General features: G+C 37.4%; 1 protein-coding gene across 1 annotated transcript; it reads right to left on the bottom strand.

The window, feature by feature from the left end:
* Positions 1-2,176: 2,176 nt before the first annotated feature.
* LOC131993246 (protein kinase C epsilon type-like) lies at positions 2,177-115,484 on the bottom strand. The gene is made up of 15 exons (XM_059359051.1): positions 114,407-115,484; positions 76,583-76,646; positions 61,523-61,691; positions 59,573-59,607; positions 59,406-59,494; positions 57,209-57,341; positions 55,048-55,190; positions 54,363-54,459; positions 53,997-54,271; positions 52,281-52,454; positions 26,149-26,303; positions 6,971-7,109; positions 5,794-5,982; positions 3,591-3,737; positions 2,177-2,735 (listed from the first exon to the last, which is right to left on the bottom strand). The coding sequence occupies exons 1-15, from the start codon at positions 114,752-114,754 to the stop codon at positions 2,589-2,591; spliced, it is 2,304 nt and encodes a 767-aa protein (XP_059215034.1). The 5' UTR covers positions 114,755-115,484; the 3' UTR covers positions 2,177-2,588.
* Positions 115,485-116,984: the final 1,500 nt, after the last annotated feature.

Raw genomic sequence — 116,984 nt, forward strand, 5'->3', positions numbered from 1 at the left:
CACTAAATCTGAGGGAAATGATCTTGCTGCATGGACAGATAATTTAACTTGACAAGATTTCTTAAATTAAGATTATTAAATCTAGAAATAAGCATGTTGAACACTTAAAATAAGAAATTAACTCTTTAGACACCCCTTTTTTGCAGTGTACTGTAATATAATTAGCGCAGTATCTTTTGTGAATCAGACCTCGAGACGGGTTCACGGTGCTGTCAGCTGCTGCCCTACAGCTACTGAATCCAATACATCTTCTACATCGACTCGTTTCATTTTGAGGAAATATATGTGAGATTATTATCGCTTTTATGTGCTCTAAAAACTAACTATAGGCTACAGTAGTATTCTGTGTACCTGTCCGTGGCTGAGGCTTAAGAGAAAGAAAGAGGAAAGAAAATAGAAATAAAACTAAACAAACAAACATAAAATTCTTTCAGAGTATTGCACATGGAGTGTTCTTAAAGATGTTTGGATTCTTTTCGGGCCACTGTTAAACCATAATCCTGATTCTTGTTTGACCTGCATTTTAAGGGTTTTACAAAGAAGATGAGGAGGGTCTGAAGTCCTGCTGCATCACATGAAGATTTCTAATGTGTCAGCAAGGAGACCATCTGGTAAAAAACAACACGACGACAAACACTAAAGGTCTTTTAAATATGAAATAAAAATGATCAGAACATGAAGAGGACTCTTCTTACACACACACACACACACACACACACACACACACTGGAGATCAAATACATTCATTTGAACACATTTAGTCACATGTGCGAACACATTCACCTCTTTGTACGATATTTCATGTGGAACCATGAGGGTTTGGTTTGTCAGAGACTGTAGGTCCAGTACAGCGACTGATGACACAGTTACTGTACACACATACACACATGCACACACACACACACACGCACGCACATATGCATGCACGCACTCACACTGCAAAAAAGGTGTGTCTAAAAACAAGATAAAAACACTAAATCTGAGGCAAATTATCTTGCAGACAGACAGAAAATTTCACTCGACAAGATTTCTTAAATTAGGATTATTAAATCTAGAAATTAGCATGTTGTACGTTTAAAATAAGAAATTAACTTTTAAAACAAGATGAATTAAAGCTGCAACCAGCGATGAACTGGCCTGAGCAGAGTGCACTGACAATTATTTGTTTCTTACCAAGATAAAAAGAAACTTCAGATTTAGCAGTTTTAGATCATTTATCTTCTTTTAAGAGTTAATTTCTTATTTTAAGCATTCAACATGCTTATTTCTAGATTTAATAATCTTAATTTAAGAAATCTTGTCAAGTGAAATTATTCGTCCATGCAGTAAGGTCATTTCCCTCAGATTTAGTGTTTTATCTTGTTTTTAGACACACCTTTTTTGCAGTGCATGCACAAACGCACACACACACACACACGGCATTCCAATGATAACGGGGTCATGAAGGGATTTAAGGGGTCAATCTTGAGAGTTTTTTGCCCCTGGAGGAGCAGTGAGAGTTTCAGTAACGAGGATTTTTTTTGACATTTTAGATTTCAGCTCGTTATTTGGCTTCATTGGACAAATGTCCTAATGTCAAGCATTAGGTTAGTTAGTTTACACCGCAAACAAACCTCACTACACCCACGTTCCTGTGGGTTCGTTAGCTGACGGCTCCTGGTACCATTTGGTTTGAATGGAGAGGGGGAACGCTGATGTTCTACTGAGCTGAAACATTGAAAGAGAAGGAGAAAAACAGCGCATGTAACCTTCTCTCTGATGAGAAAAGAAATGCTAAAAGCGCGCTTTGGTGATGCATCTTCTAAAGGTAACATTTAACTCACCAGTTTTAATGCTTCAATTTAAAATAAAGCACTGGCTAAACTTCTGTCATGATTTCATCAAAAAAGAAAAAAAAAAGATGAAGATGTCCTTTTGACACCTCTTTTTATAATGAGTAAAGTACTTTTCAAGAGCTTTCTTTTTTTACCTTAGTACAATCATTGGTTCAATCTTTTTTTTCCATTCACATACACATTTAGGGAAGAAAAAACATTCTTTAAACACAGAGATAGACACATAATACAGCACATCATGTACACAAATGACAGTCTTTCTCTTTCTAGAGGTATGCAACTTTGCATGCATGCAAGCTTGCACTTAAATTGTCTCTCTCGCTCTCTCTCACACACACACACACACACACACGCACACACACGCACACACACACACACACACACACTAGCTTTGCCTATGTCTCAACTTCAAACATCCCTGTGAAAACACAGTTTGCTTTACCTGCATCTGAAATCCCTCCGATCCAAGCGAATGAGCACTTCTTACAGTATCTGAGCTACACGCTGCTTGAGCATATAGTTTGATGGGATATGCACAAATGGACAAACAACAAGGGCACAGAAACCATAAAGAGAAAGATACACATGGTCTAGTATAATTCTTGGAGTGGTCAGAATCTGGAAAAGTTCAGGAGGCTTCATTCCAGAGGCCATGTTTCTTTAAATATTTTATCGTTGCTTGAAGATTTTCGTGGTGTGGTGTGTATGTATGTTTGTTGTTAATCATATTTGAGTGTCAGTGTGTGTGTGTGTCTAGGCCACAGTCTCATCTCCAAAGTAGGAGAATCCTTTAAACTCATCTTGGTTGATCTGCTTGATGATGCTGTCTTCCACCGGCGTCAGGTTGGGTTCTTCACGTGTAAAGTCCTGGTCAAAGTTATTCACATCCCTTTTGGTTTTCTGGGAGACAAAGAGAGAGACAAAGAGAGAGAGAGAGAGAGAGAGAGAGAAAGATAAATAGTAAAACCTTCAAGACTAAGTATTTTGCATCAAGTAAAAAGTAGGACCGGGACTTTAACGCGTTAATTAAGATTAATTAATAACACAAAAATGAACGCGTAAAAAAAATTGACGCATTTTAATCTCACTTATTTTGCACCGCGGAACGTTTCTCACTGGATGAGTTTCAGGCGGACCGATTATACTGGAGCACCAACTAGCGTTCATGAGTTCAGACAACAACAAACTACAGTGAACATGAAGGAAGAAGCTGATGAGACGCTTTGGTTGGCCCCGTGGATGATGGGACATTTAGTTACTAAAAACCAACGGATGGAAGCGTCGATAAGAGCATGGTTGTGTTGCTATGCAACAAGGAATTCACATATCACTGCAGCACATCCAGCCTCAAGTATCACCTCAATGCTAAACATATAGCAGCTAGCGGTCTATTTGTATAGTATTAGTATTAGTATAAGTATTCTAGTTTACAGAAGGTCTACCTACCTATAGGCTACCTGAATTTATGAAATGTACTATATTTCTAAATATGCTGTTGCTACACTTAATGGCAAAAATTGCACTGGTCTGTTGGACCAATATTTTTGTTGCTTAAGCTTATGTATTCAGCCATTATTCAATGGTATACTAAAAATCCATGTGAAAAAAAATACTTCTCACTGTTCTCAGGTCAAATATTTATATGCGATTAAAATTCGATTAATTCCGATTAATTAAGTACAAAGCCTCTAATTAATTAGATTCTTTTTTTTTAATCAAATCCCGGCCCTAGTAAAAGGTTGAACATGAACTCACGATGCGTGGTTTGAATGGTGGTCTGATCTTCCTCTGCTCCAGCAGCGTCCAGTCGATCTCTCTAAAGAAGACGTGCAGCTTGATGGCCTCCTCCAGACCCTGAGCCACCACACAGCCCAGCCGCTTGTTAGGACTCTTAGTCATGAACTGAGAAGTGTAAGAAAATATGAAACAGATGGAAAGACAGAGAGAAAGAAAAAGACAGAGAGGTTGAAAAAAGATATCGGATGATTTGATTGAATAACGAAATTACTATTCACTTAACAACATAAGGACTGAAACATGTGGAGTTCAGGTCCAAACAAAAAAATATATGTTGGTTTTTCTGGCTATATGAGAAGAAAATCAATACTCTTATGTCGTAATTATCTGTCATTTTGCTGCTTGTAATTGCAGTAAGAGAAAAGATAAGGAGCAGATAATAAGTGTAATTATTTTGTTCAGGTAAAACTATGCTGTGTGTTTTTCTATGTGTCCTCTATATATGGATTAATGCATTTTTGCTTTCTTTCTGCTTCTATTTTACTTGTTGACAGCAGCAGACAGCTCATACACTGTGTCAGAGAACATTTCACACAATCACCAGGAGAGCAAAAATACTTTGAATGACGAGTGTTATTCTGGAGGGACTGTTCTTTGAAAGACAAACAACCTAAAAAAACCTTAACCAGGCTCCTTGAGTTTCCCTACCAGACCCAAAACCCCACATTTCCTGACAAATCTTTTGAGCCAAAGTCTTTAACCATACAACTTATTTGCTGCAAGTACATCCGCAGTGCTAGGTTCAGCATTAGGACAACCTGAGCCTCAATTCAGATCTGACATTTGGCAACACCAGTCGATTCACGCAGTTACAGGCTCAGTTCAGGATCCAGTTTTAGGTTCATACACAGACTGAACACAAGAGGTAGATGTAGCCACCGTTATGTCACAAGAACACACAAAAAATCAACTGAGTGAAGACAGTTCAGGTGATTGAATGACCTGTGTTAGGTCTTCTCTTGCTTAGTTGCCACAATAACCTGCAGTCACACCAGGATCAGTTGGACACACATGCCTTTGAGTGTCTTTAAGGACACCGAAGAAAACATTTTTAGGCAATCAAGATGCTACAATTAACTTTTAAGAACCGAAACACCTCGTAAAAAAGTCAAAACATGGACAACACTGTTGTAGCGACTGTTGTTGCTCTCTAGTATACCCTGCTTTGTAGACTGTAAAGAGGACCATAATGATGCATGAAGAAGACATCTCAGAACGATAAACACCCCATCAGCAGTATAAAAACTAGTTCAGCATTGTCTTGCTATATTAAAATAAAAGAGGCACGATGAAATGCCTCCTGGTTTTGCAAATATTTGAAGGCTGGATGAGTGGTACACACGCTGCTCAGCCATGAAACTGAGCTGAGAGAGTTTATCACAAAGTCCTTCAGCCGGATGACACGTCCAATCAGAGCACAGCGTGCTGGTCAAGTGACTGGTCAGAGTCCAAGACACTGTCCAACATAAACACATACACTTTCCCACAAGGCTTTGCAGTCAACAGCCAAGGTAAACCCAGGGCTTGTGATGGAAAGAACTGGACAAAACAAATAAACGAACGGACAAGTGGCATTACGCACACACTGAACCAATAGCACAGAGAAAAAAGCAATGGAACAATAAAAACATAGCGGAAATTGTCCAATGTTATTCCAGAGCAGGATACATGGATCAACATATAACACCAAGAAAAAAAGCTGCATACTCTCTCACATGTGACACTGAGGGGGAGACAAAGACAACACTAAGAGGCAGAGGAAGACAGGAAGACAAACAGAGGACAAGAGACAAAAGAGAAGAAACACGAGGACTGATAAATAATTGGTTCCTTCCTTTGGATCTGTCATTTAAATTCTTCATAATGTGCAGAGTTTCAATAAAGTATAAACATTTTAGCGCTTTAAAAAGCACAACAAAAAAGCAAAGAAAAACTTATGTCTAGAACAAGTAGCAGTATGACAAGTTTGCAGGCCTTAAATGCAAAAATGTCATCAATAAATATTTCATGACATGCACAGATTGTGGATTTTTGGCTGTAGGAGTATGAATTTTATTTGGACTGCCCACAAACTGTAGCACAGTCAAACTGTAAACTATCACAGACCACTTTTCAGATGGACTCTCACAATGCAAAATGTTTGAGCAAACAACTAACTGACCGCTTTAAGAATGGACACGGCCTCCTTGCTGAGCCAGACGGGGTAGAGGACGTCATCATGGAGGATGGACTCAAAAAGGTCATCTTCATTGTCAGCTTCAAATGGTGGCTGGCCCGCCATCATCTCATACATCAGCACCCCCAGAGCCCACCAGTCCACTGACGGGCCGTAATCCAGCTCCTGCAGGATCTAATCGAGCATCAAAAAGAAGAAAATCTCAAACAGGCAGTCAAGAGTTAAAAAATAGTCAAAAATCATGCATAAATACTGAGTATGTATACTGCCCTACAAAGCCTAACTGCAGCAAGTACATTTTGGTCGCAATTTAGTTATAACTTAAAATGAACTCCTTGATGTCTGTTTTATCTTGTTTAAGTTTTAGATTTCAATTATGCTTTATTTTAGAGAAATAATTATATAAAAAACACAAAATCAAACTCAAAAACCAAGCAGTAATTGCACTTACCACGGTCTGCTTTGGATATATATACTAATTTAAACATAAAAATAATAGAAAGTATACATTTATTTGAAAGGGAAATTATTATCTAGATAGTGATGAAGTAAAAAAGTGAGATGAAATGATATTAAGACGAAAATATAACATTTCTTTATAATATTAAGTCTAAAATACACAAATCTTTGAATACAGTTGTTAAACACTTTTAAATACACTGATAACAAAATCAATTTGAAAATGTTCATTCACTGAAAACAAAATATAAAAGCTGAAAGAAGACAACAACATTGTCGTTACTGCACTCTTTTGCATTACTATTACAACCTTTTACAGCAAAACCAGAGTGCAGTAACTAAATTTTTGGGGTCAAAGGTCAAATAAATCATCATGATTTTTTAGCATAAAAAGCTACATCATCAATACATGTAGAAATAAGTCCTAAATCCTATCACTGACCTACTTGTAACCCATTTGGCTGGCCAGTAAAAAACGTTAAAAAACTCTGCAGCAAAAGGTCAAACTTAAAAAAACTGCTTTAGACTTTGTAGGGCAGAATACAATCACGCTAGTTATATATGATTGGCTTTGTAATTTTTGGGGGCACATTTTGGTATTTTTGGAATGAAGATTAGAGTATCATCAGCAAACAGTCGAACATGGACCAATAAAATGTGTATCCTGTGTATATGAGAGTTTGTCTGTGTGTCTGAGGCTCACCTCAGGTGCAATGTAATCCGGTGTACCACAGAAGGTGGTGGTGGTGACTCCGCTGAGGATTCCCTCCTTGCACATCCCGAAGTCTGCCAGCTTACAGTGTCCCTCCGCATCCAGCAGTATGTTGTCCAGCTTCAGGTCTCTGCAGAGCAGAAGGGTAATACAGGTAAAAGGAAAGATTAGTAAGGGAGATTTGGCAAAATTAAGTATGCACACTGGAAGAAATTGCTTTACCATGAAGATGGTAGATGTTATAATACTTGCAGACAAAAAAAACTACAAAAAAGTAGCTCATATTTGGAAAATTTCCCTTGATTTGGAAAACAAGAATATGCTTTTTTAACTGTTCAATTCAGTTTATTTTAATGCCATTCCAAAAAACAGCATTTACAGTACTTATTTCAAAGTCACACACACTGTAAAAAATGTCTGTAGATTTTACAGTGAAAAACTGCTCAACCATGACAGTAAAAGGCCGTAAAATGATAAATGAGTTAATTCAGTTTCAGTAACAATGAAACACCGTAAATGTATATATCAGCCAAAACAGGGTTTTTTTTAATACATTACTCCACTGTTAAATACACTGGCAATATACTGTAATATATATACAAGCCATCACTGTAATTTTTGCATTTATTTTTTTACTTTTTCTCACTGTTAAATGTACTAAACACAATACCTCTAACAAAAGTATACTGTAATATTTAATGGTAAAATCTTTAATTTATGTGGCATTTATAAAGTATTTTCTGGTTAATTATATGGCAGAACAGCGTTTCTTTTGATGGGAAAACTTTATATGGTAAAATATGGAATAAAATGACAACCTTAAACGTGAAATCAACAGTGCTAATATCGTTTTACCTTAATAATTAAAAAAGTTGCACCATATTTATAACGGTAAAGTTCTGGCAACCACAGCTGCTGTTTTTTTACCGTAAAAACAACAGTGTTTTTTTTTACAGTGTAGTTCACAGATTTTTGTTCTTCTAAGTATTTTAAGATGTACTGCACCTATCTCTAAGTAGGGGAACAAATATACAGGAGGAGGATGGGAAGTGAAACTGAACTGAGAAAAGAGAAAGTTAAGGGTTGAATAGGAGAAAGAGATTGAGGGGGAGAGGAGAGCGGGATGGAGGGAGGGAGGTAAGAGATAAGAGAAGCAGTGTTGAAAGATGACAGGGTTGGTCATGAATGCAGCAGCTCTGGGTTTGATGGTTGATTGCCACAAAAATGTCAACATCTCCTCCATGTAGCCAATGCAGCCATTCAGCCTGAGCTGTTTTCAAAAATACAGGAGATGGAGCGTGTGTGTGTGTGTGTGTGTGTGTGTGTGTGTGTGTGTGTGTGTGTGTGTGTTTCTGAAGTCAAGAGCTTATGCAACTGTTCTCTTTTAGCAAGCTCCTAAAATAAAACACAGCTTAACAATTCTGTCTGAGAGCTGGTGTAATTTGCTGTTGAAAAGTTTGTTATTTTCCATCCCATCATGCCTTGCTGTGACAGGATATTCATTTCACTATAGAATATTGTGAGAAAAATGGACAGAAAATGCCAAAAGAGCTGCTCAGTATGCACTTCCACTATTAGTCTCTCTGGGTACGTAGAATTTTTTTTGGACATTTTTCTAGTACATTTCCTTACCCTTCCTTTGAAATCTGAATGTCGTCTGAATTCAACGTGAGCAGTTTGATGCGGTCATGACACCTATCTACATCTCGTGCAAAGTCAAAACATGAAAGGTATGTGAATGTTCCGAAAGTCTCAAGGAAATATGACATGACAAGTCAGATGCAGTGGAGCTTGTCATCTGGCTTTGAACCAAGTTTTTACTTGTTAATGGTTCATCTTTGGGTCATGCATTGAAAACAAAAGGCAAAACATTTACTCTACCAGGCTGAACTGAAATTAAGTATTTATATATATATAGAGAGAGATTATTAACTCTCTATTTTCATACAGTCTGAGTGCTTCAAGCCTGAAATATCACCTCAACGCAAAGCACTTAGCAGCTAGTTGTGAGACCTCGTTCAGCCCTGGTGCTACTGTGAGAGACAAGCCTTCAAACTCTAACAGCTATTTAAACACACTAAGTAAGTCTACTTGTGACAGATTATAAAACCTAATCACTAAATGGACTGCAGGCTTTAACAGAGGTTTGTATTTTTCTATTTGTATGGTTAATTAATTAGATTAACCCTCTAATCCAATCTGGTCTCACAGGAATCCGTGAAATAGCCACGGACTTGCTTAACTCAAAATCCGTGGAATAGCCACGGAATCACTCAAATTTCCGTGAAACTGACACGGATTTCGCTACAATGCAAGTTAATGACAGTCATATCCCGTAGCTATTCCAACATACAAAGTGATTATGTACATTCACTGAGTGAATATTTAGAAAATAAAACATATATTTCTCGCTAGAAATGTGATCAAAATCCATTTTTATGCAGAAACTAAGTCAAAATATTGATTTTCTCACTAAAACCGACAGTTGTTCTGACCGACGGGACCTTGAAAGTCACGTGACTTGGACACAAACCAATAGGAAAAAATATCCATGGAATAGCCAACGGATGACTGTCATTAACTTGCATTCTTGCAAAATCCGTGTCAGTTTCACAGAAATTTGAGTGATTCCGTGGCTAATCCACAGATTTTGAGTTAAGCGAATCCGTGGCTATTTCACGGATTCCTGTGAGACCAGGTTCCTCTAATCACATGACTTCTTCATGACATCACAACATAAGAACGAAGCAGCGTGTTTCCCGCCACCAGATTCCCTCTAAAGTTCTGGTTTCAAACTCCATGTCAGCTTTTGTTTGATGATTAACTGGAGATAACCTACCGCAGGTTGCCTACCATGGTCTAAGAGAAGTTCATCAGTGAGGTTGTGCTGAAAACAATGACACCAACATGGCATTGTAAACCAGGCGGCAATCTCAGTGTCTGAGCATGGAGGCCAACCAGGAAGTGCATTAAGCCTGCAATTCACCGAAAATTCCAGTAGGGGGTGCTAAGTTTGGCTGCAAAAAAAATCTGCCCATTCATTTCAGTGCAAAATTTAAAAACTTCTCACTTGATTTATTACCTCAGAAAAATTTTTCAGGACAACACTATGGTCTCAATCGCTACTTAAAAATGATCTTCAAGACAATTTGATGTCAATAGTTCTAACAATGGCCCCATTTAGAAGAAAATAGAAGATAAAGAATTGTATTATTTGGGGCGTGGCTACAGGTCACTGACAAGGCGAACCATCACCAGGAGAGAAGCAGAGCAATGCGTATCCACAGCAACGTTTCAATAAAGTTATATATAACGTTATATAGCTAGGAAAGAGGACGTTTACCGATTTGGTCTTATAACTTTGACCTTTTCACTGTATTTTCACTTAATGACAGTTTATTTGAATGTTTTGTTCAGTAAAATGTCTTGTTCAGTGTTTGGTTGGGTCGCTGCTCAGTTTTCTGAGGTAAGAAAGATACATTTTGTTATTGTTTTATTGCTAGCAGAGACTAACATCCCAGTTAATGCTACAATTAATGCTAACATGAATTAGCAGCGGCTTCTCTCAGTCAGGTTGAGGTGTAGAGAGGCTGTAGTCAGTGATCAGATCCCTCTCGCTCCTCCACAGTCCAATTATGTTCTGCTCCGCGTATCGGAAACAAGATGGCGACGCAAGATGGCGACGAGTATAACGCTGAACTCGATGCTTCCAACGGGCAGTCCACAAACCAATGGGTGACGTCACGGTGACTACGTCCATTATTTATATACAGTCTATGTTGTAAACATGTTTTTAAAGTGGTATATAGTCAGAATGAAAAAGATTCAAAAACAGACAAAATAGTCCAAAACTCCAAACTATTAATTAATCATAAAACATGTAAATAGTTAGATTAATTTTGAATCCCTTGACAGCCCTTATGCATACATAAAATAGTCTCATTAGTGTTGTTAACCTTGGTTATGTTTGCAGAAGTCTGTTTCTCTGCATGAAATCCAAAACTCACACCAGTCTTCTCTCCAACACAACCAGCGCTCTGTGCTGTGTCGGGGCTGTGCCTTGCTAAAAGGCACAGTGACGGCCTCATGGGGAGGCGGAGAGAGCAGCACTTGTTCTGTATTTCCCTGGACGAAAAATTAAACTGGCCCGTTTGCATATCTCACCTCCAGGCGACTCTCGACACATTAAATCTGAATTTGCACGCCTGCAGCAGGGCAGAAAAATAGCACATGGATTTAATGCATTTGTGATTGAATTCAAATGGCTGCTGACGCTAATCTTTGTATTACACATCACCTCCCTGCAGGAAGATCCAATATTAAGTGGCTGCAGGTGTTCAGCCGCACTAATGGAATGATATTTATTTATGTGAAGACGTCTTGTTGTGGTTTTGTAGGATGACAAGGGGCTAATTATCTATGTTGCACAGCAGGGAATTAGCACATTTTTGTTAATCTTTTATTATTTTTGTTATGTCATTTATGAATTTTTTACATATTTTTTTTATTTTCTATAATTGAACCAGTTTTCTGCATGCTTGGACTATCTGCACATATATTTACTGCTATTATATTTTATTTGTTCCGTTTTTTTTATCTTTACAATGTTATATGTTATATTAATCAATCAGATCAATCAGAGTGCTTGAAATGGAATATAAAAAGGTTCCTGTGCTCCGAACTAACAACTGCCTGGTTTATTAAGACAAATATCCTAAAAGGCTGAGGATTATATTCGTTTTTCATTTCCAGGCACAATTATCGTTAAATACAAAAACACACATTTTGTTCTTGTGCTGATTTGGTCAAGCTTACTTTTTAGGCTGGAAAACATTCTTGTCAGTCCTCAAAAACATCTGAATTGAAACCATAATTATTCATTTACGTCATCAAATATTTGTGGCTTCAGGAGAACTTCCAATTTAGTACAGTAGTACAAACACTTGGTATTTTAGAATATGGAAAAGAACATGCTTTAACATTTCAGACAGTACACATCTGCCTCCACTCCGGGCTGTTTTGAGTGGCAATTCAAACATTTCAAACCACCTGTATCAGACGTGCCATTAGAGATCGACTAAGAGCAACTGATGCACTCAAAGGATGTTTGATTACAAGTACAGCCTTGAACTGGAAAACATGGATTAGTGTGTTGCAGTAAAAACACCCGGCCACAGCGTGTTCCTGCAGCGAGGGATTTACTTTTTTTTATATAAAGAAAATCTGAAGAAATCCTGTCAACAAACAGAAGCTGCTCTGTCAGCACTGTCAGAAGGAGTTCTCACACTCACTCACACACACACAGACACACACACACACACACACACACACACACACACACACACACACACACACGGCAATCAGGCCCAATTGAGAGCATTTCCTGTGTTTCATGTTAATCTTGAGTGATTTTTCCATTACGTCCTCAGAGGCAACCCCTGTGATCTGTGACAGCTAACCTCTCTGTCTCTCACTCTCCCCACAGACTGCATGAGAATTATAACTGAAAAAAAAAAGCTTTTTATGCATTCATTCATCTATGTATTTGGACTTTTGTTTGGATGTGACCTTCGACATCCTGAGTACTGACCATAGTGTGTCAGCATGAAATGCTTTGTAAGATCTGATGTTTCCTGGTCTAAATTAATAGATTTTTTTTTTTTAGGTAACATTGATGTATTTGACGCAAGGTTATTATAGTTAATGAAAAGTAACGAAATAACGAAAACTAGAATTGAAAAAACATTTTTGTTAACTGAAACAAAAACAAAAACAAGAGTTTTAAAAAACGATAACTAACTGAAACTGGATTGTGGTTACAAAACTAACTTAAACTAACTAAAATAATAGTGAAAATGTCCTTCGTTTTCGTCTCTGTCAACTGTATTCATACGTAAACCTTTTTGGTTGATATGAAATCTATTTCATCTATCTGGTTTTATGACTTAATGAACTTATTGGGGCTGAGATGGATAAGACAAAGGAAATAAAGGAAACATTTATTGTGACTTTTTTGAATCTGGCAATTTGAAAACAAAAATTGACAACGAAATTAAAACTAAAACTAATGAAAAATCCCAAACTACAATAACCTTGATTTGACGTTGACACTTTAGATTAGGGAACACATATTCAACATTAATTAGTTGCTTATTAGCATGCAAATAAGTAATTTATTGGCTCTTAATTAGTCATTATTAAGTAGTTATTAATTAATTATTCTGCATGGCCTTATTATACAACCAGTAAGCCATTAACTAAGAGTTTTCCCTCAATAACCTCAGAATTATTGCTTATTAGTAGTAAGTAAGGAAGTTGTTGTATATAAGTTAACTCTTAGTTAATAGCTTACTGGTTGTATAATAAGGCCATGCAGAATAAGGAATTAATAACTACTTAATAATGACTAATTAGGAGCCAATATGTTACTCATTTGCATGCTAATAAGCAACTCATTAATGTTGAATATGTGTTCCCTAATATCAAGTGTTACCCAAAATGTCAAGGTATTTTTGCAATAACGATAATCTGACGATATGACAAAGTACTCAAAAAATATATAGAAAATATGATAATTTTTGAGTGCCAAATACAAAACATTTACTCTTGACTCTAAAATCAAAATGGAGGATAATGGAAAATAATAAAAAATAATACTGCAAATGTCAGTGGTGGAATGTAACTAAGTACTGTTTCGAGTCACATTTACTTAACTTTCCATTTATGTAACTTTATACTTCTACTTCACTACAATTTAAAAGCAGGTATAGTATTTTTTATTCCACTACATATAACTGACATCTTTAGTTACTTTTCACATCAATGTTTAACATGAAAAACAACATCATTTTCATAAATTAAACCGCCTAAAAGTATATTAAGTAGTTAAAATGAGCCCTAACTTGACGGCAGTCAAGTTAGGGAAAGTGAGTGGGATTGTTCTGCATAACTTTAAGTACATTTTGCTGCAACTTTTTGTACTTTAACTTCAGTAAGTTTTGAATGCAAGTGTGTTGTTGTTCAAGTAAAGTCTTGCAGGCTCACCTGTGTGTATGTGTGTGTTTGCACAGACGTGTATTTGCCCTCCAACCAGTCTGAGCCTGTCCGTTAACACCATCCAACCCCACCCACTTATTGGTGCCATAGACTTCAGGTGACACAACGGTACAGAGTACACAGAACACATGCATATGCATAGAAATATTTTTTTTTGTTTTGAAATGGGATGTGAAGCGACGAGAGCATCAAGGAGGGGCTAATGGGAGAAAAGATGAACATCGGAAAAGGTGTGATGGAGGAGGGAGGGGTGGTGAGGAGTGGGAGGGAGAGCAGGGAGGGAAGGAGGGAGGGAGGGAGGGGAGAGTTGGGACGTTTTGTTCCCAACACACTTGTTGTTCATCTTCCTTTGGTCAACAAAGTGGGTCATGGACGAGAGAGCAAGAGATTTCGAGAGAGAGAGAGAGAGAGGGAGGGAGGATCAGGTAGCTCAGCCATCACGAATTAACATGCAATGTTTGTGTGCGTGTGTGTGTGTGTGTGTGTTGTCCCCGCCAACTCCTGACAGAGTAATATTCACTATGAAAACAGCATGACTGAGAAAACAATGTTGAAGGACTGAATCATTAATCTTAATGTTTGGCAGCCAGAATGAGCTTCAATCCACTGTGTGGGAATCAAGTGTTTCTGGAGGTGAGCAGGAATTTAAAAACAAACACGCAGATGATTTCTCTCTTGCACGTCAGTCTGTAAAACGCTTGTAAACATGTCTGTGTCCTCTGTTGCTGAACTAGATCAACGGGGAACACGGGTTAACTGGCTGATGTTTGTGTTGGTGTGTACATGTAGAGAAGAGTAAATATGATCTGATATCCTGCTAAATACAGGTCATTTAACTATGAAGTTCATTACAGTCCACTTGATGATGAAGATTATTACATAACATTTTTTACATTTCATCTCATTTAGCTGACGCTTTTGTCCAAAGCGACTTACAATAAGTGCATTTGACTTGATGGTGCTAGCCTTAGACCACAAGAATCAAGTAAGAGCCACCTGTAATCACTATATGCTGTAACATGACTTAACCAAGGTATTGTCTCAGATGAAGGTCTTCAGCCTGTGGCGGAAGACGTACAGGCTGTCTGAGGTCCTGATTCCACCATTTGGGTGCCACGACAGAGAAAAGTCGGGAGGTGATTGTTGGCAAGTTGACCCACGCAGGGTGGGAGTCACCAGCTGTTTTTCTGATGCAGAGCGGAGAGGACGGGCAGGGGTTTAGGGTTTGACAAGGTCCTGGATGTAAGTAGGACCTGAACCATTAGCAGCGGAGTACGCCAGAGCTAGAGTCTTGAAGTGTATCAGAGACTGGTAACCAGTGGAGGGAGGGAGGAGTGGTGTTGTATGTGAAAATTTGGGAAGATTGAAGACCAACCGAGCAGCTGTATTATGTCATTCAAGTGACTCATCATGTTATAAAGACAGTTTAAACAGGAAATAAATGATGTAAATGCTGGAAGTTAAGTAGTTACAAGGATAAAGTGACTAATGGAAGTGACAGTTCAGTAAAAACGTGATACAGGAAGCTAAGTGATGTTTGAATCACATAGTTTACTTTTGTTTTCACATGGGACACCAACACAGCTCTCCTGGGAAATATTGAATGTTTGTTTTTGGTCATTTTCTGTCTCTTTTTATGTCATTTTTACGTCTTATTTGGTAATTTTATCTCTTTTGGTAATTTGTGTCACCGCCATTTAAACTCTGCATTGCCGTCAATCATTACTAGTATAGTAACTAGGAGGACAGTATAAAACATAAATATGAGTGGATCTTCAAACCAATTTTTCTGCATGTATATTAGAGTTTTTGAGGGGAAACCACTCTGAAATTTATGATGTTTTCAGCAAACTGAGCACACAGGTGGATGGTATCTGACGGTTCTAAGGTCGCCATATTATTACTGTTATGAAAAATCATCATCAAAAGTGTATTTAAAGTGGCATGTGGCCTATATTAGGCCTGTCTGGTCGAGGTGTTTTTAGTGATAGGAATCCTTTAACAGTCACCTTTTACACCAGGAGTTTGACTCGGAGACAGACTTTGGGTGGAGTTTCACTTTGAAACCTGGATTTGCAGCCAAAACCAATAAAAAAAATTGAACACAAAACAGTAAAAGCTTTGAGTGTTTGGCTTTAACTCAGATTTAGATTGAATTGTACCAACCCAAAGAAACACATTCACACATCCACACGGAGCCGAACTGTGTGATTATACCCCCACTTCCTTATTACCATCATTGTAAGAGAAAGTGTGTGAAACAATGAGTCCTGGTCCAGCAGGCACCAGCAGGACTGGACCCTCTGACATCATGTGGCCAAAATAACTAAATACCAAGACAGGATGGAAGTAAGTTATATAAGTGTTGGTGATTTAATCCTGTTAGGTTCAACTTTATTCAACATCTTAAGCATTTAAAGTCTTCTTTATGATTTTATTTGATCCATTTTCTCCACATATTCATATCTACACTGTAAGTGGACATTTGCCTTTCTTTGGTGCACTTAAATTTGAATGAAGAATCACACTCCATACATGGTTAACAGCAGGTACAATGAGGATATTTTTGATGTTCATTATTGTCCTGTTATTGACATCTCTCTGCTTTTTTAAAATGCACTAGCCTGCAGTCTCACCAGATCTCCTGTCTTTCAAATAATCAATTAACTAAGAAATTAATTAATCAAAAAACCCTCATAGCCCTACTGAACTTTTACAATCAGTTTTAGCTTATATGCAATATACAGCACATTAAAAGCCAAAAAAAATTTTTTTTTCATCGCCAGTATTTGATTTTTAAAGGTTTTGCTGACATTATTTACTTGGTACATTTCAGATTTTTTCCCCTGTGCTGAACAGGGCTCTGTTTAAAAAAAAAAGAGTATATGCCACACAATGTGCAATATCACTGCTATGCTGACGACACACACATTTATCTTCCACTACAAACAAGTGGAAAGGGGAATTTTAATACACTTTTATCCTGCTTAACTGATATAAAATCCTGGATGACACAAAATATCTTACTGCTGAACGAAGACAAATCTGAACTAATCTTTTTTGGTCCCACTACAACCATTCCTACCTTACAGAACCACCTTGAGTCCCTGTTGCACTTTCAAACCCACGGCCAGAAACCTAGGTGTTACATTTGATAGCGATCTCACATTCGAGGAACAAGTTTCAACTGTTGTGCAGTCATGTTTTTACCATTTAAGATTCATCTCTAAGATCAGGTAATTTCTTTCCTGGCCTGATCGTGAGAAAGTCATCCATGTTTTTAAGGCATCAAGGCTAGACTATTGCAACTCTCTATACTCTGGACTAAGTCAAACAACCATATCTCGTCTTCAGCTTGTGCAGAACGCAGCTGCTAGACTTTTAACCAACACCAAGAGATCTGAACATATTAGCCCTGTTTTAGCCTCTGTTAGGTTACCAGTCCATTTTAGAAGTGATTTTAAGATTTTACTGATTACTTCTAAAGCACTTCATGGCTCAGCACCCCCCTAAATACAGTAGTGTTCAAAATAATAGCAGTCCAATGTGACTAACCAGATTAATCCAGGTTTTTAGTATATTTTTTATTGCTTCACGGCAAACAAGGTACCAGTAGGTGCAGTAGATTCTCAGAAAACCAACAAGACCCAGCATTGGTGATATGCAAGCTCTTAAGGCTGTGCAAATGGGCAATTAGTTGAAAGGGGTGTGTTCAAAAATATAGCAGTGTGGCATTCAATCAGTGACATCATCAATTTTGTGAAAAAACAGGTGTGAATCAAGTGGCCTCTATTTAAGGATGAAGCCAGCACTTGTTGAACATGCATTTCTCTTTGAAAACCTGAGGAAAATGGGTCGTTCAAGACATTGTTCAGAAGAACAGCGTACTTTGATTAAAAAGTTGATTGGAGAGGGGAAAACCTTATAAAGAGGTGCAAACAATTATAGACTGTTCAGCTAAAATGATCTCCAATGCTTTAAAATGGAGAGCAAAATCAGAGAAACATGGCAGAAAACGGAAGACAACCAACCACGGATGGAAGAATAAGCAGAATGGCAAAGGCTCAGCCAATGATCAGCTCCAGGATGATCAAAGACAGTCTGGAGTTACTGATTGAATGCCACACTGCTATTTTTTTTTTAACACAACCCTTTCAACTAATTGCCCAATTGCACAACCTTAAGAGCTTGCATATCACCAATGCTGGGTCTTGTTGGTTTTCTGAGAATCTACTGCACCTACTGGTATCTTGTTTGCCATGTAGCAATAAAAAATATACTAAAAACCTGGATTAATCTGGTTAGTCACATTGAACTGCTATTATTTTGAACACTACTGTATGTGAAGGGTGTACATTTTTTGTGTGTACTTGTTTCTGTCTTGTATGCTTGTTTTACTTGCTGTTCAGCACTTTGTAACATTTTGTTCTGAAAAGTGCCCTATAAGTAAAGTTTATTATTATTATTATTATTATTATTCATATGCCATGTGTTTCGGTCCTACCAACTATTATTACAAGTCTATCAAGGTTTTATTAATTTGATCTGTGCAGTATTTAATAAAAATCTACAAAGGTCAAATTTGAGACTCTTTAAACGGTTCCATTTACTTGGAATCAAAAGTGAATTGCAAAACACTGGAGTTCTGTTTCTCTCCAGCAGCTAGATGAAATGGGATGGTCACTCCTCAGTCTGATTGGCGTTGGCGAGTTGTTGCTGTTTGTTTTGAGTCAGCTGATTTGATCACATTTTATGCTGCCTGAAGGCCAAAACAAAAAGAACATACCTGGCAATATTCTAATCAGATAAAACAAAGTGCAGCTTTATTAAACCCTCTGGGGTAAAACAATCTGTTGTAGAAACAGGGCGAATAGATTTACAGTCAGTTTAGAGGCGTCAGTTTCTTTGTGGACTTCACATGTTGTCCCTGTGTGAGGAAACTGAAGCACCCATGGGAACCGGCTCTTGAACAAGCGAGGACAAACAAACAGTGCGGAAGAGGAATTTACCATCTTCTGTCACATATTAATTTCTCCATCACTTCCCGGCCTGTTCCTTATTCTGGGGACAATGTGTCTGTGTTTATGCCAGCATTTTATATATTCATAACTTTGTTAGGACAGGGGGCGAGCCAACACACACGTACTGCGAAACAGAACATCATGACAAAGCAGCAGACACTGTATTAAATATATGTTTCCTGCACAGGCATGCTTTCCTGTGGTTTAACAATATGCTGCAGCAAAGTGATGGTTGTTTTGTGTATAAACAGAGTTTTTAGTCATTGTAAGTCGCTGGTGAAAGCCGTTAATTCACCTACAACAGGCTTCTGCTACTGGGAGGTCGGCACATTATAACCTACACCTGCTTCTTTAAATATTAATCAGGTTCTACAAGCTTAGTTATATTCAGTTTCAGTCCAGTGATGAAAGGTTTTGCGATGCATCTTTAGGCTGCTGATTATTCAGCAGGGCTCAGAAAGGAATTCACTTTGGGCAGCTGTCACTTTAAGTGGTCGTCTTTCACTATGACAACAAGACAAACAGGATTGGACGAATACATTGGTCAGTAATTAGGGCCTCGGGGCAATCGCACCGAGCACTACTGTTATACGGTGGATTTCTTCTTATTCCTCTTCTGGACGCAATTTCGTCCCGCTACTAGTCCTACAACTTAAAGAGTTGCAGGACGAATTATATATCAAAACGTGCGGTTTGATCGGGATCGGTGTGCTATTACTTTTCTCTACAGAATACGAATTTTTCGCGACATAAGTCGCGAAAAACTGCTCAAAATTTTTCCATTGAAATGAATGGGACGGCCGACAAAAAATGAGCGAAAAAGAACAATCATTGGAGATTTTTAAACGTCTACTTCTCCGGCATAATTTCACCTAGAGACTCCATTTAAACTTTAAACAGTAGACACAAGTCTTGTGTATCGGTGTATTAATCCACATTTCGATAGGTCATATAGTTTTTTATCAATCCCTGTTCAATGACCATGATAATTTTTGGAGAAATTCTGAGATTATAATGGGTGTGTATTGCACGGAATGTTCGTGTCAGAGTGTGTGATGTCATCGCTCAGAGTGTAGAGGTAAGGGAGGGAGGGAGAGGTAAAAACTGTCAAAAAATAAATTTTAAAACTGCGCTCCAGGCCGCAAATTCCACTCTACAGAAATAATTTATACATAGAAACGTAGGAAAATTTGTCTTCTCACTCACAATCCTCTGGTAAAGCTGTCAGAGTTATAGTTTGGGCGTAAGACGCAGAGATGATCCACCAACACCACCAACAGCCTCATTGGCTCCCATATTAAAAACGCAGGAAGATTTCGGAAAAAGGAAAAAAAACCTGTTTTTTTAGATCGCTCTAACAAAGCTATTTTTTCATTTTTCTTTAAAAAAAAACATATGTAGACGTTCAGGAAGAACTCAGGACGCTCAACGTGAAGTGGGATCAATGATAGGTATTATGGTTTTGCCAAAAATGCTTTCTGTTCGAGACCAGAAATTTCAGTCTGTCCACCTCTGCTGTCACTATGCCGGAACAGGTGCCACTTAATTCTGTTGATTACTTTGATCTGATTGCCTTTGATCGTTGATGTGATTACAGTTACAGATACACACACACACACACACACACACACGCGCGCGCGTAAGCACGCACACTCCTCACACGTGCATACACATGCTTCAAACACACGCTCGCACGCACACACACACACAGTAACTTTATGTGATTTTAATTACACACACACACACACACACACATTTACATTTACATTTAGCAGACGCTTTTATCCAAAGCGACTTACAGGAAGAGTAAAAACAAACAAACACACACACACACACACACACACACACTTTGAGGTTAAAGGGCATAGTTTTAAATCTCTGAAGAATCTCATCATAGTGTACACACACCGGCAGTAGCCCCCGTGGCCCTTTAAAATTTCCCCAGAGGAAATTTAGTTAGTCAGTGTTCTTCTGATTTCAAGTTTCTCCTGAACAGAAAAAACAACAACCCATGTATTTGTTCAATCATGTTTCATTTCATAACACCTGGTTTCAATGCTGTAGCTGTTCATGTGGTTTTTCTATAAAAAAGAAAAAGTAAAAAAAAGGGGGATTTTTGGAAACTGAGGACATTTTTATCAACAGAAAGTGGACTGGAAAGTAAGAACTTTGAAAGAAGACAGATATTTTGTCAGCTCACCTCTCACACAGAGATGTTTGAAGGTTCAGGTTGATTTCAGAGTTAAAGTGATAGAATTACTCGGAACCTCACCATCCCGCCGTCGGATTTGAAAGTGTATTTTATTTAGAAGATAGGCACAAATTCACAGTTTACGTATAAAAGAAATAAGAAAATGAGAAAAATAGCCATTATAGTTGAAATTTGGACTTTTCGAAGGTTCTTTCCCATGTCATAGCTTACAAAAGTTTCCATTAGAAAATGACTCCAAAACAAAGCTTAAATATTATGATATTTCTGTCAGGATCACTTAATTCTACAAAACACTCTGGGCCAGATTTTCCCTTTTAGTTGTATGATTTTTTCTCATCTCTGTGGCGTTTATTCCCCAGCTCCCAACTCGACCCTCCTGAACCCCAGCAGGATCTAAATGTTATCGCCAAAAATACACTGTTTATCATAGAAAGAAACTGTAAAACAGGCATTATTGTTTAAATTTGAACTTTCCAACAGTTCTTGAATGGATCATAGGTTACAAAAGATTCTGTTAGAAAAAGTGTCCAATAAAAAGCTTAAAGTAGTGATATTTCTGTCAGAATCACTTTATTCTACATGTGTCATTCAAAACGTGTCAAAAAAAAAAGTGCTTGCACTAACAAGATCCTGTTGAAAACATTAAATTCTGCTCCTCGGCAACACTGTGAAGCCATGATTGATTCTGCTGAGACGAAACAAACGGGCTCGTGATACATATTCAGTGGAAATCTGTTTACACAGAGCAGAGAGGAGAGGACAGAAGAGGCTGGAAACATGACAATACTTCAATATGTACAATATGTGGAGAGAACTGTTTTTTTTTTTTAACATTTGCAACATATGTGGACACTTGTGGAAATTCAACTTTTATGATTTATGTCATAAGAGCATGCAGAGAGACATGTTTGAGTTGCTCCCACGTCTAGCCATGATTTTGCTGATTCCATAGAGCTGCAGGACTTATAAATTGATATAGATTTTATATATTGCAGTGAAAACAAGGCAACCTGAATGCATTATGTCTGTTTGGGTCCGAACGTATTGAAACATGTGTGCTTATTCATGTTTTTGGTAAACACCTTGTAAATGAGAGGATAAAACAGGTGAACAGGAAAGAAAATGCTATAAACAAAATCACACAAACATGCAGCATAAACAGTCCTCATCATCCTAACAAGACACAGACGATGCAGCGTGAACACACATATCTACACACACGCACATTGCATGAGAATCTAAACCCCAAATCAAAACCTCAGATTGGTAAAGAGAAAACACCGGAAAGACGACCTTATTTTCTCCCATCAGCTATTTCTGTGAGCACCCAGTCTGAGCCTGCACTGAGCTTGCATCCATCACAATGGTGTTATGATTCGAGCAGCGTGCTGCTTTTGTGGGAGCAGCTGTTGTTTGCTGTTGGTTAACAATGATATTATGTCTGAAGAGTCCACACAGACAGATAATAGTACCTGAAGCAGAGGGACAGTGAGGTAATCTGGACCTTCACATGAACACAGAGCCCTTCCAGGGTCAACGGGTTTCATAATGAGAGAATTATTTAACCTGGAAGGAATATTACGCTTTTTTTTTCAGTGTGATTGAATACAGGAGCATTCCATGAACGCCAAACAACAAGCAGCACTTTGTGTTCAAATTAGCTCCTCTGTCAGGCAGCTTCCTGAATTATTATAACAGAGATAGTTCAGGCTCAAGAGATGGACTGACTGACAGATACTGTATATATAATGCACAGTACAGGCCAAAAGTTTGGACACACCTTCTCATTCAATACATTTTCTTTATTTTCATGACTATTTACATTGTACATTCTCACTGAAGGCATCAAAACTATGAATGAACACATATGGAATTATGTACTTAACAAAAAAAGTGTGAAATAACTGAAAACATGTCTTGTATTTTAGATTCCTCAAAGTAGCCACCCTTTGCTTACTAGAATATAAGACATGTTTTCAGTTATTTAACACTTTTTTGTTAAGTACATAATTCCACATGTGTTCATTAATAGTTTTGATGATTTTACAATGTCAATAGTCATGAAAATAAAGGAAACGCATTGAATGAGAAGGTGTGTCCAAACTTTTGGCCTGTACTGTATATTACTGTTCGGGGTGCATGACAAGAAGCGATGAGAAAACATGCCGCACAAACTGCAATAAAAATAAGATATTCACCAAAAACAGCCCGTAAAGTTCATGTAGGTATTCATATCATTGTCATATCAGTGATGTCAAATCATTGCAAGTTAAAGTTCAAAAGTTCCAGCAACAAAATGAATGACCCCACTCTGATTATTATATATATTCTATATATATTATTGGATAATTATTTCTGATGCATTTATGTAAGCAGCGTTTTACTGTCATCCAGGTAGGGCTCATTATACATACTTAATATACTTTTATGTGGTTTAATTTATAAAATCACAGGTAACATTTTACAATAACCATCATTGATAAATGGTAAATAGACCATTTACAAATAGTAAACAGATAGTTTATTAATGTTTAATCATCATTTATAAACTGTTTATAGGCCATTTAGAATGGTAAATAGAAAATGTATTAATGTTGAACTAATAATAATAATAATAATAATAATCCATTTTATTAATAAGCACCTTTCAAACGCCCAAGGTCACTGAACAACAAATCATTAAATAATTTACTATACTATCATTTATAAATGGCAATTAGATGGTATATTAATGTAAGTTGATAGTTACTTTACCATTAGCAAACAATTACATTATAATTATTAGTTTATTAATAGTTTTGCACTCAGTATATCATTTTTAACACCAATGTTAAGTATGTAAATTATTTCAAAATGATTCATATACCTTTAAGAAATTGTTTGAAAACATTTAAAGATTAAATATGTATATCACTTTGTAAATGGTTAATAATTGGTTTATAAACCATCTATAAACATTACTTAGATGGTTATTGTAAAGTGTTACCAAATCACGTTGTTTATGTTAAATCTTGATGTGTAAAGTAGCTAAAGCTGGCAGCTAAATGTTTTGGAGTAAAAATATACAATATTTGCCTTTAAAATGCAGTACAGTAGAAATATAAATATAAATACTCAAGTTAAGTAGACATGCTTCAGTAAATGTATGTAGTAACATTCCAGCACTGACATTTGCAGAATTATTTTTATTATTATTATTTATTATTATTATTATTTTGCACTTAAGAGTCGATGTTTGAAATTGGCACTTGAAAATAATCATATTTAATAGATATTTTTCAGAATTTTGTCATATCGTCAGATGATCTTTATTGCAAAACCACCCTGATGTATGGTGATGTCTTTAGAGCCATATCGCCCAGCCTTACTAGGAGCAAATGTTGCAGGGCCTGGTACCTGTCCACAGACCCAGCCAGGACATTATTATTATTATTATTTAAAAAATACATTTAGGCTTGATAAAGGAAAGAGGCAAGCTTCTTATTTTAGGTTATTCAACACTTTTATGCCCTGCAGTGTTTCAAAAGAACACAGATGACAAGATGAGTTCTTTAGCACTGAAAAGTGCACTTCAGTTCTATGTTTAGAATCTGTCTCTTCATTAATACTGGGAGTGGAACTTAGTGCTTATTTTCTTTATATGCCCTGTAATGGAGAGGCATATCACAGTGGGAAGCACTAAATCAAATAAGCAGAATGTTCATGCTTCACAGTGTAGGAAGCCATTAAAGGGACAGAGTTCAAACTTCTGCTTTAACTCAAGTGTGCAAAGAACTGAAAGGTGCAAAAGTGCAGCAGAATATTTAACGTGGCACCTCTGCATGAATGGGAAAAATCCCAGTTGCATCAGTACAAATCTGGAAATTACAAAGTAATCAATGAATGTCTGAATGCTAGGGGTGTCTCGTGGCACAAGATCTCGTGAAATTAAACTCGATGATATGTCGCGTTAAATATTTGTCTCACGAGATTTGTGAGTTATCCAAACTTCTATTTGTGACCTGTGGGGGCAGGAAAAGGAAAAAAAGAAGAGGAGGAGAAGGAGGAGAAGCAGCGAATCGAAGAGGCACAGTCCTCCTGCAGCAGTCCCTCCCAGCTGCAGAGCCAGAGTCTGCAAATTGCTAACAGGCTAACAGTTAGCTCTGTAGCAGTACAGTGTGTATGTGCAGGAGGTGTTCACTTAGTGATCTCTGTTCGTTTACAACAAGCACCAGACACTCTGTGCACAGTTAGCGATGCCGGTTAATTCACGATCACTATGTTTATGATCAGCGGAGACTCTGTACATAATAAGCCATGCTGCTTTGTTTATGATCAGCTGCTGATGTTGTGCACAGTTATCGACGGCAGCCACAGTTGCGTCTCCTGTGTTTAATCCATCACTTATGTGATCATGGTCGAAACTGTTACTAAGCAATTACGCGACGACTGAAAACCATACGTCACCTTCAGAGTCTCTAAATCCCTCTGGAGCCTTTTTGTAATGGAGACACGCAGAGTGAGCGGACATTTGAGAGGGCGTGGCCTGAGACTTTACCGGTGGCCACTCTAAACGAAACACGGCTCATATTGTTTGCACTTGAAAAAAAGAAAGAAATATTTTATTTTATTTATCTTATTTTAACTTTTATAAATTTTAGTTTCAATTTATGGAAGAAGAAGGAAGAAGCTCATGCCTACATCATGCATGTAAAGAGTTATAAAAAAACATGCAAAATGCACGTGCAACTCGGTTAAATAAAAGTCTGTTGGTCCAGTCATATTGTAGTTTTCTTAAAATCTCGTCTCGTCTTGTTCTCGTGAACCCAATATCGTGTCTCATTCTCGTGAGCTGAGAGTATCATCACACCCCTAATGAATGCATATGTAATGTGTGTTACCTGTATATGACTCCGTGCCGGTGCAGGAACATCAGAGCGGACGTGACCTCGGCCGCATAAAAACGAGATCTTGCCTCGTCGAACTTCCTCGATCGCTGAATCTGAAACATCAGGTCGCCTCCGTTAACGTACTCCATCACGAAGAACAGCCGGTCCTGCAGACAGAGGGACAGACACTCACATTTAACCAGAAGATACAGCCGTGTGTGGTTTGAGACACGTTTTACACTTATGTCCATCAAAATGTTCAACAAATATCTGACGTTACTTTCAAACAAAAGAAAGACCACTGACTTGAAAATACAGGAGACAGTTCACAGAATTTCTAAAGCTCCAAATATATTAATAAAACTTCATTAACCCATTTCAGCCGGGAAAGCATTACCGCATTTCAACCATTAAAACCGGTAGTGCTGTTGCGTTATTCTACCAAAGCTGGGAAAGCGGATACGTCGTTTTGTAGTGTTTGTAGTTTTTTCCACTTATTTTCAGTCTCTTGGCCAATGAAATGCATCAGAATACATGCGGGAGTGTCGCAATGCATCATGGGACTTTTCCAGAACTTTGAAATCATGGAGGAAGACGACTATAGCGGAGGAGCTCAGAAGTAAGTGAAGGAAGCGATCTTGATGAAAACAGCGCCGATGATTTTATTGCTGATCCGACTTTGAACCCTCGGAACCAATCAACCGGGATTTATGGATGAGGAATATGTTTTTAGATCACATATTTTCACAGAAGAACAGACAGATTTGTGGCCATCCGGAGATAATAACAATAATAATACTAATTGATTGTGATGATGATATAAGAAATCATGACTGTTTATGTCTTATATTACTTTATACGTCGTTGTGTACCCTGAAAAGTGCAATATATAAAATGTATTATTATTACTTATTATTATTATTATGATAATTTTTATTATTATTATTACAGTAGGCAAATGAGAATTATGTCTATTTCTTCCAATGGTCATATCATGTTTGCATCTTGCTAATAGGCATGTATTAGTATTATGAATAGGATTTTTATTCAGTCAAATGTAACATTTGCTGAGTTTGTTGATTTTTTAAAAAACTTTATTGAAGGTTTGGACAAATACAAGCCACGGGTATAAGCTCTCAAATACTTTTTGAATTTCATTTCTATCTGCTACAGAGGCTGAAAAATCTTCTTTTGAATTTCCAGAAAAACTTCAGGTTTTAGGGGATTCTTTCAAAATTGCCCAGAGGTTTTACAGGCATTTTTTACAGGCGTAAATGGGTTAAGAGGAAATTAACAGACAGGCATGATGTATGCATTAGACAAGGAAAAATTGAGCATAATTATCAAACAAGTAAGTATTATATTTTTGAATGGACGTTTCAATGTTAAAATCCTTGAATTTTAACAAATAAGTAAAGTTATGAATCCAATGTTAACTTCAGCAGGAAATTAATTTGCTGACATAATTATTTTTACACATGTTTTTAGGAAAAACCACAACTTAATCTTGAAAAAATTATTGCTGAAATTACTTCAAATAAGCTCATCATGAAGTGGTCATTAGTCATTTTAATTTCTAAAACATAACTTTGAAAGAATTTGTCAAAAAGATTCCTGAGATCTTTAACGTCCGTGGGCATAAGGAAAGTACTATTTTGTTTCTGTAAAACATTTTTTAAATGCTTTTGTTCATTTAGTAAATACTATGACATACTCACACCCATAAAGTGTTTAATAGAATTATTTTCCCCCATATCACTTTGTCTAATTGAGACATAGCTGAGTGTTTATGAAGCAGGGAGAGATTAACACAATTACAAATGTGAATTTCTGCATAATTTTACGTCTCATAGAATCCCCTCGGTGAAAAAACACATGAAATACACAACTATGTGGTCGACATTGATTGTCTCCACTTCCTGTGAAACACACACACAGACACACACCCTATACCGCGCCCTCTGAGCTCTATTCTCTTGGTACTGAAAATGGGCTCCGGGGGAAAATGGCCCCCTTCCTGAATTCCAGTTTGCTTTCTTCATATAGGAAATAAGAGAGAGAGAGAGAGAGAGAGAGAGAGAGAGAGAGAGAGAGAGTGTTGGGGGGGTCGTGATATAAACAGCTCCTTATATAAGGAACCAGCAGCAGTCCGTCTGAGCCATTGTATGTTCATCCTCTTTCTCACATGTGTCATTCTCATCATCCAGCCAAGGTTATAATAGTTTTAGATTTTTCATTAGTTTTATTTTTAATTTTGTTGTGAATTGTTGTTTTCAGATTCAGTTAGTTTTAATTAGTTTTTAGAATGAGTTTGCTAGTTTTTTTGTTTTTTTTTTAAAATGCTTAGTTTTAGTTTAGTTTTTATTAGTTTTAGTTTTTATGTAATGGGCTATGTGTTGGGTGCGAGATTCAAAGAGGTCATAATACATTTTGCCTATGTGTTTTTCGTGTTGGAAATGTTTAAGTGAAAAAATAATGATCAGGTCAAATACAGTCATGGAAAAAATATTAGACCACCCTTGTTTTCTTCAACTATTTGTTCATTTTAATGCCTGGTACAACTAAAGGTTCAATTGTTTGATTCAAAAATAGCTCATAAAAGTTTTAACCCATAAGAACCCAGACCTATTTATCCTTGAAAGGAAATTATGGGGGATATACCAGAGACCAAGTGGACCACATAGAATACATTTATGATGTTTTTTTTTTTAAATGTCAGAGATCTGTGATGTGACATATATGTCACATTGGGTGTTTATGGTAATTCTTTTTATGATATTTCTTATTTTAATATAAATAAACTCAACACCGTTTCTGCTTACAGAAACACAAATTTGCCTTTTTCTTTGCATCTCCACAACATATATTAAAATTGTGACATTAATAGTGATTAACAACAAATTATTTTTCAGATTTGTTTTTAAGTAACAAAATAATAATAAATCATTAATATGTAAAAACAACTGTGTATTTTAGATTATTGACCCCCTTGGTTCAGGCTACAAACTTGTTCATTGTTCATATGTTTATTTGATATGTTTACCCTCCAACGGGAGAAAAAGGGACGATGCAAGAGAGGTATGAAAACAAGGAGAGTTGTGGAAAAAGGTTTAATTTTACTTCTTCGGTAACTTTACTTGATAATTTGTGTCAAACTATGTCTCTGCTCCCTGGTGGAGAAGTATGTGACTATTCTACTAATGTTGGAAAATTGTACAGCACATGTAAAATGTCGATGGAATGTTGATATGTGGAATCAATAAAAAAGATAATTAAAAAAAAAAAAATAATATGTAAAAACAAATAACAAACCCTAATAGGGTTAAATGCAATAAAGGACACCATATTAAGGTATGAGAATTGTTAACTGGGTTTAAATTTAGCCTAGTAACAAAAAATAAGCTTTTTGAAATTAGCTCCTTTTTCACATTTCTGTTTCCAGTCAGACACATACTTTTTGAGAAGTCACTTCCTGCCACAGTCACATGACCACCACACCAGGGTGTTGAGTATACGTCACTCAGGGATTTAATGAGGTCCATGGTTTCCATGGTTTTCTTGATAATGATTTTGTTTATTATCAAGAAAACGATTCAAAAACGGACAAAATAGCCAAAGACAATTGCCATATTTATCAGAAATGACGCGGAGGAACAGGAAAGCAGGTGGTTTCCCCAAGAGTCACATCATTTCTGGGTAAGAAAAGTTTCCATTATCCTGTTTTTTATTTCACAATCAGGGAAATATTCCTGTAATCCTGCTCTTTTTTCTGCTCTTCCTCGAATGAAAACAATCCAAACAGAGGTGACTAATGCTAAACAGAAAACCATAGGAAGTCATAAACCCAATTCCTTCTCCTTTGTAAAACAGCATAGTTTGTAACTGATTCATCTAATGATGAAAAAAAAAAAATCATTATAAACAAACAAAATTGAATGAAGACTGAGTGGGCCAGACTGTCAAATTCAACACAAAATGTTCCTGGTCATTGTTTTACTTGGATATATGGTTATATATTGTGTTTTTGGATAAATAATCCTGCTGCATTAATGTGTTTGTTGCATTTTACTGCTGTATATGTTTGTTTGTGCCAATTTAACTCCATTATATCCTGTTTGGTAATTTAATCTGCAGCAATGCATCATATTCTATATCTGTTTGTAGAACCATGTGTCTCTAAGTAAAAAATGAAATAAATCTAAAATAAATGAATTCATCATCATCAACACATCTGGAGATAAAATAGTTTTCACTGGACAGGAATAAAATAAAACTACCATCAAGTAACTAAAGCTGCAGTCCAGTTTAGGACAAGAACCTCAAATTAGTGCTTAATCATAGTACTAGAGAAAATGTACTCCATTGTCTTTGGCTATTTTGTCCGTTTTTGAATCCTTGGTTTTCTTGATAATAACCAAAATCATTATCAAGAAAACCACGGAAAATGTCTAGATATCAGCCCTTAAATTAAACTTTCATCAGCTATTTTTGTTGTTTTCATTACATTTGTTCAAACAAATCTACCTTTAATTGTACCAGGCATTAAAATGAACAAGACATTGAAGAAAACAAGGGTGGTCTTATATTTTTTCAATGACTGTATAAGACCTGATAATTATTTTTTCACTTTAACTCTTACTTTTTCACTTTAACATTTCCAATACAAAAAACATGCAAAAGCCCCAACATAAAATTATTATTTTTTTTTTTTTCCTTTTCTCTCTTTTATTTCTTTCTCTTCTCCTTATTGTTGTATAGATTTATGAGGATCTTAAACTATATTTATACAGGGTTTATTTTTTATTTATTACTTTTTTTTTTCTCAGAGTAAATGTATATTGTAATTGGTTGTAATTTTATTCTATTTTTTAGATGGGGTAATTGTATATTGGATTTTTATAGTATTGTGATTGTGTATGTAGTTGTAAAAGCCCAACTAGGGACAGGAGTTGAAAATTAGCTGGAGCTATATCTCTATATGCAGCACATCGGATGCATGTCCTGTATCTATGTTAACTGCATTGTCAAATAAAAAAATAAAATAAAAAATAAAATCAGATTTTGAAAATTGTGTTGTTGTTTTTTGACTTCAATCATGCTGAATGCAGAATTTTAAATGTACAAATGAGCACATGGGAAAGTTGTTGGCTTATTAACCCTTTATCAGGCGAAGAACCGTATTTGGTAACTTCAGCAGATATCCAAAATAAAAAATAAAAATATTTTGAGAAAAAAGTTGCAAATTTAAGAGATTTAAAGTAGCAAATCTGCGTGGAAAAAAGTCACAGATTTATGGGAAAGAAGTGGGAAAAAAGCAACTTTTCTCGCAGATTCACCACTTTAAATCTCTTAAAACTGTGACTTTTTTTCTTGTAGATTTGCCACTTTAATCTAGTAAATTTGCAACTTTTTTCTCGACCCCACTTTGATATCCACTGAAGTTACCAAATATAGTTCTTCGCCTGATAAAGGGTTAACTACATATCTAAAAAGAGTTTCATCTTGTTCCCAGATTAAACTTGTTTCCCTCCTGGAGCTCATTAGAGTCATTTCTCTGGAAGAAGACACAAGGTCAGAGATTGTTGGCCAAGTCGGTTTGGGTTTCTCGCTCTTATCCTTCTTCACATACTACAACTTGACTTGTAGCTGATTAGTTTGACCTGAATTCAGCAAAGTTACTTCAGCTGTTCGCCCACAGCAGCTGGAGGCCTCCGTGGCCCTTCCAACTATATTCACACTCTGTGTTTTTCAAACTGACCTCAGGCTCCTTGTTTCCTCTCCAGTATCAGTTTAAAAAAGGGCCTCAAGATCGGGTCTTACATAAGTGGCCGCCGATCCACCTCAGCTCTCTCTCTCTCTCTCTCTCTCTCTCTCTTTAAACAGGATGTCGAAATAGTTTGTTTAAATGTACCCAGAGTCCCGGCTGGTCCCACCCAATCAAACATGAATAAACATTTCCTGAGTGTAATTGCAAATGTACAGATACTGGCACACACACACACACACACACACACACACTCACTCTCACACAAACACACACACACACACACACACACACACACACACACACACACACACTCACATACTCACTCTCTCACACACACACACACACACACACACACACACCATGTTCTATAGGTACCCACCCGGATGATCCCTAGCGCGTGGCATAACATCTTGATGGTTATCTGACCATTGTGTGTGTGTGTGTGTGTGTGAGCCCTTACTATATAACCGAGAAAACGAGTCTTCACATGCATCTTATGCAACCCTAAAACAAACACATACGTTGTTCTTTCTTAACAATAAGTACAGACTAAATAAAGTAAAATGAAACAAAAAAAAGAGGAATGATGGAGGTAAAGACAAGGGGGAAAAAGAAGGAAGAACAGTCAGAAGAAAGTAAAAAAATTAGAAGCTAAGGAAAGCAGAGCATCTCTGAATGTAGATAAATGTAACTGATAATGTAGAACATCAACTAAAAGATAAAGTAAAGAACTGATATTTGTTTTTATATAATATTCGTATGTATGTACTGTATATTATACTTCTACTGACTAAAGTCTTTGTTGAAAATGATATTAAAAAAGGTTATATAAGTATATAAGTGTAATCTGTGGATCGACCTCCCTGAGGAGATGAGACTGGTGAGCTCCTATTTTTATAATTGTGCTTTCACAGGGTTTGTGGCCTGAATTTCACTTTTATTCATCATTTCTTCAACCTATTTTCTTCTTATGAGTACTTTGTAACTTTTTTGTAAAAAAAAAAAAGTGCTATATGAATAAAGCATCTAATCATTACTACTACTACTATTATTATTATCATTATTATTATATAAATAAACTGAATTAATCTAATCTTCATGTCTCCAGTCTGTAAGAACAAATATCTGTGTTCAGATGTAGATGAAGCTAAAGTAAATACACTCATTGAAATCAGTCAAAATCGGGAACAAAAAAAAACAACAAAAGTGCTGTTTGAACTTTTGTTCTTGTACAAAAAAGAAAAAAAGAAAAGTGAATTGCTGCCCTATTTTGCTCGGAACATTACGAGCCATTACCGTTTGGCTGCTGGTCATTACCGCACAGCGCCGTCCCAGTAAAGATGCACTCAGTGATTTCATTCAGGACAACCTGGAGCCGCAGCGTGTTTTCACTCTGTGCTTTGATTCAGATCTTCACGCTGTCTCATGGCTCTTAATGCTCGATAGAAGCGCTATCACACCGCTGCTGTGTTAACTGTCTCTATAGAGGAATCCGTTTTTAGAAGCCAACTTTCGAGTCATAAATGCATTTTACAGCTTTGCCTTTAAGAGGAGGGCAGGAGTTCTCTTTTTTTCCCTGCTGATGATGGCTACAGGAAATGATTGTAATTGGGGGACAGAGTGTATTGTGTGTGTGGCCCTGGAACCAGATCAAGAATGCTTGTCCTTAAAAAAAAGAAAACAGAAAGAAAAAAAAACATCGCAGTCACTTGTAAATGAGGCTTGTGTCCTCACTGCACAGCCTGCCGGGGCCTCACGCAGGAAGCAATACACCAACAATTTCCTCTAATTTTTGTTTGTTTTAATGAATTCTTATTTAGTTCGTACTTATTGATTTCCAGGATTCACTAATGTTCCCTTATTTTTTCTCTTCTCTTAGGTAAGAACAATTTTTATAAATGGCCAAAAACACCCTCACCAGGATCAGAAAAAAACGAGACAAGAAAACACACATTTTGAATCTGAGGAACATAAAAACGAGCATGAATGATATGATTTAATTTATAATCTATTTTGTAGCTTGATATATTTATATATTAGATTATTATATTATGTTAGAATTGTGTTGTTTGTGCATGTTTTATTAATATATGTTTTGGATTTCCCTGTAACTCCAGAGGGGTGTTCCATCAAGATGGATTAAGGAAAAACCTGGTTTATTGTGATAAGTCTTGCTAATGTTAGTGAGAGATGCGTTCTATCAAAGTGGCTTATGTGACTCGCCGCCAAGGTTATAATAGTTTGAGATTTTTCATTAGTTTTAGTTTTAATTTCGTTGTGGATTTTTGTTTTCAAATTCAGTTAGTTTTAGTTAGTTTTAAGAGTGAGTTTTCTAGTTTTAGTTTAGTTTTTATTTTTTGAAAATGCTTAGTTTTAATTTAGTTTTTATTAGTTTTAGTGTAAGTTTGTTTTTTTGTAATGGGCTATGTGTTGGGTGCGAGATTCAAAGTGGTCATAATAAATTTTGCCTTTATTTCCTTTGGTTTATCCATCTCAGCCCCAATAAGGTTATTAACTGTTTTGAATTTTGGTTGGAGTGTAGACATCCAAGTCTCATCAACACATATTCACCATGTGTTGCATGTTCAAATAGAAACACTGAATTATGAATGAAAAAAGTTGACAAAAACAAAAACTAAGGACATTTCCACTATAGTTTTAGTTAGTTTTGTAACCATGCAATACAGTTTCAGTTAGTTATCGTTTTTTTAAAAACTCTAGTTTTTATTTTTATTTCAGTTAATGAAAATGTTTTTTCAATTCTAGTTTTCGTTATTTCGTTAGTTTTCGTTAACTATAATAACCTTGCTCGCCGCTCAGTAACCATGGCTCGGCCGGCGAGGAAAAATCAGCGCTGTTTTTCCACGATCGATTAATACGGGCTGCTTATATACTCTGCAATGCCGGCTTGTATAGTCTGGGTTGAGTTAACGTTGACTAGCCTTGGCTGAGCTGTGTTAGTGGAACGGATCTAGCCTGAAGTGAAAGTTGGTGTTAATTCTAACCAGGCTTTTACAAAGAAGCCGCGGTTTGTTTTATTTAGCTGCGTTGATGGAAAAACCCCCAGTACCGATGCTCTGAAAAATCACATTTACTTATCAAAACAGTCTTTCAGAGTCTGATTCAGTATTTGCACAACACCTGCACTTATATAATATTTATGGGGTGTTATGTATGCAAATAATTAATCATTCAGTTAATCTGGTTACCAGCAGATATAGATTGTTTGGTGCCACTTTAAAATTTCAGCAAGAGTGTGTGTTTTGGTTTCTGTGTGTTTTTCTTTGTCTTCTTTAAGGGGACCGCCTCCTGCACCTCCTCCCAGGTTGCCATGCCTGGTCAGGGACACCTGCGATCATCTACTGATTAGGGGATTATAAGGTTTAACAGAGTGGAGGCCCAAGCAGGGGGATGTTCTATTAATGCAGCTAAACAAACCGCGGCTTCTTTGAAAAAGCCTGGTTAGAATTAACACCAACTTACACTTCAGGTTAAATCCGTTCCACTAACTCAGCTCAGCATGTCTAGTCAACGCTAACTCAACCCAGACTATACAAGCCGGCACTGTGCGCGATCGCGGAGTATATAAGCAGCCCGTATTAAACGATCGTGGAACAGCCAATAAGATGTCGCAAAAAGTGATGAAATTCAGCGCTGAAGGAGCTTTATGAAGAATATCAAGTGACGTCACAAAAACCGGCAATACTGCTGCCATTAACAGAGCCAGGGAGATGGCATGGTGAATGGCCCTTTATTCATTATTCTGTTACATCTCAACAGGAGAAATCTGAACAGCCAAAAAAGGACTTGGACAAGTGAAAACGTAATAATGTTTGGGCTGTATCTTCATTCTACAGATTGTGTATAACCATGCACCTTGCTGCAGGACACAGCTGGAACAACTACTGCAGCAGCAATTATGATACTGAGACATTAAATAATAATTGGCAACTACATGATCAGCTACTCTTTGACACGTTTTCTTTCACAGGATGTCAGCTCGATCTACAAGCGTCTATTGGAACTGAAAACCAAAAACTCGATCTGGAGACAAAAAGCTAAAAATTTAGTCAATTAAGCTGGAAATAAATAAATTAGATAATGATGTTAGTATACATTTTACCACAGCATCAGAAGGTCATGTTTTAGACTGGATTTAATGTGGGTTTTTTTTTGTCTTAACAGCTAGAACAAAATGAATGAATAAAGGATTACTACAAAACTTTTGCACACTTTTCTTAAATTAAAAATGTTGAACTTTCAAATAAAGTGTTCACACCAAAACAAAAGTTGCATGAATAAAAAAAATGGATTTACTGAAATAGGTGTGTAAATTCATGCCTCGTCACACTGAGAGAAAAAAGGTCTAAACCAGAATGTAACATAAAAAAAACTAAGTCGAAACTTTCCGCACAGACATGACAAAAGTGACGCACTCGTGAGCAGAAACGTTATGGAACCGTCTTTTGGGATTTTGTTTCCACCAGATGGGGATTATTTGACACACAGCTAAAGTTAGCTCGTCAGTTAGCCTGCCCCTGAGCAGGTGAGTGCGGCAGTAAGTAAGTTACCATGGTTACTGAGCGGGGAGTCACATAAGCCCCTTTGATGGAACGCACAAACTACACTTAAATTACACTTAGTGATCACATACTTAAATTAGTGATACTTATCAGATAAGCCAGGCTTTTCCTTATCCACCTTAATGTAACGCCCATCTGCTTGGGCTTTCACTCTATTTAACTTTTCATCCCCTTATCCATAGTTGATCGCAGGTGTGCCTGACCACTCATGGCGATGCGGGAGAAGGTGCAGGAGGTGGAGACAAAGAAATACACACACAAAACAAAACAAAAGTCCAGCACCCTCACCAGGATCAGAAAAAACAAGTCAAGAAAACACAAATTTTGAATATGAGGAACATAAAAACATGCATGAATGATATGATTTAATTTAGAATTTTGTAGCTTAATATATTTACATATTAGATTATTATATTGTGTTAGAATTGTGTTGTTTGTGCATGTTTTATTAATATATGTTTTGGATTTCCCTGTAAATCCAGAGGGGTGTTCCATCAAGGTGGATTAAGGAAAAACCTGGCTTATTGTGATAAGTCTGGCTAATTTAAGTGAGAGATGCGTTCCATCAAAGTGGCTTATGTGACTTGCCGCTCAGTAACCATGGTAACTTATAGCATTAAACTAGGCTGCTCCGGGGCAGGCTAACTGACGAGCTAACTTTAGCTGTGTGTCAATTTATTTCTGACGGGCGGAAACAAAATCCCAAAAAACAGTTCTGTCATGTTTCTTTTCGTGTGCGTGTCACTTTTGTCATGTCCGTGTGAAAAGTTTTGACTTAGTTTTTTTATGTGTTCATATGTGTTCAGTCTGGTTTAGACCTTTCTTTCTCACATTGTGATAAGGCATGAATTTACACACCTATTTAACCCTCTATGGTACAGTGTCGCCCTCAGGCAACATAACAATTTTTGGCCTGTCAAATTTCTACAATGCATGTTTTTGAGAGATGCAATACTTTAAAAAAGAGGGAAGAATATATAGGGAACCAATAGCAATGCTTTAATTTGGTTCAATGTTCCAATGTTGCCTACAGCAAACATTCAGACAAGAAACCGGTTAAAAAAGTTCCTTTAATAATGTTTTTGAATTTAAAATTGTATGTACTGTACCCTGTTAAAGCTACTGAATCTTTTACACGTGTTTATTAAATAAATTATGTTAAAATTAATTTAAAAACCTCTCTTTTTCACTTGTGCACTGTTATGGTACAATGTTGCCTACGGGCAACAAACCCCAAAAACTTACCAAAAAAAAAAAAAAAAATCATAAATTTTCTTCAGAATATGTTTATTTAGTCTATTTTATGACAAAAAATCACTCCAAACTTTTTTTTCCTAACTGGCATCATAATGCGTACCATCGCGGGTTAAGTTAATCCGTTGTTTTGAAAGCTAAACATGTATAATTTAAGAAAAGCGCAAAGGTTTTTTAGTAGTCCTTTATTCATTCATTTTGTTCTAGGTGTAAAGACAAAAAAACCCACATTAAATCCAGTCTAAAACATGACCTGCTGAGGTAAAATGTATACTTATATCATTCCCTTGTTTCTTTATCTCCAACTTTTAAAAAATGTATTACATTTTTAGCTTTTTGTCTCCATATCGAAAAACAAAACAAAACACAACTCCAGCCGTAACACTCAACAGAAAATTAAAGGTAATATTATTGCATGAAGCACACTGTATTGTCCAGACTGTGCAGAATGAACATGTTCTGAACCAGAACCAGTACCAAATTAAACCAACAGGCACTCAGGGATTCTGCTTATAAGGGAATTTTTTTACCTCCAAGCAAAATAGATGAGCTTCATCTTTGTTTCTGATTGGGAGTGTACACGCACATGCATAGTGTTTACATTGCAGTGGACCAACACGACTGTTTGAAACCTAAAGGACAGCAGTGAAACAGGAGAATAAAAATATGCACAGAAATAGTTCAATGTAGGAAGGAATTCAGAGCTATTTTTTGCAACCATTGCATAAAACTTTAGGTTTAGGTAAGTTAAAGTCTTGGTTCAGGTTAGAGGCAAAGGAATGTATTATGTCACTCAGTATAGAGTTACAAAAGAGTGTGTGCATGCCTGAACTGCATCCCAAGAACAGCAGACATGCAGTTTATCCACAAACGACTGCAGAATCTCTCAGCTAGGACTGACACATATTTGGCCGGGCATGTGCCTACAGTGTGTGTGTGTGTGTGTGTGACAGGAGTTAAATGCATGCTGTGGGCCCCTAACCCGCCCACACAATATCTTCTTACTCCTCTTACCCGTTCAAATCAAATGAGCAGAACGCTTCAATGTTATTGGTCAAAGAAAATAAAAGAAAGAAAAGTAAGTGAGCAGTTTGTCTTGATTACTTTTAATGAGAAACAGACTTCCAGGAGAGTCAGGTCCTTATAAAGCCATGATCAAGTATAGTGTGTTTTCAAGGAGAAGAAAGGAGGTAAAGGATTGTCTTGTGTTATTCTCTGTTTTCTTACTGTCTACATGTTTTAACTGTGTGGAACGGAGAATGTGTGTCAGTAGCAGCAGGATGGATGGAGAGCTGGAAGCAGGGAGGAGGAGATGGATGGAGGATATAATGAGGGGATAGTTTGAAAAAGGAATGAAGAGAGTGAGATGGATGAGGCCTTTTATCAGCTTTTAGTAAGTCTTTAATCTTATATTATAGTTCATAAAGTTTTATTAGTTACTTAAGTTTAATCTGTATTTTTAAGAACTAATAAAATGGACACAACAAATGTTGAATAGTTCTACTTTTTAAGCACTGTGTATTGTCCTTTCTTTATATCTTTACCAAGGTGTTAGACTTCTCAGATGTTTGCGAATTTAAGTCAGTTTATATAAGTAGGTTTATATATTGGACTTTGCAGCCAGAAAAACTACAGCATGTGTTGTTTGCCAACACTTTACACCTAAATGACGCTTGTTTTCCTAACTTTGTGTCAATAAGTGATTGAGTGTGATTTTTATAGCACAAAAGTGAAAGTCAGGGTTATGGGTTGGGTGTAAAATAACCAGAACCTTTCTCTCTCGTCAATTTATTTTGATCCGATCTTTGATTTTGAACCCTAAAAGCCTCAAACAACCCTTTTAAAACATGCTCCTATTTTGAAGGTAGTACAAAAAGTACACGGACACATAAAGTGTGCTTGGAAGGGAATCAACACAGATCTGGTCTAAGAGGAGACGTGCTGCACATTGCTCCTGCAGCTCAGACCGAAAGTACAAAAGCAGGAAATGCACAAAAGCACACACTGCAGTTTAGTTTTGTTTTGATTGTACCTGAAATGTTGTTCTCTCAAGCTGTGTCTCAGCAAGAAAAGTCTTGATGTAATATGACCATTATAAAACTGAGTGTTTTTTGGATATTGTTGCACGTCAACAATAAGACTTTCTTTTGTAAAAAAAAGAAAAGAAAAAAAGCTATAAGGCCACAGACGATGAAGAAGTATGGATATCTGCCTACTATTAAAAGCATAAATTATTTTAGAAACAACTCACAAAGAATTCAGCACAATCCCCCCTGAGATGTTAAGTCAGTGAAATAGTTGTGAAAATATCCTGGCTCTACACGCTCTTATTCCTCACTGTGTCACAAATAGCCAATAAAAATGTGTACAAAAGCCCAATCTTAGTGCAGAATTTGAACGTTAATGTTATGAACTTGCTACAGCTCTAGTAGTAAAATATATTCACAGTACATGGACTACCATTTCAGAATGTTTCATTGTAAAACCAATAAAACTCACAACACAGATGTTTTTTTCTTTTCACAGTTCCAACACTTCAAGGTTAAAATTTACCCTTATGTGAGATGAAAACTAGATTTAAGAACAACATAATAGATTAAAAAGAAGAACCAACTATAAATATAATGACAATACATACAATTAAATAGATTTAAAAGCTATAATAATATTAATTGTAATATAGTTGCATAAATGCAAGGCTTGTAACTGCATAAAAACAGATTGAAAAGACAAAACCATAAATAAAATCAGTAAGTTGGTAGAAAATATCAGACAAAATCTTTTGTAAAAAATAAAATAAAATAAAAATCTACAAGACCACAGACAGTAGTAGTAGACAGAAGTAGTATGGAAAGCTTCCTACTATTAAAATAAAACTATAAATTCTTTTTAGAAACAAGACGAAGAACACGAAGAATTCAGCACAATCCCCCCTGAGATGTTAAGTCAGTGAAATAGTGTGGCCCCCACCTTGATATGAAAGTTTAATGTGAGTTTTATATGAATGCTACTTTACCTTGTTATTCTGTGGAAGGTCCCCTTATTGCGCAAGCTGGAGCTTTGTTTCACTTGTTTCTATGACAACATTATATTTTGTGACTTTTTTGGTAAATTTGTGTCTTCTTCTAATAATTTTGTGTCTTTTTAATAATTTTGTGTATCATTTGTATCATTTTGTGGTAATTTGTGTCTTTTTAGTCATTTTGTGCTTTTTTTTTGTAATTTTGTGATTTTTTTTGGTAAATTTGTGTCTTTTTCTAATAATTTTGTATATTTTTTTGGGTCATTTTGTGTCTTATTTTGGTCATTTTGTGTCTTTCTTTAGTAATTTTGTGTCTTTTTTTGGTCATTTTGTGTCTTATTTAAGTAATTTAGTTTTTTTCTGTCATTTTGTGTCTTTTTTTGGTAATTTTGTATCTTTTTTTGGTCATTTTGATACTGCCTCCCCCAGGTAATTTGAGTTTGAAACCCCTGTTTTAGACTGTCCCCCGCCCCTAACGCAATTGGGCTGGCCTATTTTATTTCATAGGCTATTTTTATAGGCTATTTTTAACTATTTTTTTTTATTTAAATGTGTACTTTATGGAGCTTTGACAGTAACTCCTGTTGTTATAGAGTATTTATGTTCACTTAAATAAATGGTTTCAATAAAACTACCTGTGACATGTCATATCTGACTTTGACTAAACATTTGTTGTCATTTTGCAATAAAAACATCGGGATATATATATATATCACATATCGATATTCAGCCTAAATATATCGGGATATGACTTTTGATCCATATTGCCCAGCCCTACGATGTAAGAGTAATGACAGTGATGTTGAGTTTAAAAGCTGGGGAGGGGCAAACAACGGCGGAATTTCACCCAGGAGAACAGGGTTTGTGTCCAGCGTGAAAACAAAAGTAAACCACTTTTAACGTAGGTTTTTTTCCTTGACCTCAGTGGCTCAAATCACCCTCGCAACTACTTCCAGCATTTATGTACATTTATTTCCTGTCTAAACTGTCTTTTATAACGCCTAACCAGGACGTTTTTTTGCCCTAAACAGGTCAGTGGCTTTGTCGCCAAAATTAACAGTAACTGCAGCCTTTTTACAACAAACCGTACGTGTAGGCATAATGACGTGTGTGCTGTTTTTAGAACGTCACTGTACCGTGAGCCTCTTTTGACAAGCGATCATATTTGTCTCTATGGAAGGTGTTGACAGACATCTACTCTGTCGTTTAGGTTGGAGATCTTGTTGACAGTCGTGACAATCCAAGAGACTTTACTGTCTTCTAAAATGACTATTAGTTTCAGGATAAATAGCTTGTCTTCATAGAGCATAGCCTGTATTAACCAGGGGCAGTGAACGCACCACCAGCCTTTCATCCTCACACAGGAGAGCAGATGCTGAACTCTAACAAGCCTCTGGTGTTTGCTTAATGTTTGGCATTTGTAAAATTAATCTTTTCAATTAATCAAGAGCACTGTGTCCTTTTTGTCCAGACAAATAGTAATGGTAATTATAATAATAATAATAATAATAGTAAAATAATCACTGCTCATCATGTTTTGTTAATCACAGTTGCTGCATTATAACTTTCCCTTTTTATTCTCCTAAGGAGAAAAAGAGACTCTTTCTCTACTTCTTTGCGGACAGCTCTGACCTCCATCTTACATGTGTTTTTCTCTCTCCACCTTCTTTCTCATTGGCTCCCTCTTCATCTCACTGTGAGGCCCCTCAATGGCTAATTTACTGTACCTGCAGCACAGCACTCTGTGTCCCAACATGTTGAGCTTTAGCACACATTCATATGCTGTACATACATATGTGATGATAAACATACAGGGGGCCTTTAGTTCATGTGAGAGTGTGAGATAAACTTTAGAAAAGTATCAAAATAATTATTTTGCATTTCAGCTGCTGGTTTTTGCTTAATTTATTATTAATTGCCCATTCATTACAGTTATGTATTATGATTTTTTTTTTGTATTTTATCATATTAATGTAATCTTAAATATTTTTTAAGCACCTCTATGTTTGAAGAAGCCTTTTGGTGACAAAGCCTTTGTACTCTGTGTGACCTATGTCCTACCTACACCCTCCCTCCTCGCTCTTCCCTCCACTCTCCCTCCTCGCTCTTCTTAATCGACTGTGGGATCGCAGTCGTTCCCCTATCGGCCTAATTACCGTCAAGAAATGTAAATAACATTATACAACAGTAGCGCCGGGCCTCATTCGGCTCCACACACACAGATGCACGGTGGGGAAGAGAAGGCAGGGAAGAAGAGAGAGAAAAGGAGAGAGAGAGAGAGAGAAGGGGTTCAGGTGGATTAAAACAGTGTGTTCTAGATGGGAGATTGACTGTATTTGTAATTATTAATTGTCTTTTTGAACAGAGCGAAGGGATGGTGATAAACGGTGAGGTAGAAGAGGTTTAAGTGAAGCAAAGAACAGAAGCTCCTGAGTGTTTTTTAATGAGCTGTAAGTGGTGAACATCAGAGGCAGCAGAGCAGCCAGAAACAGAAACAGGCCAGGTACATTAATGAGCCTTTGTTCTCTTCTTCTGAGGACACACGGAGACACATAGAAGGACACATAGAAGGACAGATAGAAGGACAGATAGTGAGATGGACAGAAGCAGAGGTGAAACAAAGCTCACTCCACATTCAGAGCATGTCTTTTAACATCTCTATGGTATATATAGTCGTTGATAAATGACATGGATGACTTCTTGGTGGAAATTAAATGAAAATCTTTAAACATAACCTTAAAAACGTCCTATTCCACCAGGCGTTTGATGAAAAATTCACTTGCTTTACTGTGTTGTAAAATTAGCATTTTCTTTACTTTTTCTGTTATGTCATTATTATTTTACTTTATAATGTTCAACATTATACTTACTATTATTATACTATACATTATATTATATATGAATAAATATATACTATTTTCTTCTACCAACTTATTGATTTTATTTCTTGTTTTGTTGTTTTAATCTGTTTTGTGCAGTTATAAGTCTTGCATTTATGCAACTATATTATTATTATTATTATTATAGCTTTTAAATCTATTTAGTTGTATTTATTGTCATTCTATTTTATAGTTGGTTCTTCTTTTTAATCTATTTTATGTTGTTCTTAGATCTAATTTTATTTCACATAAGGGTCAATTTTAGCCTTTAAGTGTTGGAACTGTGAAAAGAAACTGTGTTGTGAGTTTTATTTGTTTTACAATGAAAAATTTTGAAATATTAGTAGTGGTATCTTAAATTCTGAAGCTGAATTTTCATATATTCCATGACACCTTATGAGTTCATTTTGTTTATTTATTAGACTATAAAAGCTAAGAGAGCTTGTGGAACACAGCAAACTAAAAATAAGTACAACCAGTTCCGCCCTAATTACTACTATTTTACATTCTATGTTATATTCAGCAATTAGCAAATATATTAAATAGACCACCGGTGTGTGCGGCTGTCCTAAATTAACAGTATTAGTAATTACTAAGATTATTTTTCATGTTTTTGTAATGCTAAATACAGCAGTATGTAGAAGCTCTTTAACCAAAATGATATTTTTAATGCTAAAATATCATTACTATTGTTATCCACGAATCTTCAAATTTAAAACATGCATATCATGATATTGGCAATGTTCTTACTTCTTGATGCAGTGGTTAAAGTTGTTTTAATCACAAAAAGCTACTTACTCCCTGTCGCTGAACACATGCAGCTTTCAAAATAAGAGCACAGTGTGTTAACAGAATCCACCACAGAACTTACAAGAAGACTGTCAAAATAAGGTGCCTTAAATAAAACATACAAGAACCTTTATTCTCCTTTACAAAATTTCATTAAAATATGCCCCCGGAACCCCTTAATGGTTATTTTTATTATTTGCTCATACTCAAGAGTCAAGAGTACATTTTTTGCATTTGGCAACTGTTGAGATTAGCACTTCACACTACATTTTAGATTTTTTATTATTTATACAGACTAAAAAAAAATCATATTTTCTATATCTTTTTAAGTATTTCGTAATATCATCAAGAATATCGTTATCGCAAAAATAGCCTGCAATATCGTGATATTCTTTTAGGGCCATATCGCCCACCCCTACTTTAAATACTTTCAAAACACATCAGAACAGAATGTGCAGAGGTTTGAACCCAACACCATGATGGACCTACCGCAGCTACATTCAGCCTCTCACTGTGGCGTCATGGTAAGATGAGCTAATTCATCAGCACCGAGTCGATGTGGATCAGGGTGGCGGCAGGCTGACAGGAACCGGCGTTACGTAAGAGCTGAAGTGTGACAAGCTCTGTGTATGTGTGTGTGTGAGAGATTATATTCTGTATACAGGATCTATATGTGGGTTTGTTTACTGTGATCACATTGAGTCTGGAGTGGGTGAGGCTTGTGAGGCGGGTAGGCGGGGGATGAGGGTGGGGTCACTCCGCATATGGAATACACATCTATGTCTCTGATAAGGATCAAAGCAGTTACATAAGAGCCACAATCCCTTTGTTTTGTCCATGAACACACTCCCAATCACCCCTGACTGCCAGAGTGCATGTGTGTGTGTGTGTGTGTGTGTGTGTGTGTGTGTGTGTGTGTGTGTGTGTGTGTGCGCGTGTGTGTGTGTGTGTGCGTGAATGCGTGCATCAGACAGACAATTTCCCTAATGAAGAGAGAGAGAGAGAGAGAGAGAGAGAAGAAACAATAAAAATGTCATCTGAGAACACTGTCTATCTGTCCAGCCATCCTGCACATGTTTGTGTTTGCTCTGCAGGAAAATAACAGGAATAAATAAATTGAACAGGAGACGCCGTCATTAGACTTGCGCTTGCCAGAACAGCCTGAAAAAATAAACAAAAGATGCAGTTCGCTAAAATGAGTCCCTGAATAGGGCTGGGCGATATATCGACATAAAAGATTTATCGATATATGGAATTAGACCATACTGCATAAATCGATATAATTTAAGATGTAATATATATAGTCTAAATAATTTTATATATAATGCTGCCCTGACTAGGGTTTGTTACATTTAGTTATTTTGTAATGTTCGTTATTCTTTTCACATATAAATATATTTATTTCAGAAAAAGATTGGCCTATTTTATTTCATGGTCTTTTTTATTTAAGATATTTTTTTATTTAAGATATTTTTTTCATATCTTTCTTTTTTTTTTACCCAAAAGAACCCAGACCTATTTATCCTTAAAGGAACATTATGGGGGATATACCACAGACCTAGTGGACCACATAGAACACATTTATGATGTTTTTAAAAAAAATATTACCCCTAAATGTCAAAGATCTGTGATGTGACATATGTCTCACATTGGGCGTTTATGGTATTTATGTTTATGATATTTCTTATTTTAAAATAAAAAAAATGGACACTTTTTCTGCTTACAGAAACAAAAATTTACATTTTTCTTTCATTTATCATTTATCAAACATTTATCGAAATTGTGACGTTAATAGTGTGGTTTAACAACAAATAATTTTTCAGATTTGTTTTTAAGTAACACAATAATAATAAATCAATAATAAATAAAAACAAATAACCATTTGCCTTTTTGTTTGCGTCTCCATTATGTCAAAATTGTGACTTTCATTTGTTCAGAAATATGGTCAGAACAAGTTAAATGCAATAAAGGACACCCTATTAACAGATTAGAATTGTTAAATGGGTTTAAACTTAGCCTAGTAACAAAACATAAGCTTTTTGAAATTAGCTACTTTTTCACATTTCTGTTTCCAGTCACATTTTGAAGAAGTCACTTCTTGTCAAAGTCACATGACCACCACACCAGGGTGTTGAGTATACGTCGCTTAGAGATTTAATGAGTTAATGTGAAGCATGAAGCTGAATATGGGAGATTCTAGCAGACTGAAAGTGTTGAAAGTGTTACACAGGTGTCACCATGGGTTCTTATGGGTTAAAAAGGTACTCCTGTTGTTATACAGTATTTATGTTCACTTAAATAAACGGTTTCAATAAAATTACTTGTGACATGTCATATTTGGCTTTGACGTGGAATGAACATTTGCTCTCACTTTGTGATAAAAATATCAGGATATGTATCATTTATCGATATTCAGCCTAAATATATCGGGATATGACTTTTGGTCCATATCGCCCAGCCCTATCCCTGATGTGTCTGACTGATTTGCCATCCATCTTTCCACTTCTGTCTCATTTCGTATAAACCAGTCCAGACGTGTTTCTGGAGAAAAAACTCTCTAAATGACGGAACACATTTCTGCTGGCTCATCGAAACCTTTCACTGTGTTCCAACATGACGGGCAACGGTCTGATTGCATCAGAAGAATGGACAAAGTTGAAAGTGGTTTCAGATCTGCAGTGAGTGAAAGCCGGTGAGGTAATCTCATCCCTCCGGACAGTTTTTTGAAGTTTTGATTGTTGACGATTAGGTTTTGTCAGCAATCTTTCATTCAAAGAACAAAGAACCCGACTTTCCTCTGTGACACATCTTTAAGGTATTAAATATTTTGGTGATGTTGGTGTTAACAGCAGATGTGTTTTAATAACACAGGTGCCCGAGGTCTATTAAATATTTTGTCTACTCTGGAAAATAGTGACCTTAAAGGATTCATTGTCTCAAAACTGTTGTTAAGGATGAGAAAACACTCACCCATGTTACTACAATACTGATCTGATGTTCAAATGTTGCTGCATTATTACAATATTTCACCAACTTACTTTATTATTTTTATGTTGCAAACTTTAATTTAATCAAATAAAAAGTGTCTTTACTGATTCTGTTATTGAATTGATATGTAAGAAAATGATTATATTATTATTAACACTGTAAAATACTTTTTTTTACCAGCTTATTGATTTAATCTGTCTTTTTTTTGTCTTTTTAATTCGTTTTATGTAGTAGCATTTATTTAACTTTTTATTATTATTATTATTATTATTACTACAGCTTTTATATGAATTTTATTGTATTTTATTGTCATATATGCTTCATAATTAATATAATAATTATTATAATTATTATTATTAATGTTATTATACCTTTTAAATATATTTAATTGTATTTTATCGTCACATATTTATTATTATTATTATTACAGCTTTTATATTTATTTAATTGTATTTAATTGTAATATATTAATTATTATTATTATTATTATTATTATTACAGATTTTATATTTATTTAATTGTATTTTATTGTCATATATTTATTATTATTGTTATGATTATTATTATTATTATTATTATGATTAATAATAATAATGTTATTAGAACTTTTAAATATATATATTCAATTGTATTGTCATCATTTTTTTATTGTTTGTTTTTATTGTTATCTTTTAAATTAACTATTGCAGTTACTTTTTGGGAACAATTTTATCTTTTTTATTGTCTCACAAGCATTGGTCTCTAAATCCTATTTGTCTCTTCTGTTGTTTGTACTTGTTCAGTTTTATTATCAGCTTGTCGGTTATCTGTGAAGCACTCATGAAATAAAGTTTAATTGATTGATAATTTCATCATTGCACTCAGAGTATATTTGCTAAAGTAATAGTTCACAAACAGCTCAGACTGATGAAGGCCTGCAGGGAACTCTGAAACAAAACTTTGAACTTGAGTGTTTTGTGTCCATTATTCTTGACAAAAGGCTGCAAAAGTGTCTAAACCGTTGAGGCTTGACTTCACACCTGTGGAGCATCCTCTGACTCGAACTGCACCAACATGTGACCTGTTCCTTCAGCACGTCGTCAAACTGGAAAGAGTGCACACCTGTCCGTCGTAGCAGCATGTCGGTAAATGTACAGGGCCTCTATACGTTTCGCAACAGGAACACTTATGCAACATACGATAGACAAAACATACAGCGGCCTGGCGGAGCTGCTGGCGCGAGTGGCATACCACGCACGGGTGCCCTTTGTGTGTGGGTCTGTCATCGTCCACTTACTGTATGGACGGACAAATTAGCAAAGAAATGGAGATGATGAGAGGAGAGGACGGGGGGAAAGAGAAACTCAAGTGAAAGAAAATAAACTGAGGCAAAGCTGATGGCAGATGCTTTAGTAACCACTTCAGTGTTTGGAAGCTCACTGGAAACTGTTTCCAGTCTCAAAACATCCCTTTTTACAGCACAATTTTAATCAGTAATTATAGAACAGGGGGACTGAACTGAGGACAGATTGTCCCCCCCAGAGATGGGGGTGAGGTTGGAAGTGGGGAGACTTTGCTCTCGGAAGGCTGCTCACTGCAAAAAAAGATGTGTCTAAAAACAAGATAAAAACACTAAATCTGAGGGAAATGATCTTGCTGCATGGACAGATAATTGACAAATTAGTTGACAAATAATTGTCACATGAAACATGATTTCTTAAATTAAGATTATTAAATCTATAAAAAAGCATGTTGAACACTTAACATAAGAAATTAACTCTTAAAACAAGATAAATTAAAGCTGCAAGCAGCGATGAACTGGCCCGAGCAGAGTGCACTGACAATTATTTGGTTCTTACCAAGAAAAAAAACAAAAAACTTTAGAAGTGTTATCTTGTTTTAAGAGTTAATTTCTTATTTTAAGCATTCAACATGTTTATTTCTAGATTTAACAATCTTAATTCAAGAAATCTTGTCAAGTGAAATTATCTGTCCATGCAGCAAGATCATTTCCCTCAGATTTAGTGTTTTTATCTTGTTTTTAGACACACCATTTTTTGCAGTGCTGATCCAGATGGTGTGTGTCCAAGGCTGCTCAAGGACTGTGCTGCCCAACTGTGTCAACCTCTCCACAAGATCTTCTACCTCAGTCTACAGTTGAGGCGAGTGTGGGCACTGTGAAAATTGAAACTGTGTTGTGCCGGTACCAAAAATAAAATGTCCAGCTGAACTTAAAGACTACAGACCAGTAGCCCTCACTTCTCACATCATGAAGAATGATGGAATGGCTGATTCTACACCTACTGAGAGCTGAAGTCAAAGACAAACTCGACCCCCTGCAGTCTGCATTCAAACAACACATGGGAGTGAACACACTGTCCTCTACATGCTTCACCGTGCCCTTGCTCATCTGGAGGAAACTGGTGCTTATGTGAGAATCATGTTCTTTGATTTTTCAAGCACATTTAACACAACATACTCAAAAACAAGCTCACAGAGATGGGAGTGGATCTTTCCTTCATCTCCTGGATCACAGATTACCTGACAGGAAGACCACAGTATGTCAGGTTGGGGAACTGTGTTTCTGGGACATTAATGAGCAGCACAGGGACTCCACAAGGCACTGTTCTGGCTCCATTCTTGTTCACACTGTACACAGCGGACTTCAAATACAACTCTGAGTCCTGCCACATCCAGAAGTACTCGGACACTGCTATTGTGGCGTGTATCAGGAATGGACAGGAATCTGAATATAGGGATCTGATAAAAGCCTTCAGTGACTGGAGTCACAAGAACTATCTCCTACTGAACACCTCAAAGACTAAGGAAATGATCATAGGTTTCCACAGGTTCAAGCCCCCTTCAGCCAGTGAATACCTGTGGGGTGGACATGGAGGTGGTGCCAAGTTATAAGTATCTAGGTGCATACCTGGATAATAAGTTGGACTGGTCCCTAAACACAGACGCTCTCTACAAAAAGGGGCATAAAAAATGAATGCATCAAGTAATTTTGTTTTGATTTGATTTGATCTTGAGCTAAACTATCTCATGAAAAAAAGGAGAATCTGTGACAGATAAAATATTAATATTCAAGTTACACAAGAAATTAAAAGTACTAAATCTGAACTTCTGCAACAGAATTAAAATGAATAAATGAAAAAGATTAAAATGATAAAACATTATAAAAAACGTCATATTATCCGAACTCCTTTTTCTAACAAACAAAACGATACTCCAACTAAACTCAAATTGTGTCAATTTAATCAGGGGAACAACCAGGAAGATAACTGAAAGAAAATTAAATTAATGTACAAAAGCAAAGAAGGGATGTAGAGCTGGGTATTCAATTAAAAACGGCCTTTTAAAAATATATATGTATATACGGCTATCTCTCGGGAGGTGATTAAAGAACGTGATTAATTGTTAACATGCCACTGCTCGGGGCATATTTCAACTTTAAAGTGCTGCATTTTAATCTACAAAGTGGCCTGGCATTTTAATGCCTTTTATGTGGTAAATGTCAGAGGCTTGTTAATCTTCTTATTGAATTTGATTGGTTTTATTCAATTGATTCCTGCACCAACATCAGGAGTGAGAGGTTCAAACCGTTTTTTTCTCCTCGATTATTGTTTAATTTGAAGGATTTTCAGAGGCCTGAGGAGGTGAAGGAATCAGGTGTTTCACCAGAAAACAAGGCAAGCATTTGGAGAAAAGGAAGACAAGTTTGTGCAAAAGCTTTAAAGCATCATATTTATCATGGGACCCAATCCTCAGGCTGGAAACACAACAAATGGAGGTTCAAGATTCTAATGTGGTCCAATGGTGCCCCCTGGAGGTACACAGCAAGGTTAGAATAGTTGTGGATTTAATTTGTTTTTAGAGTGAGATTGCTACTTTTAATTAGTTTTTATTTTTGGGAAAATGCTAAGTTTTAGTTTAGTTTTGTTGTAATGGGGTATTTGTTGGGTGCCAGATTCAAAAAGGTCACAATAAATGTTGCCTTAATTTCCTTTGTCTGATCCATCTCAGCCCTAATAAGTTTATTAACCCTCTGGAGTCCACGAAAGCGCCGGAGCATGACTTCTTCATGACGTCACAACGTAAAATTGAAGCAGCATTGAGCCCTGCTGTCAGCTTTTATCTAGGTTATATAGGTTTTGGCTTTTCCAGATGTTTCTATGTCCAATTTAATGCATTAACCCTTTTTCAGCAAAGGTGGAAAAAAAACACCTCGAAGTGTATTAACATGATTTTACTTTTTTTGCAGATATTTTTCTAATTTAGCTTTGTGCATTTAGCATTTGTAATGCCATCTTTTGGGTTTACTGTTTTTTATAGTTTTGGGGGTTAGGGTTATTTCTTTGTTTTTATCTGTGTTTTTTGTATTTTTATTATGTTTTTGGTGTGTTTTGAGTGTGTTTGTATGTGTTTGGTTTGTTTTTCATGTTTTATATATTTTATGTCATGGTAAAGATTTTTAGGTGATTTATACAGAATGAAAAGGAGTCAAAACCCAACAAAATAGCTCCAAACTCCAAAGGGTTAAGTAATGTGAATGCTTAGACTTCTAAGGATTAAGTCATAAAACCAGATAGATGAAATAGATTTCATATCAACCAAAAAAGTTTATGTATGAAAAAAGTTGACAAAGACGAAAACGAAGGACATTTTCTCTATAATTTTAGTGAGTTTTATTTAGTTTTCTAACCACACAATACAGTTTCAGTTAGATGGTTGTTGGTTTTTGTTTTTATTTCAGTAAACGAAAATGTTTTTTCAATTCTAGTTTTCGTTATTTCGTTAACTATAATAATCTTGGTACACAGTATGTCAGCAAGTGAGCTCATGTGTGTTTTTGCGTGTGTGTGTGTGTGTGTTTGTACTTTAGTCTGGAAGCAGCAGAAGAGCTGTGTCAGGTACGGGTGTTTTCTGGCCAGGGCCAGGATGCGTTTCTCAGTCAGAGTGCAGTCTACGTCATCATCCTGCAGGATCACGTCTTTCTTCAGCACTTTGACGGCGTAAACCTCGTCGCTGCCTTTCAGCTCCGCCAGCATCACCTGGTCACATGACACACGTAACGGTCACAACACAGTCGACACCATGAACGCCACATCTGTGATAATATTTTCCACAAAGCTTAAACATCTCTCTGTCTTCTTTTTCATATTGTCCTTTTTCACTTTCCCTGTCTCTCATTTGTTCCTGTTTCCTGATCTGTCGTTGTTAGTGTATAACTATCATGTTTTTACTCACACAGAGGGACATGATCAATCAATCAATCAATCAATCAATCAATCAATCAATCAATCAATCAATCAATCAATCAATCAGTCTAACTTTGTAGTGATAGTTAGAAAAACATTTAATAACAATTAAAAGCTTGCACAGTCAGAACAAGAGCTGAGGAACTGAAGAAACACTTAAATCCCATCAATTTACTGTGAGGAGACACAGGATAAACTTATATATATACATTTATAAATAAACCTAAACAATAGAATAAATTAAATAGTTGAATAGATTAAAAAAGTAAATAAATAAATAGATGGACACAAAAAAAAAAACTTAAATGAATAAACAATCACCATAAAACCTAATTATAGACTGTACTAAAATAAATAAACATATATAGCTAATAAAGCTTGACTAAAACAATAAAAGACAATAATAAATAAACAGATAAAACTAAGTTAAAGCAGGTGAGACATGAGAGAGAGACGGCAGAAACACGCAAACTGAGGCTATATCTCATTAATTTACAGTGATGAAACACCAGATAACGTTACATAAATAAACCTAAACCATACTGCCCTACAAAGTCTAACTGCAGTAATACATTTTTGGTCAAAATTGAGTTATAACTAAAAATAAATTGAGAAATAATGATATAAAAATTGCTACAAAACTACAAAATCCAACTCAAAACCAAAGTAGGCCACAATAACACTTTGACTGTGATACAGTGTAGCCTTGAATTTCTTCATTGTGATGAAATAATGAAGACAAGAATAATAGAAATTTAAATTTTATCTGATAGGGAGATTATTATCTAGATAGTGATTACGTAAAAATGTGAGATAAAATTATATTAAGACCAAAATATAACATTATTTTATAATATTCAGTCTAAAATACACAAATCTTTGAATAGAGTTGTTGAACACGTTTTAACACACTTCAATTTGAAAATGTTTATTAACTGAAAACAAAATATAAAAGCTGAAAGAAGACAACAATATTGTAGTTACTGCACTGTTTGTGCATTACTATTAGAACCTTTTACAGCAAATCCAGAGTGCAGTAACTACATTATTGTTCTTTTTCGCTCATTTTTTTTCGGCCGTCCCATTCATTTCAATGCAAAATTTTTGGGCAGTTTTTCGCTTACGTCGCAGAAAAACAATAGAATCATAATTAATTTATTGTAAACATTGCTTTCCTTATTGTTATCTTTTTTAAAAAAAAACTTGCTTTGGCAATATGTACAGTGTTACGTCATGTCAATAAAGCCAATTGAATTGAATTGAATTTAATTTAATTTAATTTAATTGAATTGAGAGAGAGAGAGAGAGAGCAGAAAGACACAAACTGAGTGTCACCTTTCCGAAGCTTCCTTTCCCCAGAACTTTGATGAACAAAAAGTCGTGCAAATTCATCCTCTTGATTTCCGCAGCGATGTGACCTTTGACCTCTCCGTTCTCCCGGCCTCCTTCACCCTCCACCCCCCCACTGCCTCCTCCTCCTCCTCCTCCTTCATGGCTGTCCCCAGTTACGGCTACAACGGATGCAGGGGAGGAGATGGTTTGTTTCTTTTGCTCCTCTCCACGGTGGTCAAATGACAGAGCCTTCCGGATGTTCTCCAGCTCTTTTGCGTCTGGACAGAAAAAACAAGATAAGTTGTGGTGTGTTTGTTAACTTGGTTTCACGCAGGTTGTGTGTGATGTGAAGGCGAGGACTTCTATTACCCTGGTCACACGGTGAGGTGGGGGCGGACCGTGAGCGATCGTCTTCTGTCTTAGGCGTTCCTGATAGAGACTGCTGGGGGTCCTGACCCTGAGGGAGCTGTTAAACACATCTTCATCACTGATTTCTACTGGAGTTTATGTGTATTTTTGAGTGTGCACTGCAAAAAAGAGGGGTCTAAAAACAAGATAAAAACACTAAATCTGAGGGAAATGATCTTGCTGCATGGACTGATAATTTCACTTGACAAGATTTTTCTTAAATTAAAATTATTAAATATTATTATTTATCATTAAATCTAGAAATAAGTGTGTTGAACGCTTAAAATAGTTCAAAAATTAACTCTTAAAACAAGATAAATTAAAGCTGCAAGCAGCGATAAACAGGCCTGAGCAGAGTGCACTGCAAATTATTTGTTTCTTATCAGGATAAAGAAAAATTTATATGTAGAAGTCTTACATAATTTATCTTGTTTTAAGAGTTCATTTCTTATTTTAAGTGTTCAACATGCTTATTTCTAGATTTAATAATCTTAATTTAACAAATCTTGTCAAGTGAAATTATCTGTCCATGCAGCAAGATCATTTCCCTCAGATTTAGTGATTTATTTTGTTTTTAGACACATCTTCTTTGCGGTGTGCTCTAGATCTATTTAAATACTTTCAATGTATGAGTTGACTCTCTCACCTTTTTCCGCCTGTGGGAGCTGTTGGAGATCTTGTCTATTGTGACTCCGAGGTCAGAGAGGACTTTAGCGATTCCTCTGGCGTCCACACCGCAGTTAGGAGCTACGTTACTTTCACAGCGCCTGTGTACATTCACTTTACACACTGAGACACACAGACACACAGAATGAGCATGTACACACATTCAGAACAAACACTAGAATGGCTTTATATGAATGATAAAGAAGGGCAGATTTGCATATAGTCGGGCGGCATAGCTACCCTTTTGTTCATTTTGTGATAAAAGCACCAAATTTGGTACACATATAGCTTAATATATTTAGAAAAAGACTGGATATTGGGCCATCGCATATTCACATTCTGATGACCATGGCCAGCAATTTTCCAAAATGGCGGCCAGCTGTTAGAATTAGATAGAACCTGGGCCTCCAAGCTGCTGTTCACATGTTTACAACACCACAAATATTAATTACATAAAAGTTCAAGTAAAAATATGTTTTTTGACCATGTAAAACAATAACAAATTAAAGAAAGTGCAAGCAAATGGTGAGATAGCCTCTGCATGTTATTGTAATAAATGAACTCCTTGGCGTTCTGATGTTCTGTCCGCGGCACATTGGACTCATCGGCCAGCCGGCGGACTCATGTCATATCTATCTTATGAAACAATCTTATGAAAAAAGATCTAAGGAATCCATCTGTAAAAAGCATGCCTGGATATCATATCGGGAAGTTGATGTAATATGGTGAAAAGTGAGCCTATTTTAAAAAATGGCTGCCATGGCAACCAGGGTCTGAGTTTGTGATTGCCCAATATCCAGTTCTGTTTCCAATATATCTATCAACACATCTGCCAAATTTTCTTTTATCACAAAATGATCAATTGGTATGATATATTAAGCTATGCCGCCCACTAATACACACATACAACCTCACAAACACTTCACCTCCATACAGTGGTGGAAGAAGTGCTCCGATCCTTTATTTAAGTAAAAGTACTACCACTATCACACTGCAGAATTACTCCACTACAGTAAAAGCCCTGCATCCAAAATTTAGTGAAGTGAAAGTAAAAGCATCAAAATGTTCTTCAAGTATCAAAAGTTAAAGTACTTGTTATGCAGAATGGCCCCACTCGGATTGTTTTATGTTCTTAATATATTATTGTATTATTATTATTGATGCATTTGTGTAAGCTGCATTATTTCTCAATGTAGGGCTCATTTAAACTACAAAATATACCATTATGAGGTTGAAATGAAAAGCAAAACTTGCATAATTTATATATATGCTGCAGGCTGAAGAGCTGGATTGGACTTTGGTTTTATTTTGGGGGATTCAAGAATCCACTGCTACAATTTAGGAACTTTTTTTGTTGCCCTAAATCTTTTCCTGCTTGAATTCTTCAACATGAACATGGACAGCCTTTTAAATACATTGATAAGCATCTGCGTGGCAAAGAAATGAGGATTATCCTGGAGAAATCCAGGAACTTGAACCAGATTATTAAAATTAATGTTTAAAAAAATGTCTAATCACTTTAAATTGATAATATTTTTTATGTTAAATCTCGACCTGAAATATAACTAAGCTGTCAGCTAAATGTAGTGGAGTAAAAGGTATAAAGCTACATAAAAGTACCTCAAAATTGTACTAGTAAATTACATTACATTACATGTCATTTTGACGTTTTTGTCCAAAGCGACTTACAATAAGTGCATTCAACCTGATGGTACTAGCCTCAGACCACAGGAATCAAGTAAGTACATAACTTTAAGAGCTAACTGTCATCGCTAAAGGAGTGCTATATGTTAAAGAGGAAAGCAAAAAACAATAAGCAATCTTAAAGCAAAAAACAATAAACAAACTTAAAGCAAAAAACAATACCAGAAGCCAGAAGCCAGGTTAGATCCACAAGATTAATGCACTAAAATGTACTTAGTTACATTCAACCATGGCATATTTTGTCTCATTAGGTGAAAATTGTTGCCACCAAAGCGTGGGGACATTTTTCTGTCTGACCAACAGACAGAGGGCGCTCCAGAGCTACTGGTTGCAGCAGAAACTGATTTCTCTTTTCTACAGGTAGATATATCTGCATATGTTTGTGTACACTTCAATTAACTAATGCATTAATATTATTATTGTGTGTCTGCCCATACCTTTACACTGCAGCCCCTGTCGCAGCAGACCCCACAGCAGAGACCCACAGTGGTCGCAGAAGGTGAGAACTTTGAAGTTGTGGATGCTGAACTTGTGCGGCACGTTGACGCTGAACCTCTGGGAACCCACCGGCTGTAAGAAGCACAAGAGGACAGTGAGACAAACCTGCAAGAGTCTGGAGGTCTGGAGGTCTGGAGGTCTGGGCTCGCTGGAAACATGCAGGAATGTTTATGTTGCTTTGTCGCCACTGCTGACGAAATTCCTTTTTTGGTAATTTATGCTCTTTACTGACAGTTGACAATGACAAATGAGAGGCAGGAGAGAAGAGGAACAACAAGCTGAGCACAAAGAGGGAACGCTGCAGCTCTCACGTCTACATGATGTAACAATGTCCACGGTTCATATGATTTAAACGATCTGAAGCATAAACAAAAAAAAACTAAGACTAGTGGTCGACCGATACAGGTTTTTTTAAGCCCGATACCGATTATTTTGACATCAGTCTTAACGATCCCCGATATGTGCTGCAGATTTTTTTGGCCGATTCTTGAAGCCGATATTGCCTTTTCTCCCTCCATTTATATGATAAAAATGACACAATGATAACAAATGTTACACAAGTCTCAATTTAAACAAAAAAAGGAACACTCATTAACAAAACATATTAACAGTTGGATATCAAACAATGTGTATGTTGTTCTAGGCCTGGAGGTGGTGGCGCCTCAGATGATCCACATATTTGATGTGTTTTCTTTTTTCCGGTATCAGCAGCAGCTCACCAGAGAATGGCAGATGTTGCACCGAGCCTTGCCTGCTGTTGGCTCAGTGAAATGGGCTAACTGATCGGCGAACGCACGCACGTATGGGCTGATGCCGTTACAAGTAAAAAACGCAAATATCGGCTGATATATCGGTCTATCTCTAACTAATACCAATCAATAGTTATAGATCAGTACCTCTCCTCTAGGCTTGATTACTGTAACAGCCTGCTCATCCGTATACCCAATAAACACCTTCAGGAACTGTGCTGCCTGAACTCTGATGAAAACCCACAAATACAACCACATCACCCCCATTCTACAGAACCTACACCGGCTTCCCATAACCTCAAGAATTCAATACAAGATCGCCCTCATCACCCACCTTTGCATCTACAGCAACGCCCCGCAACACCTCAAAGACCTCCTCACCCCTCACTCCTCCACCCGTAACCTCCGCTCCCAAGGTATAAACCTCCTCCATCAGCCCCGCACACGATTCCTCACCATGGGAGACGGAGCCTTCTGCTCCGCTGTCCCCCACATCTGGAACTCTCCCTGAACATCTACCACAACCCCACTCTGTGGACACTTTTAAAAAAGGGCTTCAAAAATGAATGCGTTAAAAAAATTTACGTACTTATTTTTGCACCGCGGAACATTTCTCACTGGATGAGTTTCAGGGGGACCGATTATACTGGAGCACCAACTAGTGTTCATGAGTTCAGACAACAACAAACCACAGTGAACATGAAAGAAGAAGCTGATGAGACCTTTGGTTGGCCCCGTGGATGATGGGACATTTAGTTACTAAAAACCAACGGATGGAAGCGTCGATAAGAGCATGGTTGTGTTGCTATGCAACAAGGAATTCACATATCACCGCAGCACATCCAGCCTCCAGTATCACCTCAATGCAAAACACATAGCAGCTAGCGGCTAGTGTGGTAGCTAGCGTGGATTGTGTTTTACTTAAAAAAAACAAAGTATTATAGTTTACAGAAGGTCTACCTACCTATAGGCTACCTGGATTTATGAAATGTACTATATTTCTAAATATGCTATTGCTACACTTAATGGCAAAAATTGCACTGGTCTGTTGGACTTGAACAAAAATAAACAATATTTTTGTTGCTTAAGCGTATGTATTCAGTCATTATTCAATGGTATACTAAAAATCCAGCCTCTAATTAATTAGATTCATTTTTTTAATCGAGTCCCAGCCCTAGTTTTTATTATTGTCTCTGCACCTTAATCTCCACCTTTAGCTGGTTTCTTTAATGTACTTTATTACCTGTGTCTTTATCTACCGCTGATTTTAACGTGTCTTTTTTTGTTTGTTAATTTTGTTTCTCTTTTCTGTAGCACTTTGAGATGACTTTATGAAAAGTGCTTTACAAATAAAATGTATTATTATTATGATTATTATTATTATTACCTCCTCCACTGTGTCCTCCTGCTTCTTCATCCCTGCACACTTGGTAATGATCAGCTCATGGCAGCGCTTATGGACCACACAGGTACACACTGCAGGAGGAACACACACATTAAAAAGGGAATTTTGAGTGTTTTAAGTGCCTCCAGTTGAGAAAGTTGTCATCTTACCTTGACACTGGTAGCCCTGCTTTCCTAAGACGCCCCTGGAGGAGACACACAACAGGTGTGAGAAAATAAACCTCAGTCCTTTGTACTTTTTATTAAAAACATTTTATTTATTTTACATCATAATGAAATGTATTTTTCTCTGTAATGGCACAACTGAGTTTTGCAGTGTATACAGCAATGCATATGAGCTGTAAAAATGTTTAACTAAGACTTTGTTCCTCTGTATGGTGCAGCATATTTTTGCTCATTTTGCCTCAGAAACCCTGAACACTGGAGGACTTGAGCAAACACGGTTTCCTTGTGAATCTCTTTCCACATCAAACGTTTTTTCAGAGTGGAGCTGAGAGCGAGCGGAGCACCGAGGCCACATGGTTTCCATGTGAGTGACGCTGACACAGTTTGTTGGGATGGAAACAAACACAGCTTGCTTTGTTTATGACTCCACACTTCACAGCATCCACTGTGTTCACATGTAAACACGGCTGCAGCAGGTTTTTGGGAGAAATCAGGTTCAAATGCACTTTTTGCCTTGCAAGCAGAAGCCTGGTTAATGTAAAAACTGTGTTTACATGCAGCAAACCTTGCATTATTTATATATATATATATATATATATATATATATATGCTGCAAGCCGAAGAGTGTTTTGGACTTTGGTTTTATTTTGGGGATTTAAAAGGATGCACTGCTACAAAGTCAAAGTCAAATTTATTTATATAGCACATTTCATACGGCAGGCGTAAACTCAATGTGCTGAAAGTAAAAATCATACATGACAGAAATATACAATATACATACACTAAGCATTGCATTAACATTATATATATAACAGATAAAACAAAACCATAAAATAATGTGACATACATAAAACATATGATACAGCATAAACAATGAGGGAAGAGTAGGGTAAGAGGTAGTGGTATTATCATTGTTAAAAGAAACAACAATAGTACTGGTTTTAACCCTTCATCAGGCGAAGAACCGTATTTGGTAACTTCAGCGGATATCCAAAATAAAAAAATTTCGAGAAAAAAGTTGCAAATTTGTAATGCAATTTTTTGTGTTTACTGTTTTTTTTTTGTTTTTTTGTAGTTTCTTTGTGTTTTTATCTGTGTTTTTTGTAATGTCTTTGTGTTTTTTATCCGTGTTTTTTGTCATTTGTGTGGTTTTTTTGTATTTTTATTATGTTTTTGGTGTGTTTTGAGTGTGTTTGTATGTGTTTTTTGTAATTTTGTGTGTGTTTTTGGTTAGTTTTTTCGTGTTTTATGTGTGTTGTTTGTATATTTTTGTGGTCATATAGGTGAGGTTGTGCTGTCATGGTAAAGATTTTAAGTGGTTTATACAGGCAGAATGAAAAGGAGTCAAAAACCAACAAAATAGCCGAAGTAATGTGAATGCTTAGACTTCTAAGGATTAAAAGAGCCTTTCACCCTTTACCTAACTAAAAGCTTGAGAAAAAAGATGTGTTTTTAGTCTGCTTTTAAAGGAAGACACTGTTGTAACAGACCTGAGTTCCTGTGGTAAAAAATTCCAGAGAGTAAGAGCATAATGACTGAAGGCACCATGAGCTGCTTTAGTGTTTATTCTGGGTGAGGAGACCTTTATTTGATGATTTCAAGGATCTGTCTGGCGTCTATTCAGAGTTATGAACTTTATTTTAGACTTCTGCCCTAAATGTTTCCCTGCCTGAATTCTTCGTCATGGACATAGACAGCCTTTTAAATGCCTTGTTAAGCATCTGCATGGCAAAGAAATAAGGGATTATCCTGCAGAAATTCAGGCACTTGAACCAGATTATTAAAATTAATGTTTAAAATGGGCATGTCTGTATACTCCAAGTGTTATTTTACATTTCTGTGTCTGTTTGACGAACTGGGACATCCTCGTTGTGCATCAACACTGTTTTGGTGTTTGTGAATGTGTGAAAACATATAATGAGTGTGTGTCCTCACCAGATGAAGTCCCTGCAGTGGGAGCAGTAGGTGGGCTGTCTCAGGTAGGTGGCCATGAACTTGTGTCCATTGACCTGGTGGACCCGGCGGCGGACGGCGCCCTGACGCTTCCTGGGACGCATCCGCTGCCGAAACACACGCTCCTCATTCTCAGGGGAACCTGCTGGAGCTGCACACACACACACATGCAACAATAAAACATAAATAAAACATCAGAGCACAGAGTGACAGTATGGGCGTTGTAACAAATATATGGAAAAATATTTTATTTGTTCTAAAAATTTATAATATTGAGGCTTTCTACTGTTCACTGAATCAAGGAGTTAACCCTCTGGTGTCTCCAAAAGCACCAAATCCAGACTTCTTCATGACATCCAGACTAGAAAACAAAGCAGCGTGGAGCCCTACTGTACATTTACCTCTAAAGTTCTGGCTGTAAACTCCATGAGGCCAGTTTCAGTTTGATGATGATATACCAAGTAAAACTGGAGACAAGCTCAAATATATTTTGTATAAAGTGATAGAACTGGATGTAAGCCTCTTATATGTTATATTTGGAACCTTTGTTCACATTTAAAATTCTTTATTGAGCATGATAATGTTTTGAAAGTAAAAAAAAGATTCAAAATCACATTTTATGTGGGACTAAAGGACTAAAAAATGACACAAAATGACCAAAAACGACACAAAATAACCAAAAAGACACAAAATGACCAAAAAAAAAACACAAAAAGACACAAAATGACTAAAAGAAAAAGACACAAAATGACCAAAAAAGACACAACAAAAGACACAAAATGAATACAAAAGACTAAATGACCAAATAAAGACACAAAATAACAAAATAAAGACACAACAAAACACACAAAATGACTAGAAAAGACACAAAATGACCAAAAAAAGACACAAAATAACTAAAAATGACACAACAAAAGACACAAAAGGACCAAAAAATACACAAAATGACCAAAATTGTTATGCTAAACACACAAGACACAAATAAAATAGAGTGACACTAGAATAAAAACCAGAGTTGGATGACAGGATGACATACAATCACAAGATCACATTTATGTTGATTTTTCTTTGTTTCTTTTTGGTTCAAAATGTTGATCCAGTAAGTCAGAATAAAAAAATACATTATTATTAGGTCATACAGGTGAGGTTGTGCTTAAAAAAAATATATACCAACATGGCATTCAAACATTTTTTTAAGTGGTGTATACAGGCAGGATGAAAAGGATTCAAAATTGGACAAAATAGCCCAAAGACTCCATAGAGTTAAATGAGCAGGAGTTGGTGCATGCACTTACACCGTGTCACCACTAGGTGGCGGTGGTACCGTGTGGCTGAGAGTGACAGAAGCAGCATCAGTGACAAATTAAACACACTGCTCTTTTCTTATTCACACAGTCAGTCAGTGTCTGTCTTTGTCTCTGCTGCTCGTTCTGTTGCTGTGTGTTTAATCACCGAGGGTTTCCCCAGCGGAGCAGCACAGATTTCAATTACTGCCTAACACTGTGTTAATTACACACACACACACACACACACACACAACCTGGGGCGAGCAATTGAGATCGAGAGGGAGGGGTTACTCTTTGATGTCATGTTAATTAAGTATTGCATGAATTCATTATGTCTGAGTCATAAGACAAATAAACACGTGTCCACAAACAGCTGAGGGTTAACCTTAAAAGGTGTAATACGTAACTTTTACATATTACATTTTCTAAAAACAACTAGAGCTATGTAATTCATTTTGTTAAATTGTACACAAAATAATTATCCCAAATTTTCCAAAAATGTTCAAACCAAACATGTAATTTAATTGCAACTGTCCATTACTGTTTATTCGTCATACATTTATTTTTGTCCAGTTTTAAGCCACATTATTACGATAGTCTATTCAGATCCTGTTTGTATTTAGTCATTAACAAATGTAGTCCCTTCAGGACATTCTGTCAGAAACACTGATATTTAACAGCAAACTGCTTTATTCACTTTAAACGTTGTAGACTTTGTAATGATTTCAGTCAAAAGCATTTTTTTAAATTGTTTTTCAAACATTTTTTTTATCTTTATCTTTTGTGGTAGGTTTTGTTCAAAATCAATTTAATAAGATAATGCTATACTAAATAATATCTTAATAAGTTTATTGTTGTGATATAAATACATGAAGAAACAATGAAGGAGCACTATATTGAATCTATATATAGACTAGGGCTGGGCGATATATTGATATTAAAGTTATATGGATATATTTTTAAATGTGATATGGAATTAGACCATATCGCATATATTGATATACAGTCATGGAATAAATGATCAGACCACCCTTGTTTTCTTCAGTTTCTTGTTCATTTTAATGCCTGGTACAACTAAAGGTACATTTGTTTGGACAAATATAATAATCACAACAAAATCAGCTGGTCTAACAATTTTTTCCTTGACTGTAGTTCAAATTTGTAGTGTGATCCTCCAGGCAAGCTGCAGCTTTTATTTAAGATTTTTTTTTATTTAAATGTGCACTTTATGTAGCTTTGTTTTTTTTTTTTTAAAAGGTCCTCCTGTTGTTATACAGTATTTCTGTTCACTTAAATAAACAGTTTCAATAAAATCACTTGAGACATGTCATATTTGACTTTGACTTTGAACATTTTCTCTCACTTTGTGATGAAAAATATCAGGATATATATCGTATATCGATATTCAGTCTAAATATATCGGTATATGACTTTTGGTCCATATCGCCCAGCCCTAATATACACGGTCGCCCATAAAATTGGAATCATTTTGTTTTCGGACACAATCCTCTGTTGATTGTGGTTTCATTTTCATTGTGATGTGTTTGCAAGAGATTGATTAATAAAGCTCTGAGAAGGTCTGTCAAAAATTAATCACATCGTCACAATCATTTCATGGAAAGAGGTAAAGAATATTCCAACTGTATGAGCAACAGTGTCATTTTAACCAGGTAATAAATACATTTTGCGGAGTGATCTAACCCTCAGCATTACAATTTACCAATCAAATCTGAAGACAAAGTTGAATGCATTTGGGATTTAGCTGAGTCCCACTGAGTCCCTGAGCTGCACAGGATGTTTTTACCTCAACAGCAGCAGCAGCATTAACAGTTTCACTGGGCCACATCCTGAATAATGACAGTTTATTTAGTTTGTGTCCCAGAAGCACTGCAAAAAGGTGTGTCTAAAAACAAGATAAAAACACAAAATCTGAGGGAAATGATCTTGCTTCATGGACAGATAATTTCACTTTAATTAAGATTGTTAATTCTAGAAATAAGAACGTTGTATGCTTAAAATAAGAAATTATCTCTTAAAACAAGATAAATTATCTAACACTTCTAAATCTAAAGTTTTTTTTTATCTTGGTAAAAAAAATAATAATATGCAGTGCACTCTGCTCGGGCCAGTTCATCACTGCTGGCAGCTTTAATTTATCTTGTTTTAAGAGGAAATTTCTTATTTTAAGTGTTGCTTTAACATGCTTATTTCTAGATTTAATCATCTTAATTTAAGAAATATTGTCAAGTGAAATTATCTGTCCATGCAGCAAGATCATTTCCCTCAGATTTAGTGTTTTTATCTTGTTTTTAGACACACCTTTTTTGCAGTGTACAGCAGATTACTGAACATGTCAGACAGACATGTTGGGTGGTTTCTCCATGTATTGATCCATCAGGAGCAAAGCTTTCCACTAACTACTAGCTGCACTGATATGAAATCTGCTGAGGATATTAATGTTATTTATACTAATGGCCTTTCCTCTGACAGGTCAAAACAATAACTCACCCACATGAAAAAGCATCCTAATCAAATGGACACCAACTATGTTGTGTTAAATTCCTCTCTCCTGTCATGCTCTGTGTCCTCACTCGTACTCTTACAGACCCTTTGCCATTCGCCATCACCATCACCTAGCAACTGAAGTCTGCTGCCTAGCAACAGTAGGAGATTTAGCGTCGTCCACTGGGGAGGGTTTAGGGGTGGGGGGGTGATAGACATGCTGTTCCTCTGTGGTGTCCTCATCACAACCCCAACAGTGAAAGTAAATAACTCAATGTTCTGACATAAACAATTAGCTTCTAAACCTTTATTAGCACCTTTAACCTCAACCTCAATGGTTGGCAGAGATCCATGATGGCGGCGCGAGTACAACGCGAGGCTCAGTGTCTCTCCAGATTCTGCAAATCAGTAGTATTCTGTCTTTTTGTTTCAAGTCTGTTCACTCAGAACAGTATTGCACATATCACCTATAGCCAACAAGAGCTCCTGGACATTCGTGCTCATAATGTGCACACTTTTTTCGGCGATCTTCGGCTCATACCGGAGGTCGCCAAATCATCGGAGGCTACCAACCCAGATTCGCCGACCGGAAGCGCTCGCAGGCGGCGTCGAGACCGTAAACAAAGGCGGGGGAAGAGAGGAGGGCTAAGGGCTAAGCTAAGTCTAACTCCTCATCGGCTGTCACTACCCAGCATTTTCCTCGCCAATGTCCGGTCTCTGTCAAACAAGATGGATGAGCTGCGGCTGCGGATCATCTCCCACAACTGGATTAAGGACTGTAACATCATGATCTTCACCGAGACATGGCTCAACAGTGGCGTCCCCGATAGCGCGATTGAGCTATCGGGGCGCTGCGTACTCCGGGCGGACAGAACGGCTGATGACTCCGGCAAGACCAAAGGTGGGGGACTGTGCATTTATGTAAACAAAGCTTGGTGCACGGACACTGCTACTATTGAGAGTCATTGCTCTGCTAACCTAGAGTTTCTCATGGCTAAGTGTAGACCCTTCTATCTACCCAGAGAGTTTACATCCACTGTTGTGACTGCAGCCTACATCCCCCCAGATGCTAATGCCAAACATGCCATGAAAGAACTGCATGCTGCCATTAGCAAACAACAAACTCTGCATCCTGAGGCAGCCTTTATTGTTGCTGGTGATTTCAATCACACCAGCCTGAAGACTGTACTCCCCAAATTCCACCAGCACGTCTCCTGCCCCACCAGAGGAGACAAAACCCTGGACCATGTCTACACCAACATGGCTGAGGCTTACAAAGCCACCCCCCTCCCCCACCTCGGACAATCTGATCACCTCTCTTTGTTTCTTCTTCCCAAATACACTCCACTCATCAAACGTGTGAAGCCCGCTGTAAAGACTGTTAAAGTGTGGCCAGAGGGAGCAGACTCGACACTTCAGCAGCGTTTCCAGAAAACGGACTGGAGTGTTTTTGCCACTCAGGCCACCCTGGACTCACACACGGACATTAACATCTATGCTTCTTCTGTTCTGGACTTTATAAGCACCAACATAGACAGTGTCACCACCCAAAAACTAATAACAACATTCCCCAACCAGAAGCCATGGATGAACCGGGAGGTCCGCCTCCTGCTGAAGGCACGTGACACTGCTTTTAGATCTGGTGATGATCAGGCCTACAGCGCATCCAGAGCCAACTTGAAGAGGGGCATTAAGAAGGCCAAGCACAGCTACAAGCTACGGATCGAGGAGCACTTCACCAATTCCGACCCCCGGCGCATGTGGCAAGGCATCCAGGCCATTACAGACTACAAAACCACCAACACCACCCCACAAACAGACGGTGTCTCCCTGTCAGACGAACTTAACAACTTCTATGCTCGTTTTGACAGGGAGAACAAGGAGGCAGCCATCAAGGCTGTGCTCCCTGCAGACCACCAACCACTCACACTCTCCCCCGCTGATGTGTGTGCTGCACTGAGCAGGACCAACGCACGTAAGGCTGCTGGCCCAGATGGCATCCCCGGACGTGTGCTCAGGGCCTGTGCTGGACAGCTGACCGACGTCCTGACCAACATCTTCAACCTGTCCCTGGCCCAAGCAGTTGTCCCCACGTGCTTCAAGACCACATCCATCGTGCCTGTGCCGAAACACTCAGCTGCTACTAACCACAACGACTTCCGCCCCGTTGCACTAACCCCCACCATCACAAAGTGCTTCGAGAGACTGATCCTGGCTCACCTCAAAACCAGCCTACCACCCACCCTGGACCCTTTCCAGTTCGCCTACCGCCAGAATAGGAGTACTGATGACGCCGTCTCCATTGCACTTCACTCCGCCCTCTCCCACCTGGACAATAAAAACACCTATGTGAGAATGCTGTTCATTGACTTTAGTTCAGCATTCAACACCATCATCCCCTCCAGTCTCATCACCAAGCTGTGCAACCTCGGCATTAGCTCCTCTCTCTGCAACTGGATTCTGGACTTTCTGACCAACAGACCTCAGTCTGTCAGGTTAGACAACCACACCTCCTCCACACTCACCCTGAACACTGGTGTCCCACAGGGCTGTGTGCTGAGCCCTCTCCTCTACTCCCTCTTCACCCACGACTGTAAACCAGTGCATGGCTCCAACATCATCACCAAGTTCGCAGATGACACAACTGTGATCGGTCTCATCACCAACAACGATGAGACAGTCTACAGGGAAGAGGTCCAGCACCTGGCGACCTGGTGCACTAACAACAACCTGGCCATAAACACCAAAAAGACCAAGGAGATCATCGTGGACTTCAGGAGAACCAACAGAGGCACACACACTCCCATCCAGATCTACGGAGCTGAGGTCGAGCGTGTCTCCAGCTTCAAGTTCCTGGGGGTCCACCTCTCCGATGATCTTTCCTGGGCTCTGAACACCTCCGTCCTCATAAAGAAGGCTCACCAGCGGCTCTTCTTTTTGAGGAAAATTAAGAAAGCCCATCTGTCTCCTCAAATCCTGGTGAACTTTTACCACTGCACCATTGAGAGCATCCTTACCAGCTGCATCACAGTCTGGTATGGTAACTGCTCCGTCGCAGACCGGAAGGCGCTGCAGAGGGTGGTAAAAACTGCCCAGCGCATCACCGGTTCACCACTCCCCACCATCGAAGCTGTCCACACCAAGCGGTGTCTGCGGAGGGCACGCAGCATTGCCAAGGACAGCTCCCACCCTGGACACAAACTGTTTACCCTCCTCCCCTCCAGGAGGCGCTACAGCTCCCTGCGCTCCAGAACCAGCAGGTTCAGGAACAGTTTTTTCCCCTCAGCTGTCACCCTCTTGAACACTACACAGAGGTGACCCACCTACTGTCCTGTATCTGCCCACATTAATGAATATTTTTGACTATTTATGACCATGACCTTATTTATTACCATCCATTCATCTACCTGCACTGCTGCTTACTGTACATATCTCTACTGTATATATTTCTATAACTGTATATATCCTATAGCATATTCAATACATACCTGCACTATATTTATACTCTGTGTTCATATGTAAATACCCTGCACTTTACTACTCTGCACTTCTGGTTAGATGCTAAACTACATTTCGTTGTCCTAGTACTTGTACTCTGTTCAATGACAATAAAGTTGAATCTAATCTAATCTAATCTAATCTAATCTAACACTAACAAGACTAAAATTCTGACATCTGGAAGCAAATACTGACAGTCCCATATCTGTGGAGACGGACCAAAGACAGACAATAAGCAATGTGTAGGGTTGGAAAGGGCTGGAACATTTTCAGAAAATTGTCGGTAAATTTCCAGAAACTTTCCATGGCCAGTTAAGATGGGGAATTTTGGAAATATTCCAATTCGGAACCTTTCCATGGGAATTGTGAAAATTTGTGGGAATTGACAGGAAAATTGTGGTAATTTAAACAGACTGTATCATATCCAAACATAAATATAAATATTTAGTTTTGTCCTACGTTCACTGTTTAGGGCCAACCTTCAATTTTGTGCATTTCTGGTTTATTCCCATACATTCCTGTTAATTTTCATGGAAAGTTTCTGCTGGTGTGTGTACACTATGATGAGATTCTTCAGAGATTTCAAACAATTAATACTAGTAATGTTATGATACTATATTATATACAAGGAGCACACGTGCAACAAGCATTCCTTTTCAAGTATTTTGAAAAGGAGTGTGCGCGCTTACGCAATATCATTGATCCGAGTGTTACATCTCCCTTTTTCAGAAATCTTCCTGCATTTTTATTATGGGAGCCAATGAGGCTGTTGGTGCGTGTTGGTGGCACATCTGTGCGTCTTCCGCCCAAACTATAACTCTGACAGCTTTACCAGAGGATTGGGAGTGAGAAGACAAATTTTCCTATGTTTCCATGTATAAATTATTTCTGTAGAGTGGAATTTGCGGCCTGGAGCGCAGTTTTCAAATTTATTTTTTGAAACATTTTTTCTCTCCCTCTACACTCTGGCGATGATGTCACACACTGTGACATGAACATTTCATGCAATACACACCCATTATAATCTCAGAATTTCTCCAAAAATGATCATGGTCATTGAACAGGGATTGATAAAAAACTATAGGACCTATCGAAACGTGGATTAATAAACCAATACACAAGACTTGTGTCTACTGTTTAAAGTTTAAATGGAGTCTCTAGGTGAAATTATGCTGGAGAAGTAGATGTTTAAAAATCTCCAATTATTGTTGTCAATGCAAAAATTTTGGGCAGTTTTACAGCTATTACTGTACCAGTGCTCCTTGGAATTGCCCCGTGGCCCTAATAACATAAAGATAAAGAAGAGTTTCTTATAACATAAAGCTTTCTCATATTCAGAGCAACACACTCTCCCAGCTGAGAGCAACATTTCACCTGCATTTAGCAACAGGCTGCAGCTAATTGTGCAGTCCTGGAGACAACAGTGTGTGTGTGTGTGTGTGTGTTTGTGTGTGTGTGTGTGTGTGTGTGTAAGCTAATAGGTTGATTGCAGCTCTCAGGCCTGACAGTTCACCCATGTGTTCTCTGCTATGCAAACACATTTAAGTAATGACTGCAATTTCATCCACTCTCTCTCCACACACACACACACACACACACACACACACACACACACACAGACACACACGCGGGGGTACATAAATATACATTGTAAGACTGCGGACAAAAAAACGAACAGAGAGACACATGAAATCGAATCAAAACATTAAAGAACAAATTTATGAGAGTGAGAAAAGGAAAAGTCCTTCTCCTGATGACATCTCTTCTTCACTCTGATCTCTTTCTCTCTCTCTTGCTACCTCCCTCATTCTCTCTCTCCATCTCTTTTTTTCGATGATGTAACTGGTCCATTAGAGAACACTCCACTTTACTAATCAATTTATCAACCCCCTCCCCCCTCTTTTGACCTCCGGTTAACTCCCTCTCTGTCTTTCTCTTCTTCCATTCGGTCATGTCTCTCTAACACACACACACACACACACACACACACACACACACACACACACACACACACACACACACAAATACACAGCTGCATGAACAATGATAAAAATTCACCCTGTCATCTCTGGAGAAGTGGACTAATATCTGATAGGTACTTTGATGAGACAAACACTTTTTAGTTTAAGATTGTTTCAAATTTTTATCTTCAGTTTCAGAAGATCTGTTCGGGGGAGGGCTGGATGACTGTAAAGCAATAGCACAAAATGAGTCCAAATCCAGAGCCAAATCATTATTTTAGGGATCTTTTAGTGACCAGTAAACACTATAACAGAGATCACTTTTACCAGAAATCTTTCAGATCTGATGGATTCTAAATAAAACCTTACCTTTATTTTTTAGCTTGTTTAATGAGGTTAACAGTTATATAACACAAAATACACTTGTCATATTTTTTCTTGTTCTTTATTCTTTCTTATTGACAAAATAACAGTAACTAAGTGCCTTAATTGCTACAGTAAAAATCATGGCCAATTTAAATTTTAAAATGGCAAAAAGTATTATTTTTGTGTTCCGGCTTTACCAAAAACATACCAACCTAGAGTTGGTATGTTACATAAGTTGGGCACAGCTTTTGACTGTTGTGACCAATTATGATAGTGTAAATGTTGCGGTGATGACACTGGTTACTTGGTCAGAGACTGGCAGTTTTCTGGTGCTGCACCTGGAGCTGATTTCTGAAAAAAGCTGCCACATTCACCCTACCCTCCTAACACCTCTCTCTCTTAGAAATGTGTGACAGTTGACCTCTATGGGTCCTCTATGTGTGTGTGTGTGTGTGTGTGTGTGTGTGCGTGTGCGTGAGTGTATGTGTGTGTGTGTGTGTGCGTGTGTGTCTGTGTGTGTCTGTCTGTGTGTGTGTGTGCGCGTGTGTGTGTCTGTGTGTCTGTGTGTGTGTGCGTCTGTGTGTGTGTGTGTGTGTGTGTGTGTGTGCGTGTGTGTCCCTGTGTGTGTGTCTGTGTCTGTGTGTGTGTGCGCGTGTGTGTGTGTGTGCGTGTGTGTGCGTGTGTGTGTGTGTGTGTGTGTGTGTGTGTGTGTGCGTGTGTGTGCGTCTGTGTGTGTGTGTGTGTCTGTGTGTGTGTGTGTGTGTGTGTGTCTGTCTGTGTGTGTGTGTGTGTGTGTGTCTGTGTGTGTGTGTGTGTGTGCGTGTGTGTCTGTGTGTGTGTGTGTGTATGTGTGTCTGTGTCTGTGTGTGTGTGCGTGTGTGTGTGTGCGTGTGTGTGTGTGTGTGTGTGTGTGTGTGTGTGTGTTCATGCCTGCTTCACATTTCCACACTTATCCATGCTCTACAAATCTGACTCACGCCAAGTGTTAGACAGACAATGACTCAGCTAGTGTGTGTGTGTGTGTGTGTGTGTGTCACCTCTCACCCTAACTGGATGTCTTCATGCTGCCAAAAGGGAAACTAAGCAACTAGTAAGCCTGACATTTAGGCTATTATAAATAATAATCAAAAAAACTATACTGCCCAACAAAGTCTAACTGCAGTAACTACATTTTTGGTCGAAATTGAGTTATAACTCAAAATGAACTCCTTGATGTGTGACAAAGTTTTAGATTTCACTTTTGCTTTATTTCAGAGAAATAATAACATAAAAAACACAAAATCCAACTCAAAACCAAGCAGTAATTGCACTTACCACGGTCTGCTTTGGATATATATACTAATTTAAACATATAAATAATAGAAACGATAAGTTTATTTGATAGGGAAATTATTATCTAGATAGTGATGAAGTAAAAAAGTGAGATAGAATTATATTAAGACAAAAATATAATATTAAGTCTAAAATACAGAAATCTTTGAATAGAGTTGTTAAACACTTTTAAATACACTGATAACAAAATCAATTTGAAAATGTTTATTCACTGAAAACTAAATATAAAAGCTGGAAGAAGACAACAACATTATAGTTACTGCACTCTGTTTTTGCATTACTATTAGAACCTTTTACAGCAAAACCAGAGTGCAGTAACTACGTTTTTGGGGTCAAAGGTCAAGTAAGTCGTCATTATTTTTGAGCATAAAAATTACATCATCAATACATAACACTTACCTACCTATAACCCATTTGGCTGGCCAGTTTCAAAAACATAAAAAAAAACTTTAAAGCAGTTTTTCTCAGTTTTACCTTTTGTGTAGTTACTGCAGTTAGACTTTGTAGGGCAGTATAGATAGGATAGATGTTGCAGGGATGATATGCATTGCATTGCAATATGCATGCATGATGCATTATGATTATTTTTTTGCTGATAAGCTCCTGTGGTCATGTGAACTGTTTGACCTCTCTGAGCAACAGGAAAAGTCAGGGTGCAGAGTTGTTGATACAGAGCGATTGATACCGCAGACTGTGGTTCGCCTGTGTTGGTCTGTTTTAAATATGGAGGCCATCTTTCAAGAAGCTTAATAAAGCAGTTACAGCTGCCTGAATGTAACCAGACCTCAACCAGAGAGACCATTTGTGTTTGGAACAGTTACATGTTCTGGAAGGCACTGGCAATGTTTTAATTTATTTAGTGTTTTGCTTCTAATTCTGTAAAATGCTAGAAAAACAGTGTTTTTACGTGATTTAAATCTCACAGTGAACATAAAGTGACTTCCAGGAGAAGATTACAGACTCTCTCACCACATCATCTCACATTATAAATAACGAGGTGATCTTGGAGCTCCGAGTCAAACGCTGAACTCTGCGTCGCCATTAAACTTCAGCTGAAAAGCACTTACTGCATGACATCATGTCTCTTATTACTCTACAGGAGAAACACGCACAAATACACAGGAAACTCACTTTGTCTATTTCCTGATGCAATGGATAAGCGACAGACTGACTCAACACTTTACTTGACCACAGTGTGATACACACACACACACACACACACACACACACGAAAGAGGTCTTCATTTAACTCTATGGAGTTTAATCCTTTTCATCCTGCCTGTACACACCACTAATAATATTGTTTAAATGCCATGTTGGTTAATTTTTTTCAGCAGAACCTCACCTATATGACCTAATAATTATTTTTATTTTATTATTTTTTTCTGACTTACTGGATCAACAGTTTGAACCCAAAAGAAACAAAGAAAAAACAACATAAAATGTGATTTTGTATCAGGTTTTTTTTTGTACTTTCAAAACACTATCATGCTCAATAAGATATTTGAAATGTTGCAAATATAACATATAAGAGGGTTCCATCCAGTTCTATCATTTTATACTAAATATATTTGAGCTTGTCTCCAGTTTTACTTGGTATATCATCATCAAACTGAAACTGGCCTCATGGAGTTTACAGCCAGAACTTTAGAGGTAAATTCATGGTAGAGCTTGACGCTGCTTTGTTTTTTTGTCATGAAGAAGTAACGCTTTGGTGCTTTTGGTGACTCCAGAGGGTTAAAACTAGAAAGTAAAAGTCGGTGTAAACAGATAGTGCTACTTTTAATGTAGCATATCAGAGAGTAAGTGTTTGTTAAAAATCAATTTGATGGTGACTGATTTGAAATGAGAGGCAGATGTGAAGATTGAGAAAGAGGAAGAGGCAGCAGGGAAGTGTTACTCAACACACAAGGAGCTTTTACTCTTAGAAAGCTCTTACTGAGCAACCACACACACACACACACACACACACTGGACATATAGCACATCAAAGAGAGGCCTCAGTGGAAAAACAGCAGTCTAATATACTCAATATACTGTATTCATATATATATATATATATATATCTCACTGATTGAATGCCACACTGCTATTTTTTTGAACACACCACTTTCATCTGATAACCCAATTACACAGAGCTGCATATCACCAATACTGGGTCTTGTTGGTTTTCTGAGAATCTACTGCACCTACTGGAACCTTGTTTGCCATGTAACAATAAAAAATATACTAAAAACCTGAATTAATGTGGATAGTCACATTGGACTGCTATTATATTGAACACTACTGAATGCGAATGTCTATATTGTATTCAGAATTAGTTTATATGTAAATTCATCCATCCATTTATTTTACTTACATGGAGAGCATCACTCCCAACTTTTATAACAGAAGCTGTTATTTTCCCATTATTCCTCGTTATGACAACATTTTAGTCAGTGACCGTGCTCGAAAGGTTGTGAACCTTTTTTAAAGTGTGATCACAACCAGGTAGACTCATGGTGCACAGGCCTCTGTTTGAGCCTGTTCACACATGTAAAGTGCACACTTACACAGTCATGAGAGGGCTCTTCATTTGATAGCAGGTCGACATGCCTTTTTAAGTGTAGTGACACATTTGCTGCCTGGAGGGAAAACTGCAATACTTAACATGGGTATATTACTAGAGTTTTTGTGCTCAAAAGAATGGACTTCAACTGAGATAAAAATACCTCATTATAAGTTTTATATTGGAATTCATGAAAAGTCAGTGCACAGTATAAAATTAGAATATTTCTAAATTGTATCTTGCTGATAAAAGGACCGAAACAAAGCCAAAACTGAACAGTTGTTGCATATTAAAAGTATGTTTTTGGGGATTTTATTCTTTTTAATGAATCGTATAACATAATGAGATTATTGGTTTGTTTTCCCTTCCAAAAAAGTAACTGCAATTTCAGTTGCACAAAATAATCTAATAATCATTATTTTTATACATTAGGTATGCAACTCTTAATCACTCAATGATATGATATGATATGATAATAAGTTAATGAAAGTGGTTATAAAACTGCTCAAATTCATAAAACACACAACTTCCAGGTGAATGATGAAAGTTTTGGGTTTTCAACACTGGGTTTCTAGGGCAAAAATAAGAGGAACTTGGTAGGTACCATCAGCTGTGACAGCCACAATGACTCAACAAAAAATCAACAGAAGTGAACAACTACCGGCTGAAAACTTCTGTGACCATTATATAACAGTACTTTTCCGCCATTTAAAGGGGAAAACAACTGAACATAAAAACTGGGTCCGGGACTCGATTAAAAAAAAAAATCTAATTAATTAGAGGCTTTGTAATGAATTAATCGAAATTAATCGCATTTTAATCTCATATAAATATTTGACCTGAAAACAGTGAGAAGTAATTTTTTTCACATGGATTTTTAGTATACCATTGAATAATGACTGAATACATAAGCTTAAGCAACAAAAATATTGTTTATTTTTGTTCAAGTCCAACAGACCAGTGCAATTTTTGCTATTAAGTGTAGCAATAGCATATTTAGAAATATAGTACATTTCATAAATAGGTAGACCTTCTGTAAACTAGAATACTTTGGTTTTTGAAGTAAAACACAATCCATGCTAGCTACCACACTAGCCGCTAGCTGCTATGTGTTTTGCATTGAGGTGATACTTGAGGCTGGATGTGCTGCTATGGTGATATGTGAATTCCTTGTTGCATAGCAACACAACCATGCTCTTATCGACGCTTCCATCCCTTGTTTTTTTTGTAACAAAATGTCCCATCATCCACGGGGCCAACCAAAGCGTCTCATCAGCTTCTTCCTTCATGTTCACTGTGGTTTGTTGTTGTCTGAACTCAGTTGGTGCTCCAGTATAATCGGTCCGCCTGAAACTCATCCAGTGAGAAACGTTCCGCGGTGCAAAAATAAGTGCGATTAAAATGCGTCAATTTTTTTAACATGTTAATTTTTGTGTAATTAATTAATTAATCTTGATAAACGCGTTAAAGTCCCGGCCCTAATAAAAACATAACATATAATTCTGTCTTTCATATATGTGAGCTGGTGTTGGAGGCCATTAGTTCTTACCTTCACTGGAAGATCCTGATAGGTCGATAACGACATACACCTTCCCCTCTGGCTCCAGGTCAATCTGCCGACAGACAGGTGATGAAAAAAGGACAGAGTTAGGAAAGCTAATATGAGGGAAAAAAGCTGCTTTATTTGGTGTATGTTGTGTACAGCAGTGATTCCCAACAGCTGTTCCGCGGTACACAAGTGTGCCGTGAGAAATCATCAGGTGTGCTGTGGAAGATTATCCAATTTCACCTGATTGGTACTCTAAGTGAGCAGCGTGTAGTGAGAGGCAGAACAATTAAATGCTCTTCCAACAGAGAGCAGTGTATCAGATATATCCAGCAGCCGGAACAGTATTGCCAACTTAGCGACTTTGACTCTATATTTAGCCCCCCCTAAGCGACTCTTTTTCAAAAAAAGCGACTAGCAACAAATCTAGCGATTTTTTCTGGTGTTATTGGAGACTTTTGGAGAGTCGTTACTTTTCTTATCGAGCCGCGGGTGCTTCCTTGGGCCCCTAACCCGTCCCAAAGCACTCACAAGCGGCCCAGTCCTCCAAATTTGCAAATTTATCGCACATGTACAAAGTCAGAATTGTGACAGATGACAGTGCATTTGCAGTTCTAAACATATTTAGGGTGTTTTTACTCATTCACATAAAATATGTGCCGTGGCTCAAAAAAGGTTGGGAAACACTGCTCTACAGAACGGAAGTTGCATAAAAAAATGCTTATAAATGTGCAGAGACATTACTTCAGTGGTATTTGTCTTGTTGTTTACTTCATTCTTGTTGCAGGACACAAACAGCTGACACGTCCCTGCCGCCCCCAACTTTTATGAGTCTTACACCAAGTACATTGTCCATATTTTAGATACACACTTAATAGAGAGGAAGCAGGAAACTCCAACATCAATTTTTTGCTTTTTAGACGGACAAATTAAAAATATTGTGTAGATGAAGCAGTTGCTCGGAGGTTAGAATCTTACAAATTATGAATAAGAGACACAAAGGAAATTAAATAAAAAATGTTTTACAATCAACAAACTTCATGCTAAAATATTAAAAGAGTAATTAATAGACTGTGTTATTGCATTGCACTGGAACAAGCCTGCAACTCATGATTCATTGTCATAAACCTGCCGATTATTTTCTCAATTCATCTTTTTAGAAAATAGTAAAAATGTCCAACATAAAAAATTGCTTGTTTTTATCCAATAAACAGCCCAAATGATACTCCTTTTAAAAAAAAAAAAAAAGACTGTTAAGACGACAGCCCTGTCAATATAACTATTTTATATTATTTCCCATAGATTCCCCATAGTGCTTCAAACTGATGTCGGAAAAAAAAAAAAATTCTTAAGCTGTCTACCCACTCAGTAGCACCACAAATGTGTTGTCAGCCTGTGGGAAACTGTGTGATCGTAACATCCTGTTTGGCTGAAATCTCATAGTGTCACTTGCAACACGGCGGTAATGTGGTGACATGCAAGAGAAGAAGAAACACACTGGTGTGGGACTTATAGAGAAACTGGAGGTTGACACATATCCTGTCACACACCCACACCTCACACACATACATAGACACACACACACACACACATACACACACACACACACACGCACACACACACACACACACGCATGTCGGAGGCAGAATGTGTTTAGGCCAGAGAGAAGCTCAAGGGAGTTAAGACAATTGCTGCTCTGCAATGTATTGAGTGTCTGCACGTGTATGTGGAGTGTGTGTGGGTGATTCTCATGAACATGGTTACAGCTTATAGCAAAAATCCAAGAGCATTGAATGCATATTTTCTTTGACCCTTTATAACCTATACAATCTAAAGTCACTGTTTAATATGAATTTATAGTCTATTTTAAAAATGTTAAGGTATTTTCTGACATTTTTGGAGACACTGTGAGCAAAATTCATTACTGTAACACATTTTTAAATTAAAAAAATAACGCACGTTTTTTTTTCTTTGGCAAGCACTTGAATATGCTCAATTGTAGCTGGCATTACCAAAATGCATTTTATTAAAATACACATATTTTGATGCAAACGATTCTATCATTACCATAACATTTAACCATCTCATCAATTTTCATTCAGATTTTGTTCTTTATACATTGTTAAACACCATTATGTTTGATTATATTCTGTTAAATTATAAATTTTTAAACAAATGTATATTTATTTTTATAAAGTTTATTAAATATTTATTGTATATAAGTGTGGGGAAACCATGACATTTTTATCTGGACGCATTACGGTAATGAATTTGTGAATCAAAAATATGTTTAAAAATATAGAAAATATTATTTTAACACAAAACAATGAATTGTGCCTCATTATGGCTATATTGTTCACTCATATAAAAGTGAAATATATTTAGTTTAATAAAGTATGTCCTTATAATCTTCACAGACATAACTTAGACTGGCTTCATGAGAATCACCCGTGTATGTGTGTGTGTGTGTGTGTGTGTGTGTGTGTGCGTGTGTGTGTGTGTGTGTGTGTGTGTTTGTGAGCATGCCTGAGTGCATTGGAGCTCATCTCGTGAAAGCAAGTGGGCATCGGCCGGGGGCTCACAGAGATTCTACCAGCAGCTTGCACCACCCACGGTGTCCATAATCCCCCCCCGTTTGCACACACACACACACACACGTGCACAGCACTAAGTGAAGACTTGGTGCAGTGCAGGCGAACAGGCGTGGGTTCAGTAATGTATACAGTAGGAGATGGAAAGCAGAGAGAGACGGATGAGGGGGAGGACAGAGAAAGTTTGTGGGCTCTTTCCAATGTGAAAGTGCAGAGGGGGGAGGAGGGGGGAGGAGGGGGGCAGCACCCGAACTGCAATTACTTTGTTTTTAGTTTGTTAACACACTCTCTTTTAACGTCCAGTGTTTTCTTGTTCCAGGAACGCCACGTTTTTTTGGGCTTAATGGATTTTCATTATTAAGCGGGACAGAACACTGAGAGCAGTTTGAGCTTTAACTGGATAATTATTCCCATCCATCTACATTTTCTACAAGAAGGAGCGGAAGGAAGGAAGTTGTTGTGGCAGATGGACAGATGAGGGTGGCAGAATATTATCATGAATTGGCAGAGGACGGGTGGTGGGGGGAGCCACTTTCTGTTTGTTGTGTAGGATTTTATATAAGAACAAATTGCGTAAATTTGCGATGTTTTGTTCGCAGCTTCAATCAAAGAAAGATTAGCTTTGTCTTTTCTATCAGATATGGAGAGAAGAAGAGTAGGAGTATCAACAACTGCATTAGCCAAGTGTTTTGTTTCTGCATGCGTACACACTAAAACCAGACTGGCTAAAACAATGTTTCCTGGAGAAGGGAAGACATGGAGTGCAGATTATATGGAGGCATCGAAAGTTAAAAAAGCTTGGGCTCATTGTTTTTGGTTTGAATATTTTGTTTGAATGTTAAATAAAATTATTTCAAAGACGGCATAAAAAATAAGACTCCACAAAAGTTGCAACCTTTTGACATATATTCAATTGAAAACTGTACGAAGACAGTATTTGCTATTTAGATTATTATATCTTAATTAAAAATGACAAACATTTGTTTTCTGCCAATACACACTGCAGGATAAAAGTACTGAAAGTGAAAGTGAGATCAAAAACACACCTGCAGTTACCAGTTTTGGCCACAGGTGTCACCAAAGACAAAACTGAGATCTTTGAGCCTGTAACTCTAAACAACTGATCACAACTCAGACAACCTGAGACAAGGAATCACAAACAGCCAAGCCAAAACAGTTTGGGAACTAATGTATGAAGACATAATATTATATTTCAAGGCATTGTTTTGGCCACTGGGATCTAGCAGCACTGTTGACGAATTCTAGGCCATTTGCTTAACCCTTTGGAGTTTGGGGCTATTTTGTCGGTTTTTGACTCCTTTTCATTCTGTATAAACCACTTAAAAATCTTTACCATGACGTGTTGGTATCATTGTTTTCAGCACAACCTCACCTATATGACCTGATTATTATTTTTTTCATTTTCAAATACTGGGTCAACATTTTGAACCCCCCCAAAAAAACACTAGAAAATTACACAAAAAATTACAAAAACACACACAAAAAACACATAAAAACACACAAAGAAATGACAAAAACACACACAAAACAGTAAACACAAGGATAACATTAAAATGCTGAATAACATGCTGAATGCACACTGCAAAATCTCTTTGCAAAAAGTAAAATCATGTTACTACGCTTTTGAGGACTCCAGAGGGTTAATCAATAAAAAAAAGTGCATAATAAGCTGCAGCCATCCTCCCACAGCTCTAATGTTTAAAACAGTCAACTTACTTTGCAACATTTTATCACAATGAGACAATACAGAGAACAAATTGGATAGAAAATTCTAATTAACGTCCCATTTTCAGTTACTAATAAACCAGTCTCTGTGTGACCCCAAACATCCCAAACACACACACACACACACACACACACAAATACACAGCCCGTCCCTTCCTGTGAGGTCACAGCCCTCCATTCATCAGCTGCTTACTGAGCGTGCTCAGACTCACAGGTGCAGATGTCACTAAATATAGAGCAGGCGGAGGAAGGAAAAGGCCCTTCAGTATGTGTATGTGTGTGTGTGTGTGTGTGTGTGTGTGTGTGTGTGTGTGTTTACGACCGTTGTTGCCGTGTGTTGATCCTTGTACATACGGCGGATGCACCGCGCTGCTTTTACTCCTCCTCCCTGTTTATCTGAGAGCTGACGGCCGGCTGTACGCATGCAGAGGTCAAAGGTCACAGGGAGGGCAGAGTTTTTAAAAACATATGTGAAGCATGTATGGATATGTCTCGCTTTGTCTTTGCCACATGAGAACAAATAAGACGTGTTAGTTTATATCAGGATTTCTTTCTAAGTTTTAATCTTACATGCTTTTTCATCACACTGCCAGTATTTTTTAATGTTTTTTAATCCCACTTCCAACATAATTCTATAATTCACAGCCCTAGTGTCTACCTTCTGTTAAACTCACAAAATAAATCTGCACGCAGTTGATAAATCAGAATTGTTGCTTTTTAAGTATGCAATGAGTGCTACAACAAACATAGCCCAGGCGTTCCTGAGGACAGGGGGTGGTCTACAAGACCTGATTCATCCCTGTTTGCTTTTTAACCCTGACCAGGACATCTACAGCAATATCACATAAGGACCGTTTCCACTACTGGGCAATACCTGGAATGAGGCGGGTCTCACTCGCCCAAACGCCCCTAATTTGAATACGAGCAGTCTGGAGCCGGCTTTTGTCGGGACTTTTTTCGACCCTGTAGAAGAGCAGGGTCTTTTTTCTCCCCTGAAAACAGCCTGGTTACTGATTGGATAGAACGATAAGCGGGATGTGACGTAGTACTCTACACGACAACAACACACGCCGGCAAAGCAGTGTTACCAACTTAGCAACTTTGTTGTTAAATTTAGCTACTTTTCAGACCCCCTTAGGGACTCAGGGCCAGAGGCCGACTCGTTAGCGGCAGTTAGCTACAGTTAGCTCTGTAGCAGTACAGTGTGTATGTGCTGCTGCTGCAGGAGGTGTTCACTTAGCGATCTCTGTTTGTTTACAACAAGCACCGGACACTCTGTGCACAGTTAGTGATGCCATTAATTCACAATCACTATGTTTATGATCAGTGGAGACTCTGTGCATAATTAGCCATGCTGCTTTCAGCTGCTGACGTTGTGCACAGTTAGCGACGGCGAAAACCATACGTCACCTCCGGAGTCTCTAAATCCCTCTGGGGGCTAACTTGTAGTCGAAACACGCAGAGTGAGCGGACTTTTGAGAGGGTGTGGCCTGAGACTTTCGTGGTTAAGGTTAGGTTTAGGACACTTTCCCCCTAGTCGAAACACGGATATAATGACAACACTAATAACTAATTTCAGCTATCTTTTTCCAAAGATTTGCAGGTCCAGGACAGCACACATCACATGGTCATCATGTGGTTAAGTGTGTGTGTGTGTGTGTGTGTGTGTGTGTGTGTGTGTATGTGTGTGTTTGTTTATGTGTGTGTGTGTGTGTGTGTGTGTGTGTGTTTGCATATTGTGCTGCATATTAACCAGGGAATCAAATTTAATATGTTTAACTTATTTGAGAACATCCTTTAACTCTAAGCACACGCACGCACGCACACACACAAACACTCACACAGGCAAATTAAATTGCAGGCTTTAACTCAATTGAGCAGGTTTCCCTCCATCCATCCTAATGCATCTGATGCATGATGTGCTTTTCTGTGAGCGTGTGTGTGTGTGTGTGTGTGTGTGTGTGTGTGTGAGGGCTCCAAGATGATCACTCATTCTGTTGTAATGCTTAAATGCCGTGGTTATTTGTCACAGTTTTACATTTATCAGTGCGCAAAAAAAATATTTATTTTACTTAAACCCATAGTAAACTGCCTGTCACAGTGAATGTAACCAATAGGTAAACACATTTTTATATCATACCATTCCTCACGTGAAATCTGTGTCATTTTAGAGCCAAAACATAATTAAAGTGTCATGAAAAACAACCCTACCCCAGCACACAGCATGTAAGCAAATAAAAGGATTAATCTGCACACAGAACATGCAGTTACACTCTGGGCTGTTTGTGCTGTAAACATGTTTGGCTTCCCTGATAAACCTCCTGTGATTGGTCCAGTAGCTCACATGTGAAGAGGGAGCGCTTGATTGTAGTCACCAGAGACTTAGCAGGGGTTTGAGGAGAAAAAATGTGTTGATTCAGGTTGTGTAGGTTTAACTGTGTGGCCTTGCTGTGCGTGCGTGCGTGTGTGTGTGTGTGTGTGTGTGTGTGTGCGTGTGTGTGTGTGCATGTGTGGTGGCAGCACCTTGCCTAAAAATAAAGGTCCTTCAGTAAGTGATGAGTCCTGTCCATAACTGCCAACTCTGTAACACAGACACACACCCACACACACACCCACCCACACACACATACCCACAGACACACACACAACACAAACATCCCCACAGTGTGTAAAGGTTGAAGTCATGCGCTTTGCATGACATTACTGAACTCTTGGCATAGATTCACTCTAGACAGCACCACACACACACACACACACACACACACACACATACACAAATCCACATCACAAATCAAAATCCCTGACAAAATCAGCTAAAACTGATTTGTTTACTTTTGAAAAGGATTCCCTATTTGAAGAATATATAGGATGAGTTCATCTCAGGTTGTTTTATGGGAGGCATCTTTTGTCATTTTATTATGCAAATGTATTGATCAAAAAGTAATGAGTGATAGCGGTATCTCGATGGACTGTATTTATTAATTTTTTTTACGTCCATAGACTGTATAAATAATGGACGCAGTCACCGTGACGTCACCCATTGGTTTGTGGCCCGTTGGAAGCCTCGAGTTCAGCGTTACACTCGTCGCCATCTTGTGTCGCCATCTTGTTTCTGATACGGGGAGCAGACCATATCTGGACTGTGGAGGAGGAGAGGGATCTGATCACTGACTACAGCCTCTCTACACCTCAACCTGACTGAGAGAAGTCACTGCTAATTCATGTTAGCATTTACTGGAGGATTAACTGGGATGTTAGTTTTGGCTAGCAAAAAACAAAAACAAAATGTATGTTACTTACCTACCTCAAATAATGAACAGCAACTCCTTGGAGTGTCTGTTAGTCTAACCAAACTCTGAACAAGACATTTTTACTGAACAAAACGTTCAAATAAACTGTCATTAAGTGAAAACACATGGTGAAAGGGTCTATGTATGTATAAATACATCTTTTTTGACACAGTGCCATGGACAAATTATCTCGAAGAAGATGTTTTACTAGCGATTGAGAACATAGCGTTGTCCTGAAAAAAATTTCAGAGGTAAAAAATCAAGTGAGAATTTTTTCTCATTTTGTATTGAAGTGGATGGAAATATTACATGAAATATTGTGATATTCTTTTAGGGCCATATCGCCCACCCCTAGTTCCAGCAGATTTTTGTATCATGACTGATGAATCAGTTCAAACTACCAGATTTGGCAAAAAAATTCAAACATGTTTGATTGACTGCCACTGAGGTCGGGTCGGGTCTGTTCCCCTCACTCATGAATACATTTTTGACTGTCTCCAACTAGTGCAGACTACTGTAGACTTTGCCCAACTGGGAATTGTGGGTAAAGTCTGGTTAAAAATCTTGTAGTGTGTCCTCAGCTTAAAAGAGTAGCACAAAATGGTGAGTAACAGCAGAAAGAAAGCAAATTCTCGCATCTGACTTGGTGCATGAAGGGTTTATTTCGACTAAACCAGTAAGAGATTGTAGGACCGCTGAAAAGACGAGCCAAGAGGTTTTCGGTGAGTTTTATTTTGTTTCTGTCACACTTGACAAGGCACTTAAGCTAGTCTTTGTTCAGTGAAAGAGAGAAACTTCAATTTGGAATTTTTCAGGAAAAGAAAAGAATCAAAACAGCAAGAGAGAAAAATCACAGTGAGAATGTGTGAGAGACACAGAGACAAAGAGAGAGAGAGAACAGGGAGGACATTGTGTTGTATCTGTCCTCAGTGACAGGGAGCACACGGCCTCTGTGGAGTGACACACTGCAGACCCTTCACACACACACACACACACACACACACACACACACACACACACACACACACACACAAACACACATTTTATCTATGCTTGTGAGGACCCATCACTGAAATATCACCTCGTAGGACAACTTTTCTTAGGGCTGGGTATCATTTTAAGTTTTTTCAATATATGAGATCTGACTTTTGTTGCAAATTTAAAAGTGATACAAGATGTTTGCCTATGTTCAGTTAGGTCTAGAATAGGCAAAAAACAAAATAGGACGACTACTCTCTGACATTTGGATCCCATTGTCTTCAATTCTTGACATTCTAAACTAAATTAGTCAGGCAGTCCTTCAGTACTGTACATAGTGTGGACTTCAAAGTTGGTGGACTTTCATGAGAGACATTAAATCAAAGCAGCAGGGGCTGAAGACTTGGTGCCTTTTAGTCCCTAGTAGTCCTCGGTTTCTCAGGCTTGCCACAACTCCAGAGCCACAGGCGGCGTTATACAACAGTTCTCACTGATCAAGTACTAACCAGGACTAATAAACTTATTGTGATGTGCAACCATAAAAAAACAAGTCTTAACCCATAAACTGACTTGGATAAATTGAGGATTGGGCAAATTGTCTTTCTCTGTCGAGGTCTAAAAGTCCTAAAAACTCTTCACAGTAATAAAAGGACAGTGGGTACACATGTAGAGGTTTCTGATAAAACCCACAGTGCCCAGCAGTATAATATGCACTGAAATGAATACCTCTTACAGTTGATGTGTCAGTTTATGATCAACAAATGGACATAAATAAATAAAAGCAGCGAGCCTCAGAACACACACACACACACACACACACACATTTAGGTACAGCAGAATAACTTTATACAGCTGGACTCACTCCTGCTGCTAATGCACTGGATTGACTTCAAACAAACCAGATTGAGCAGACACACACACACACACACACACACACACACACACACACGGCCTGCTGTCGGCAGCCTCTCATGCCCGACCTCCTGTTTTGCTGTGTCTGTCTATGCCTAATTTGTCCCTGTTGAATAAGTGATGCTGCAGCATTATGAGCAGGCCAGCTAAGGTGCCACACACACACACACACACACACACACACACACACACACACACACTCTCTCTCTCGCTCTCTCATACACACAGGTTCTCTGCCTCACATAAACCACTTAGACCTGGGTTAACTGTACAGAAAGACTCGTTTTTCTACCTGTTGTAACTTATGAAAGAAAGGTTTTTTTTATTTTACTTATCATGTAAACAAAATAGAGTACCATCATCTGTTGAGCTGAACTGAAGATTTATTTATCTTTTCATTTTATCTTGACTTAGTATTCACTTAAGAGTTTTACAGACATGTATGTATCTGTGTGTGTATGTGTGTGTGTGTGTGTGTGTGTATAGATATATGCATTACTTATTTTTATACATATATATAAATGCCCCCCCCCTTTTCTCCTTCCAGTTATTTATTTATTAATTTTATTTTCATCATCATTATTGCTATCATTATTGTTGTTGTTTTCTTGTATGTGCCTTCTTGTTCTATGTTGTTCACCGTTTGAAAGTTGGTAATTGGTTTGTGCAGCAGAAGGTTATGAGTTCCACCTTTACTGATGACGGTAATAATCAGAGATTTCGTACTGTGAACCAAGAGAGAAGTTGTTATTTTCAACGGCAGCATGTTGCAGCTTTACTCTTTCCAATCTTGACTTTCACAATAAAAGCCCATGCTAAGAGGCGGCTCAACAAATACCTTGCAACTCGACAAAGTAGCTTTCTTAGCTATCACAAGTAGCAGAAACTGTGTCAACTCTACCCTCCACCACGCATACATGCACCACCCCTTATTTTCTCATTAGTTTATTTTAGTATATCTTAGTATTTTTTGTTTAATTTTTTCATTAATTAATTATTATTATTTTTTTTATATATATTTATTTATTTCCATTTTTTTTTTTTTTGCTGTTGTCGTTATTCCTTTTCTTGGAGATCCTCATTTGGGAAATACCAGTTTGCCTTGTATATATGTTTGTCTGTTTACCCTATGTTTTGTTATTGACTTTAAAAAAGGAAAAAAAAAAAGCAAGGTACAATATTGTAAAGAAAACGAAATGACTGATTATATAAGCCTTGCAATAAAGTATTAACTCTACCCTCCACCGACATCTATCTGCATTTATAGAGGAGGCAAAGAAGGTGAAGAGGCTCTTTCAACTTAGCTAGATCACTAAGTAACAAAACGTGGATACTTATCAATACTAGCAGCTGTTAAACTCTGTCTTTATCATGCCACAGAGAGTAATACGGTTCAATTCAGTGTTTGCACCAAATAAGGTTTCCTGTTTTCAATTCACACTCATTTCTGCTCTTATCAATTAAACACTTTCGTGCCTCCTGCAGCCAGATGAAACCGGTCACCGAGTTCCCAGTAAACAGGCTTCTCCTGCAGAAGGTGAAGAGAAAAAATACAAACATGGAGTTGTGAACATTTCTCTATTTCTCTCAGTTATGCAGAGTTAACATTTATCAGCTCTGCCCGCTGACTGCTACAGAGGGAGACCAGAGGAAGAGCTGCTGGATGATTTATGGCCCACAAGATCTATTTTGGACATTTTGGTTGGAGGGGGGAACTTTGGGGAGATTTCAAATTAAGATTAAAAGTGATTATGTCAGTCACAGCCTGCTACTTGTTTATTCCACAGATATCTAACACCTCTTTACTTTAAAGTCAGAGTAAACTGAATTTGCAGTCAAAGATTTAAGAAATTGCAATCCAACTGATAAAATCATGGAAATGATTCTTGTGCCGTACAAGCATGGCCAATATTTGTATGTACTGTTATGTGTATGTGTACAGTTTCACACAGATGGAGATAACGGAAGAGAGAGAAGCAGATATGGAGGAGTGACGTGTCTATTAACCTCTAACTGACTCATGGCAGGATTGATGATACCTGTGATGGAGGAGGAGGAGGAGGAGGAGGAGGAGGAGGAGGAGGACACAGGGGAGAGGGAGACTGTGGAAACAGAGAGGATCCTGGGAGCAGATAGTCAAATGTATTGGGAGAGCGCCCCAAGGCCAGGTGCATAACAAATATGCAGAAGGTAAATAAAGCTGTGCCTGCACATGGTTGTGATAAAATTCGTAATAACTGTGAGTCTGGGTGCATGATGTCCTGATTTATATTCCCATATTTAGCCATTATTGGCCTTATCAACCATTCCACTGATCAGCACTTATTGGTTGAGCCTTCTTAAGATCCTTGTTTCTCGTGGCCAGTGCCAATATCAATATTTGAGAGTTGATCAAATGGATTTTTTTTATTTTTTTATTACAAAAAAACAACTTTGATAAGAATCCATTATATTATGTTGGTATATTGGGACTATGATGTACTTAAAAGGACATTTTACGATTTTTTTTTTTTTCCTTGAATTCGTGATCTCAAACATACGGAAGAGGATAATCTCATAAATAATGAGAGGAGAAATTCTATCTTCATTATGTAGTTAGAGAAAAAAGTCAAAATGACAGAGAATAAAGTGAACTTTTTGTGTTCTGTAAAGTTGTAAAGATGATCACAGATTGGTTGTTCCCTTGTCAAGTCATCAGAGAAAAATTTGTTTTCTGTCAGAACAGTTACTGCAAACTACAACCTGATTTTCATCAATGTCACAAAATGAGCAATAACCACAATATATAAGGTGTAGTACGACAAAAATCCCCCGACACATAAAAGAGATATTCTTGGCAGAAGCTGCTACAACCATTGTTTTGGGAATCTGTTATATAATCTATGTGAAATTTTTTGACATATAGCAGACATATTTAGGAAAATCAGTTTGTAGCTCACAGTGTACTTTATCAACTCAAAAAGTGACTTTATTCTCCACATTTCTACTTTTTTTCTCAAAATCGTATTTCAACTTTATTCTTGACATTTGCACTTTTTCTCGAAATGCATAAGAAAAATGTTTTTTCCTCCTCTCATTTTTTTTTCTCCAAATTGGCCCTAATCCTCTCCCATAAAAACATATCTTTGACATACTGGGAAATATCAAAGGCAGACTTAAAAAAAATAATAAAATGAAGTACACACACAAAATACACTTTTGGCAAAGTATTGATCGATATGTAGACTGCAACAAAATCACACACACAATAAAACTGCCAAACAACACAAACTAATATTGTTCTGGGCTGGGCGATATGGACCAAAAGTCATATCCGATAAACGATATAAATCCCGATATTTTTTATCGCAAAGTGAGAGCAAATGTTCAGTCAAAGTCAAATATGACATGTCACAACTATTTTTATTGAATCCATTTAAGTGAACAAAAATACTGGAAATATAACAACAGGAGTACCTTTTTTTAAAATACAAGGTTCACTAAAGTGCCAGGGCTCCCTTGAAAAAGAGGTTCTTAATCTCAATGGGATATTCCCTGGTTAAATAAAGGTTAAATAAAAAATAAAATAAAAAATTTAAAAAAGTGCACAATTGAATAAAAAAATACCCTAAATAAAATAGACTATGAAATAAAATAGGCCAATCTTTTCCTGAAATATATATATATTTATATGAGAACAGAATAACAAACATTACAAAAGAACTACCGTATTTCCTCAATTTAAAGCCGGGCCCTGATTAAGGACTGGCCTCGTTTAGTAAAAAAAAATGTTATTAAATAAAAGCCGGCCTCTTTTATAAGCCGGGTGTCTTACTGGTGTTATGTCAAAGTCTCGCGCTGTCCTAGTCATTCTCTGTAAAGTCGAGCCGTATACGAACGTTCTTCTGGGCTTTTTAGTAGTTTAGACATTTTAAATCCTTCTTAAAATGAACATTCAGCGTCCAATATGGCTGACATCCGGGTAACTGGCTACAATGCGCTGTGTAAAACACTCTAAAAAGTGCCGGTCAGAGCTGCTCTGTTTTTATTTTTTCAATAAAAGCCTCCTTCAAATAATAGCCTGCCCCTATTATAACTGAAATTTTATTAATAGAAGCCCCAGCTACTATTTGAGGAAATATAGCAAATATGACAAGCCCTACGAAGGGCAGCATTTATATATAAAGAAAGAAAAAAAAACGATATCGATATGAGCGATATGGTTTAATTCCATATCCCATCTAAAAATATATCGATGTATTTTTTATATTGATATATCGCCCAGCCCTAGTTCCATATTAGATTCCATATAAAATGCACCACATGTCACTTGGCTCACTCTAGAAAAACCAGCACAGAACATGTAGTCTGGAGGACACATGAGGTGAACACATCCTCACTGCACACATTGCACTTTGTTTTCCTTCATACATCTTGAGCTTTAATTCAAAATGTTTGTTGACAGCAAACCATGAAAATGACAAACATCAGACTTCCTGAAAACGAACAGTGAAGTGTTCATTCAGACTTTCACACTTGATTTACTGCCGGACAGAGAAGCTGTATGAACAGAGACAACTGCACTCTATACGTTAATCTCCTCCATAATACTCTCATTATACTCATCTTTATTGCTCTCTCAATCTCAATACGAGTGGAAGAGACCGCCCACACAGCCATCTGCTTCTACTACAGTCACCTACACACACACACACACAAACTCATGTATAAGATAACATAAATACATACATGATGCATTAGGGTTAACATTAACACCATCACATGGCTTTCTGCTTCTATTTAGCATTATTATAAACACACTGCACACCCACACATGTTCATATAGCCCACCCACACACACACACACTGCACAGACAGACAGACAGTATTGTCCGTCCCCCAGTACTAACTCAAAACGTACCTGAAGCATAAGTCGACCCTTAGGTCTTCTTAAAAATTCATATGAGCTCTGTTTGGCCTTTATAAACACACGCTGCAGGCAGCTCTGCTCTCTGCAGGCCCTGAACACACCACATGATGACACACTTCTTAACTGGTACATTACAAACTGACAGAAGCTGATTACTCATGAACATTTCCACATCTGTCCTGGAAGAAGTACTTCCAATGTTTTCAATAACAACACATATTGACTCACATACTGGCAAGAACGGAAGTATTTATACAGTGAAACGTAATATTAGACATGAAGGCTATTTTAGACCAGTTTGATCACCATAGAAGAAGAGCTTCGGATCCATTGCTGTTTACAAAGGCAAGCTGAGAGTAACATGCAGCTAGCTGGCTAGCATCATTTACTGAAGACCAATATTTCTTTCCCACTAACAACAACAAATAAGTTACAAAGTAAGGGAACATTTCTGGTGGATTACTTTGAACCATGGCCCACTGTAAAACCTTTAGTTTTTATTTGCAATTTTTACATTGGGGGATTAAATATCCTGTTTCAACAATTTCGTTCCAATCAAGTTTCCAACAGGACACAAACGTCAGTCTGCTGGGTCGAAGTCCTGTGCTTGTGCCATCAACATCCCCTAACACCTGCCCTGAATGCATCTGCTGTCTGTTGCCACATACACTGACACAATTAAACTTTATGTTTTTTAACAATAAAAACAAACCATTCATAAGGACAGCCAGCATAGTAGGCAACTGCCCAAGGCCTCTGGAACCACATGAGCCCAGAAAGTCAAAAATGAAAACTTTATAATTAAAGTACAAAATCCACAGCAATTCATTCATTCATTCATTCATTCATTCATTCATCTATTCATTATCCTTAACTTCTTATTCAAACTCAGGTCACAGGGGGCTGGAGCCGATCCCAGCTGACAATGGCCGTTACACCCTGGACAGGTCGCCAGACTATCACAGGGAAGACACATGGAGACAATCACGCTCTCATTCACTCATACGGGCAATTTAGAGTCACCAATTAAACCTCAGCTGCATGTCTTTGGACTGTGGGAGGACCCAGAGAGAACCCACACTGACACAGGGAGAAGATGCAAACTCCACACAGAAGAGCTGCAGGTCAAATTCAAACCTGCGACCCTCTTACTGTGAGGAAAGTATAATAACAACAACTCTTTACAAATGTTGCTCCTGGCCTTGCAAGCCTTGTCATCCAAACACGACATGTTCAACACATCTGTGCTGCTCGTCTTGAAAGCTATGGATGGCAAATACTTTCCTATTAACAATGAACATCAAGCCTGATTTCCACCGGGCGCGTTACTTCAGCGTCACGTCAGCGTCGCGTACGCCGTTGCAAATAGGTAACACTCTAATCACTCTAATGAGAGCATTTCCACCGGGCGCGCTGCGTAACGTTACAGCAGCGTCACGTTACAGCAGCGTCACGTCAGCGTCACGTCAGCGTCTCTACTCGAGCATTAGGTAGGACTTCTATTTCTCCGCAAGACGCTGCCAAATCGCGTGAATCTCAACAGAGCAGATCGCAGCAGACAGGAAGTCCAACTCAGAATCAACGTAAAACACTTCAGCCCCCTTTCAAAATAAAACACAATACGCAGTTCATGCAGTCTAAAACTACTTCACATCAACGGGTCTCAGACGGTCGGAGAAGCAAAGTAAGCTATCTGTTGTTGTTTCCTTATACACACACAGTTTATCGCGGGATCTCGCGGTCTTGCATACGTTCAGGATTATCGCGTGATCTCGCGTGTATACGGCCGGCTCGCTAAGCTGACGTGCTGCTGCTGTAACGTGCCCGGTGTGAATTGACGCCGGGCAGAAGACGCAGCAAAACGCTGTGGAGACGTGCTGCTGCTGTAACGCGCCCGGTGGAAATCCCCAGTTAGGTGTTCAGTATTTCCCTTAGGTTACTTACTTAGATTTAACAAACATTTTTCACAGTCTGGAGATACCTTAAATGACTTCTGTTATGATTTGGCGCTCTATAGAAAATAAAATTAACTTGAACGTCAAGGGTGCCGTTGGGGGAGCAGGGCACCCCTAATATAATGGTAGGGGAAACACTGGTATTAATGCTAGACTTTGTTGTAAGATAACGCGTGTATCAATCACATTGCAGTCAAACAAATCAAATCAAATCAATGATACACATTTTAGTTGATCTTGTTGGTCACGATAATCCCGCTCCCAGTCCCGAACGTAAGTTCAAGAGCAGCAAAGAGTCGGAACCAGCTTTGGCAGTTGAAACGAGGAACTCCGGAACTGTCTTGGTTGAAAAAAAGGGGTAATAGGGAGAGAAATGGTGAAAATTGGAGTTCCATGGATATAGAAGGGACTTTCCCGGCTTAATGTCCATGTGAGACATGGAAGAGGAAGTGATCAAACCATTAAGTGTGTTTGGTCTGGCATGAACCACACATACACTCTGCATCACACAGTGGACACGTATTAATGACATGCTGGAGTTATTAACGTTAGCTCCGTCCCAACTCCCATTCAGCTGCAGCTGTGTGTTAATCAGCCGGGTTGAAGGAAAGCCTCGGAGAGAGGCGACCCGCCTCCGGTCAAGGTAATGTGAATATTCTGTTTGTGTTGTTTATTTTGTTGTTGTTTGGGTGGTATCCACAGCAACAAGGTCACCGGGTGCCCCAGGAAAGGACGTGACTGTGGACACGTTGAGGCACCTTTTTTTGTTTTGCTCTTTTATATCTGTGACTGAGGTTTATTCAAAGATTTAATCATTAATGTCACATGCTGTCAACTGGAGCTTAATAAGCTTCATTTAATCACACTGCGACGCATTCCTCTGAGACACACAGACACACACACACACACACACACACACACACACACACACACAGGGAGTGAAAGCTGTCCCAAAGATTTTACAGTATCACATGAGCTTTAGTCAAGCTGGAGTCATGTGGCTGCATGTATCCTCAAAGAAAGAGACCTACAGCTACAGAACCACTGACACTCACACAGGAATAGGACAGATACACACACACAGTTTTTTTCAGCCTCTGGTATAAGTCACTTACCAACAAAATCTACTCATACGACCATAAATCAGTATTGAACCTAATTTTTGGTTTGGTACCAAGGTTATAATAGTTTGGGATTTTTCATTAGTTTTAGTTTTAATTTCGTTGTGATTTTTGTTTTCAAATTCAGTTAGTTTTAGTTTGTTTTTAAAGTGTGTTTGCTAGTTTGATTAGTTTTTATTTTTTTGGAAAATGCTTAGTTTTAGTTTTGTTTTTATTAGTTTTAGTGTTTAGTTTTAGTTTTTTTGTAATGGGGTATTTATTGGGTGCTTTATTTCCTTTGTCTGATCCATCTTAGCCCCAAAAACTGTATTAAGTCATAAAACCAGATAGATGAAATAGATTTCATATCAACCAAAAAGGTTTATGTATGAAAAAAGTTGACAAAGACAAAAACAAAGGACATTTTCACTATAATTTTAGTTAGTTTTGTAACCACAAAATACAGTTTTCAGTTTGTTACCATTCAATGTTTCAGTTTGAACATACAAACTGTCTTTGTATAGTTTTCAACTGGATGAGTCACAAAGTATTGTATTCTGTTTTATGTTCATTTTAGAAAATACGTTGAAGAAGCTGAAACCAGAACAATTTGGGCTTTTTTCCAATTGAAAATGACTAAAATCGTTAACCATTTATCATAATATTAGCTAATGGACTAATTGTGTAATCAACTGAACGTTGCAGCTCTAATTTTCATTCTGGAAAAATGGGACAGAATTGAGTGGACTTAAACCAAATGCATCTGCAGGCTGAATTTCTGCTATTCAATGATTTTGCTCTCTTGAGTCATAAATCTACAAGTTTTGGCACAGAATATTCCCGTTATAAGACAGTTGTCTCTAAAAGATGAATCCCCCAACTCGGAAAAAACAAATAAACCCTCTGTGTGTATCCATGTAACACAGTGGAGGATGAATGCTTGTTGAATGTGTTTATTTATTTTTATCTTTTTTATACTGGTTATCTTTTTGTGTTGTTGTTTCTTTTCCTTTCATATTTATGTATGTATGAATGAATGTATGTATGTATGTATGTATGTATGTATGTATGTATGTATGTATGTATAATTACTGTGTATAGGTAAATTATATTTATGTTTTTGTAATACAAGACATGTTTAGACAAGGATTTTAACTAGTCATATTTAAGGAGAGGGGCTGGGAGTTTATAAGTTTTACTTCTTCTCACTTCTTTTCGAATATGTATTCTACATGTCATGTTAAATGTTTTGTCTTACTCTTTTTTTATTATTTTGTTTAAATATTCGAAATAAACTTCAATCAATCAATCAATCAATCAATGTAAGCTGGTGCATCAAACTCTTCAACCAAAAGTGAAAAAAAGGTTGTGTGGCTCTGTTAGACAAACTACATAAACAGCACTCTATCAATCCATGGGTGTCCATCTGATGTGTGTGCTGCTGTCAGTGTGTGTGTGTGTGTGTGTGTGTGTGTGTGTGTGTGTGTGTGTGTGTGTGAATGACAGGGTGTTTTCTCTTCTCCCATCCTGTTTGTGAGGAAATGGACACGTCTCCTTACTAAGTTTAATTCTGCCGTCCCGAGCCCACCGGTGATTTATGTTGCAGACATTCCACAGACGCTTGACCTCTACACTTGACATCATGATTTATAAACTTGATTAGACTCGTTGCATAAGCTCTGCCGTATTTATACCTTTGTGCTCTTTGTCAGCAGTCAAATGTGCTGATTTGTGCTTTCTTTTCTTTCTCGAGACCAGTGTTCAAATGTCTGGGAGTACATGCTGTCATGCCCCCAATGTGCTTAGGACAGTCCTGAATTATGAGCCAAATGTTGTCCTGTTCTTACTAAATGAACCATTACACTGCAAAAAAAGGTGTCTAAAAACAAGATAAAAACACTAAATCTGAGGGAAATGATCTTGCTGCATGGACAGATAATTTCACTTGACAAGATTCCTTATGTTAAGATTATTAAATCTAGAAATAAGCATGTTGGACACTTAAAATAAGAAATTTACTCTTAAAACAAGATAAATTAAAGCTGCAAGCAGCAAACTAGAATTAGAAGTGTTAGATAATGTATCTTGTTTTAAGAGTTAATTTCTTATTTTAAGCGTTCAACATGCTTATTTCTAGATTTAATAATCTTAATTCAAGAAATCTTGTCAAGTGAAATTATCTGTCCATGCAGCAAGATCATTTCCCTCAGATTTAGTGTTTTTATCTTGTTTTTAGACACACCTTTTTTGCAGAATATAGTAACAAATATGAACAAACTGTGAGACTCAAAGGCCAACATGCAAAGAAAAAAAGGACTCTTGGTGTCTTAAAGAATCACATCTCTAATAGATCGATAATCCAGAGGAATATGCATGATTTATTATCTAATTTCTATTGCTGTGTAAAGTGTAGTTTGAGCTAAGTGCTGCTGACAGGAGCAGCAGAGGAAGCAGAGAAGCTTTCGTCACGGACAGCTTTTTTCTTCATCTGGCATTCCTCACATATCTGTGTGACTACATTGTACTGTTTTGTGCAGTAAGTGACATACTGTCCTCAAACAGGACAGTAGATCCATGAATTATGACAGAAGCCACAGGGGGGCACCTGGGGAGCCATCTCTCTCTCTCTCTGTCTCTCTCTCTCTCCCTCTCTTCCCTTCTTTCTCTGGGAAGTAAACTTGGACAGTGAAAACAGGAAGTAGGGCCTACCGTGTGACTCAAACACACTGGCTCTAATATTAGACTCATACACACACACATACACACACATACGGCCCTGCCCCCGTTTCCTTCAGTCCACAGAGAGGACACCCCTCTACTACAGCCCGCAGGGAAACAGGGTCAAGAGGAGAGCAGGCCTGAGCGCTTCCTCTATTCTGTCTGTATGAGAGCTAACTGAGGCTCAGGGAACCAAAGTGGACCGCAGTGGAAATGAAGTGCCTTTAAGCAAGACAACAAACCACTAGCAGGTCCAGGATCAGTGCAAAGGGCAGCAGGGAAGTCATGTCAGATCTTTAACTCATGCAAATGTCAAAATACCGCAGTGTGAAAGTACTTTGTTAGAGGTTCATATCCAGCATTCAAATTAATACTTCAGTAAATGCGGAGAAGTATTATCAGTATAGCTCGACAGATATATGTGTGGACTAATATTATCAGTCAATATTGTCCTAAAAAGACATATCAGCATTCTGTATATACTTTCCAATATATGCTGTAAAACATTTTTTACACGATATAAATTGCAGAAAATTTTTAATCTAAGAAATGGCTCTTAATTTTTTATTTTTTTTAATAATCAGACACTGAACAGTCATTATTTAGCTATTTTATTTTATTCCTATTCATTCTTTATTTTCTCAGTTATCATTTACAGAATTGTCAGACAGTGTAATACATTGTCTGTAGGGCTGGGCGATATATCGATACCACAGGGCCACATATAGGACCGGGCACTTAACCAGATATAATGAAACTCCAATTATAAATATGTTTACAGTGCAGCAACTTAACATATTTCATGCTCAAATGCATGTATAACAGTATAAATAGGAATACAAAAGGTTTGAAGCAAATAAAAAATAACCACTTTCACGATTTCTTTTTTTTCAGTGCAAGAACAGCAGACCAACATTAATTGCAAGAAGTAATTTTGTGCATTTTTACACTGCACTTTTAAGATTTCATGCTCAAATGCATGTAGTTGTACTGAGGGCCACTTCAAGTGAGGGTGGGGGGCCGTATGCGGTCCCCGGGCCTCCAGTTGCCCATCCCTGTTTTGTAATGTTTGTTATTCTTTTCTCATATAAATATATTTATTTCAGAAAAAGATTGGCCTACTTTATTTCATAGGCTAATTTTATTTAAGATTTTTTTTGTTTAAATGTGTACTTAATTGAGCTTTAAAAAAAACAAAAGCAGGTACTCCTGTTTATATACAGTATTTAGGTTCACTAAAATAAACGGTTTCAATAAAACTACTTGTGACATGTCAGATTTGGCTTTGACTGAACATTTGCTCTCACTTTGCAACAAAAATATCAGGATGAATATCGTATATCGATATTCAGCCTAAATATATTGGGATATGACTTTTGGTCCATATCGCCCAGCCCTAACTGTCTGTATAATGTACGTACGTATAACAATGTTAAATATAATTTAATAAAGTTTTATGTTAGAGGAAGTAGTACTATTATATTGCCCACCACTTCCCCTTCTAACACGTTGATGTTGTAGCTGGTACTGGTAGAACTCATTATAATTGGTTTAAAATATTTTGAGTAGGGCTGGGCGATATATATCGATATAAAATATATATGGATATATTTTTAAATATGATATGGAATTAGACCATATCGCATATATCGATATAGTTTAAAAATGTTTTATTTCTTTCATATTTACTTCTTTTGTAATGTTCGTAATTCTTTAAGATTGGCCTATTTTATTTCATAGGCTGTTTTTATTTAAGATATTTTTAATTTAAATGTGTACTTTATGGTGCTTTGATTTTTAAAAAGGTTCTCCTGTTATACATTATTTATGTTCACTTAAATAAACGGTTTCAATAAAACTATTTGTGACATGTCATATTTGGCTTTGACTTTGACTGAACATTTGCTCTCACTTTGCGATAAAAATATCGGGATATATATCGTTTATCGATATTCAGCCTAAATATATTGGGATATGACTTTTTCGTCCATATCGCCCAGCCCTAATTTTCAGTTGATTATACAGAGAGAACTGAAAAGCACAACAGCAATACAAAATACAACAGTGCCATTAAGCCAGATAGGGAATGCTAAATGCTGCTCTTGTGCTTTGACCTTTCTGGTGCATAAATATCTTTGCACAAGAACGCTTAATTACGATGTGTGGAGTGCTCTACATTCCTCAGATGACTGGACATACGCAGTGCAGTGACTGCTGCAGTGACGGGGGACGTCCCTCATTAACATGTTATGTGTCACAGTTGTTACCTCATCAGTCAAAGCTGAACGTGTGCAAGTTCTCTCTGTTTCTGTTGACTATTCCTTCAGTTACCCGCCTTCAGCTCCAGCAGCTGAATCACCACCGTTGACACTTTCAACCACAGAATAACCACACAGTGTCACAGTTGCAGCACCACACTAACAGTGTTACAACCACAGCTGGGAACAAGAACACTGATACTCTGGATATGTATTCAGTTCAGCTGGTTGTTTCGTGTATTACTCTGCAGGCTGGATAACATGCACCGAAAAGGCTGAAAAGAAGTTTTATCAGCAGAATATTGCTGGCAGCTGCTCGATGAATTAATTTGGCACAGTGACAATATCAAGATGCTACAAGACACCTGTGTGTGTGTGTGTGTGTGTGTGTGTGTGTGTGAGAGAGAGAGAGAGAGAGATTTACTGTTTTTATTGAGCAGTCAGTGATGTGAGTGTCTATGTCACTGTATTGTTTGCCTCACTAAAAAAGTAATTATGTGAAGTGTCTCTTTTCACCTGCGTGAACCAACGTAGGATGTGTGTTTATAGTGAAGTGCTTGTGTGCAGACCACTTAGTCTGATGAGCTCTGACTGAAATTAACTGTGAGAAGAGCTACGACTGAAATATCACCGGACAGAACAAATGCTCTCTATTCATTCAGCTTTCATCAGATCAACCTACCTCTCAGAATGATCAGTTAATAATGAAAAAGATGACAATTTACATGTGAAGCACAGACAGATGACAAGGGATACTTTTTAACTCTCTGGAGTCCACAAAAGCAGTGGAGCATCATTTCTTCCTAATGTCACAACTTAAAAATGAAGCAGTGTCGTGCCCTGCTGTCAACTTCCCTTAAAACATGCCAGTTTTGTTTAATGATAATAAGTAAACCGGACATAATGTCAAACATGTTTAGTATAAAAATATAGTACGAGATATTATCCTAATTTTATTTCTTATATGTTAAATTTGCAACCTGTGTTCACATTTGCAACATTAAAAATTCCTAATTGAGCATGACTATGCTTTCAATAGGGCCGGGACTTGATTAAAAAAAATAATCTAATGAACTAATTAATTAATCGCATTTAGATTGCATATAAATATTTGACCTGAGAACAGTGAGAAGTAATTTTTTTCACATGGATTTTTAGTATACCATTGAATAATAACTGAATACATAAGCTTAAGCAACAAAAATATTGTTTATTTTTGTTCAAGTCCAACAGACCAGTGCAATTTTTGCCATCAAGTATAGCAATAGCATATTTAGATGCTAGCTGCTATATGTTTTGCATTGAGGTGATACTTGAGGCTGGATGTGCTGTGATGATATGTGAATTCCTTGTTGCATAGCAACACAACCATGATCTTATCAACACTTCCCTCCGTTGGTTTTTAGTAACTAAATGTCCCATCATCCACGGGGCCAACCAAAGCGTCTCATCAGCTTCTTCCTTCATGTTCACTGTGGTTTGTTGTTGTCTGAACTCATGAACGCCAGTTGGTGCTCCAGTATAATCGGTCCACCTGAAACTCATCCAGTGAGAAACGTTCCGCGGTGCAAAAATAAGTGTGATTTTTTAACGAGTTAATTTTTGTGTAATTAATTACTTTAATTAACGCGTTAAAGTCCCGGCCCTAGTTTTCAAGGTAAAAAATAAAACATTTTACATATCCGATTTTATGCTTTTTTTGTGTTTCTTTTGGGTTCAAATTTGGATCGATCCAGTGGCAAAATGAAAAATATTCAAAAACTGAACAGCCCAAGTCTCATTTGCTGTGGTTTCATAAAGTGGAATTATCTTGTTGTCAGATTACTGCAACGCAAAACTGGTTTCAGGTTTTCTCTCTTTCACACACATTCATCCTGCTTTATATTTACAGTATCTTTGCTCCAGTTCACCTGACATTTGTTCCCCAGTTTACCTGTGTTATTATAGTTTAAATCAACTGCTCTTAGCTGTGGAGTAATCTTAGTGCAGACCTCCCTTCAGCAGAGTTAAAGTTGTCCTTTACCATCCCAAAATATGAAAATGCAGTGCAGGAATATACATGACAACTATTGACTGTAGTGCAAACTCTTTGTACTGCCATGTTGATTTTTTCCGTCCAAACAACAAAAGCCTATCCAGACAGAAAAGCTTTAATAGGAAATAAACTAACTTGAATAATCATGTTTCCAGCACTTATTTCACTAATATTATGGTAAAAAGATAGCACTGTTGATTTCATGTTTAAGATTTCCATTTTATTCTTTTTTTTACCGTATAAATAAAAAGTTTTTCCATCAAAAGAAATGCTGTTCTGCCATTTAATTGACAAGAAAATACTCTATAAATGCTGCATAAATTAAAGATTTTACCATAAAATATTACAGTATATTTCTGTGAGAGATATGGTGTTTAAAACATTTAACAGTTAGAAAAAGTATTTTTTTTACAAAAGATAAACGCAAAAATTACAGTGGTGGCTTGTATATATTACATTAAATACATATTACAGTGTATTTTACAGTGGAGTAATGTATTTTTCACACAAAAAACTGTAAAAAAAAACTTGGCTGATATATACATTTACATTGTTTCATTGTTACTGAAACTGAATTAACCCATTCATCATTTTACGGTCTTTTACTGTCGTGGTTTAGCAGTTTTCATCGTAAAATCTACAGACATTTTTTACAGTGTATGTATGGTGAGAAAAAATATGTTTCTCAACAATGAAACATATCTAGGGCTGATTAAATGAATGCATATTTGTTAAATCTTCATGGCGAGATCAAGCACTGCTGCCTCACCCATCAGCCAATCACCAGCCTCCCTCCCACATGCAGCCATTCAAAAGTAGACAGCTTTCTTCAACACGCTCTCTGCCTGTTGTACTGTAAAATCAAACTCTTGTTTTCTCTCTCCGGCTATTCTCTTTAATGACAAGTTCTAACAAGGCGGCTGCCTACACATGGTGACATCACCGTTCAGGAGGCAGAGTTCAGAAACTCCTGACCGATTCAAGAATCTGATCTGCTTTTCATGTCTCGTGGACACTAGAGACTGCATTTTCTTGTCTTGTCTTGGCTGTTGTTCTCCCAATCCCAGCCAAAAGACCCCCAAATCACACTGATATTTGTGGTATAACTGGAATTCAAACAAGCCCAAACAAGATCACAGGGAGACACTAATTATTTTTCACTTTCATTACTGCAAGAGGCCTGGTGTTCTAGTTTGTGTCGTTTCTGCAAAACTTTGGCCACTTAAAATTTTCTTTTTTTTTTTTGTCAACAGTTTCCAAACATGAAAGTTTGTCACAGACACATTTAAGTGGGTACAATAAAGTGAGCTGAGCTTTGACACCATGCCAAACTTAAGAATACTGTGTACCACAGCACAACCAATGAATCACACATCATGCAGCAAATCATCTAGGTACTGTGTGCTCCTCCTGTCCTTAGGCAAATTAAAGCACACTGCAACAAGACATTCTTCACTTGAACAATGTGTGCACTGCAAAAAAGGGGAGTCTAAAAACAAGATAAAAACACAAGAGTTAATTTCTTATTTGAAGTGTTCAACATGCTTATTTCTAGATTTAACAATCTTAATTTAAGAAATCTTCGAAATCTTCGTCAAGGTAAATTATCTGTCCATGCGGCAAGATCATTTCCCTCAGATTTAGTGTTTTTATCTTGTTTTTAGACACACCTTTTTTGCAGTGTACTGAGCTTTGACACCATGCCACACTTAAGAATTGTGTGTACCACAGCACAACCAATGAATCACACATCATGCAGCAAATCATCTAGGTACAGTGTGCTTCTCCTGTCCATTAGGCAAATTAAAGCACAAGACAACAAGACATTCTTCTCTTGAACAATGTGTGAAGTGTGACTACTGAACACATGATGTTATAAATCATAACAGAGTGTCAGTATCTGATGCAAAACGGAAGGATCCAATGAAAGTCCAATGCTGTCATTTCAGCACCCCAGAGCACTTTGCACAATCCATTACACAATCACTTTCATATCGTGGCATACTGTTCTTCATGCATGCTTGAATAATGAGCTCAAATTTCTGTGTTGGAGATTTACTACTGTGTGCGTGTGTGTGCGTGTGCGTGTGTGTGTGTGTGTGTGTGTGTGCGTTGACTACCAATGTGACCGGCTCGGCCGGTATCATTTTTGCTGAAGGTGATTGTTGACAGGCCGTGTACAGGCTTGCAGGAGAACAGTGACTTTTTGATTTTTAGTCTTGAAGTTTTTCTTTCGCACTTGTCACAACGTGGGTTTAAAGTTTCTGTTCACACGCTCTTGTTAAACATCTACTTTTCAGAATTTCCAACAAATACCTACTGATGCTTCTATGTGTCGACTCTGTTTCATCTTAAAATTCAGCGAGAACACATCAGTGCCACCTAAACCTTTTTAGCCCGGCACAGGAGAAAACACTCGCACAATTCAAAGTGCTGTGGTGTTCTTTGATTTAACATGGATAGAAAGACTATTGTGTGCACTCGTGCATATTTCTTAGAGCACAACAAAGATCATGTCTGTGCTATAAAAGAATAAAAGAAGGGGGGAATGTTATCAGATGGAAGGGAGAATGAGAACTGGTGTGAAAGCAGCATTCAGAGACACAAACAGGAGCTGGTGAGGCATTCAGGGGCTGAAAATCTTTTTTTTAGTCTGCAACCCTTAAGTGAATAGACTAAGTATGGCTGAAACATTTTAGTTCTCTGCTGACTTTTTGTGGGTGTTTTCACTCAAGCATTTAACTACTGTGTCTATAAATGGCAAGCACAGAGAAGCTACGATTAAACTAAATATTAAAATTGTTTTGAATACATTTTTTAAATTTTATCTGTCTAAACACTGAACTTATTTAAGCTGTTTAATTTAGAGTGATGCACATCTCGTTTAAGACATCCAGCTTTTGTTCCTTTCAAGTTGAGGGAAAAGAACTAATGGAGTCGAATGGAGTTCCATTTATTTATTGTCCTTCTGTCATTTTTATGCTCCACCAAGGAAGAAAGAAATAACTTGTGCGTGACAATAAAATGCCTTATGATACAATAACAATGTGCTGACTAACAATAACCAGTTCTAGGTTCCTGCAAGACGTGTTTTGCTGTCACAGACAGGTGGGAAAAAAACAAACAAACAAAAAAAAGCTATGGCAGAGTCGCCTGTACTTAATATAATGTATTTCTATATGAAATACTGAAATGGTTCCTTTATTTGGATAGTTTCCATAACAACACTGTGTACACTTAAACATGACCGTGAAGCAAACAATGTGCACATTATGATTTGTGTTCCACGTTCTTGTAACTTTGTACCTAACACAATCATAATTCTCCTCAATGGACGACATATTCCTTAGAGTCTATTGTATGTATAAGGATTCAAATATATATATATATATATATATATATATATATTTTTTTTTTTTTTTTTTTTTTTTTATGGAAACTTACCAGAGAAAAATGGCAACCTAGCTAGGGCCCAGAAATAACAAATAAATCACAGCCATTATTCAGAAGCACTTTTTACAATCTGGTTTTGGGCCAAGTGATTCTTCATCAGTCTAATGGAAGCATTACAGACACTCTTACAATCATATTATCAAAGGAGCATTCTGTCAGCGCCTTTCACAAAATCATATTCTCATTAAAAAATATGCCAACATCCTGAACTGACTGAGCAGAAGATTAATAGCCTCGACCGAGGTGGAATTAGCTTTATATTTGGAAAGAATAACTGTGTTATTTGTTGATTCTGGACCAGACAGTCAGAGACGTTTAAGGCCACATCCGACCGATCCAGGGAAATGTTGCCACTGGTCAGATGATGAAAGGAAGAAACAGAGACCAGACTCCAAAGCTCCAAAGCATGACTTCTTCATCACATCCAGACGTAAAAACAAAGCAGTGTGGAGCTTAAAGATTCAAAATCACATTTTGTGTTGGACTAAAGGACTAAAAAAGACACAAAGACCAAAAAAAGACACAAAATGACAAAAATAAGACTAAAAAATGACTAAAAAAAGACACAAAATGACCAAACAAAAACACAGAAGAAGACACAAAATGACAAAAAAAGACACAAAATGACTACAAAAACACATAAAATGAATAAAAAAGACACAAAATGACCAAACAAAAACACAGAAGAAGACACAAAATTACTAAAAAAGACACAAAAGGACCAAAAAATACACAAAATAACTAAAAGAGACACAAGATGACCAAAAAAAGGCAGGATGAAAAGGATTCAAAAACAAGATCCATACTGAAACATCCTTCATCTCTGTGAACTCATAGATCTTAAACTGTAAGTAGTAAAGCCAACTACCCTGCACTGTAAAAAAATGTTTGTAGAAATTACATTAAAACACTGTCAAATTACATCAGCAAAAGGGTGTAAAACTAAAAATTGTACCGTAGTAGACACTTTTAATTACCGTGAGTCAAAGAATAGCACAAACTTTTAACTATTACTGTCATTAACTGTAGGAAACACACAGTTTTGCTGTAAAAATATAACATACTAATGAGAAGTTAATGGAGAAATACCATGATGTTTGAATGAATGACACAATTACCCTAAAAATAACGGGAATATTCAGTCAAAATTACAGTTTTTGCTGATATTTACATTTTAATTTACACTGCCTGTAGATTTTACTGTGAAAAACTGCTAAAATAATAAATGTGTAAATTTAGTTTCTAATAATTTAGTATATTCACTGTGCCAGTGTAAAAAAAAAAATGCTCATATATTTACAAGCCACCACTGTAATTTTTGCATTTGTTTTTGAAAAAAATACATTTTCTCACTGTTAAATGTACTTAACACCACATTTCTAACAAAAATATAATGTTATATTTAACGGAAAAAATCTCTAATTTATGGGGCATTTATAAAGTATTTTCTGGTAAATTATATGGCAGAACAGCATTTCTTTTGATGGAAAAACTTTTTATTTTTCACGGTAAAATAAGGAATAAAATGGCAATCTTTAATGTGAAATCAACATTGCTAATATAATTTTACTGTAATATTAGAAAAAGGTAAAGTTATTATATAAAGTTCTGGCAACCACAGCTGCAGGTTTTTTACTGTAAAAACAACAGGGTTTTTTTTACAGTGTGGGAGACAGCATCTTATTCTGAAATGTTACGTTTCCGGAGGTAATTTACAACTATTGATTGGTATTTATTGTACTGAGTTTAAATACCTCACACATGAGCACAGTAAAGACAAATAGGAGCAAAGTGTTTTGCACTAAAATATTTGTTTGCTTTAAACCTTTCAGAGTGCTGTATTTCTGTATATTTATTAATTTAGAATTCAAAATATGCATAATATTAAGCACAAGTGCAGGCTCCCAAATCTCACTGGAGACAGAAGTGAGGAGGAAAACTGTTATCCTGAAGGTCATCACCACACGTCACACTTTCCTTTCATGCTTACAAGCCTGTAGTTGCAGAGAAAAAAAAAAGATCTCAAATCACAGAAAATGTTTCATATATGTTGATATGTCAACATAAGTGGTACCAACTGATCTGTAGTTTACACAAGAAATACTGTTTCCAATAATGTTGGAGATTTATTAAGATAGTTTGATGTCACACAATCTTGACACCAATTGTCTAAAAGTTTTCATCGTCTACAGTTTGAATAAAAAAGCTAAGTAGAACTACCGTCTTGTCATTGTATGTCTCTGCAAACCAGTGAAGTTGCAGTTTCTTTGCATTCTCATTCACTTCTTGAGTTATGGCGTGGTCACAGTGACTTCAACCTCAAAAATACAGTCTTTGAGCCTATATGTACATTTGTTCTGTTATGGGAATATTGTGTTCACGAGAACGGGACAGATGCGAGGTCACAGTGACTCTAACCTTTCACCTTTCACCACCAAAATCAAATCAGTTCATCCTTAACTGGACATTTGTGCCATGTTTGAAAAATGTCTCTCTAGGTGTCAGATATTCACAATAATGAAGGACAGGCGGACATCCTGACGACATAACACCTCCAGCGGCAGTATGGGGGCACAGTATGTCAGGTTGGGGAACTGTGTTTCTGGGACATTAATAGGGTTGTCAAAAGTATTGATACTCCAAAAAGTATCAATACTAAAACGTTGTATCCAGATACGATACTCATTTTCAAAAGTATCAATACCCCCAAGCACGTAGTATGCACACATTTCATTAATTGACACAGTATCAGTATACATAAGCATAGAGTAAATAAGTTTACATAAATGTTGGTGACTGAAAACTGATATTTTCTCTCTACTTTTCTCTCTCTCCAGAATGAAGCAGAGAAAAGTCGACCTGCAACCAAACAGCAACACACACAGCCAACTCTGCCGTCAGTGTTTGACCAACAACGATTGTTTTTTATTATAAATATTTAACCTGTGGTTCTGTTCATTTTTACATGTTGCATTTTTCTTGTTAATAAAAATATTTCTGTTCAATTTTGGGGTCTTTGTTTTTATCCTTGTGATATCGAAAATGGTATCGAGTATCGAATATTTTCCTGAGTATCAGTATCAAGTTGAAAATTTTAGTATCGTGACAACCCTAGACATTAATGAGCAGCACAGGGGCTCCACAAGGCACTGTTCTGGCTCCATTCCTGTTCACACTGTACACAGCGGACTTCAAATACAACTCTGAGTCCTGTCACATCCAGAAGTACTCGGGCGACACTGCTATTGTGGCGTGTATCAGGAATGGACAGGAATCTGAATATAGGGATCTGATAAAAGCCTTCAGTGACTGGAGTCACAAGAACTATCTCCTATTGAACACCTCAAAGACTAAGGAAATGATCAGAGATTTCTGCAGGTTCAAGCCCCCTCTTCAGCCAGTGAATACCTGTGGGGGAACATGGAGGTGGTGCCAAGTTCTAAGTATCTAGGTGTATACCTGGATAATAAGTTGGACTGGTCCCTAAACACAGACGCTCTCTACAAAAAGGTGCAGAGCTGCCTCTTTTTCTTCTTGAAGCTCAGATCTCTGGACATCTTCTGTAGTAAGATGCTGCAGATGTTTTATCAGTGTGTGGTGGTAGTGTGTTGTTTTATGCTGCAGTCTGCTGGGGAGGCAGCATCACACACAGAGATGAAGGCGGTTGGACAGACTGGTCTAAAGAGCTGGTTCTGTGGTTGGAGCCAGGTTGGAACCACAGGAGGTGGTGGTGGAGAGATGACCTGTCAACATGTTCCAGGCCATCCTGAAATACCCAGATCATCTGCTACACAAAACCTTTATGGACCAAAAAAACAGCAGTGGACGGCTCCATCACATTGGAGATTTAAAGGATCCTTCTCTCCTACAGACATCATTCTGTCTCATTCTAACAGAGATTCTACCAGACTAACTGAATTTACCCTCAGGGATAAATAAAGTAATTTTGATTTGATTTGATTTAATAAAAAGTAACATTTTTGTGAGAAAAATAGCCAATGTTTTCCAAGATTGCATCTGGGCCTGTGCATTCTGCCTCTTCTACTCTCCACACAGACCATTTACCTGCATCCGACCAAAGCCCACTCAAACGTGATTGGTCAGACTACTCAGACTGCAAACAGAAACCAGAATGCTTTACATACCAAAATCTCACCCTGTTGCCCACAGAGACTGCACTCACATGCAGATATCTGTTTATAGGGGTCAGATATCACACATTATTTTCATATCATAGACACTGTTTTTGTTGCTGAAGGGTGACTCTTACATTGCAAGGACTTGAAAAGTTGTTTGCCATAATGTTGTTATGGACCAATACGTTTTAGCACATTGATTTTTTGCATCATGAAGCTGCTGTTATGTCGCACAAGCTCTTGTTTGGTGTTTGTTTTTTTTGACAACTAAATCACGCCTTTATTTCTGTCTTTGTATCTGTCTTCAAATGTGTCAGCTTCAGCCCACCAGTGGCAGCACCAAGAGATCCTGTAAAATCTCTGTTTTTACAGCACATGAGTTGAATTATCAACCCCTTTCTGCAAGAGCAGATCCTGTTTTGTTACTTTATACTTTCCAGCCTTATTTGTCCATCCAGTTTATTCATATTTTCAACAGCAGCCTCTAAATCTTACAGTATAGTTGCACTGCTTTGTGAAAACCAGAAGACATCAACTTTAACAGCCTCTGCAACTGCCCTGCTTGCTCCTGAAGAGGATGAAAACCCACTTCTCGACAGTAGCTTACATTAGCATTACTCACTGGGAAACTACACAAACTGCTTAGTTCTCTCAAGGTGATGTCAAGTGATTCTTTGTCTGAGATGACATAACGTATGATGCAGCTTAAGTCAAGACATGTTCAGCCAAGAGTGCCCATGGGTGCGCCTTGAAACGTGCTCCTTCAAAATCATGATGCAAAGCTCGGAACGTGACGAATCTAAATATTTATTTAATTTCAGTGAATGAAAATGGATTAGACATGGATAACATTTTGAGGGGGTTTGACTTTATTTGAATTTAGAGGCCTTAAATGGAACTACTTAAGGCTTAAAAAGTCATATTTGACTGGTGTCAACTCAGGGATCTGAACTCAACACATGCACAATGCAACTGACAAGGAGACAAGAACTAGACAAATGTAAGAGGTAACATGCACAAATTATAATCAAACACACAACTTCTTTAAGAATCGCTTTCATCTAGTTCCAAAATTTTTAGTCAAGAACTGAAATCCTTACTGTCAAAAACATGTAATCACATAGCTCCTACAGCCTTGACCATCTCCGGCCTGACCTGTAGTCTCCCAGTGTACCATCTTAACCCTCTGGAGTCACCAAAAGCTCCAAAGCATGACTTCTTCACCACATCCAGACGTAAAAACAAAGCAGTGTGGAGCTTAAAGATTCAAAATCACATTTTATGTTGGACTAAAGGACTAAAACAGACAAAAAATGACGAAAAAAGACACAAAATGACAAAAAAGACACAAAATTACCAAAAAAAGACACAAAATGACCAAACAAAAACACAGAAGAAGACACTAAATTACTCAAAAATGACACAAAATGACAAAAAAGACACAAAATGACAAAAAAAAAACACAAAAAGACACAAAATGACAAAAGATACACACAATGACCAAAAAGAGACACAGAATGACTAAAAAAAGACACAAAATGACCAAACAAAGACACAAAATCACTAAAAAAAGACACAACATGGCCAAAAAAAGACACAAAATCACTAAAAAAAAAGACACAAAATGACCAAATAAAAACACAAAAACACACAAAATGACAAAAAAGACACAAAATTACCAAAAAGAGACATAAAATGACTAAAAAAAGACACAAAATGACCAAAAAAAAAGACACAAAATGACCAAACAAAAACACAGAAGAAGACACAAAATGACTAAAACAGACACTAAATGACTCAAAAAAGACACAAAATGACAAAAAAGACACAAAATTACCAATAATACACAAAATAACTAAAAAAAAACAACAACAAAGGACACAAGGTGACCAAAAAAGACACAAGTGGTGTATACAGGCAGGATGAAAAGGATTCAAAAATGGACAAAATAGCCCAAGACTCCATAGAGTTAAAAGACCATGGAGGAGCTGTGCTCTCTTTCCTCCATCCTGTCCTGCTCCTGTTTCACCATCTTGTTCTCTTTCATCTTGTTCTATCCCCATCTCTCTCTCTCTCTCTCTCTCTCTCTCTCTCTCTCTCTCTCTCTCTCTCTCTCCCTCTCTAATGGACCTGATGGCCTCATCAATAATACACTGAAACATCCGTCTGCTTCATCAGCTTCAGACAACAATGAACAGCTTCTTTATGCAGTTGTGTGTGTGTGTGTGTGTGTGTGTGTGTGTGTGTGTGTGTGCGTGTGCGTGTGTGTGTGTGTGTATCATGCATGTGGCCAAACCGCACCCTCTCTCGCCTCTTTTGTGCCTCTACTGTGGGTCATTGGTTCATCTAACAAGAGCACAACAAAGGTAACAGGATATATACTCTGTGTGTGTGTGTGTGTGTGTGTGTGTGTGTGTGTGTGTGTGTGTGTGTGTGTGCGTGCGTGTGTGTGTGTGTCCGTGGAGTGACTCATGTTGAGCATCTGTAAGACTGTGTTGCAGGACAACAATGATGCTTTGCAGAAATCCTATTTTTGCCAGATTCAATAACATTGCTCTTCACAGTTTATTAAAACCAACACTATGTTGTTGTCTGGTGATACACTTAAATCTGGGAGACGCTCTGATACTCACAGTCCCCACAGACCAATGTGATGGAGCCTATTAGTGTCTCTTGAGCTCACTGTTTTGGTTTCACAGCCAGCAACTCCATGTGTTTTTATGTGACTAAATGCTAAACATGGCAGAATATTTAGAAGCTAAAGAGCAGAGATTTCCATCTTTCTGCTTCTCTGCCTGCAAAGAGAGTGAATAATGGACTTCACATGAATGATAATGTTGCTCTGCGTCTGCTGAATGTGCAAATACACAACTGTTTGCGCACATGGTCGCCTTATCAATTTTATAGGGTGATAATCGGTCAGTCTGTGTTGTGTTTCCAGCTCGCTCACATGTGGTCTAAATTTACCTCTCAGTGCCACTTTAAAGAAGCACTTTCACCTTACTTAGGCATAATTATGAGATATTCATTTAGACTTTTTGATCTGTGGATTAAGTAAGTCATTGTCATGAGATATTACTACCACTGGGATGAAATAATGTCTTAATGAGTCAGAACTATGTAAGTGATAGCTCATAACAATGAATTGTTTTGACCATTCCTAACATTTCCATCTTTTTTCTTACTCCTTGCAGGAATTAGTTTCCTCACAGAACACATGTTACACATGTAACTGACTTTTCTTTGTAATGCTGTTAATGTGTACTTAATCTATAACTTGATCCACAGCAATTTAATCAACAAGTAGTCATTTATCAAGCCTAAATGTCTGGGGTGTCTGGCCCTCGAGGGCCCAAAAATTTCTCAGGTGTCAATATGATTCATGGCAAATGTTGAAATATCCACCCACTAATGTAGCCTAGTATAATGACATAATAAGGTGGGTCCTGGAGTATTGGCTAATCTGTTTGCCATGCCTTTTATTGTTGTTTTTAACAACGCTCATTGCAAAATAAGCTCCTTGTCAGTATATTTTGGCCATGCAAGAGATTTTCTCACTCTATCATAGGGCTGGGCGATATATCAATATAAACGATATATCAATATATTTTTAAATGTGACATGGAATTAGACTATATCGCATATATCGATGTAGTTTAAAAAAAAATCTTTCTTTATCTATAAATGCTGCCCTTACTAGGGTTTGTCATATTTAGTTCTTTTGCAATGTTCATTATTCTTTTCTCATATAAATATATTTATTTCAGGAAAAGATTGGCCTATTTTATTCCATAGGCTATTGTTATATTTAGGATTTTTTTTTTTTTAATTGTGCACTTTATGGAGCTTTTTCTTAAAAAAAAAAAAAAAAAGCTTCTCCTGTTGTTATACAGTATTTATGTTCACTTAAAAAATGGTTTCAATAAAACTACTGTGACATGTCATATTTGGCTTTGAATTCTTGGTCATGTTTGGTTGGTATTTTCACTTTTTTGTATAGACATGTGTATTGATCAGCTTATATCTCCATATAGGAGAGAATTTTGATTTGGCTTTGACTTTGACTAAACATTTGCTCTCACTTTCCGATAAAAATATCAGGATATATCGTATATCGATATTCAGCCTAAATATATCGAGATATGACTTTTGGTCCATATCGCCCAGCCCTACTCCATCATCATAAATGTAATTTCAGTTCAGCACAGACAAAACAAGTTATTTGAATACAAATTCTTGGTCATGTTTGGTTGGTATTTTTACTTTTTTGTATAGACACATGTATTGATCAGCTGATATCTCCATATAGGAGAGAATGAATTGCTGCAGCCCTTATTGTTACACATTAAAGAGGTGAGGTCGGGGTTTGAGCCCCTCTGTGTGTGCTTCAGGTGTCACTAGGGCTGGGCGATATATCGATTTAAAAAATATATCGATATATTTTTAAATGTGATATGCAATTGGACAATATCGCATATATCAATATAGTTAAAAAAAAATGTATTTCTTCATATATAAATGCTGCCCTTACTATGGTTTGTCATATTTATTTCTTTTCTTTAACGTTTGTTATTCTTTTATCATATAAACACATTTATTTCAGAGAAAGACTGGCCAATGACTTTTGGTCCATATCGCCCAGCCCTACTCAATCATCATAAATGTAATTTCAGTTCAGCACAGACAAAACAAGTTATTTGAATACAAATTCTTGGTCATGTTTGGTTGGTATTTTCACTTTTTTGTACAGACACATGTATTGATCAGCTGATATCTCCATATAGGAGAGAATGAAAGAGGTGAGGTAGGGGTTTGAGCCCCTCTGTGTGTGCTTCAGGTGTCACTTGGGCTGGGCGATATATCAATTTAAAAAATATATCGATATATTTTTAAATGTGATATGCAATTGGACAATATCGCATATATCAATATAGTTAAAAAAATGTATTTCTTTATATATAAATGCTGCCCTTACTATGGTTTGTCATATTTATTTCTTTTCTTTAACGTTTGTTATTATTTTATCATATAAACACATTTATTTCAGAGAAAGACTGGCCAATGACTTTTGGTCCATATCGCCCAGCCCTACTCAATCATCATAAATGTAATTTCAGTTCTGCACAGACAAAACAAGTTATTTGAATACAAATTCTTGGTCATGTTTGGTTGGTATTTTCACTTTTTTGTACAGACACATGTATTGATCAGCTGATATCTCCATATCGGAGAGAATGAAAGAGGTGAGGTCGGGGTTTGAGCCCCTCTGTGTGTGCTTCAGGTGTCACTTGGGCTGGGCGATATATCGATTTAAAAAATATATCGATATATTTTTAAATGTGATATGGAATTGGACAATATCGCATATATCAATATAGTTAAAAAAAATGTATTTCTTTATATATAAATGCTGCCCTTACTATGGTTTGTCATATTTATTTCTTTTCTTTAACGTTTGTTATTCTTTTATCATATAAACACATTTATTTCAGAGAAAGACTGGCCAATGACTTTTGGTCCATATCGCCCAGCCCTACTTAATCATCATAAATGTAATTTCAGTTCTGCACAGACAAAACAAGTTATTTGAATACAAATTCTTGGTCATGTTTGGTTGGTATTTTCACTTTTTTGTACAGACACGTGTATTGATCAGCTGATATCTCCATATAGGAGAGAATGAAAGAGGTGAGGTCGGGGTTTGAGCCCCTCTGTGTGTGCTTCAGGTGTCACATCATCATCTTACCCAGTCCTCGAAGTGCTTGCTGCCGTTGTTCAGGATGTCGTCGAACTGGATGATGCAGTTGGCCACAAAGTCGTCGTAGCCGATGGGCGCGTCGTGGAAGACGGACAGCTCGATCCTGCGGCCGTCGTGCACCTCCGTGGTGAACTCATCGTTCCACGCGGGGCTGTTGGTCTTCTGCTTGGTGGAGGTCTGGCCCACGCGCGAGTCGTCCACGTTCAGGGCGATGTACGTGTCCAGGAGGAAGGTCTGCGTCTTGGGGCCGACGGCGTGACGCAGGGACCAAGCCGTCGGTTTGAGGTCCAGAGCCTCGCGGATCTGGATCTTCAGCTGCCCGTTGAAGATCACCATGGCAGCGCAAACAGCTGCAACACTAAATACTTGAACTTGTTTACAGTGAAAGCACCCCACCTTTCTCCTCGAGCACTTCAGCAAAATGAACTCCTCGTGCTGTAACGGTTTGAATAACGGCTCTGTTCAACCGGTGGTCCTCCAGGCAGACACTGTAAATCCTTCCAGTTCACCGTGACGGAGAAAATGGAGCCTCTTAAAAATGTTTAATTGCTTTTTGGGCTTGCCTTAAAACGTAAACACCAGTCGAGTAATCAAATATCCCAACAAATAACTGCAGCAACAACCGGAGGAGCCTTCCTTAGAAGCGCACGGAAGAAACGTGAACTGCTACAGCAGAGTTAGCGAAACAAACAAAAAAACAGCAAAGGCCCCAGATGTGAATCATATTTTTTAACCTTCGAAATATTAAAAAACTCCGTCAGCTGTAGCAGGACAGCCTGGAAGCACTAGTCTGTGTTGCATTGCACCGAGTCGTAGTGGGAGGCTCCAGATGTCTGCTGGCAGCTGCCGCGGCGCATTGGAGATGTTGGAGCCGGACCGCTGCAAGCAGACAGCGGCTGGTGGCGGTAAGAGCCGCTGCAGAGGCGCAGAGGAGGGGCAGATCAGGCGCTAGGTAGGTCTGTAGGTAAATGTGGGTTCCTGCTCCTCGGTGCACGGCCTGCTTTCAGCCACAGCTGTTGATCTTAACTTCCCGTGGACATACCTCTGGCTGCCTCCCCCCCGAAACTGCCCTCTGTCTCCGTCTCTCTCTCTGGTGCAGGAAATGCGAAAAACACGTCAGATTTCTCGGAGCCTGGTGTGACAGACGGGGGGAGTGCGACACAACCCAGACGAGGGAGGTGGTTAGGAGCAGCAGGGCAGGGGAGATGATGAGAGGAGAGGGCTGTGTGAATAAACAAGCGGAGAAAGTGGAGAGATAAAACGCTGTATGAATTACACCAAGGTGCCCTTGAGCAAGGCTTTTTAAACGCCCAGGTGGAGCTGCACATGTATGCTGCAGCTGTGCACGGTAAACTGTGGGAAATGCAAGAAACAGATTTTAAGTGCATCTTATTTTTTGCATATTCTGCAGCATGAAGCCTACTCTATTCATCCTCTTAATGAATGTCAATTGACAACCTCACAAAATATGGGACCTTAGGGGATGAATGCAGGGATATGTGAGGCATGCATGGAATTTGATTGCAAGCTATGTTAGGCATACCTATTAGCCACAGGACCATGCTGTGTGCAGGACTGTATGCACCCATATAAAATATATTTAAAACGGCTCAATCCTCTAGACCAGGGGTAGGCAACCTGCGGCTCTGGGGCCACATGTGGCTCTTCAGGCCGTCTGCAGAAATGAAATTTATTTTCTATTCTCTTTACATTTTAATTTTCATTGATTGTTGGTGTAGGCCCAAAGCAATGTATTCCTGAATTCTAAAAATGTGTTGCTACATACAGCATTACATTTTATGTTATTTTTACACTTTAGTCAACTAAAATGTGCACCACAGATGAATAAAGCCTAAGGCTCGGCATCTTAACCTCTGAATTTTGCCAACATCAAGCCTAATTTTGAGTTTTTTCCTTTAATTCCAAATCTCCTGAGATACTTTTGGTGTCCAGCCTCTCATTTGCACTTGGGACCTGGCTGCATTCTGACAAAATCATACTAATAAATGCTCATTATTGTCTATTGTTAATTGTTAAAAATGATCACCATTAGCTGTCACCAAAGTGGGATGAGCTAGTCTTCCTGGGGTCCAAAAAATAAATAAAAATAAGTCACTAAACAATGATAATGTAAAAACAATGAAACATTGTAGACATCATTAAAAATCATCAGAAATTATTCAAATAAGTTATTTAATTCACAAGTATTATATTCATACAGTCCATTCCCTACTCACAAATTGAAATAGTGCATTCTCTAATGGTACTTGAAAGACATTTTGCTATTCAGCTTATGTATATTCAGTACATTATGATCTATTAGTATTATGGGTAGGTTCATTTAGACTTAGTAGGCTGTTTCATCTTCATAGTAAGGCTCAAAATAAGGTATGCAGCTCTATTATGATATTTTTCTCTATTTTTTTGGCCAACAATGACTCTTTAGTTAGTAAAGGTTGCCGACCCCTGCACTAGCCTATCTATTAAAAGTACGCACAGATAGAAATTTAAACAACTCAGCCAACTCTGAAGTGTGTGCAGTTTGTGATCTTAGAGTGCAGAAGTA

Source organism: Centropristis striata, chromosome 20, assembly GCF_030273125.1.
Source record: "Centropristis striata isolate RG_2023a ecotype Rhode Island chromosome 20, C.striata_1.0, whole genome shotgun sequence".
In the NCBI taxonomy this organism is placed as follows: domain Eukaryota; kingdom Metazoa; phylum Chordata; class Actinopteri; order Perciformes; family Serranidae; genus Centropristis; species Centropristis striata.

What these genes read in the sequence shown, in the direction of transcription:
- LOC131993246 (XM_059359051.1), bottom strand. Translation starts at nt 114,754, where the DNA reads ATGGTGATCTTCAACGGGCAGCTGAAGATCCAGATCCGCGAGGCTCTG. An exon ending in GGAAAGGAAGCTTCGGAAAG is followed by an intron (nt 52,455 to 53,996) that starts GTGACACTCAGT and finishes TCATGTGACCAG; the next exon opens with GTGATGCTGGCGGAGCTGAA. An exon ending in TCTGCTGCTTCCAGACTAAA is followed by an intron (nt 26,304 to 52,280) that starts GTACAAACACAC and finishes CTCTGTCTGCAG; the next exon opens with GACCGGCTGTTCTTCGTGAT.